General features: G+C 47.8%; 1 pseudogene; it reads left to right on the top strand.

The window, feature by feature from the left end:
• The first annotated feature begins 22,499 nt into the window (after positions 1–22,499).
• LOC123191689 (uncharacterized) lies at positions 22,500–91,113 on the top strand (annotated as a pseudogene).
• The last annotated feature ends 53,066 nt before the right edge of the window (positions 91,114–144,179 follow it).

Genomic DNA, 144,179 nt, shown 5'->3' on the forward strand with positions numbered 1-144,179 from the left:
TAATCACCCTGTTACGTTGTGATGTTTGGTAGCACACAAAGTGTTCCTCCGGTATTCGGGAGTTTCATAACCTCATAGTCATAGGAACATGTATAAGTCATGGAGAAAACACTAGCAACAAACTAAACGATCAAGTGCTAATGATAATGGAATGGGTCATGTCAATCACATCATTCTCGAATGATGTGATCCCTTTCATCAAATGACAACTCATGGCTATGGTTAGGAAACTCAACCATCTTTGATCAACGAGCTAGTCAAGTAGAGGCATACTAGTGACACTATGTTTGTCTATGTATTAACACATGTACTAAGTTTCCGGTTAATAAAATTCTAGCATGAATAATAAACATTTATCATGATATAAGGAAATACAAATAAAAACTTTATTACTGCCTCTAGGGCATATTTCCTTCAGTCTCCCACTTGCACTAGAGTCAATAATCTAGATTACACACTAATGATTCTAACACCCATGGAGTCTTGGTGTTGATCATGTTTTGCTCGTGAGAGAGGCTTAGTCAACGGGTCTGCAACATTCAGATCCGTATGTATCTCGCAAATCTCTATGTCTCCCTCCTTGACTTGACCGTGGATGGAATTGAAGCATCTCTTGATGTGCTTGGTTCTCTTGTGAAATTTGGATTCCTTTGCCAAGGCAATTCCACCAGTATTGTCACAAAAGATTTTCATTGGACCTGATGCACTAGGTATGACACCTAGGTCAGATATGAACTCCTTCATCTAGACTCCTCCGTTTTCTTCATCCGAAGCAGCTATGTACTCCGCTTCTCACGTAGATTCCGCCACGATGCTTTGCTTTGAACTGTACCAACTAACAGCTCCACCGTTCAATATAAATACGTATCCGGTTTGCGACTTGGAGTCGTCCGGATCTGTGTCAAAGCTAGCATCGACATAACCGTTTACGACGAGCTCTTTGTCACCCCCATAAACGAGAAACATATCCTTAGTCATTTTCAGGTATATCAGGATGTTCTTGACTGCTGTCCAGTGATCCACTCCTGGATTATTTTGGTACCTCCCTGCTAAACTAATAGAAGGCACACATCAGGTCCGGTACACAACATTGCATACATGATAGAGCCTATGGCTGAAGCATAGGGAACAACTTTCATTTTATCTCTATCTTCTGCAGTGGTCGGGCATTGAGTCTGACTCAACTTCACACCTTGTAACACAGGCAAGACCCTTTCTTTGCTTGATCCATTTTGAACTTCTTCAAAACTTTATCAAGGTATGTGCTTTGTGAAAGTATAATTAAGCGTCTTGATCTATCTCTGTAGATCTTGATGCCCAATATATAAGCAGCTTCACCGAGGTCTTTCATAGAAAAATTCATACTCAAGTATCCCTTTATGCTATCCAGAAATTCTATCTCATTTTCGATCAACAATATGTCATCCACATATAATATCAGAAATGCTACAGAGCTCCCACTCACTTTCTTGTAAATACAAGCTTCTCCAAAAGTCTATACAAAACCATATGCTTTGATCACACTATCAAAGCGTATATTCCAACTCTGAGAGGCTTGCACTAGTCCATAAATGGATCGCTAGAGCTTGCACACTTTGTTAGCACCTTTTGGATCGACAAAACCTTCGGGTTGCATCATATACAACTCTTCTTTAAGATATCCATTTAGGAATGCAGTTTTGACATCCATTTGCCAAATTTCATAATCATAAAATGCGGCAATTGCTAACATGATTAGGACGGACTTAAGCATCGCTACGGGTGAGAAGGTCTCATCGTAGTCAACTCCTTGAACTTGTTGAAAACCTTTCGAAACAAGTCGAGCTTTGTAAACAGTAACATTACCGTAAGCGTCAGTCTTCCTCTTGAAGTTCCATTTATTCTCTATGGCTTGCCGATCAACGGGCAAGCTAACCAAAGTCAACACTTTGTTCTCATACATGGATCCCATCTCAGATTTCATGGCCTCAAGCCATTTTGCGGAATTTGGGCTCATCATCGCTTCCTCATAGTTCGTAGGTTTGTCATGGTCAAGTAACATGACCTCCAGAACAGGATTACAGTACCACTCTGGTGCGGATCTTACTCTGGTTGACCTACAAAGTTTGATAGTAATTTGATCTGAAGTTTCATGATCATCATCATTAGCTTCCTCACTAATTGTTGTAGGAGTCATAGGAACCGGTTTATGTGAAATACTACTTTCCAATAAGGGAGCATGTACAATTACCTCATCAAGTTCTACTTTCCTCCCACTGACTTCTTTCAAGAGAAACTCCTTCGCTAGAAAGGATCCATTCTTAGCAACGAATATCCTGCCTTTGGATCTATGATAGAAGGTGTACCCAACGATCACCGTTGAGTATCCTATGAAGACGCACTTTTATGATTTGGGTTCGAACTTATCAGGTTGAAGCTTTTTCACATCAGCATCGCAGCCCCAAACTTTAAGAAACGACAACTTGGGTTTCTTGCCAAACCACAGTTCATATGGTGTCGTCTCAACGGATTTAGATGGTGCACTATTTAACATGAATGTAGCCATCTCTAAAGCATAACCGCAAAATGATAGCGGTAAATCAGTAAGAGACATCATAGATCGCACGATACGCAATAAAGTGCGGTTATGACATTCGGACACACCATTACGTTGTGGTGTTCCAGGTGGCGTGAGCTACGAAACTATTCCACATTGTTTCAAATGAATACAAAACTCGTAACTCAAATATTCTCCTCCATGATCAGATCGTAGAAACTTTATTTTGTTGTTACGATGATTTTCCACTTCACTCTAAAATTCTTTGAACTTTTCAAATGTTTCAGACTTATGTTCCATCAAGTAGATATACCCATATCTGCTCAAATCATCTGTGAAGGTGAGAAAATAACAATACCCGCCGCGAGCCTCGATATCCATCGGACCACATACATCAATATGTATGATTTAGATAAATCTGTTGCTTGCTCCATTGTTCCGGAGAATGGTGTTTTAGTCATCTTTCCCATGAGGCATGGTTCGCAAGTACCAAGTGATTCATAATCAAGTGATTCCAAAAGTCCATCAGTATGGAGTTTCTTCATGTGCTTTACGTCAATATGACCCAAACGGCAGTGCCACAAATAAGTTGCACTATCATTATCTACTCTGCATTTTTTGGCTTCAATAATATGAATATGTGTATCACTACTATCGAGATTCAATAAAAGCAGATCACTCTTCAGGGGTGCATGTCCATAAAAGATACTACTCATATAAATAGAACAACCATTATTCTCAGATTTAAATGAATAACCGTTTCACATCAAACAAGATCCAGATATAATATTCATGCTTAACGCTGGCACCAAATAACAATTATTCAGGTCTAAACTAATCCCGAACACTAGTAGAAAAAGGGTCAAACGTGCAGCACATTAGTGTCGGTTTGTATTAGAGCCGGCACTAATGTATACATTAGTGCCGGTTCCAACGGCTAGCCGGGCCGCTCTCATTAGTACCGGTTCGTGGCTAACCTTTAGCACCGGTTCATGCCACGAACCGGTACTAATGAGGGTGGTGGCAGGATGTTGTCAGTCTGGGCCCCCTCCAGCACCTTTAGTACTGGTTCGTGCCACGAACCGGTACTATAGGTCCTCCTGCATATAAACCCTTCGTCCAGCTCGCTCTGTTCTTCCCCCTTTCCCCTCTCCTCTCCTCTCTGTTCTTCCTCTTCTCCCCTCGAGCTCATCACACAATTTGCCCAAAATTTGTCAAGATTTGAAGGCCCCATCCATTCAAGTGATCACAAAGGTTAGCAACTTTGTCCTTTCATCTCTCATTGCTAGATTAGCTCTTCCCATGCTTTGTATAGTTACTAATTTGTGAGTTTAGTAATTTGGGAGGAAATATATATATGTGCTAGTATTTGATTTATATGCAATTTGAGGTCAAAAATAAAACTTAGTTTGCATATGTAGGTGTGGTTTACTTAGTGCCTTCTAAATCTCCGTCGTAACCACCGTCGATCGCCCGCACCATCCCATCACCGGCACCACCTTGTGGTGAGCCTCTTGTTCATGAAATTTTATATAAAAAATTGATGTTTGTGTGATTTGGATATATAGTTAATCATGTAATAATTTTCCTACCCGTACGTTGTTTGTTATACATAGTGCCATGGTTTTGATATCCGTCCCCGTCGGCCTCGTCCTTGTTATGATTCGGATGTGGTATATTCTCTTTTAAAACTATTTGTTGCATTTCATGTTTATGACAAATATGCCCATCAAGTTGACATAGATATTTTTATCTAGGAGGTATGTGAACCGGAAATTCCAACCGACCCTATTGTCGAGAGGTTAAATTTAGGTGAAAGAGAAAACGAGTACTTGAAAGAAAAATTGAAAAGAATTGAGGGGGAGAAGATGGAATTGGAGTTGCATGTTGCCGATGTCGTCGATGATCACAAGATCGAGATGGAGAAAATGCGCTTGAAGAATATAAAGATTAGAAAATATGCCATCGATAGTGAGGCTTGGTATCATTATGCTGTTGGATCAATTTTTACCTTAGTTGCGATCTTGATCGCATTTGTTGTTGCATTTAAATGCTTTAGATAGAGAGTTATTTGTTTGTTGCATTTAAGTGTTGTATGAACTTTATGTATGAACTTGTATTAATTTGGTCTATTCGGTGTTGTGTAATGAAGATGAGCCGGCAATGGATGTACGATGACCGATGCTCTCCCTAGTTCGTTGAGGGCGTGCATACTTTTCTGCTTGCGGCTGAGGCAAACAAGCGGGCGGATGGTTTTATGCCTTGTCCATGTGGAGAAAAATCGAAAGAAAGTACGGGAAGGAGTTTGCAGATGACGCAAGGAGCGTATGGTTTGGTCTAAGTGCAGATGGCATTAATCCTGTTGGGGAGCAGAGCAGCAACCATAGCACCTGGCCTGTGACTCTATGTTTGTATAACCTTCGTCCTTGGTTGTGCATGAAGCGGAAGTTCATTATGATGCAAGTGCTCATCCAAGGCCCTAAGCAACCCGGCAACGACATTGATGTGTACCTAAGGCCATTAGTTGAAGAACTCCTACAACTGTGGAATGGAACAGGTGTACGTGCGTGGGATGAGCACATGGGGGAAGAATTTGACCTAAAGGCGTTGTTGTTCGTGACCATCAATGATTGGCCTGCTCTCAGTAACCTTTCAGGACAGACAAACAAGGGATACCGCGGATGCACGCACTGTTTGGATGATACCGACAGTATATATTTGAATAGTTGTAAGAAGAATGTGTACCTGGGACATCGTCGATTTCTTCCGAGCAGGCATCCCGTAAGAAAGAAAGGCAAGCATTTCAAAGGTGAGGTGGATCACCGGACGAAGCCTCGCCACCGTACTGGTGCTGATGTACATGATATGGTCAAGGATTTGAAGGTGATATTTGGAAAGGGTCCTGGCAGACAACCTGTTCCGAAGGACGCGGACGGACGCGCACCCATGTGGAAGAAGAAATCTATATTTTGGGACCTGCCATATTGGAAAGACCTAGAGGTCCGCTCCGCAATCGACGTGATGCACGTGACGAAGAATCTTTGCGTGACCCTGCTTGGCTTCTTGGGCATGTATGGGAATACAAAAGATACACCTGAGGCACGGGAGGACCAGCAATGTATGCACGGAGAAGACGGCATACATCAGGGTCATGCAAGCTATGCTCTTACCAAAGAAGAGAAGGAAATCTTCTTTGAATGCCTGCTCAGTATTAAGGTACCGTCTGGCTTCTCGTCGAATATAAAGGGAATAATAAACATGGCAGAGAAAAAGTTCCAGAACCTAAAGTCTCATGACTGCCACGTGATTATGACGCAACTACTTCCGGTTGCATTAAGGGGGCTTCTACCGGAAAACGTTCGATTAGCCATTGTGAAGCTATGTGCATTTCTCAATGCAATCTCTCAGAAGGTAATCGATCCAGAAATCATACCAAGGTTACAGAATGATTTGGTGCAATGTCTTTTCAGTTTCAAGTTGGTGTTCCTACCATCCTTCTTCAACATCATGACGCACGTCCTAGTTCACCTATGCGAAGAGATTAACGTTTTGGGTCCTGTATTTGTACACAATATGTTCCCCTTTGAGAGGTTCATGGGAGTCTTAAAGAAATATGTTCATAACCGTGCTAGGCCAGAAGGAAGCATCTCCAAGGGCCATCAAAATGAGGAGGTCATTGAGTTTTGTATTGACTTTATTCCTGACCTTAAGCCGATTGGTGTTCTTGAATCGCGACATAAGGGCAGACTGGATGGAAAAGGCACGCTAGGAGGGGAACAAATAATATGTATGGACGGACATTCTCTCACTGAAGCACACTACACAGTTCTACAGAATTCCACCTTGGTGGCTCCGTATATGGATGAACACAAGAATTTGCTACGCTCCAAACACCCGGAGCGGTCTGATGACTAGATTATACATGAACAAACCAGGAGTTTCGCCAACTGGTTGCAGACATGTACCTTGCATGATACCTCTATTGAAGATGACCTGTACTTGCTATCCCAGTTACCATCTTCGAATATAATGACTTTCAAAGGGTACGAGATAAATGGTAATACATTTTACACGATCGCCCAAGATAAGAAGAGCACCAACCAAAACAGTGGTGTCCGCTTTGATGCAGAAACCAAGACGGGAAAGGAAACATATTATGGTTATATACAGGACATATGGGAACTTGACTATCGACGTGGTTTAAAGGTCCCTTTGTTTCAGTGCAAATGGGTCAATATGACACGAGGCGGGGTAACGGAAGACCCGCAGTACGGAATGACAACAGTGGATCTCAACAATCTTGCGTATGCAGACGAACCATTCATCCTAGCCAATGATGTGGCACAGGCTTTCTATGTGAAGGACATGTCTACCAAGCCAAGAAAAAGAAAAGATAAGGAAGCGAATGCATCGTACGATGAGCCAAAGCGGCACATAGTTCTTTCTGGAGAAACATCATGGGAGTGGATGACAAGACAGACAAGTCATAAGATTATGAAAAGTTTGATGAAATTGCTCCATTCACAGTGAATATTGACCCGAGCATCCCGTTAAATGATGAAGATTTTCCATGGTTACGGCGCAAAGGGACACACGCGAAGAAAAAGTTTCACACCCAAAGATCTGGGATGTGATCGGCTTCACTATCATCACTTTCTTCTGTGTTACACACCCAGGAGGGAATGTCTGTAATAGTTAGGGTAGTTATGTGTTTTGGCATTAGAAACGCGAAGAAATTTTATGTGCAAACAAATTCTTTTCATGCATTTACTGATTTTTTTTCCAGCTAAATGACCCTGAAATTGAAAAGCAATTCAAATGAACTCAGAAAAGGTTGAAAGTTGGCATGGTATCATAATTTCATACAAATAGCATGTGCAAGAAAGTAGAGAGGGTTACGGCAAAAACTAGATGCACTTCATGTACAAAATGGACAATCTCTTTCGAAGTATCAGGGTTTCCGACGAAAACTGAACTGTTACAAAGGCATTTCATTTTTTAAATAACCTAAGCATTACTAAATTGAATATAATGATAAAACACACTAATATTAAACATAAGAAAAAAGAATCACTGAAAAAACTTTTTTCAAAGTTAAGTTATTCACAAACTAGTGATTCACACAAATTTCAAATAACTCAAAATTTAAACTATTCAAATTTGAAATCTACCGGCACTAACAGAAAGTTTGTAATTTTTTGTACCTAAAGCTAAAATATTCACAAAGAAACTCTAAATACAGCAAAAAACAACTCGAAAAAAAAGCAAAAAAAAGCAAAAAAAAAATTAAGAAAAAAAAGCCCGCCTACTGGGCCAAAGCGGCCTGCATACGACTAGCGACACAACCTTTCGTTGGGCCAGGATGCAGGCCCACGAAGGCCCAGTAGGCCCACAAGGCGAGGAGGACAGGTAGGCCCAGTAGGCCTGATTAGGGGAGGAGCTCGAGAGAGCTACCGTACTGGGGCTTATAAACCAGTGCGGTAGCCCCTCGACTAGCGAGGTGGGACTAAACTTCCGCACCGCACCTGCGCCAGTGCACCCCCTTTAGTACCGGTTTGTGCCACCACCCGGTACTAAAGGGGGTCGCTTCCCGCTGCTTGGCCTGGCCAAAACAGACCTTTAGTACCGGTTGGTGGCTCCAACCGGTACTAAAGGTGCCTTCTATATGTACAACTGCTACGAAAATTTCAGTTTCCCTCTGTTTTCGCCTCGGTTACGTCGTCTTCATCGCTATCGCCGCCGCCCTCGATCGTCTCCGACGTTGCCGCTCGTCTCCGTCGCCGCCCCCGTCCCTGTCGCCGCCCACGTCCCCGTCGTCGCCCTCGTCTCCCTCGCCGCCCCGGGCCCGTCCCCGTCGCGCCGTCCCCGTCACGCCGTCCCGTCCCCGTCGCGCCGTCCCCGCCGTAGCCGCCCCGGCCGTCGCCTCGCCATCGCCTCGCCTCGCCGTCGCCTCTCCTCGCCGTCGCCTCGCCGTCGCCGTCGCCCGCTGTGAGTCCTCCAGCCCCGAGCCCGTACACACACACAAGCATTAGATAATTAGTCTTTAATTAGTTTAGATAATTAGTCTTTAATTAGTTTAGATTATTTAGATTATTATTTTGTATGTTTAATTAGTTTAGATAATTAGTGTTTAATTAGTTTAGATTATTTAGATTATTATTTTTTCACTATTATATATGTATGAATGCATGTTAGATGGATATAATTAGTCCTTAATCAGTTAGAAATTAGTGTTATATAGAAATGTTAGAAATTAGTGTTATATAGAAATGTTAGAAATGTTAGAAATTTTAGTGTTATTTAGATTATTTAGATTAGCATAATTAGTGTTATATAGAAATGTTAGAAATTTTAGCTATCAAAATCCAATCATTAAAAAATGTTACTTTTTGCGGGCATATAGCTAGTATTTGTTCTCGACGATGCCCGGCCCGTATCCTCGCCGTCGACCCGTCCGCGACGACGTCCAGCTGACCCATGTCCGGGACTGGGCTCCGCCGGGCTGGCACTGGGAGGTGCTGCTTGGAGGGGCGCGCCGCTTGATGAGGAACCCGGCCGCGGGTCCCGTCGTCGACCCTGATCTCGTTTGGTGGCGTTCGCGAGGGCCAGTTTCGGTGCGGAGGGACCCGTCCCCGCCGGAGGTGGTACATCGCCGTGTCAGGGAGGAGGACGAGCACGTCCAGCGCTACATGGTTGCGTTAGAGGGCGGCAGGTTCTCTAATACGTGGCATTATCTTTGGGGATCTCACTTCAGCTATGATCCTGTGAGGGTTCCTTCTCTTTGGGTGTCCACCGCCCGCGCCGGAGGAACCGCGAGTGTCCTAGATTCTTCTGTAGTATTCGATCTTTATTAGCTAATAGCCAGTGATGTACTATTCAATATTATATATTATTCGAGACGATGTATTCGAGATTATATCTATTATTCTGGACGATGTATTCGAGATTATATCTATTATTCGAGACGATGTAATTTGAATACTAAATTGTTTTATATTTCTTTTGGATTAGTTAAACAAAAGCTATAGCAGACAATACCGACAGGGAGGGAGAACAAACCATGTTTGATATGATACGCGGGCCAGATGATAATCAGAATGAAGAAGATTATGACGGCTACGAATTTCTAAACAACACCGGAGAGGGTGATATGATATTCGATCGCGACGACGAAATTGATGAAGTCATGAACTATGATTATGACGATGACGAAGAACATGTTGATCCTGAAACAACAAACACCGGCGAGGTATATATATTTATATAAGCAGGCATCTGGTGATCATCACATGCTTTAAATGACTTGAAGATATATTAACGAATCGATCTTTGTTCTTTCAGCCATCCAGATCAGCAAATCTTCAGCCAAAATGACGAAACGAGGCCCGAACAAAAAGTTGAAGCCGGGCGTAAAGTACAATATCGAGGCATGCGGCCCTACTGGCAAACCATTAGCGCCTAAGAAGATTGCGGACAAGTTCGTTCGTCAGTGCGGAGTTCTTGTGAAGGACCAACTCCCGATCAAACTTCAAGAATGGAGAGCGCCAGCAAAGCCACGTCCAGATGTTACTTTTGTCGACAAGAATCAAAAAGATTTGCTTTGGGATACTCTCATGGAACATTTCACCCTACCAGATCATTTCACAGAAGCAGATGTGCAGAAAGTCAAAGAGGTTGCTCTTAGGATGATGGCGATTGCATTCAAGAACTACAAGAATCGTGAATGGAACAAGTACGTCAAGGGAGGAAGGAAGACTCCAGTATTTAAGGGAACACTGGAGAACCAACGTGATCATTGGGACGATTTAGTGAAATTCAAGGATTCAGAATTAGCTAAGGAACGGTCGAGAATAAACAAGAAGAATGCCGAAAAAAAGGATAAGTTCCATAAGGTGGGGCCAGGTGGCTATGAGGTGGCAATGCCTAAGTGGGATAAGTCTGAGAAAGAGATGGAGGATGAAGGTGTCACTCCGGCTACTAAGAGCTGGCCCCCCAGGGTCAAGACTTGGTTCTATGCGCATGGGGGGGAGTTGGACCTGGAGACAGGCAATGTTTCGACGAGGGCAAGTCTGAAGGGAGCCGACGATGCGATACTTGTTGCAATAGAAGAGGCACGAACGAGGGTCTTCCAGCCCAACAGAGAGAACGACGAGCTTACACGTGCCCTGGGAAATCCTGACACCCGGGAAGAACACGAGGCAAGGGCGCTATGCTGTGGTATGAGGGGTTTTCAGACTGGAACAACGACTACAGAACCCGTGCGAGAAAGAAGATTGCGGAGGAGAAGAAGAGGAAGATGGAGGAGGAGCAGAGGAAGCGGGACTATGAACGCCTTCAAGGCCTAGAAGCAAGTCAAGCGGAATTGGCAGTCACATTCCAGCGGCAGCAGGAGCAGATCGACTCACTTACCCATCAAAGGGGGTCTCAGCAGCTGTAGCAGCTAGCGGATGATCCAGCATTGGATAGCACAGGCCCATCCATGCCGAGAAGCAGCATGGGTTCCGTCCCGGACGACGCAATGCTGGGTAGATACCCCGTGGATGACATCACGGAGAACACTAACTGCGAGCTACACGTCAAAATGAAGAACATATCCATGAAGGTGGCGGACGGCTGTGCTTTCACAAATCCCCCCGAGGCAACCTTCCATTCCAACCCGATTCCAGCGGGCTATGCTCATGTCTTGGTTGATGAGGTGGTGGACCCACCATATTCGGGGCTACAGCTTGACATTGCTGGAGGTGACGGCGAGCGCTTTCTCGGAGAGGCCAAACATCATATCATCCTACGGAAAAAGGATTGCATCATCTTTCCAAGGCCACCGACACCGCGTCAGTCGACATCTTTTACAATTTTTAGTTTGGGATATCTTATTTGTCGAAATCGGACATATGGTTTGGGAGATACAAATTTCCGAAGTTTAGATATTTTTCTGAAAAAATGACTTACGGAATTTCAGAGGAGGCTTGCCGGACTTGTCACCGGAGTTGGGGAAGTGTTAAACAAACTAGGGTTTGGAACAATGCTCGATGCCCTTGGTGGGCACGGCTGTCATATATTTATAAGAGGGAACCATACAAATACAGGTTATGTTACAACACGTATATCTACTATATACTTAGTCTAACACCCTCCCTCAATCTTAACTATGTCCTGAAACACTCAGAAGGTTAAGATTGCGTCGACATCCCTCGAAAGAAGGCAAGGGCAAGGGCTTAGTGAAAATATCAGCAAGTTGATCCTTAGAAGAAACAAACTTGATCTGAAGAAGCTTCTGAGCAACACGTTCCCTCACAAAGTGATAGTCAACTTCGGTGTGCTTCGTTCGGGCATGAAATACTGGATTGGATGAAAGGTATGTAGCACCGATGTTATCGCACCAAAGGACAGGCGGCTGAGTTGGAGAGACCTTCAACTCCCAAAGCAACAACTGCACCCACATGATCTCAGCTGTGGCATTAGCAACCGCTTTGTACTCAGCTTCAGTACTACTCCGGGACACCGTAGCTTGCTTGCGAGCTTGCGAGGTGATCAAGTTAGGTCCAAAGAACACAGCATGTCCCCCCGTGGATCACCTGTCATCAGGACTACCAGCCCAGTCGGCATCAGAAAATGCGGAGATCAGTCCAGAAGGCGCCGACTGAAGATGAAGATCATATGAACCAGTGTGACGAACATAGCGCAAGATGCGCTTAACAGTGGACCAGTGAGAATCACGCGGCGCATGAAGATACTGGCACAAACGGTTCACTGCAAACGATATGTCTGGTCGAGTGATGAGCAAGTATTGCAGTCCACCAACAATGCTGCGATACTCAGTGGCATCCTCAGGAGAAAGCAAGTCACCAGCAAGAGCAATTAGTTTGTCCGTGACAGACATGGGAGTCGTAGCAGGCTTGCACTGCAACATACCTGCACGATGGAGGAGATCCTGGGAGTACTTCTTCTGAGTAAGAGTCAAGCAACCATCAGAATGAAGAACCTCGAGACCCAAAAAATAATGCAGTCTCCCAAGATCCTTAACAGCAAACTCAGCACCAAGAGAGGACACCAGCCGATCCGTAGCATTAGTAGACGAGCTAACAACGATGATGTCATCAACATAGACCAGAATGTACATAGTCACCTCCGGTCGCTGAAGGATAAACAAAGATGTGTCCGCTGCAGAAGGCACAAACCCATGAGCATGAAGAGCAGCGCCAAGACGTGCATGCGACACACGAGGGGCCTGCTTCAGACCATAAAGAGCTTTGACAAGACGACACAAATGATGTGGCTGAGCAGGATCAACAAAACCGGGCGGCTGACGCATATAAACCTCTTCTTCCAGAACTCCATGGAGAAAAGCATTCTGAACGTCAAGCTGTCGAAGCAACCATCCTCGAGTAACAGCCAAGGAGAGAAGAACACGAATATTGTTGGTTTAATAACAGGACTGAATGTGTCTACATAATCAATAGCATACCGTTGCTTGAATCCCTTGGCACCCAGACATGCCTTGTATCTCTCAATGGAACCATCAGCATGTTTCTTCACCTTGAATACCCATTTAGAGTCAATGACATTGACACCAGATGGAGGTGGAACCAGGCGCCAAGTGTTGTTTCGTTGAAGAGCATGAATCTCCTGCTCCATCGCAGCACGCCAGTGTGGAATGCCAAGTGCTGCCTGAAAATGTCGTGGTTCAGTCATAGGGTCGGCCTCAGTATGCGCCATACAGGCTGCAAGCCATGCAACAGTGCCGTCAGTTTGCTTCTTCGGTTGGAAGATGCCACTCTTGCTGCGAGTATGAGGAGGCAGGACGACAGGCGGAGGTGGCGGTGGAGCAGCCACCACAGAGGAGCCACTGTCCATCAGCGGCGAAGAAGACGTGCCTGGAGTGGTTGGTGAAGACGAGCCGCTCGAAGCAAAGATCGGCAAAGCTGTCCGCTCAGGCGACTGTGCCGCGGGAGCAGCCAGCCCAGGGAGCAACGCTGCGTGGTCAACCGTCCCAGATGACATCACCACGGAGTCAACCGGCCCAGGCGACAACGAGGCCAAGGACCCAGGCGACCCAGGCGACAGCGCCGTGGCCGGCGTAGGCGACAACGAGGCTACGGACCCAGGCGACGTGGGTGCCTCGTCGGATCCACGTGCATGTCCCATGCACACGCGATCATCGTCGTGAGCAGCCGGCGTAGCAGCAGGCGCAGCCGGTGTAGCGGCGGCTGGTGCAGGTGAGGCCTCATTATCATCCTCAGGAAGCTCAAGTCGTGCACCTCGCCCAGTCCCTGCACCATGGTTAGGCAACAACAGAGGAGAATATGCAGCATCCACAAACTGATCAGGCAAAACTGGAAAAGAGTGCAACTCGGTGACGGGAGTATCAGTGGAAGATGTGAGCGTGGAAAAAGGTAAGACAGTCTCATCAAACACAACATCACGGGAAATGTAAACACGGTTCGTTGGAATGCGGAGACACTAGTAACCTTTGTGGAGAGGACTGTACCCAAGGAACACACATTTTTTTGGTCGATACTCAAGTTTATGCTTGTTGTACGGACGAAGATGTGGCCAACACGCACAACAAACCACTTTGAGGAAGGAGTAATCTGGAGTTTCATGAAGCAACACCTCGAGAGGAGACTTCATACGAAGAAGTCGTGTGGGAGTCCTGTGTATCAAAAAACAAGTAGTGACAAAAGCATCGCTCCAGAACCTAAAACGAACAGAGGCATGTGCAAGAAGGGTTAGACCAGTTTCAACTATGTGACGGTGCTTGCGCTCAGCTGCACTGTTCTGCTGATGTGTATGAGGACAAGACACATGGTGTGAGATGCCAAGCTTCTGAAAGAAGGTGTTGAGATTACGATATTCACCCCCCAGTTGGATTGAACATTGATAATTTTGTGCTTAAGCAACCGCTCAACATGCGCTTGAAATTGCATAAAGACATGAAACACATCAGATTTGCACTTAATAAGATAAATCCAAGTAAAGCGACTAAAAGCATCGATGCAATTGACATAATAGTTGTGACCACTAACAAAAGTTTGGGCATAGCCCCACACATCTGAAAACATAAGTTCGAGAGGAGCCTTGACAACACGACTCGATACAGAAAAAGGCAACTGATGACTCTTGCCTTGTTGACAGGCATCACACACTAGAAACTCCTTATTACTCGACTCGACAGGAAGACTATGACGATGAAGCACATGGCGCACAATGGGAGTGGTGGGATGACCAAGGCGAGAATGCCACTACGACGATGACACCCGAAAACCACTGAAAACTAGAGGAACTCGCGCATGGACTCGTGGCACATCAAGCGCATATAATCCGTCGCGAGCTCGACCACTAAGTAGAACGTCCCTCGTGTCCCGGTCCTTAACAAAAAAATGGAAAGGGTGAAACTCAAAAAACACATTGTTGTCACGAGTTAACTTAGGAACCGAGAGTAAACTACGTGTGACTGAAGGAACATGAAGGACATCAAGAAGACGCAAGGTTTTAGTGGTACGTGAAAGAAGAGATGCATGACCAACATGTGAGATGGGCATACCTGATCCATTGGCAGTGCAGACCTGATCATGACCGGTGTAGGCCTGGCGAGTGGCCAGCTTGTCAAGCTGGCTCGTCAAATGGTCTGTGGCGCATGTGTCCATGTACCATGCAGGGTCCACCGAGTACGAAGGAGTGAACCCAGGCTCCTGTGTGCCGAGAGCAGCTTGCTTCTCGTTACCCTTCCCATTGTTCCCAATGCCAAGGAAATCACATTTGAAGCGACGATGACAGCGAGACGCCAAGTGCCCCTGAATGCCATAAAGCTGACACTCAACCCCACCCCCACATGCCTCACAGTGTAGCCGCTTGCGGCCAGCCGTCAGAGGAGGTGGAGCGGGAGGACGGGGCTGGTTGCCCGTGGACGGTGGCGCCTTCTGCTTGGCACCACGGGCACCTCCGCGGAGAGTAGCTTTCGCAGAGGGACCCTCCGTGTAAACACCGACGGAGCGACGGGCAGCAAGCCGCTGTTCGATGTTGAGGAGGCACGTGTAGAGATTGTGAGGCGGCATCGGGGTGTCACGTCCGTTGATGTTTTCAACATGAGAATCATAGTCCTCATCAAGCCCATTGAGAATGAACGAAGTAAACTCCTCATCACGAAGAGGCTTCCCAATAGATGATAGTGTATCGGCCAGACTTTTGACCTTGTTGAAGAAGGCCGTGACGGAGAGATCATTTTTCTTGACCTCACCCAGCTGGTTACGAATGGCAGAAGAACGTGCCAGCGACTGCGATGAGAAGCTAGAATTGAGGGTGGCCCATGCATCCCTCGACACCGTGGCAAAGACCACCATGCCAGCCACGGAAGGAGTTAGCGAGGACTGAATGGCACCCAGAATAGCCTGATCCTAAGCGATCCACCAACGATGAGCAGGGTTGGTCACCATGACGGAGCCACCATTGGCTGAGGGCACCGGAACCATGGCCGGGGGACACGGCAGCGTACCGTCGACATACCCCTCAAGGTAGTGACTACGCATCAGTGGCAACACCTGAGCGCTCCACAGGAGGTAGTTATCAGCAGAGAGCTTCACCGTCACCAGATGAGCGAAGTGGAACGGTCCTGGTTCAGCCACCGGTGCGGAGAGCTGCGAGTCGAGCGTCGGAGGAGCACTATACGGAATCTGCGCATCGGCCAACGGAGGCGCACAGTAGTGTTGGTGATGACAGTAGGACGCCATTGGAGGTATGCCGTAGGGCTGCAGTGACGCGACATATGGCACAGAGGCCGCGTAGGGCGCGCCGTACGGCGCCTCGTAGGGCACCACGGAGGACGAAGCATACGGCACCGGCGCGACGTACGGCGACAGCAATGGCGCGACGTATGGTGCTGGATACGACCCGCCGTAGGGGACCTGAACGGGAGCACCAGGGGGGCCGGAGGCCGGCGTCGCAGCATGCGCTTGAGTCCTGATGTAGGGCGACGCAGCAGGGGGCTGATTCCCGGTGTAGATCAGTCGCGCAGGAGCGCCAGAGGAATCGCGAGACGGCCATGCAGAGAAGCCAGACGCATTGGGGCCAGATGGATTCGCTAGTGCAGTAGATGGATCACGAGGTGGCCATGCAGCTACACCATGTGAATCGCTAGACGGCCATGCAGGGACTCCAGACGCATCGCAGGCCAGCCATGCAGGAGCGCCTGATGCATCGGGGCCGGATTGGATCACTGACGATCGGGGCACGGGCGATCGGGGCGCAGGCGGGTGCGACCCCGAGGCACCCGGGCGAGCCCAGGCGAGGGGTGCGGACGCCATGAACGGCGAATCCATCACGAGGGTTGACGGAGGCGGCACGGCGGCGGAGGCTGACGCGGCGGCGGTAGAGGAGGCGGAAGCACGGTGCGGATCGAATGTGTCGTCTGATACCTTGTTAAACAAACTAGGATTTGGAACAATGCTCGATGCCCTTGGTGGGCACGGCTATCATATATTTATAAGAGGGAACCGTACAAATACAGGTTATGTTACAACACGTATATCTACTATATACTTAGTCTAATAGGAAGAATGTCCCCAAAGTCAATTAGCAGGGGAACGGAGAAGAGCTCGACAAGGGGAGTCTCTTGGATAAGGTCATGGGCTCGGCCTTGTCCCGTGGCGGCGTGGAGCGGCTGCCGGAGCTGCTGAACTCCGACGAGCAATTTCTCGCAGAGGAGGGCGAGGTAGAGAGGGGTTTTCTTGGGAGGGGATGAGGACTGTGAGGTTCACCTATTGGTACTATTTATAGGAGAGGGGGAGGTCAGAATTCGAGCAGATGGTGATGCTTAATGGTGGCTGTTCCTCTGCCTTGTAATGGCCACTATGGGAGTTTCCCAGGCGCACTGAGGAAGGCAAAGGGTCGAGGGAGGCGAGAGGGTTCCGTTCAGAGAAGTTTCGGGGTGAGGAAGAGGAGGGGAAGAGGTACAGGCGTCCATGGCTGTAGGCTCTCTGTAGGTGTTCGTGTTCGTGAACAAACGACGAGAGGAGGAAGAAGATGTTACCAGGAGTTGGGCTAAGGAAAAAAATTAACATGGGCCTTAGTGGAAACTGGCCCAGGGAAAAGAATAGAAGTGGGCTTGGTCCAATTAGGCTTAGGATAGAATTACCAATTAATCTTATTTTAAGTGTGCAAAACATTTATCTAAAACAGCATATAAAATAAATGTTCACAAAAAATTTTTGTTTAATTTAAGTGGGTAAAACATTTTGTTTAAACAGGAAATGAAAAAAAAAATGTTCACATGAACCTAAATAATATTTAAACATTTCGAAAGATAGTTTTAGCCACAAATAAAATAGTTATCATGCTCTTATTATTGAATAAGGGCCTTATAGTTTCCCCATAAATGTTTTATTTTATAAATTCTCAAGGAAAACAATAATAATTGAGCCATATTAAACATTTCCAAATATAATTCTAGAGAAGTTATATTATCTCCCCTCATAAATTATATTAGTTTTATTGGAAATATTTAAGTGGCATGAAACTCCAAATAAGATTTAATTTCGAATGAACTCAAAAATTCAAAGAACTCCAAATGGAATACTCATCCCCACAATTGAGAAAGTCATTTTATTCTCACTCCGTAAGTTTGAAAGTGGTTCATAATATTTCATAGGAGTCCAAATGAAAGAAATATAATCTGATTTTTTTAACAAGTCTCAAAATTTTTTTTACAGTCACAACAACTCACTCAATTATAACTTATTATTAACATTCCAAAATTTGGAAAATTTTGGGATGTTACAGTAGTTGAGGTAACAAGCTAAACGTCGAAGTCCACGCGGAACTACTAGTGAGACTGAAGTCTCTCTACAAAACATAAATTAAGCAAACGTGAGTACAAATGTACCCAGCAAGACTTACATCAAACCTAGCTACATATGCAGCAGTATCAAAAAAGGGGTGGTGGAGTTTAACTGCAGCAAGCCAGCTTTGACTTAGTGGCTAACCTGAACTACGACTGCAAGTAACTCTTTTGAGGTGGCGCACACGAGTCCACATATTCACCAATCAATACACCACTATAGATCCGCTCCCGTCTCCCTACGAGAAGGCCATCCACAGCACTCACGCTTATTTTGCAAGTTTTAGAGTGTCCACTTCAAGTTATCTATGAACTGTACACGCAACCCAGAAGTCCTTTACAGTGGACACGGCTATTCAAATAGATGATGTTAACCCTGCAGGGGTGTACTTCTTCACACATGCTCCCACTACTTATCGCCGTTTACACGACATGTACTCGGCAACCTTCAAGCGGAAGCCCAGCGAGGGTGTCGGCCATGACCTGACTAACCACACAAGTCCCTAGTCTAGGTTTATCGCCTATTCAGGTTCCATTCGAAGGGAGTCCGGCCGAGGTTTCCACTTACGGCCTTGAAAGATGTGTGCAGGGTTCCGAGACACCAAACAGGCGACTCGGTACACTGGGCCATGTGCCTACCGCATCACAGCCCACCCCTCGGGTCAGCGCTACACACGGCCTCCAGCGTACTATAAACACCAGAAACTACTTGCAACTCCTGGACAGAGGACAAGGGCGGATAATAAGTCGAGAGGGTCCATTGGTTTCGGGCCCAACGCGTGGTAGTAGCTATTCATGGATCACAAACACAGAACTCAGTTCCTGAGGATGGCTTCAATGAGACAACCCACCATGTACTCCTACATGGCCTCTCACTGCTACCTTTACCAAATCGTGATCACACACTTAGGTCACACACAGTAGGACATGTACACACATTCACATTCATCCCGGATGAATCAGACCTAACTCAACTCTAAGCAGTAGCAGGCATGACAACAAGAATGAATGAGTAGGCACATCAGGGCTCAAACAACTCCTACTCATGCTAGTGGGTCTCATCTATTTACTGTGGCAATGACAGGTCATGCAGAGGAAAGGGGTTCAATTACCGCAGCGTGTAACAGTTGAATCGTTATTGTCCTAATGCAGTAAACGAGAGCACGAGCAAGAGAGTGGGGCTGTATTGGAATGAACAAGGGGGTTTTGCTTGCCTGGCACTTCTGAAGATAGTACAGTTCATCATCGGTGTCATTGATCTCATCGTCCGAATCACATCTACTGAGAGGGGACAAACACCGGAAAACAAAGAAAGAACTCAATCAATGCAATGCACAATATGATGCATGATCATGACATGGAAATATGCTTTGATTTGGGCTAATGCAATAGAAGGTCATTTTGATTGAAGTGGGATTCAAAACTAGATTGAATTCCAACTCCAAATCTATTATCAAATTTATCCTAGTCATGTTTCAACCTAAACAGTGAGGTTAACTTCCTCAAACATGCATGCAAATGCCATAAACAGATTCTTTGGATTTTTCTGATAATTTTTCATATATAAATTATTTTATTTGGAGCTACGGCTGAATTACTACGAATTTTTGAAGTTTAAACCATTTTCTGGATTTTTCTGGTTATTTAGAATTAAAACAAATCCAGTAAATGATTTACTACGTCAACACGATATCACAGTGAAGTCATCAGGTCAACTGGGTAGCCAGGGTCAAACCTGACGCGTGGGACACGTTAGATAGTGTCGCAAGGGTTAATTAAGGTTAAAACTAAACTTAACTCTAACTAATAGGGCCTGGGGCCCACTGTCAGTGACTCTAGGGGTTAGTTAGGGCGTCATTAGTCACTAATGACTGTGCCACATTAGCGGCCGCCGGGGTTAGTCGCCGGTGACCTCATAGTGCGGCGGCGGCTCGCTGGCCGGGCGATTCCGGCCACGAGAGCTCGCGCTCTTCGGCTCTACGAACCAGCGTGACGAGGCGCTTCATAGCATGGCCGTGCCTGGCCGTGGGGTGGTCCGTGGCGATGGCAACCACGACGTCGGTGGCGGCCGGAGGTACGGGCGCGTTCTGGCACGGGGTTGCGGTGCGAAATCGAGCACGGGGAAGGAACGGAAACAGAGGGGAGCTCACGGTGGGTCGTCGGGCGTGCTCAGCGGGCTCGTGGAAGGACGAACGGTGATGGGCCGTTCCCGGTGATCTCGGACGGCCGGGGTGGAAGACAACGTCGATGGCGGCGATTCGATGCGCCCCGGGTTGCGTGGCTCGGCGAGGACGATGGATGCATCAAGGCGGAGCACTAGAACACAACCGTTGGGCGAGGGAGGGCCGGTGGCCGCGGTTAACGGTGTCGGTGGCGACGAGCTCCGCTCGGTGGTGCTCGGGGGAGAGGGGCAGACGAGGGAGAGACATGGGAGAGAGGGGGAGAGTGACCAGGGGGTCTGACCGTCTCCATGGCGTCGCGAGAAGGGACGGGGAGGAGTAGATAGGCATAGAGGAGGTGGCGCGGCTGCGGCATGCCTGGCACGCAGTTGCTCCTACTGGCAGGAGCTTGAAGAAGCTCCTGGCAGTTGGGCTCTGGTGGGCTGGGCCTCTCTACAGTGCTGGGCCGCAGGTAAGTCAGGTAGTTTCTCTCTTTGTGTGTTTTTGTTTTTCTATTTGTTTATTATTTGCCATTGTTTTAAATTCGAAATGAATTCAAACCCAATGCCAAATATCCTCTGGATATTTTATGTTGTTGAATGGACTATTCCAAATGCACATAAAATGTTTCAAGGTATTTGAAAATATATTCTACACATATTATGAATATAATTCCAAATGCAAATAAAGTAATGATTTAAATTCAGTGCCCAAAATATTCCTCAAAAATGTTCATTATTTTTGGTTTGGTGCAAAAACCTTTGCCAAAATATAACCAACATTATTTAAGGCCATTTTGGAAACATTTAATGCATGTTCCAGGGTTCTTTGCCATTCTTTTATTTAAATTTTGAGGCTTAATTCCCTCAATTCAAATTCCTTGAATTTAAACATGATGCATGATGCCCACTGGTGCAACTATCTACAATCATCAATCTAGGGTTGTGACAACTCACCCCCACTAAACAAGAATCTCATCGCGAGATTCAAGACGTGAGGTAAGAAGACAGAGGGAACACAAAACTACACAATCTCTTGAGCTGAGACACAAAACACATATCGGGGGTGATGGGAGGCAGATGACGAAGGTTCAATTTGGTAGGAAACAATTCCATGCTTCAGGACGATGGTGCATTGGTTTCAAAGTAGCGAGGAATAATTGCCATGATTCCATAACGGGACACCTTGGGGGAGGTGACTCATAGATTTATTCCCTTTAGTGGCAAAAAGAATTACTTTTGATACCTAGATCATTGAAACTCTTCATACCAGCCTGAGGAAATTCACAATTGATCGTTTGAAGGAATTCGAATGAATGGCATACTCAGTTTGGAAAGGAAACTAGAGTTATAAGACAACTCGACAAACGGAAGGCACATTCCAATTGATGCCGAGGATATAACCTAGTGTCTGAGCGTGCTCTCAAGAAGTTGAGCATTTCCATATTCATCAGGGTCTTACCAACATCCATGACGAGGATCCTGGCGACACATCACACTACTAGGCAAAAGCTTATAGGCAGACGCTTACTAGTAGCGTGGTTTTATACCCCTCACTACTGCTACTTACTAGTAGCACGATTTTATATCCCCCGCTACTACTAAGTTGATAGTAGTAGCGCGGGTTTATAACCCTTGCTACTACTAAGTTATTTCCATCGTGCCCTTCAAGACCAGCCGTAGTAGTAGCGCAGGTTATCAGCCCATGCTACTACTAAGTTGATAGTAGTAGCGCGGGTTATAAACCCCACGCTACTACTAAGTGGTCTCGAGCGTGCACCCGGGACATGCCATAGTAGTAGCGTTGGGTTAGCGTGGGGTATAAACCCAACGCTACTACTAAGTGATCTCCTTGCCGCCGCCAACTCCGCCTTTCTCTCCCCCATTCACGCCGCCTCTCCACCCCCACCCCACCTTCTCCTCATCCCTGTATCGCAACCCTTGTCCCTTCCTATCCTCTCTCCCTCCCTCCCATGGCGGAGTCGCCCGAGAACACCGCCGCGGCACCCGCGCCCGCGCCACCCGCCTCTCCCGCCCCCTTGACGCCAAGTGGGACGCCTGCCTCGACCTCTCCATCCGCCGTGTCGCCTACTCCTCCCTCACGGGCGCCTTCGGAGGCCTCATCCTCTTCCGTAAGCCCCCAACCCCATCCGCCTCACCTCTCCATTCCCCTCGCTGCATCACGAGATCTGTTCGTCACACCTCCGTGGGTATCTCATGATCTAGGGTTGCGCGAAAATAATGCTCGTGTTCCATATCGATTGGCCCAATCTGATGAGGGATTCCCTAGCTGCATAGGTAGGGCGCGCTCCTCCAGGCAAAAACATTTGGGAATGTTACTAATGTGCATGCCCTGCTTTAGGGTGTTGTAGATTGATTGTTTCCTGCGTGATTGGAGCCCCAAATTTGCGTTGAGTGCTCTGAGATCCTGATGATTGTAAGCAAAAAATCACTTATGTTTTATTTCATGTATGTTTGTATTCTGCAGAGGCCAGAGTCTTATTTCAATTGATTCGTCAGCCAGTGTATGAATAGCAGGACATGCTTGAATTTGGCTAAGCTATGTGATGGCTTTGACTGTTAGGTAGGGAAACTTTTGTTTGTGATTTTATTGGTGTGAACAATGCTTTCCTGGTGTTAGTCATACTCTCGGAATGGTTATGGTGAATCATGGTTCTAAAAATAATTATGTCTTACCATCATTTCCTCGTGTCTGGTATTTTTTTAGAGAAAGAACAACGCTTTGTCTGATTGGGATTGTGGTCTGTGGGGGATTTAAATACTGATATGTTTTTCAAAATTACAGTGTGTTTCCTATTAGATTTGCACCATGCTCATTTTTAGAGTAACACTATAAGAGGCATATGATATGTTTTTTATATGATTAATAGTGAGCTGGCGGACCTACAGATTCCTGAGTTCGGTCTTGATGCTGTTCATTCCAAGTGTTAAGCATGAATTGATAGGGCTGTGGTATGATTTTTATTGATCTTTGATAGTGTGAATTTGTGAAATGTTGGTTTCGCTTAAATCATCATCAAACTCACCACCTTAGTTCTGTTCTAAAAGTGACGCAAACTGCTTACACCATATAGGCTGCAGTATGTGGAGTCCTAAGTGTCGGGGGTTGGGTGCGACATATGCCAAAGGATGGCTTATCATGGTATGAGCGAGTAGAACGTAGCCGGTGTCTGGAAGCGGGATGAGGCGTAGACATGAACGCCGGCGCACTTTACCCAGGTTCGGGGCTCTCCTAGGAAATAACACCCCTAGTCCTGCTCTGCGGGGTCACCGCATGATCACTTAAAGCACTATTGTATACAAAGGTGCTCCTCGAGCTGTATGCTAGTGGTAGGAGAAGGCAGGGCTAGCTCTCTCCTCTCTCTATGGGTGAGTCTAGGTCTAACCGGTTGGGAACACTTTGCATGGGTGCCCTGGGGGGTTTATATAGGCCTACCCCCAAGGGCACAATGGTAATCTGGCCAGGTGTAGGGCCCGGCTGTCAGCATCTCTGGTCGCCGGCTTCTCCGCCGGTTGCTGGGGCCCGCCGCCTGGTGGGCCCCTCCGACTAGTCGGGTATGGAGCTGATAGGCCACCTCCGTCGCTTGCGGGTCCGGCCGGCTGCTTGTTACTGTAGCTGGAATGCTAACGACGCATGCTTGGTCGGGGGGGGGGGTGGCTACAGTCCTGCCGTCTCGCGGGAGGTCACTGTAGCCTCACCGCGTCTCTTCTGGTTAATGGCGAGCGGACCCCGAGGGGAGAGTAGGCCGCCTGTTAGAGGCCGGCCTCCCTCGGGTCCGACTGGTCAGGACCTGCCGCCCTCCGGGCTCTCGCTGCTTGGTAGAGCCCGCCGCCTGCAGGCCGTGCCGACAGGCCGTCGTGGGAACAGGGCTCCGCCTGACAGGGGTGACATCGAGGGTGGAGCGACAATAGTGCCACGCCGTGCGGAGATCTCCGCCGCACCTAGCCCTGAATATGGGGGTGATGGGCTACATGTAGCCACATCCTGTCTTGTCTTCTTAATGGGGGTACAAACTTTTAGGGCATTGTGGGCCGCCTGCTAGGAGCCGGCCTTTCTGGAGGTTGCCTGCTAGGAGTCGGCCCGTCTTGGGGATGTCTTCTGGTGCTTGGCCGTCTTCTGGCAGCCAGCCGCCTGAGTCAGTCGGCCTCTAGAAGGCGGCACTTCATCCTTGATGCTTGAGGTGCGCAGCCGGCTCAATGTCTTGAAATGCTTAGGGACTCGGGTTAGGCTACCCATGGCCTATTACTTCGACAGTAGTCCCCGAAGCTGGTGAGGCGTCATGGCTGATAAGTCGAGAGGCCTCAGCAGTTTCCTCCTCTAAGTGCTCTTGCTAAATGCTTTGTCCGTCTCCTGGCGTGCCACCTGTCGGGAGTCGGATGTGACCAGGCGGCTTTGAATGATGATTTCGAAACGCCAAGGCGGGAACCAGGTGGTGTGCTTGCTAAGCCTCTAGGCCCACCGCCCGCTGTAAGTACGCCATGCGGCGCCAGCCAGCCGGGCCAGCCTGCCAACCCATTCTCATGATGGGACGTGACAGCAAGCCGGGCCCGCCACTATCAAGCCTCGGTGCGCGGGCGGATCCACCGCGACCAAGGCAAACGGTTGCAAATCTGGGGGAGTTACTGCATAGTAACTTGCCAAATAAACGCGGGGCCGTGGGGTCGTGGGCGCAGTTAATCCCACGATCCCATGCCCCACCCCCTCGGCTTCATAGCCCGAGGGCTATAAGTAGGCGGACGAGGAGGAGTGGCGGAGCATGCGCGCCCTCCTCTCCCTTTGCCATTTTCATCTTCTTCCTCGCACGCTGTTGTCGCACCTCCGCGCTCTGTCGAGGCGCCGCCGCAGCTCGCCACCGTCAGGCTCCTTCGCCCCAAGCTTCTTTCTCGATCCCGCTCGGTCTCCATGGCGTGCGAGAAGGGAGGATACTGGGATGGCTCGGTGGTGATCGACGACCATCTCACCTTCCTCTACGCGACACGGCGACTGCCCAGCCCGGGCTTCGTTAAGGTGCGCGTGCCGTTGGAGAAGGAAATCTCGCCAGTGCCGCAAGGAGGTGAGCGGCTCATCTTTCGCTCGCACTTCCTCCACGGCTTCGGCCTGCCGGTGAGTGGGTTCTTCCGCTCCTTCCTCGAGTTCTACCATCTTTAGTCGCATCACTTAACGCCCAACACCGTGACGCTGTTGTCCGCCTTCGTCATGGTGTGCAAGGGCTACCTCGGCATCCTCCCCACCATCGAGTTGTGGGGAGCCTTCTTCTACACCAAACTGGGCACCTCCGCCAGGGAGAAGGCGGCCCAGTGTGGTGCCTTCGTCGCGGTGCACCGGCCGCCGGCGAAGAACGCCTTCCCCACCATCAAGCTGTCACAGTCGGTCAAACTCTGGCAGAAATTATATTTCTACATGGAGGACGTCGACCCGGCCATCAACTTCATCAACCTGCCGCCCTACGAAGCCGGCCCCCCGGTCAAGCCTCGTGCCAACTGGGGATACAAGCCGAAGCCCATGTCGGCCGAAACCACCGCCGCTGTCAACCGGCTTCGGGTGCTGACGGAGGCGGAAGGCCTCAAGGCGTCCGACCTACTGGTCGCCTTCGTCGAGCGCCGGGTTATCCCGCTTCAAGGTCGGCCTCATCTGATCTATCGGATGAGCAGGCACCGCGACCCGAGCCGGATGTGCACGAGTGCCGACTGCCGAGATTGCCCGGATGGTGAACGAGATCTCCGACCTCAAGCTGTCGGAGGGGTCTTGGTTGTTCGGCAAGCGGCCATACTCCCACGCCAACCCTCCGCCTGTTGTAAGTTCTTCAACTCTTCCTTTTTAGTACTTGTCTTGGTCTAGATCTTGGTCTTGAAAAGTCGGTCTTTTGAACGCAGATCTATATGTCTCCGGCGATGGCCGCCATCATGGGACCGAGTGATAACTACCAGCCGGACCGGGAGGTAAGGGACGTAGACAACCCCGACTTGGGGGCGGCCGCCCTGGAGGACGATGCCATAGGCGGAGGCGATGTAGCAGGCGGCTCCGAAGAAGGAGGCGGCATCCAGACTTGGCCCGATGATGACAATGAAGAGGACGAGCCACGCCCTGCGCGAGGCGCCGGCAAGGCGGACATGGGTCCTTCTACCAAGCCGGCTGCTCGAGGCGGCACGTGCAAGCGCAAGCAAGGCGTCGTCTTGTTTGGCGGCGCACCGAAGAAAACTAAGAACCCGACCGCCGTGACCAGGCGGAAGGAGGCCGCCTGTTTCAGAAGCTTCCGAAGGCACCTCCCATGGTGTCGGCGTAAGTAAATTTTTCTTGCGTTTTCCTTTCTTGTTGGCTCCGTCTAAGCTTCCTTGCTTTATTTTTCTTGACTTAGGGCCCAGCTCTTACTTGAGAAGTCGGTTGCAGCCTCCGTCATTGGGTTGGCGGAGACTTCCACCACCACCCGGCGAATCTATCCGGTTGTCGACCTACAGGAGGCACAGGAGTGAAACGCGTGGGGGCGCGCGAGGAGCAGGAAGCCGCCCGCAGGGAGAAGGCGGAGGCGGACAAGGCGGAGGAGGGCGCATTGAAGAAGCTGGCGGAGGCTGAGGCTGATGCCGCGGTGAAGAAGCGGCTTTAAGAGGCCGCGCGCAATCAGACGCAGGTATTCGTCGTCTCCTTGAACTCCGCACCTCCACCACCGGAATTTATGGTGTTGACTGGGGGAGCCGACGACGAGCACCTGATCATGGAGTGGGAAGGCGGCGATGTCGTCATGCCGGATGCGGCCGTGCCTCCGCCACCGCCGTCTGGAGGAGCGCGAGACAAGCAACCGGCTGCCCTGCTGGTGCCACCACCCGAAAACAAGGTGGTGACGGGCCCGACTCCTGAGGCTTGCACGCCATCACACCGCTGAATTGCGAAGGCAACTTCGGCGCCATGACCGTTGGAAGTCGGCGCTGCGAGCTCGTCGATCCCGGATGCCGAAGCGATCAGCGCCGCGCCCACCGAATGGGTGCGTGGAGGCGGGACAGGAGCGTTGAACCAGGCGATCCTGGACGTCCAGGCCAAACTCCATGCTGAGGCCGACGCTCTTAAGCTGTGCAACTGGGCATTCTTGGATTCGCAAGCAGCCATTCGGGTATGCCTTTTATTTATTCATCTTTGATTCTTGTACTTCTCTGTGGGGGCGCGCCAGCGCACCCACTGGGTGTAGCCCCCGAGTTTCGGGCCGGCTATTGAGCAGGCGGCTCGGAACTTCTAATTGACAAGCTCCGAGTGCTAAATTTATCTGGCATCTTCATTATAGGACTATCATAACCTCCGTGCGACCACCTTCAACTCCAACATCCGAGAGCTGGACCGACGGACCGCCGACTTGTCGGAAAGCCGGAGTAAGTCTTCGTTTTCTTTCTCTGCGGGGGCGTGCTAGCGCACCCGCTGGCTGTAGTCCCCGAGATTCAGGCCGACTGCTTGGCAGTCGGGCCGGATCTCCTTGGCAACTGTACTTCTCCTTTGTTGATCGTTAATGTCTTTTTTCTTTCTCTATTCTTGTAGAGGCCAATGCCGCCCTTCAGCAGTAGCTGGGTGAAGCCAACACCGTGTTGCATGCCAAGGAGGCGGAGTGCAACGAGCTGGCCCAGGAACGCGACCGACCGGTCAAGTAGCTGGTGGAGCAGGCGAAGCTTCTCCAGAAGGCCCAGAAGGAGATGGAGGAGAAACACTCCAATCTCCTCGCCGAGTTTGAGACCGAACGATCTGCCTGGGCCGATAAGGAGGAGCTGCTGACTGCCGGCTTCGGTAGTATTGAAGACATGGTTGATGGTAAGCTTCTTCCTTTTCCTTTCTTTGAGCCGCCGGCTGCTGATCAGGCCGGCTTCTAGCTTCTGACTTCTGTCCTACTTGCTTTCTGCCTGAGCAGACTTCTTCCCTGGCCATTCTGGCGCTGCCAATCAGGCTATTGAGGCCTATCGTGAAGAACGGAGGGCGGGAGGCGCGGAGATCGCTGCCGACGCCCCCCGGACCCTTAGCGAACAGGTTCTCAGCATCTAGGCACGCCTTTGGCCGGCTCACCGGATGCTACGCCGTCTTCAGCGTGTCGGGGCCTAGGCGATCTCTGCCCTTTGGTTAGACAGGCCGGCTCCGCACACTCCCAGTCGGACCGCCGAGTGGCTGGAGGTGGCGGCTAGCCGCCTTGAGGCTTGGAAAGGTTCCTCGACCCAGGTTGGAGCACGTCGGGCCTTGGAGTTCGTCAAGGCATGGTATCCTGGGCTAAATCTAGCCCAGTTGACCACGTTCTGACAGGAGGCCCAGGAGGAGCTGGTGACAGTGGAGCGTGATCTAGTCAGACGGGCTGCGGCGATCGCCGAGTACACCAACACCAGTATCTTTGTTCCCGAGCTGGCCGAGATTGGTGCCAAAGCGCCACCGGAGTGGTTCGGGCTAGACCCGGAGGACGACGAGGACTCGGCCGAAGTGATCGACTCCAGCGACGAGGGAGAAGGCGAGTAGGACGAGGAAGGCAAAGAGGAAGCGCCAGAGGTCGGAGCGGACGGCCAGCCTCAGCTTGACTGTCCTCCAACAATGAGCCGTGCTCAAGTGCGCCGACTGCTGCTGGAGGCGACCAAGCGGAGACTGACCAGCCGTCCACTCCACCAACCGGCACCACCGACTCCGCCAGCCAGCCGAACCCCTCTGCTGCTTCCTAGGCCACCGACTTATCTTATTTCCTGCTTTATTAGTCTCGACAAACTTTGTTAAATTTGCACAATTCCACCCGCGGGGTGTATTTTAAACTTCTGTTGAATGCTGGCCAAGGGCCTTTGGTATGTAAATATTTTTCCACACAAGTTGTGCTTTTGCCGAGTTCTGACTTTTCTTGCTCTCTCCTCCTTGCCTTTTCCCCTTTGCCACCCTCTCTTGGCTGCCGTCTTGCCAGCCAAACAGCCGCTCTGCGGACTGTGGCTGGGTCAAGTTCTTTAGCTAGTTTCGGGAGAGCAAGTACTCGGTCGACTAGAGCATTAGCAAATTAAGTAGAAGCTGGCCGGCCGGCTGCTCAGCAGCCGGTCGATGAGGCGGGAAGCCGGCTTGAACTATGTGCATGCTTTGGATCCTTAGCCATTTTTCATGCGGACACCATTTCTGCCTTTAACTCCTGCCCACCGGACAACCTCTCAGCGAGCTGTGGCTTTGGTAGGAGAAGGTTTAGGTGCCAACGCACTACTTGTCTGGCTGCAAGAAGCACCACATAGTACAAGGCGGTGAGCCCCCGGGCCGACTGGTCGAACCCGGTGCCAGGTAGAATGATGAAATAACACATTCATAGGCATAATACTTATCATATAGATAAAAGAGGGTAGCCCCCGAGCTCTTCTCGGGGGACCCCCAGTCTTCGTACTTAATACAAAAGGTAGCATGGTACATACTGCATTAACTGTAAAATCATTGCAGGAGGTTTGTGTTCCATGGCCACTCCGTCTCCTTGCTGGAGTCGTCTCTTTTGCGTGCTCTGGGCTTCTGAGCATCGATCAGGTAGTAGGAGTCATTGCCCAAAACATTGCTGATGATGAAGGGGCCTTCCTAAGGTGCGGAGAGCCTGTGCTGGCCGGCTGTTCGCTGGATCAGCCGGAGCACAAGGTCTCCCTCTTGGAAGGATCTTGGCTTGACTTTCCAATTGTAGTATCGGCGTAGGCTCGGTTGGTAGATGGTGGACTGTGTCGGATTTCAGGTTCCAGCAGACCCTTGAGGTTCGAACACTAGGGTGTGCGCGGAGATTTCGCCCTCTACCTTCCTGCTCCTCGCCGAATCGCTGGGATCTAAACTACAAACAGAACAACACAAGAGACACAAGGTTTATACTGGTTCAGGTCACCATTGTGGTGTAATACCCTACTCCAGTGTGTGGTGTGGTGGACTGCCTCTTGGGCTAAGTATGAACAATACAAGGAAGAACAGCCTCGCGAGGGTCTGTTCTTGGCTGGTGTGATGAACTGCTAGGAGGAGTTCAGTCGCTCTATCTACTGGTTTCTTGGTGAGGATCCAAATGCCTCCACCCTGGGGGTGGCTAGTCCTATTTATAGGCAAAGGCCCCGGGCCTCTTCCCAAATATTGAGCGGGAAGGGCGCCAACAATTGGCCATTTTGAAGGGGAACAGCGGGTACACTTATCCTGACTAAAGTTGGTCTTCGCCTGTCAAAGGCTCTGGTGGTGATGCCTGCTTGGGCTCCACAATGACTTCCTCCCTGCCGTTGGGCTGGTCTTGGTCTTGTTGCACCGAAATGGATGCCTTATCTTGATGCTCTCGCCTGTGCTTGCTCCCTTTGCACCAAAGAGGAAAGGAGGACACTGCGCGGGCTGGCACCCGACTGGCGCCCTTGGTCGTCATGGCTTGCGTCATGGGCACCTCGCGAGGTACCCCACCTTGAACTCTCCGCCACCTCATGAGCCAGCCTAATGAGGCCGTGCCTGAGGAAGCTCCTTGTCGTCCGCCCCGCGAGGCTTGGCCCCTCGCGAGGGTCTTGAGCATGTGTTGATGAAGATGGGCCGCGCTGGGCCCCCCCTTTGAGCCACGCCGCAGGCCGCAGGCATGCAAGTCTGGGGACCCCCGTTCCCAGAATGCCGACAGTAGCCCCCGGGCCCATGGTGCGCCCGCACTTGGCCGAGCGGAGAGGCGAAAGGGCAAGTGCGAAGCGTCGTGGGCCCTAACAGCCTGCGGCCTTGGGCTCCGCATGGCGGTTGATTGGACGTGGGTGCCTCTGCAACCGCGTGAGTTGATAATGGAGCGGCTTCTGTCCTTTGCCTTCTTTGCTTTCTCTAGTTGCTGCTCAGATCCCCTTTCTTGCACCTCTCTTCCCCGCCTTCGAAATCTTCAGATCTACTCCGTCTGCGCGCCCTAGCCAGACATGGCTCCTCGCCAGGCCCCGGCCGGAGCTTGGTATTCGTCCGCCTTGGACTCGCCGAACGTGTCGGAGGAGAGCCTTGCCCGGGTGCGCCAGATGGCGGCGGCGCAGGGCATCGACGGGGCAAAGGTGTAAAAGGACGGCTCTACTCTCCCTGAGGGCCAAGGGGGCACCTTCTATCCGCTCTTCGTGAGCGCCATCGTCGCCGGTCTGGTGCTTCCCTTTTCTGAGTTCTTCTTTTCTGTCCTCCGCCATTATAATCTTCAAGCCCTGCATCTCCACCCCAACTCTGTCCTTCTTCTGGCAATCTTCGCCTACTATTGCGAGGCTCACGTAGGGGTGAAGCCCTCAGTGGCCTTGCTGCGCCACTACTTCTCCCTCCAGACCTCTCGTGGTGCCGTCTCTGCGTGTGCGAGCTTCGTCGTGTACGGCAGCTCCATCGCCGTTTCGAGCCCTGGAAAAGGATCGAGGGCTTCAGGAGCAACTGGGTCTTAGTGGATGCTGGGCGCATCCATCCTCGGCTGACCCTGCCCACAGGACACCCCGCGAGCTCCGACAACTGGTCCCGAGTGGAGCTTGTGGACCCCCGCGCGAAGCCAGTATTGGAGAAGATGGACGCAGATCTGAGGCCGGCCAGCATGGCGGCGGCGAAGCTGACTGGTGCATCGCTGCTGAGGGAATTCCTGGAGCACCAGCTGGCTCCGCTTCGTCAGTACTCACTTCCGATGTGGAGGCCCCACCCGAGCCCCGCGGTCTTGGCCGATGAGGATCTGGCTGCGGTCCTTCAGTCTTTGGTTGGGGCGACGTGGCGAGGTTGGAGGGCGCTCCTACGCCCCTGTTCCTCCGAGAGGACTGGGAGCAGGTAGTGGGGTCCATGCCGGTCTTCAACGGGGACGGGCCCGTGGCCGCGGAGGCTCTAGAGGACCCGGTGGACGTGTCCTCCGGCGACTCTAGTGAAGAGAAGGAAGGAGGGGAGCGGGAAGAGGGGGCTGACTCCGAGGCGGAGTCAGGGGCTCCCCCCCCTCGGTGCAGGTCCCGCGCTCTCCGCCTCTCTCTGAGTGACAACGACGAGGATGATGATGAGCAGGGCAGCGGGAGCCTGCCCCTGATCCCGAAGAAGGACCGGACCGGGCTGATCCCCCGCGGGTCTGCCCCGGCCCCGAGGCGATCCGCAGGCGCACCTCCTGCTCCCGAGCTCCTTGAGGCTGATCCTTGCAGCCGGCTCTCGGGCTTCAAGTATGGCTAGAGGCTGCTCGAGCCTGCAAGCGATGACCTGTAAGTGCTTGATTCCTCTCTTGCTTATCGTTCTGTTCCTGAGGCTTGACGCTCGTATCTCCCGGCTAGGCTGGCGCCCGCGACAAAGAAGTCGAAGGGAGCTCCTGAGGTTCCATCCGTGGCAGCGCCTCTGCCCATGAAAGAAGGTGACCGCGACGCACGGGCCTCTCCTGCCCGGGCGTCCTCACGAGGCCTGGCTGAGCCGGCTGGGGCGAGCTCAGCCCCCATGGCCCAGGCGACTCCCGAGGTGCCCTTGCCTGATGCCGCCACCCCAGCCGTCGTGGCGCAGCAGGCTCCACCTCAGGATACCGTGATCACGCTGCCGTCTTCTCCTCCTACTCCACCGACTGCTGCTTACCCGACTACTGTTCTGGATCACGCTGTTGCCGAACTGGACCGTCTGCGGCAGGATCTTCTGGGCGCCGACTCTCGTCTAGTGGCCGGGCGCTTGGAGCTAGCTTCTGGCTGGATTCGCTCCGACGCTTCGATTCGAGCGGCGCTGGTCTAAGCCTCGACGGCTTGCGACGAGGAGAAACAGGGCGTCCTTGGGGCGAAGGCTGCCCGCGAGGCCGCCTTGGGGGAGGTGGCTAATTTCCAAGGTCGCTGCGAGGCGCTGGAGAGAGAGTTGAAGGGCCTGCAGAACCAGCAGGCCGAGGAGGCCCGCCTTCGCCAAGAGTAGGAGGAAGGCATGAAGGCTCGCGAGGCGGCTGTCAAGGACCAGGACGCCAAGCTCAAGAAGCGCCGTGACTGCCTAGGCGCGCTCGAGCAAGAGCTGGAGGCGAGGAAGGTTGAGCTTGATGGCAAGGCCCGGGTTCTTGCAGAGGATCGCGTGGCCTTTGCGGAGATGGAGGAGAAGGCTCGCACTTCATTGAAGACGCTTCATGAGAGCGGCCTGGAGAGCCCACTGGCCGGCGAGGAGGATGGCTGTGCCAAGCTGCTTCCCTTCCTGGTTCGTGCCCTCGAAGATGTCATCCTTGGCCTTGGCCCTACGGCTGAGGCCGAGGCACGCGTCTTGTCTTCTGCAGCGCTGACGCGGGTCTTCACCCACATCTATCTTCGCGACCCCAACATCGACCTCGATAGCCTGCTGGAGCCAGCGAGCGGCGAGTGTGCTGCTGCCGCTAATGAGGTCGTGAAGGGTCGTGCGGAGGCTCTGCTGGGGAAGTTCCGGGCCTTCAGCACCAAGCCGAAGCGGAGTGCTGCTAGCCATGCTTCTCCACAAGGCGAACCCGCTCCGCGCAGCTCCACCGCCGGCAAGTGACTCCGTCGTGGCTCCCGTCTTGCTTTTAATTCCTGCACATGCACCATGCCTTGGGGAGGCATTAAAACTTGCTGTGATAACAGTGTGGACTGTAATATTTGCTTTTGAATTCCCTGAAATTTGCACTATTCCTTCCTACTTGCTTATGTTCTACACCGGCAGAGCCCGGCCCCGCGCATACCTCAGCTGCCGTTAGCCCCGACCGGAAACCAGGACGGGACCAAGGGGTGAGGGGCTACGTGACAAGTTAGGCTCCTGAGTCGCGATGCTCAGGAGTCCCCCTTGGCACTCGAACAGCAAGTAGGGAGGTGAGATGTGGGGGTGACTCCTTAGGGAGGTGAGATGCGGGTGGATCTGCCGTTCTACGTCTGCAGAGCCCGGCCCCGCGCATACCTCAACCGCCGTTAGCCTTTCGGAACTAAGGAGTGAGGGGCTACATGACCAGTTAGGCTCTTGAGTCGCGATGCTCAGGAGTCCCCCTTGACGCTCAAATGGCCTTCGTACCTTGGCTCCGCCTGGGGAGGGATGTGCGATGAACCAGGCCCGGGGGGCCTGGCTGGGTGGCGTGTGTCTGGCCGTGACACAGGCGCAGCCCCCGTGCCCAGCCCCCTCGCGTGGCACTCCCGAGGAAGGCGTTGCGATGAGGCTGGACACTGAGCTCCGGGCTCCCTAAGGTTGATGCGGCCCGGGGGCCACCCTCAGTTGTTTATCACCAGCGCGGAGCATAGCGCTTCCGTATGTGTACGGGCATAGCCGCTCCTCGGCATTGTCGTCAGCCAACGCAGAGCATGGTGCTTCCACTGGTGCGTGGGAGGGGGCTCCCCTCCGGGAGGAGCCCCCGGGGTGTATACAACCCCGCCCTGACACGTGGCTGGCACGGTAGGGCTTGACGAGGTGTATCTGGGCACCCGTGGGCCAGCGCGGGACTCACGGGGCCCTACCTCAAGGCGGGTTGCGCCTGGCTCTGGGCCTTATCTTGGAGTATGTTCCTGCAAATTTGGCTAGATGCCGGTGCTCTACGTCCTCGGGTCCTGGCTCTCGAGCTGGTCTCAGCCGTCGCTGGCATGCCAGGTCGCGATGCCATGGACAAGACCAGAGGGTGAGGGCTGGAGAGCCGGTAGGAGCCCTGAGTCGTGATGCTCAGGCACCCCCTCTTTAACGTGCAACCTGGGTTAGATGTCGAAACTCTACGTCCTCGGGTCCCGGCCCTCGAGCTGGTCTCAGCCGTCGCTGGTATGCCAGGTCACGATGCCGTGGACAAGACTAGAGGGTGAGGGCTGGAGAGCCGGTAGGAGCCCTGAGTCGCGATGCTCAGGCACCCCCCCTTTAACACGCAAGCTGGGTTAGATGTCGAAACTCTACGTCCTCGGGTCCCGGCCCTCGAGCTGGTCTCAGCCGTCGCTGGTATGCCAGGTCACGATGCCGTGGACAAGACCAGAGGGTGAGGGCTGGAGAGCCGGTAGGAGCCCTGAGTCGCGATGCTCAGGCACCCCCCTTTAACGCGCAAGCTTCCGACATCCAGGAAGAAAAGGTGCCACGGACAGGCACCAAATAACAAGCATGATAGGTCGAAAGCATGGCCCTAAGGTAAACGCAAGAAGGGTACATGCCGCTGGGTCAGACCCGAGCGACTTGGGGATGATGCAGCCCGAGGGGCGCCCCCAATAAGGTAAGCTAAGAATATGAAATAAAACGGATACACGCCACAGGGACGGACCCACGCGGCCTGGGAATAATGCGGCCCTGAGGGCGCTCCCAGCTGGAAATGAAACTTGAAATATGTCACCTGATGATGTTGGGGATGAAGGGGTGTTGGTGTAGCAGACTCGGTGGGCTGCGGGAGCCGATCCTCATGAGCCCCCAGGCCCAGGGGCCTCGGGAGGCTCCAAAGGCGCTGGCGGCTCCTCGCGGACCATCTCCATCTCCACCAGGGCTGCGGAACGCCTGACCTCTTGAGCCTCCAGGATGGCCCTCATGAGGCGCTGGTACGCGGCATGCGAACATAGCTGTGGGGCGGACCCTCGCAGCGTCCCACTTGTGAGGGCCAGAGGCGCTCCTGAGACGTGGCTCGGTTGAGCCCTAGTATGTCGATGCAAACGCGCAGCCCACCATCCTCGCCTGGATGGGGGGCCACAGCGGGTAAGCGGTGGCTGCCACTCATGACTCTTGACTCCTGTAGCTCCTGAATGGCCTTGCTGACGAACTCCTGAGGGTTTGGCCCTCCTTGCCTTGCTCCTTCTTGACGGAAATGTGCTTCAAAACACGCCTCCATGTGGTGCCCAAGCGCCTCCCTCGTGACCTTGGCGAGGTCGGCGGCCCTCCAGGGGAGAGCCCCCGAGCCCTGCCTAAGGAGGGCGCCGGGCGCGCTTCCCTATGCGATGGAAGGAGGCTCCCCCTGAGCAGGCGCGGGCCCTGAGGGGCCTGCCTCTTGAGGGGCCGGGCCGGACGATGTCTTGTTCTTCTTGGGGGCATGTCACAGCCCCAGATCAGCCCTTGTTTGTTTTTGCTTTAGCATCCATGCAACATGTTTAAATTTTATGAAATTTGAAATGGGGATGACCAAGCCCTAGCACCAAAGCATTGCAAATAGGTTCAACTTCAAAATATTTTCAAAGAACCCAAATTGGTTTGCAAAAATGTTCATGATTACTGGAAAAGGGTGAAAACCATATCCAGAGATGATGGATATTTTTCCAAGACATTTTTGGATTTTTGATTAAACCATATTGTATTTGGATTGGGGCATTTAAATATTGTTAATATTTTTAAATGCTCCAACAATTCTGAAAATAGTTGAGGGCCTCTGTAATAATTCAGTTAATGTCCACAATCATTCTCAGGATTTATAAAAAATGATTTAGTGTCTAAAACTAAATCAAAACAAACTACAGAAAATAGAAATAGAAAAGAGGAAATAAAAGAAAGGGGGAGAAGGCCACCAGGCCACCTACCTAACTTACCTGGCGCCCACTTACCTGGCCCAGCAAGGCCCAGCCCATCTCCACTCTCCCCCTGTCGCCTTCCTCCTCGCGCCAGTAGGCACAAGCGCGTGGCCGACGCACGCCGTCGCACGCCCCGGCCACCTCCTGCTTGCCGCTCCACCTCGACACCCCGGACGCCTCCATGCGTGCCACGCCACCCCCCTGGAACTCCCTCGCTCTCCCGAACTCTCCCCCCCTCCTCTGCTTCCTCTCTCTCTCTCACTCGCCCGAACGGAGCCGCCGCCACCGACGAGCTCCCTCGCAGCCACCGCCAACCCCTAGCCTCGCCGATGCGCTCAAAGGCTCCGCCTCGACCCCCTCTTCCTCCCCACTGATCCACGGCCCTCCAGTAGCCCTGCATCGCCGCCCACGCCATCTTCCCCATCGCCGGCCGCCGAGGATCTTCACCACTGATTCGCCGTCGTCTCCGCCTCCCCGAGCTCGTCATCTACCTCATCCGAACCACCGTGAGCTCCTGTACGTTTTGCCCCTAACCCCGTGGCTTGCCGCTCGCCGTAGCCGCCATTTCATAGATGCCCATAGCACGCTGCCGCCCGAGCTCGTCATCGACGTAGCTCCGGTGACCATTTGGTCACCCCGGCGAGCCTAACGCGTTCGCAGCGTTCCGTAGAGCATTCCTAGCGCAAGCCCCCTCTCGTTTGCATGCCGCAGCAGCTAACCCGTTACCACCCGAACTCCGGCGCCGCCGCGAGCTCCGTTCCGACGAGCCCCGGCGTCCCCGCAGCCTCCCACCTACCCCATCAGATGCGGGAGAGCCCGGGCTATGCCCCGGTGCCCTCAGCGCGCGAATCCGATGCCCCTAGCGCAAGTCCGGCGTGCCCCCGCCGTGCTCTGTGGTCACCGCCGGCCAAACTCCGGCGGGCCGATGTGGCCACTTAGTTAGGGGCTAATCACCCTATGAGCCACTGCCATGTGGGCCCCTGCGCCTAATTAGGATTAGTATATTTTTTCTGTTTAGTTTAGTCTAATTGCAGTGGCCCCACGCGTCAGTTTGACCGTGCTGACGTGGCCGTTGACTGGGCCCACCCATCAGCGGCACTAACCAGCCCCAGTCACTGACCAGTGGACCCCACTGGTCAGGTTTGACCAGCAGCAACGTCTGTTGACCTTCTGACGTCATAGTGACGCAATGCTAACGCAATAAGTATTTTCTGGATTTATTATTATTCAGGAAATTTCAGAAAATTGTATAAACTTCAATAAATCATAGGAAATTAACCGTAACTCCAAATTAAATAATTTATATATGAAAAATTATCAGAAAAATTCAAGGAATCCATCTATACCATTTTCATGCATGTTAGAACAACTTATAGCTGCTGTTTAGCACAAATCAATTAAATGGCATTTGAATAATCACATATGGAGTTTGAATTTGAATCTTGTATTCAAACCAACTTCATTTAATCTGTTGCTAGTTGCATTAGCTCAAATCACATCATATTGCCATGTCACATTCATGCATCATATTGTCGCATTGCATTGATTGTGTTCTTCCTTGTTTGCCGGTAATTGTCCCCTCTCGATAGACGTGTACCGGCGATGTGATCGTTGACACGGATGAAGACTCAATGTTATCTTCAGAAGTGCCAGGCAAGCAAAACCCCCTTGTTCATTCCGATACAATCCTACTCTCTCACTCCTGCTCTCTTGTATTGCATTAGGACAACACCGATTCATCTGTTACTTGCTGCGGTAGCTGAACCCCTTTATCCTCTGCATGACCTGTCATTCCACAGTAAATAGATGAAACCCACTAGTATGAGTAGGAGTTGTTTGAGCCATGTTGTGCCTACTCATTCATGTTTGTTTGTCATGTCTACTACTGCTTAGAGTTGAGTCAGGTCTGATTCATCAGGGATGAATCAGAGGCGTGTGAACATGTCCTACTGTGTGTGAGCTAAGTGTGTGAACACGATTTGGTAAAGGTAGCGGTGAGAGGCCATGTAGGAGTACATGGTGGGTTGTCTCATTGCAGCCGTCCTCAGGAACTGAGTTCTGTGTTTGTGATCCATGATTCAGCTACTACCACGCATTGGGCCCGAAACCAATGGACCCTCTCGGCTTCTTATTCACCCTAGTCCTCTGTCCAGGAGTTGCAAGTAGTTTCTGGTGTTTGTAGTATGCTGGAGGCCATGGGCAGCGCTGACCGGAGGGGTGGGCTGTGATGCGGTAGGCACGTGGCCGGGTAAACCGGGCGCCCGTTTGGTGTCACAGAACCCTGTTCACATCGTTTGGGGTTGTGAGCGAAACTCCGGCCGGATCTCCTCATGGATGGAACCCGAATAGGCGATAAACCTGGACTAGAGACTTGAGTGTTTGGGCAGGCCGTGGCCGACACCCACGTTGGGCTTCCGCTTGAAGGTTGCCGAGTACATGTCGTGTAAACGGCGGTAAGTGGTGAGAGCGTGTGTGAAGAAGTACACCCCTGCAGGGTTAACATCATCTATTCGAATAGCCGTGTCCGCGGAAAAGGACTTCTGGGTTGCTTATATCAGTTCATAGACAAGTGAAAGTGGATACCCTAAAATACGCAAGATAAGCATGAGTGCTATGGATGGCGTTCTCGTAGGGAGACGGGAGCGGGTCCATAGTGGTGTATTGATATGGTGAATATGTGGACTCGAGTGCGCCACCTCAAAAGAGTTACTTGCAGTCGTAGTTTAGGTTAGCCACCGAGTCAAAGCTGGCTTGCTGCAGTTAAACCCCACCATCCCCTTTGTTGATAATGGTGCATATGTAGTTAGTTCTGATGTAAGTCTTGCTGGGTACATTTGTACTCACGTTTGCCTATTTTATGTTTTTGCAGAGAGACCTCAGTCTCGGTAGTAGTTCCGCGTGGACTTCGACGTTTAGCTTGTTACCTCAGCTACGATCTTGTGCCTCGGCAGGATTTGGTAGATAGTCAGGCTTCTCAGCCTTTTCTTTGTAGATGTCTGTACTCAGACATGTTGAGCTTCTGCTTGTGCTTTGATCTGTATGCTCTGAATGTTGGGTCATGAGACTCATGTTTGTAATATCTCGCTCCTCGGAGCCTATTGGATAAATACTTGAGTCGTGGAGTCATGTTGTGATGCCATGTTGTGTTTGCACATATCGAGCATATTGTGTGTATGTTATTGAAATGCTTGGTATGTGTGGGATCTGACTATCTAGTTGTTTATCTTTAGTAGCATGTCTTACCGGGAAATGTCTCCTAGTGTTTCCACCGAGCCATGGTAGCTTGCTACTGCTCCGGAACACTTAGGCTGGCCGGCATGTGTCCTTCTTCGTTGCTGTGTCTGTCCCTTCGGGGAAATGTCACGCGATGAATACCGGAGTCCTGTTAGCCCGCTACAGCCCGGTTCACCGGAGTCCTGCTAGCCCAGTGCTACAGCCTGAATTCACTCGCTGATGACCGACACGTTCGATGCTGGGTCATGGATGCCTGTCCCTGTAAGTCTGCGCCACTTTGGGTTTACAATTAGCCATGTCAGCCTGGGCTCCTTATCATATGGATGCTAGCGACACTATCATATACGTGTGCCAAAAGGTGCAAACGGTTCCGGGCAAAGGTAAGGCGACACCCGTGGGAATACCGTGTGTGAGGCCGCAAAGTGATATGAGGTGTTACATGCTAGATCGATGTGGCATTGAGTCGGGGTCCTGACAGCGTTGGTATCAGAGCTTGACTGCCTGTAGGATTACCAAGCCAAACTGGTCGAAGTTGAGTCTAGAAATTCTTTAGTTATATAAGGGAATTGATTGTGGGATGGAACGTAAGGCTCTTTTTACTCCTTATACCTCATGGCCTTCTGATCTGAGTCAACCTCTTCTCTTCTACGGGGATTAAGAAATAGGCTATCTCTTCTTTCTATCAGGATCACGTGTTACTAATCCGTAGACTTATAGAATTGTTGGATTTAAGCTTGAGTTCAGTTCCTATTACTTCCGTATGTTAATTGATGATCTCGAAACCTTGATATTGTGCTTCTAAGTGGTTATGCCACCATTTTTGTGAATGTCTCAAATCTTTTCTGAGCATTTACAGCCGTTATGCTGCCCGAGTCATCCCAGGTTTCTAAATAGTCTGATGCATTTGCAAAATCCTTTCCCTCTGGTTTCGATGTTCCTTTATGCCAGCTCAATCACACTAATTGTTGAGTTGAGGTATTCTATTGCCTTGACATTTATGTTGGAATTATTATTATGACCCTAGGTGTTTTAGGGAGTCACCTAGTAATCTAGCAATGTTTTGTGTTCCCACTGTGAAGATTCTGGCTTTTATTCTCGAAAGCATCCCGTGATGTCACTTAGTAGTAGGTATTCTATTCCTTGGGTTTTGAACCCGAGATTCACCCTACTTACTTCATGTTGATAGTAATTGCTAGCTCCCTTAGGTTATTAGTAACCTTTGGGATAGTCCTTGAAGTCCGTGGTATCTTCTTCTTCCAAATACCATGAACTACTTAGGGCAAAAGTTCCTCGTTGAACTGAACAATCACAACAAGAGTGCTCTCGATGAGTTCTCCATGCTATATTGTGACTCTGCCAGCTCAACCTTTCTGCCTGGGTTATCCGGAAGAATTATGTTGAACTTGGTTCGACATACTAATCTATGCATCCACAACTCAGAAAGTTATATGTTTCTTTGAGTTGTCCCTCTTTAGTTGTGTACTGACCTTCGTCTATCAATTGATAGTCAAGAGTATGCGTGCGTTCGTTCATCGATGCCTATTATTCTTGTGGTCCGTCAAGCCATTCTATCCGGAATGACTAGGAGAAACAAACTCCAGTACCTCTTCCATATCCAGGATTGGGTCAAAGAAGTTGCGCTCCGCAGATCAAATTGCTAATCCAGCTTTTGTTCTGTTCTACCTTGGAGTATTACCATCTGTTATATCGGGATTGTTATAGGAATTGCACACCATCCTATGAACTCTTGGTATAGTGATACTTCTTGCCATCATTGTTCATTCCTCAGTTCCTGTGTTATTGTAACCGGAATGCCGACAAGTGAATCGTGGTGTGTAAAATCAATACTGCTAGCAACTCTGTTGCTTGGTAGTTAAAGGATAATAATTTCATTCTTAGCATGTTGGTTTTTGAATCATCCTCCTAAGACTGATTGTGCTGCCTAGTCCCTATTTCTGGTGCAGTCCTCGACCAATGAGATAGGAATTATTTCAAGTCCTCACTCATTTGATCATATTGTCTTGCCCTGAAAAGCGAGATTGTTCTCAAGCTTAGTAACATACCGGTGGTTCGTGACTTTCCAAATATCTTCTTGGGAGTGTTACCGGGTTGTTTCCTGACTGTTATGTTGAGCTCGTGATCAAGTTGGTTTATCCTGCAAACCACCCTTTCTCCAAGAATCCGTGTTGGATACCCCTGAGCTAGTTGGTTAAGCTAGACAACAACTTGGAGAGTTGGAAGATAAAAGCTTGCCTGGCTTAGTTCGTTCCAAAGGGATATCCTTGTGTAGTGTGTGTTGAAGAAAGATGATATCTTCATCGATTGGTTCCTGTGATCAGTTGTTGGACCTATTGTCTTATTAATCCTTTGATTTGAGTGTGGGCCATCGTCAAGTCAAATCAGTACCAACGATGCTCATAATGTTGTCTTACTCGTGGTTTTTCCTCGAGCATACACCGTTATATTCCTGGGTCTGACCAATACTATCACCTTGTTCACATAGTTATGGAATTCCATCTCCACGGGAAGCTGGATGAATTGTTGTTGAGCCCATCGACAACATCCTTGTCCTCTCCATAATTTTGCTGAACATTAAGCTAGTGTTGGAAACATTTGAAAGCATTTTCTTCATGCTAGCTCATGAAGTACTTGTTTGATGAAAGGAGTGACTTCCTCTTATACACGTGCATTTGGTGAAAGTTGCCGCCGTGAATTTGAGAAAGTTAGTTTTGCTTCCTCTGGAATCATCCCAAATCAGTCATGCACACGTGCGAAGTATTCTGTGGTATGGAGACTTGCAACCTTCATTCCATATGTGTCCCGAGCACACCAAGCCACTGATTGATTTGTTCAAGGAGAAGGAGTTCCTTCATAAGAGCTAATCCGGACTTATGTAAGGACTTCGATACCTCGTTGATGGTTCCCCTCCTGAACTCGGTAGTGTTTTATTATAAGACTACTTTGTGGTCATGCTTGTCTGGGACAACGTGTTCACATGTTTGTAGCAGAACCAGCTCATGTTTTGGAGCTTACTATCGTAGTTCATCCCCCGAGAATCTTGCAACGTCATCTCGTCGATTTGTGTTGCAAACTTTCGTTTTTCTTCCTAGACTCGATGAGTCTAGAATATCCCGACACCAACCAGATCTGAATCTCAGGCAGACTTGATGGTTGGAACATTTCCCAAGAACTATAATATTGGCCCCTCGATAACCGGTAAGGTGGATGTCGTGGCCAACACACCCAACCGGAAGACCTATTATTGGAGTATCTTGATTGAAGAAGTTGGCCACCTTCCCATAAGGACTTCGTAGGATTTACTCCCTAGTTGTGCCTTATGATTTTTGTGTTCCCGAAGTCCGACCTTTTTACTTGATGTTCTAGATATCAAACCATATCTATGAATGGGTTACACTAGCACATCAAGGAGAACATTAGAAGCGGAGTGCTAAATGTCTCTCGGTCAATCATCCAGATTTTGCTTCCTTGGCCTCGCTAAGGTGAAATCTGAGAAGGTGTTATCTTCCTTTGCATCTGCATCATCCATCATTAGCCATCATGGTAGTAAGTTGTGTTGCCAGGATCCTTGACACGGATATTGGTAGAATCTTGATGATTGTGGAAATGCTCAAGTTCTTGAGAGCACGTACAAGCGCTACGTGTTACCATCGGCTCTAACTGGGATTCCTCTCAGTTTCCTCGGCAATGCTATGACCCTTTCAAACAGTGAATTCACTCTCTATTGTTGGGTTCTTCCCCAGTTACCAGAATCATTCCCATCATTTGCATTTTGTTCCCAGCTTGCACCGCCAACGTGCCATTCTACCATGGGTCCCTTCCATTTCCGGTGATAAGCAAAAATCATCCATTGCGTTGTCTTCAACAAGGTAATCCACATCATCCAAGTCCGAGTATGCCATTCTACCGACCCCCCTCCAAACGATCGCTCGAGAATTGCCTTAGGCTGGTTTAAAGAGTTTCAATGATCTTTGAATCAAAGGTAATTCTTTTTGCCGCTTAAGGGGATATTTCTACGAGTCACCTTCCCTAAGGTGCATCGTTATGGTATCATGGAAACTCAACTCCTCGCTGCGCTGACAACCGATTACCACCTTAAGCGTGAAATTGTTGTCTACCTAGTGAACCTTCGTCATCTGCTTCACTCCATTCCTATGGATGTGTGCTTCGTGTCTCAGCTCGGGAGATGTTGCTATGTTTCCTTTCGTGAGTTGATCCTGAGTTGTTCGACCTTCGAGAAGAACGATTCCTTTAGGGTCTTTACTTCCTCTCGTTGTCATGATAGCTGGAGTTCTCAGAGCAAGACTTCAAGACAATGATGGTGGACGAATCAACGTCCATTTGAAGTGCAACTGGATCGTGAAGATTGTACTAGTTTGCGTTCCCCCTTCACCTTACCCTACGCTTGAATCTCGGGACGAGATTTTTGTTTAGTGGGGGTGAGCTGTCACAGCCCCAGATCAGCCCTTGTTTGTTTTTGCTTTAGCATCCATGCAACATGTTTAAATTTTATGAAATTTGAAATGGGGATGACCAAGCCCTAGCACCAAAGCATTGCAAATAGGTTCAACTTCAAAATATTTTCGAAGAACCCAAATTGGTTTGCAAAAATGTTCATGATTACTGGAAAAGGGTGAAAACCATATCCAGAGATGATGGATATTTTTCCAAGACATTTTTGGATTTTTGATTAAACCATATTGTATTTGGATTGGGGCATTTAAATACTATTAATATTTTTAAATGCTCCAACAATTCTGAAAATAGTTGAGGGCCTCTGTAATAATTCAGTTAATGTCCACAATCATTCTCAGGATTTATAAAAAATGATTTAGTGTCTAAAACTAAATCAAAACAAACTACAGAAAATAGAAATAGAAAAGAGGAAATAAAAGAAAGGGGGAGAAGGCCACCAGGCCACCTACCTAACTTACCTGGCGCCCACTTACCTGGCCCAGTACGGCCCAGCCCATCTCCACTCTCCCCCTGTCGCCTTCCTCCTTGCGCCAGTAGGCACAGGCGCGTGGCCGACGCACGCCGGCGCACGCCCCGGCCACCTCCTGCTTGCCGCTCCACCTCGACACCCCGGACGCCTCCATGCGTGCCACGCCACCCCCCTGGAACTCCCTCACTCTCCCGAACTCTCCCCCCCCCCTCCTCTGCTTCCTCTCTCTCTCACTCGCCCGAAAGGAGCCGCCGCCACCGACGAGCTCCCTCGCGGCCACCGCCACCCCCTAGCCTCGCCGATGCGCTCAAAGGCTCCGCCTCGACCCCCTCTTCCTCCCCACCGATCCACGGCCCTCCGGTAGCCCTGCATCGCCGCCTACGCCGTCTTCCCCATCGCCGGCCGCCGAGGATCTTCACCGCCGATTCGCCGTCGTCTCCGCCTCCCCGAGCTCGTCATCTACCTCATCCGAACCACCGTGAGCTCCTGTATGTTTTGCCCCTAACCTCGTGGCTTGCCGCTTGCCGTAGCCGCCATTTCATAGATGCCCGTAGCACGCCGCCACCCGAGCTCGTCGTCGACGTAGCTCCGGTGACCATTTGGTCACCCCGGCGAGCCTAACCCATTCGCAGCGTTCCGTAGAGCATTCCTAGCGCAAGCCCCCTCTCGTTTGCATGCCGCAGCAGCTAACCCGTTACCACCCGAACTCCGGCGCCGCCGCGAGCTCCGTTCCGACGAGCCCCGGCGTCCCCGCAGCCTCCCACCTACCCCATCAGATGCGTGAGAGCCCGGGCTAGCGCAAGTCCGGCGTGCCCCCGCCGTGCTCTGTGGTCACCGCCGGCCAAACTCCGGCGGGCCGATGTGGCCACTTAGTTAGGGGCTAATCACCCCTATGAGCCACTGCCATGTGGGCCCCTGCGCCTAATTAGGATTAGTATATTTTTCGGTTTAGTTTAGTCTAATTGCAGTGGCCCCACGCGTCAGTTTGACCGTGCTGACGTGGCCGTTGACTGGGCCCACACGTCAGCGGCACTAACCAGCCCTAGTCACTGACCAGTGGAACCCACTGGTCAGGTTTGACCAGCAGCAGTGTCTGTTGACCTGCTGACGTCATAGTGACGCAATGCTACCGCAATAAGTATTTTCTGGATTTATTATTATTCAGGAAATTTTAGAAAATTGTATAAACTTCAATAAATCATAGAAAATTAACCGTAACTCCAAATTAAATAATTTATATATGAAAAATTATCAGAAAAATTCAAGGAATCCATCTGTACCATTTTCATGCATGTTAGAACAACTTATAGCTGCTGTTTAGCACAAATCAATTAAATGGCATTTGAATAATCACATATGGAGTTTGAATTTGAATCTTGTATTCAAACCAACTTCATTTAATCTGTTGCTAGTTGCATTAGCTCAAATCACATCATATTGCCATGTCACATTCATGCATCATATTGTCGCGTTGCATTGATTGTGTTCTTCCTTGTTTGCCGGTAATTGTCCCCTCTCGATAGACGTGTACCGGCGATGTGATCGTTGACACTGATGAAGACTCAATGTTATCTTCAGAAGTGCCAGGCAAGCAAAACCCCCTTGTTCATTCCGATACAACCCTACTCTCTTGCTCCTGCTCTCTTTTATTGCATTAGGACAACACCGATTCATCTGTTACTTGCTGCGGTAGCTGAACCCCTTTATCCTCTGCATGACCTGTCATTCCACAGTAAATAGATGAAACCCACTAGTATGAGTAGGAGTTGTTTGAGCCATGTTGTTCCTACTCATTCATGTTTGTTTGTCATGCCTGCTACTGCTTAGAGTTGAGTCAGGTCTGATTCATCAGGGATGAATCAGAGGCGTGTGAACATGTCCTACTGTGTGTGAGCTAAGTGTGTGAACACGATTTGGTAAAGGTAGCGGTGAGAGGCCATGTAGGAGTACATGGTGGGTTGTCTCATTGCAGCCGTCCTCAGGAACTGAGTTCTGTGTTTGTGATCCATTATTCAGCTACTACCACGCATTGGGCCCGAAACCAATGGACCCTCTCGGCTTCTTATTCACCCTAGTCCTCTGTCTAGGAGTTGCAAGTAGTTTCTGGTGTTTGTAGTATGCTGGAGGCCGTGGGCAGCGCTGACCGGAGGGGTGGGCTGTGATGCGGTAGGCACGTGGCCGGGTAAACCGGGCGCCCGTTTGGTGTCACGGAACCCTGTTCACATCGTGTCACATCCCTAGTTTTACCCTGGCCATGGACTAGCTTGGTTGCTGCATCATGTTTAAATTCAAATGAAATTTGAAATAGGGATTGCCTAAACCCTAGTACCAAATGGAAATCAAATAGGTTTAACCCAAAAATATTTTCAGTGATCCAAATGGCTTCCAAAAATGTTCATCATTTCTGGAAAATGCTAGAACCATAACCAGAGGTGTTGCACATTTTTCCATGACATATTTGGTCATTGAATTAAATCATATGTACTTTGCTTTTGGGCATTTAAATGCTAGTATATATCTTAAATGCCCAAATAATCCTAAAAATAAGTGTGGGCTGTTGGAAATAATCTAAACAGAGCCCCTGATTATTTTCTGGATTTTTAGAGATGCCTAAGTATTTTTAATAAAGCCTCACAGTTACAGAAAAATAGAAAACAGAACAAAAAAAAGAAAGAGAGAAGAAGTACCTGGCCTCACCGTGCAGCCCAGCCGGCCCAGCTCCCCCACCAGCGCGGCCCAGCCCACTGGCCTGGTGCCAGTCGTCCTCTACCTCTGCCAGTAGGCAGAGGAGGGAGACAGCGCACGCGCGCGCGACCGCCACGCCACCAGGCTGCCTGCCTGCATCCGAGGACAGCGCGACGCCGCGAATCCCCTCCTCGGTGACGTCCCGATCCGCCCGACCTCTCTCACTCCTCCCCTGGATCTCTCTCTCTCGCGCCCGACAGCTGCCGTCGCCGCCGCTCGCCACCACCGCGGCCACAGGGCCTCCCTCGCTCCCCCAACTAGCCCACCAGCTCCGCCACTCCATCCTCACCCTCCCCGCCATCTCACGCGACCGGAGAAGCCCCGAGGCGCCGCCCCGCCGTTCTTCCCCTCTTCGGACCCGCCGGTCGCCGTCGACGAATTCGTCGGCTCCGGGCCGTCCCCGACCTCGCCGAGCATCCCATCGTCATCGCTGTGAGCTCCTGCGCTTTTCCCCTTGCTCACCCCCTCCGTTCTCGTCCGTTAGCCGAAGCCCCGAGGTCACCCGAGGCCGCCGTCCGCCATGGCCGGCGAGCCCGCGTTCCCGAGCCTCTTCTGCTCGCTCCAGGGGCACTGACACGCTCCTGGCGCCTCCAGGAGGATGCCTCTCCACTCCGCTTGCTCGCTCGAGCGCTGCAGCCGCGTCCCTGCCCCAGCCCGAACTCCGGCCGCCGCTAAAACTCGTCGCCGACCACTCTCCGGCCACTCCCCGGCCACGCCACCACCCTGGTTGGATGCGGACGAGCGTCCGCATCCCGTAGTCGTGCTCCGCGCGCCAAACGGCGCTCTGTAGGCCCTTTCCGCAGCGCACCACCGCGTCGGGACTCGCCGGCGGCTAAACGCCGGCGCCCGCTGACCCGCTGACCGGCGTGGGTTGACCCACTGCCCGGTTTGACCTCCCCCTCTCCCCACTGACCTGCGGGCCCCGCCCGGCTAATTAGGCTAGGATTAGTATTAACTAAATATTAGTTAGTTTAATAGACACTGACAGCAGGGCCCCACCTGTCATTGACACTAAACAGCTCTGGGTCACTGACCAGTGGACCCCACTGGTCAGGTTTGACCTGGACCAGCCCGTTGACCTGCTGACGTCATCATGACGTCAGGCTGATGCAGTAATTGTTTTCTGGAGTTTTAAATAAATCAGAAATGATTTATTAAATTTCAGAAAATAACTAAAACTTCTAAAATTCATAGAAAATTAACCGTAACTCCAAATTAAATAATTTATATATGAAAAATTATCAGAAAAATTCAAGGAATCCATCTGTACCATTTTCATGCATGTTAGAACAACTTATCACTACTGTTTAGGGCAAATCAATTAAAGGGCATTTAAATAATCACATATGGAGTTTGAATTTGAATCTTGTATTCAAACCAACTTCATTTAATCTGTTGCTAGTTGCATTAGCCCAAAACACATTCATTTTGCCATGTCATGAGCATGCATCATATTGTGCATTGCATTGATTGTGTTCCTTTCTGTGTTGCCGGTATTTGTCCCCTCTCGATAGACGTGATACCGATGATGTGATCGTTGACACTGATGAAGACTCAATGTTATCTTCAGAAGTGCCAGGCAAGCAAAACCCCCTTGTTCATTCCGATAAAATCCCACTCTCTCGCTCCTGCTCTCTTTTACTGCATTAGGACAACATCGATTCATCTGTTACTTGCTGCGGTAGTTGAACCCCTTTATCCTCTGCATGACCTGTCATTCCACAGTAATTAGATGAAACCCACTAGCATGAGTAGGAGTTGTTTGAGCCCTGTTGTGCCTACTCATTCATGTTTGTTTGTCATGCCTGCTACTGCTTAGAGTTGAGTCAGGTCTGATTCATCGGGGATGAATCAGAGGCGTGTGAACATGTCCTACTGTGTGTGAGCTAAGTGTGTGAACACGATTTGGTAAAGGTAGCGATGAGAGGCCATGTAGGAGTACATGGTGGGTTGTCTCATTGCAGCCGTCCTCAGGAACTGAGTTCTGTGTTTGTGATCCATGATTCAGCTACTACCACGCATTGGGCCCGAAACCAATGGACCCTCTCGGCTTCTTGATCATCCTTGTCCTCTGTCCAGGAGTTGCAAGTAGTTTCTGGTGTTTGTAGTATGCTGGAGGCCGTGCGCAGCGCTGACCGTAGGGGTGGGCTGTGATGCGGTAGGCACGTGGCCGGGTAAACCGGGCGCCCGTTTGGTGTCACGGAACCCTGTTCACATCGTTTGGGGCTGTGAGCGAAACTCCGGCCGGATCTCCTCATGGATGGAACCCGAATAGGCGATAAACCTGGACTAGAGACTTGAGTGTTTAGGCAGGCCGTGGCCGACACCCACGTTGGGCTTCCGCTTGAAGGTTGCCGAGTACATGTCGTGTAAACGGCGGTAAGTGGTGAGAGCGTGTGTGAAGAAGTACACCCCTGCAGGGTTAATATGATCTATTCGAATAGCCGTGTCCGCGGAAAAGGACTTCTGGGTTGCTTATATCAGTTCATAGACAAGTGAAAGTGGATACCCTAAAATACGCAAGATAAGCGTGAGTGCTATGGATGGCGTTCTCGTAGGGAGACGGGAGCGGATCCATAGTGGTGTATTGATATGGTGAATATGTGGACTCGTGTGCGCCACCTCAAAAGAGTTACTTGTAGTCGTAGTTCAGGATAGCCACCGAGTCAAAGCTGGCTTGCTGCAGTCAAACTCCACCATCCCCTTTGTTGATAATGATGCATATGTAGTTAGTTCTGATGTAAGTCTTGCTGGGTACATTTGTACTCACGTTTGCCTATTTTATGTTTTTGCAGAGAGACTTCAGTCTCACTAGTAATTCCGCGTGGTCTTCGACGTTTAGCTTGATACCTCAGCTACGATCTTGTGCCCTCGGCAGGATCTGATAGATAGTCAGGCTTCTCAGCCTTTTTCATTTATAGTTGTCTGTACTCAGACATGATAGCTTCCGCTTGTGCTTTGACTTGTATGCTCTGAGTGTTGGGTCATGAGACCCATGTTTGCAATATCTCGCTCCTCGGAGCCTATTGAATAAACTACTTGAGTCATAGAGTCATGTTGTGATGCCATGTTGTATTCGCACATATCGAGCATATTGTGTGTATGTTATTGAAATGCTTGGTATGTGTGGGATCTGACCATCTAGTTGTTTATCTTTAGTAGCCTCTCTTACGGGGAAATGTCTCCTAGTGTTTCCACCGAGCCATGGTAGCTTGCTACTGCTCCGGAACACTTAGGCTGGCCGGCATGTGTCCTTCTTCGTTCCTGTGTCTGTCCCTTCGGGGAAATGTCACGCGGTGAATACCGGAGTCCTGTTAGCCCGCTACAGCCCGGTTCACCGGAGTCCTGCTAGCCCAGTGCTACAGCCTGGATTCACTCGCTGATGACCGACACGTTCGATGCTGGGTCATGGATGCCTGTCCCTGTAAGTCTGTGCCGCTTTGGGTTTACGACTAGCCATGTCAGCCCGGGCTCCTTATCATATGGATGCTAGCGACACTGTCATATACGTGTGCCAAAAGGCGCAAACGGTCCCGGGCAAAGGTAAGGCGACACCCGTGGGAATACCGTGCGTGAGGCCGCAAAGTGATATGAGGTGTTACATGCTAGATCGATGTGGCATTGAGTCGGGGTCCTGACAGCGTTGGTATCAGAGCTTGACTGCCTGTAGGATTACCAAGCCAAACTGGTCGAAGTTGAGTCTAGAAATTCTTTAGTTATATAAGGGAATTGATTGTGGGATGGAACGTAAGGCTCTTTTTACTCCTTATACCTCATGACCTTCTGATCTGAGTCATCATCTTCTCTTCTACGGGGATTAAGAACTAGGCTATCTCTTCTTTCTATTAGGATCACGTGTTACAAATCCGTAGACTTATAGATTGTTGGACTTAAGCCTCGTTTCAGTTCCTATTACCTCCGTATGTTAAATTGTTGATCTCGAAACCTTGATATTGTGCTTCTGAGTGGTTATGCCACCATTTTTGTGAATGTCTCAAATCTTTTCTGAGCATTTACAGCCGTTATGCTGTCCGAGTCATCCCAGGTTTCTAAGTAGTCTGATGCAATTGCAAATCCTTTCTTCCTGTTTCAATGTTCCCATGGGCCAGATTAACCACACTAATCAGTGAGTTGAGGTACTCCGTTACCTTGACATATATGTTGGAGATACTATTATGGCCCTAGGTGTTTAGGGAGTCACCTAGTAATCTAGCAATGTTTTGTGATCCCCAGTGTGATGATTCTGGCTTTTATTCTCGAAAGCATCCCGTGATGCCACTTAGTAGTAGGTATTCTATTCCTTGGGCTTTGAACCCGAGATTCACTCTACTTACTTCATGTTGATAGTGTTTGCTAGCTCCTTCAGGATATTAGTAACCTTTGCGATAGTCCTCGAGGTCCGTGGTATTTCCTTCTTCCAAATACTATGAACCGCTTATGGCAGATGTTTATTGGATCAAAAGATCACAATTAGAGTATTCTTGAGGAGTTCTCCATTCATAAATCGTGACTCTGCCAGTTCTACCTTTCTGCATGGGTTATCCGGAAGAAATATGTTGAACTTGGTTCGACATACTAATCTATGCATCCACAACTCAGAAAGTTATATGTTCCTTCGAGTTGTTCTCTTTAGTTGCATTCTGACCCTCGTCTATCAATTGATAGTCAAGAGTATGCGTGCGTTCGTTTATCGATGCCTATTACTCTTGTAGTCCGTCAAGCCATTCTGTCCTGAATGACTTGGAGAAACAAACTCCAGTACCTCTTCCATATCCAGGATTGGGTCAAAGAAGTTGTGCTCCGCAGATCTAAATGCTAATCCAACTTTTGGTTCTGTTCTACCTTGGAGTATTACCCCCTTTATGTCAGAATTGTCATGAGAACTGCACCAACTCTCATGAATTTTGACGTAGTGATACTTCTCACCATCATTAATCATTCCTCGGCCTCGTGTTGATGCAACCGGAATACCGACAAATGAATTGTGATGTGTGAAATCAATACTGCTAGCAACTCTGTTGCTTGGTAGTTAAAGGATAATAATTTCATTCTTAGTATGTTGGTTTTCGAATCATCCTTCTAAGACTGATCGTGCTACCTAGTCCTTATTTCGGTGCACCCTTCGATTGATGAGTTAGGATCTTGCCAAGTCCTCACTCATTTGATCATATCGTCTTGCCCTCAAAAGCGAGATTGTTCTCGAGCTTAGTAACATACCGGTAGTTCGTGATTTTCTGAATGTCTTCTCGGAAGTATCACCAGGTCGTCACCTGACCGATATGTTAAGCCCGTGATCAAGTTGGTTTCTTATGAACCACCTTCTTTCCAAGAATCGGTGTTAGATATCCCTGAGCTAGTTGGTTAAGCTGGACAACAACTTGGAGAGTTGGAAGATAAAAGCTTGTCTGACTTAGCTCGTTCCAAAGGGATATTCTTGTGTAGTGTGTGTTGAAGAAAGATGATATCTTCATCGATTGGTCCTTGTGATCAGTTGCGGGACCTATTGTCTTATCAATCCTTTGATTTGAGTGTGGGCTATCGTCAAATCAAATCAGAACCAACGATATTCGTAATGTTGTCTTATTCGTGGTTGATCCCTCGAGCATACACCATTATATCTTTTAGGTCTGACCAATGCTATCACTTGTTCACTTAACTATGGAATTCCTTTTGAAAGGAAACCCAGAAGAATTGTTGTTAAGCCCATTGACAACATCCTTGCCGTCTCCATAATTTTGCTGAGCATTAAGCTAGTGTTGGAAACTTTTGAAAACATTTTCTTCATGCTAGCTCATGAAGTATTCGTTTGATGAAAGGAGTAACTTCCTCTTATACACGTGCATTTGGTGAAAGTTGCCGCCGTGAATTTGAGAAAGTTAGTTTTGCTTCCTCTGGAATCATCCCAAGTCAGTCATGCATACGTGCGAAGTATTCTGTGGTCTGGAGATTTGCAACCTCCATGCTATATGTATATCCTAGCACACCAAGCCACTGATTGAGTTGTTCAAAGATAAAGGAGTCTGTCCAAGGTGAACTTTTTGGACTTCCACGCGTGGAGACTTCGATGTCATTAATGATGGTTCCCCTCCTGAACTCGGTAGTGTTTTATTATAAGACTACTTCGTGGTCATGCTTGTCTGGGACAACGTGTTCACATGTTTGTAGCAGAACCAGCCCATGTTTTGGAGCTTGCTACCGTAGTTCGTCTTCCGAGAATCTCGCAACGTCATCTCGTCGATTTGTATTGCAAACTCTATTTTCCTTCCTAGACTCGATGAGTCTGGAATATCCTGACGCCAACCAGATCTGAATCTCAGGCAGATATGATGGTTTGGAACATTTCCCAAGAACTATAATATTGGTCCCTCGATAACCGGTAAAGTGGATGTCGTGGCCAGCACCACCCAGCCGAAGGACCTATTATTGTGGTATCTTGATTGAAGCAGTTGGCCACCTTCCCATAAGGACTTCGTAGGATTTACTTCCTAGTTGTGCCTTATGATTATTGTGTTCCCGATGTCCGACCTTTTACTTGATGTTCTAGTTATCAAACCATATCTATGAATGGGATACACTAGCACGTCAAGGAGAACATTAGAAGCGGAGTGCTAAATGTCTCTCGGTCGATCATCCAGATTTTGTTTCCTTGGCCTCGCTAAGATGAAAACTGAGAAAATGTTATCTTCCTTTGCATCTGCATCCTCCATCACCATTCATCATGGTAGTAAGTTGTGCTACCGGACCTTTGACACGGATGTTGGTGAAACCTTGATGAATGTGGAAATGCTCAAGTTCTTGAGAGCACGCACAAGCGCTACGTGTTATCATCGGCACTAACCGAGGTTGCTTTCAGTTTCCTCGGCAATGCTATAATCTTTCAAACATAGAATCCACTCTCTTTGTTGGGTTCTTCTTCCCCAGTTACCAGAATCATTCCCAGCATTTGCATTTTGTTCCCAGCTTGCACCGCCAATGTGCCATTCCACCACGGGTCTCTTCCATCTCCGGTGATAAGCAAATTCATCCATTACGTTGTCTTCAACAAGGTAATCCACATCATCCAAGTCCGAGTATGCCATTCTACCGACCCCCTCCAAATGATCGCTTGTGATTACCTTAGGCTGGTATAAAGAGTTCCAATGATCTCTGAATCAAAAGTAATTCTTTTTGCCACTTAAGATAATACTCTACGATCAACTTCCTCCAGAATGTTTCGTCGTGGTATCATGGCAACTCAACTCCTCGCTACGTGGACAATCGTTTACCACCTTCTTAAGTGTGGAATTGTTGTCTACCTAGTGAACCCTCGTCATCTGCTTCACTCTTTTTCTTCGGATCTGTGCTTCGTCTCTCAGCTCAAGAGATGTTGCTATGTCTCATCCCATGAGTTGATCCTAAGTTGTTCGGTCTTCTCGAAGATCGATTGTTCTAGAGTTTTCTTTTCCTCTTCTTGTCATGTTTAGCTGGATTTCTCAGAGCAAGACGACAAGACAATGATGGTGAATGAATCAACGTTCAACTGAAGTGCACCCTGGATCGTGAAGATTATACTAGTTGCGTTTCCCCTTCACCTTACCCTATGCTTGAATCTCGAGACGAGATTCTTGTTTAGTGGGGGTGAGTTGTCACATCCCTAGTTTTACCCTGGCCATGGACTAGCTTGGTTGCTGCATCATGTTTAAATTCAAATGAAATTTGAAATAGGGATTGCCTAAACCCTAGTACCAAATGGAAATCAAATAGGTTTAACCCAAAAATATTTTCAGTGATCCAAATGGCTTCCAAAAATGTTCATCATTTCTGGAAAATGCTAGAACCATAACCAGAGGTGTTGCACATTTTTCCATGACATATTTGGTCATTGAATTAAATCATATGTACTTTGCTTTTGGGCATTTAAATGCTAGTATATATCTTAAATGCCCAAATAATCCTAAAAATAAGTGTGGGCTGTTGGAAATAATCTAAACAGAGCCCCTGATTATTTTCTGGATTTTTAGAGATGCCTAAGTATTTTTAATAAAGCCTCACAGTTACAGAAAAATAGAAAACAGAACAAAAAAAAAGAAAGAGAGAAGAAGTACCTGGCCTCACCGTGCAGCCCAGCCGGCCCAGCTCCCCCACCAGCGCGGCCCAGCCCACTGGCCTGGTGCCAGTCGTCCTCTACCTCTGCCAGTAGGCAGAGGAGGGAGACAGCGCACGCGCGCGCGACCGCCACGCCACCAGGCTGCCTGCCTGCATCCGAGGACAGCGCGCCGCCGCGAATCCCCTCCTCGGTGACGTCCCGATCCGCCCGACCTCTCTCACTCCTCCCCTGGATCTCTCTCTCTCGCGCCCGACAGCTGCCGTCGCCGCCGCTCGCCACCACCGCGGCCACAGGGCCTCCCTCGCTCCCCCAACTAGCCCACCAGCTCCGCCACTCCATCCTCACCCTCCCCGCCATCTCACGCGACCGGAGAAGCCCCGAGGCGCCGCCCCGCCGTTCTTCCCCTCTTCGGACCCGCCGGTCGCCGTCGACGAATTCGTCGGCTCCGGGCCGTCCCCGACCTCGCCGAGCATCCCATCGTCATCGCTGTGAGCTCCTGCGCTTTTCCCCTTGCTCACCCCCTCCGTTCTCGTCCGTTAGCCGAAGCCCCGAGGTCACCCGAGGCCGCCGTCCGCCATGGCCGGCGAGCCCGCGTTCCCGAGCCTCTTCTGCTCGCTCCAGGGGCACTGACACGCTCCTGGCGCCTCCAGGAGGATGCCTCTCCACTCCGCTTGCTCGCTCGAGCGCTGCAGCCGCGTCCCTGCCCCAGCCCGAACTCCGGCCGCCGCTAAAACTCGTCGCCGACCACTCTCCGGCCACTCCCCGGCCACGCCACCACCCTGGTTGGATGCGGACGAGCGTCCGCATCCCGTAGTCGTGCTCCGCGCGCCAAACGGCGCTCTGTAGGCCCTTTCCGCAGCGCACCACCGCGTCGGGACTCGCCGGCGGCTAAACGCCGGCGCCCGCTGACCCGCTGACCGGCGTGGGTTGACCCACTGCCCGGTTTGACCTCCCCCTCTCCCCACTGACCTGCGGGCCCCGCCCGGCTAATTAGGCTAGGATTAGTATTAACTAAATATTAGTTAGTTTAATAGACACTGACAGCAGGGCCCCACCTGTCATTGACACTAAACAGCTCTGGGTCACTGACCAGTGGACCCCACTGGTCAGGTTTGACCTGGACCAGCCCGTTGACCTGCTGACGTCATCATGACGTCAGGCTGATGCAGTAATTGTTTTCTGGAGTTTTAAATAAATCAGAAATGATTTATTAAATTTCAGAAAATAACTAAAACTTCTAAAATTCATAGAAAATTAACCGTAACTCCAAATTAAATAATTTATATATGAAAAATTATCAGAAAAATTCAAGGAATCCATCTGTACCATTTTCATGCATGTTAGAACAACTTATCACTACTGTTTAGGGCAAATCAATTAAAGGGCATTTAAATAATCACATATGGAGTTTGAATTTGAATCTTGTATTCAAACCAACTTCATTTAATCTGTTGCTAGTTGCATTAGCCCAAAACACATTCATTTTGCCATGTCATGAGCATGCATCATATTGTGCATTGCATTGATTGTGTTCCTTTCTGTGTTGCCGGTATTTGTCCCCTCTCGATAGACGTGATACCGATGATGTGATCGTTGACACTGATGAAGACTCAATGTTATCTTCAGAAGTGCCAGGCAAGCAAAACCCCCTTGTTCATTCCGATAAAATCCCACTCTCTCGCTCCTGCTCTCTTTTACTGCATTAGGACAACATCGATTCATCTGTTACTTGCTGCGGTAGTTGAACCCCTTTATCCTCTGCATGACCTGTCATTCCACAGTAATTAGATGAAACCCACTAGCATGAGTAGGAGTTGTTTGAGCCCTGTTGTGCCTACTCATTCATGTTTGTTTGTCATGCCTGCTACTGCTTAGAGTTGAGTCAGGTCTGATTCATCGGGGATGAATCAGAGGCGTGTGAACATGTCCTACTGTGTGTGAGCTAAGTGTGTGAACACGATTTGGTAAAGGTAGCGATGAGAGGCCATGTAGGAGTACATGGTGGGTTGTCTCATTGCAGCCGTCCTCAGGAACTGAGTTCTGTGTTTGTGATCCATGATTCAGCTACTACCACGCATTGGGCCCGAAACCAATGGACCCTCTCGGCTTCTTGATCATCCTTGTCCTCTGTCCAGGAGTTGCAAGTAGTTTCTGGTGTTTGTAGTATGCTGGAGGCCGTGCGCAGCGCTGACCGTAGGGGTGGGCTGTGATGCGGTAGGCACGTGGCCGGGTAAACCGGGCGCCCGTTTGGTGTCACGGAACCCTGTTCACATCGTTTGGGGCTGTGAGCGAAACTCCGGCCGGATCTCCTCATGGATGGAACCCGAATAGGCGATAAACCTGGACTAGAGACTTGAGTGTTTAGGCAGGCCGTGGCCGACACCCACGTTGGGCTTCCGCTTGAAGGTTGCCGAGTACATGTCGTGTAAACGGCGGTAAGTGGTGAGAGCGTGTGTGAAGAAGTACACCCCTGCAGGGTTAATATGATCTATTCGAATAGCCGTGTCCGCGGAAAAGGACTTCTGGGTTGCTTATATCAGTTCATAGACAAGTGAAAGTGGATACCCTAAAATACGCAAGATAAGCGTGAGTGCTATGGATGGCGTTCTCGTAGGGAGACGGGAGCGGATCCATAGTGGTGTATTGATATGGTGAATATGTGGACTCGTGTGCGCCACCTCAAAAGAGTTACTTGTAGTCGTAGTTCAGGATAGCCACCGAGTCAAAGCTGGCTTGCTGCAGTCAAACTCCACCATCCCCTTTGTTGATAATGATGCATATGTAGTTAGTTCTGATGTAAGTCTTGCTGGGTACATTTGTACTCACGTTTGCCTATTTTATGTTTTTGCAGAGAGACTTCAGTCTCACTAGTAATTCCGCGTGGTCTTCGACGTTTAGCTTGATACCTCAGCTACGATCTTGTGCCCTCGGCAGGATCTGATAGATAGTCAGGCTTCTCAGCCTTTTTCATTTATAGTTGTCTGTACTCAGACATGATAGCTTCCGCTTGTGCTTTGACTTGTATGCTCTGAGTGTTGGGTCATGAGACCCATGTTTGCAATATCTCGCTCCTCGGAGCCTATTGAATAAACTACTTGAGTCATAGAGTCATGTTGTGATGCCATGTTGTATTCGCACATATCGAGCATATTGTGTGTATGTTATTGAAATGCTTGGTATGTGTGGGATCTGACCATCTAGTTGTTTATCTTTAGTAGCCTCTCTTACGGGGAAATGTCTCCTAGTGTTTCCACCGAGCCATGGTAGCTTGCTACTGCTCCGGAACACTTAGGCTGGCCTGCATGTGTCCTTCTTCGTTCCTGTGTCTGTCCCTTCGGGGAAATGTCACGCGGTGAATACCGGAGTCCTGTTAGCCCGCTACAGCCCGGTTCACCGGAGTCCTGCTAGCCCAGTGCTACAGCCTGGATTCACTCGCTGATGACCGACACGTTCGATGCTGGGTCATGGATGCCTGTCCCTGTAAGTCTGTGCCGCTTTGGGTTTACGACTAGCCATGTCAGCCCGGGCTCCTTATCATATGGATGCTAGCGACACTGTCATATACGTGTGCCAAAAGGCGCAAACGGTCCCGGGCAAAGGTAAGGCGACACCCGTGGGAATACCGTGCGTGAGGCCGCAAAGTGATATGAGGTGTTACATGCTAGATCGATGTGGCATTGAGTCTGGGTCCTGACACATCGTTTGGGGCTGTGAGCGAAACTCCGGCCAGATCTCCTCATGGATGGAACCCGAATAGGCGATAAACCTGGACTAGAGACTTGAGTGTTTGGGCAGGCCATGGCCGACACCCACGTTGGGCTTCCGCTTGAAGGTTGCCGAGTACATGTCGTGTAAACGGCGGTAAGTGGTGAGAGCGTGTGTGAAGAAGTACACCCCTGCAGGGTTAACATCATCTATTCGAATAGCCGTGTCCGCGGAAAAGGACTTCTGGGTTGCTTATATCAGTTCATAGACAAGTGAAAGTGGATACCCTAAAATACGCAAGATAAGCGTGAGTGCTATGGATAGCGTTCTCGTAGGGAGACGGGAGCGAGTCCATAGTGGTGTATTGATATGGTGAATATGTGGACTCGAGTGCGCCACCTCAAAAGAGTTACTTGCGGTCGTAGTTTAGGTTAGCCACCGAGTCAAAGCTGGCTTGCTGCAGTTAAACCCCACCATCCCCTTTGTTGATAATGGTGCATATGTAGTTAGTTCTGATGTAAGTCTTGCTGGGTACATTTGTACTCACGTTTGCCTATTTTATGTTTTTGCAGAGAGACCTCAGTCTCGGTAGTAGTTCCGCGTGGACTTCGACGTTTAGCTTGTTACCTCAGCTACGATCTTGTGCCTCGGCAGGATTTGGTAGATAGTCAGGCTTCTCAGCCTTTTCTTTGTAGATGTCTGTACTCAGACATGTTGAGCTTCCGCTTGTGCTTTGATCTGTATGCTCTGAATGTTGGGTCATGAGACTCATGTTTGTAATATCTCGCTCCTCGGAGCCTATTGGATAAATACTTGAGTCGTAGAGTCATGTTGTGATGCCATGTTGTGTTTGCACATATCGAGCATATTGTGTGTATGTTATTGAAATGCTTGGTATGTGTGGGATCTGACTATCTAGTTGTTTATCTTTAGTAGCCTCTCTTACCGGGAAATGTCTCCTAGTGTTTCCACCGAGCCATGGTAGCTTGCTACTGCTCCGGAACACTTAGGCTGGCCGGCATGTGTCCTTCTTCGTTGCTGTGTCTGTCCCTTCGGGGAAATGTCAAGCGATGAATACCGGAGTCCTGTTAGCCCGCTACAGCCCGGTTCACCGGAGTCCTGCTAGCCCAGTGCTACAGCCTGAATTCACTCGCTGATGACCGACACATTCGATGCTGGGTCATGGATGCCTGTCCCTATAAGTCTGTGCCACTTTGGGTTTACAATTAGCCATGTCAGCCCGGGCTCCTTATCATATGGATGCTAGCGACACTATCATATACGTGTGCCAAAAGGCGCAAACGGTTCCCGGCAAAGGTAAGGCGACACCCGTGGGAATACCGTGCGTGAGGCCGCAAAGTGATATGAGGTGTTACATGCTAGATCGATGTGGCATTGAGTCGGGGTCCTGACAGGGCGGCTTCGGGAAGCCTCCTGCTTCCGCAATCTGGATCTTCCAGTGATGCGGCCTGAAAGGCTCGCTCCAGGGAGCACACTGCGTCCCTCTCCTCGCAGGGCACCGTGATGACCCCGCCACTTCCAGGCATCTTGAGGACGTTGTAGCCGTGGTGGGTTACGGCCATGAACTTGGCCAGCGCCGGGTACCCAAGGATGGCGTTGTACGACAGGCGAATGTGGGCGACGTCGAAGTCGATGAGCTCGGTGCGGTAGTTGTCGCATGCCCCGAAGGTGACAGGAAGGCGGACCTGCCCAATCGGGACCGTGGAGCCATCGGTGACTCCGGAGAAAGGCTTGGTTGGCTGAAGCTGATTGTAGGGCACTTGGAGATTGTTGAACGTTTCCATGGACAGGACGTTGAGCCCTTCCCCGCCGTCGATGAGGGTCCTGGTGACTAGCACGTTGCTGATGAATGGGGAACAAAGCATCGGGAGGACTCCGGCTGTGGCCGCGCACTTGAGCTGATCCGCTGAGCTGAACGTGATGGCGCATGCTGACCACCTGAGAGGGCGCATGGCCTCGAGCTTGGGGAGGACAGCATTTACTTCGCGGGCTAACTGCTTGAAGATGCGCTGAGAGGCTGGGGCTTGAGCTCCACCCAGGATGCAGGGGATTGCACGTGGTTCCTGGAAGCCCCCAGCCCCCTCGTCCTGATAACGGTCATCATTTCTCCTTGGCTGCAGCGGCAGCGGAGGGAGGCCTGCGTTCCCTTGCTGGCGATCCTTGCAAGGCTGATCCCTCCAGCCTCCCTCGCGAGGCGGGTCCTGCCAGCGATCCTTGCAAGGTTGGTCGCACCACCCTTGGTGTGGGCCGTGGTCTTCCCAATGTCATGCGTTCCTTCCTCCTCCTCGGCCGTAGCCCCGGTCGCTGCGGTCGGGACGTCTGCCGACCCTTCCTTCACGCACGGCCCGGAGCTCTTGGCATTCATTGGTGTTGTGGGTGTGGAGGTCATGGTACACGCAGTACTGACTGCCCTTGGAGGATTCAGGCTGATCTCTACCCCGCTTGGTGTCTAGCTCTGCCGCGAGCACGGCAGCCCCCTTACGCTTCACATCCTTGGCCTTGGGCTTCTTCTCTTCTGGGTCTGCGGCAGGCTGCTCGAGGAGGGAGAGGCATCCTTCCTCAGCCTTGGCGCACTTGGTCGCCAAGTTGAACAGCTCCAAGGAGGTGCATAGGTCTTCATGCATCGCCAGCTCCTCCTTCATCTTGACGTCACGCACGCCGTCGGAGAAGGCTGAGATGATGGCCTCCTCTGTTACCTTGGGGATCTTGAGGCGCGTGTTGTTGAAGCACTAGATGTACTTCTGCAGGGTTTCCCCTGGTTGCTGTTTGATACGAAGCATGTCGCTCACGGCGGGTGGCCGGTCGCGAGTACCCTGGAAGTTGGTGATGAAGCGGGTGTGCATCTCGTCCCAGGAGGAGATCATGCCTGGAGCCAGATTCAGGAGCCAGGTGCGGGCCCCATCCTTGAGCGCCATGGGAAACCAGTTTGCCATGACCTTTTCGTCTCCGTTGGCAGCCTCGATGCCCAGCTCGTAGAGCTGGAGGAACTCTGCAGGGTCAGCCGTGCCGTCGTAGCGAGGAGGCAGGTCTGGCTTGAACTTGCCGGGCCACGCGACGCTGCGTAGCTCGGGGGTGAAGGCGCGGCAGCCCGCCGTGGCCACAGGAGGCCTTGGTCGACGAAGAGCTTGGTCCTGCGGGTTCCCATGCGCTGCAGCTGGGAGCAGCGCCGGGTCTTGACGTGCTGGAGCAGGGAGCGCTCGGGCAGCTTCTCGAGGGCGAGGGACTTCTTGGCAGCTCTGCTCTTGCCATGCTGGTGCTGACAGAGCGGGTTCAGCCTAGGGGCCGCGCGCCTTGGGGCCAGGGCGCCTTCCTGAGGGGGAGGCGGCTGAGGCGCCCCAGGAGCTACATTGCCCACGCAGGGCGGGGCGCGGTGCAGCGAGAAGGACGGCGCGGGGGAGCCCCCAGCGGCGCGGACGAGCTCGGCGACTCGGTCGAGCCACTCTTCGTAGACGTCGTCGATTGGGAGGTAGCGCAGGAGCTCGTTTGCCGCGATGAGCCCGGCTCGAGCCTCCATGGCCGCGCGGGGCGCGCGGGACGAAGAACTAGCGGGGGTGAGCAAGGGGTGTAGCAGTGCGGCCGTCTCGCCTCATGGATGGATGCTGGGACGATGCTTGTTGCTCGTTCCCCGCCGGGTCGGTGGCGGCGTTGACGGCAGGTGACGGGGAACGACGATGGCGCCCGCCGACGGGAGCCGTCTAGGCGACGCGGGAAGCGAGGGCGGCTCGGCGCTCGGCGCGAGCCCGACGAGCGTCAGACATGGATGCGATGTTCGGAGAAGAACAAGACGACGGAAGGCAAATTTCGGCGCTCCCCTACCTGGCGCGCCAAATGTCGGATTTCGGGTTCTGGCAGACCCTTGAGGTTCAAACACTGGGGTGCGCACGGAGATTTCGCCCTCTACCTTCCTGCTCCTCGCCGAATCGCTAGGATCACGCCGACGGGAGCCGTCTGGGCGACGCGGGAAGCGAGGGCGGCTCGGCGCTCGGCGCGAGCCCGACGAGCGTCAGACATGGATGCGATGTTCGGAGAAGAACAAGACGACGGAAGGCAAATTTCGGCGCTCCCCTACCTGGCGCGCCAAATGTCGGATTTCGGGTTCTGGCAGACCCTTGAGGTTCGAACACTGGGGTGCGCGCGGAGATTTCGCCCTCTACCTTCCTGCTCCTCGCCGAATCGCTAGGATCTAAACTACGAATAGAACAACACAAGAGACACAAGGTTTATACTGGTTCAGGCCACCATTGTGGTGTAATACCCTACTCCAGTGTGTGGTGTGGTGGATTGCCTCTTGGGCTAATGATGAACAATACAAGGAAGAACAGCCTCGCGGGGGTCTGTTCTTGGCTGGTGTGATGAACTGCTAGGAGGAGTTCGATCGCTCTATCTACTAGTTTCTTGGTGAGGATCCACATGCCTCTACCCTGGGGGTGGCTAGTCCTATTTATAGGCAAAGGCCCTGGGCCTCTTCCCAAATATTGAGCGGGAAGGGTGCCAACAATTAGCCATTTTGAAGGGGAACGGCGGCTACACTTATCCTGACTAAAGTTGGTCTTCGCCTGTCAAAGGCTCTGGTGGTGACGCCTGCTTGGGCTCCACAATGACTTCGTCCCTGCCGTTGGGCTGGTCTTGGTCTTATTGCACCGAAATGGATGCCTTTGCTTGATGCTCTCGCCTGCGCTTGCTCCCTTTGCACCAAAGAGGAAAGGAGGACACTGCGCGGGCTGGCACCCGACTGGCGCCCTTGGTCGTCATGGCTTGCGTCATAGCCACCTCGCGAGGTACCCCGCCTTGAACTCTCCGCCTCCTCGTGAGCCAGCCTGATGAGGCCGTGACTGAGGAAGCTCCTTGTCGTCCGCCCCGTGAGGCTTGGCCTATCACGAGGGTCTTGAGCTTGTGTTGATGAAAATGGGCCGCGCTAGGCCCCCCCTTTGAGCCACGCCGCAGGCTGCAGGCAGGCAAGTCTGGGGACCCCCGTTCCCAGAACAACGACAGACTGACTGAGTGCCAACAGTCAGCCCTCTTCCCGAAGATCAACACCGTCTTCTCGTGCTTCTTTTGCCTCCTCCTCGGTTTACATGGTGACTCGGGGCGAGTCCAATTCTATGTCTGTCGGGATGACGGCTTCAGCACCATAGACAAGGAAGAAAGGCGTGAAGCCGTATTTCTTGTTTGGAGTTGTGTGCAAGCTCCAGAGGACGGCCGGCAGCTCGTCGAGTGATAACCCACAAGTATAGGGGATCGCAACAGTTTTCGAGGGTAGAGTATTCAACCCAAATTTATTGATACGACACAAGGGGAGCCAAAGAATATTCTCAAGTATTAGCAGCTGAGTTGTCAATTCAACCACACCTGGAAACTTAATATCTGCAGCAAAGTGTTTAGTAGCAAAGTAATATGATAGTGCTGGTAACAATAACAAAAGTAAAGACAGCAAAAGTAATGTTTTTGGTATTTTGTAGTGATTGTAACAGTAGCAACGGAAAAGTAAATAAGCGAGAACCAGTATATGGAAACTCGTAGGCACCAGATTAGTGATGGATAATTATGCCGGATGCGGTTCATCATGTAACAGTCATAACATAGGGTGACACAAAACTAGCTCCAATTCATCAATGTAATGTAGGCATGTATTCCGTATATAGTCATACGTGCTTATGGAAAAGAACTTGTATGACATCTTTTGTCCTACCCTCCCGTGGCAGCGGGGTCCTACTGGAAACTAAGGGATATTAAGGCCTCCTTTTAATAGAGAACCGGAACAAAGCATTAGCACATAGTGAATACATGAACTCCTCAAACTATGGTCATCACCGGGAGTGGTCCCGATTATTTTCACTTTGGGGTTGCCGGATCATAACACATAGTAGGTGACTATAGACTTGCAAGATAGGATCAAGAACACACATATATTCATGAAAACATAATAGGTTCAGATCTGAAATCATGGCACTCGGGCCCTAGTGACAAGCATTAAGCATAGCAAAGTCATAGCAACATCAATCTCAGAACATAGTGGATACTAGGGATCAAACCCTAACAAAACTAACTCGAATACATGATAAATCTCATCCAACCCATCACTGTCCAGCAAGCCTACGATGGAATTACTCACGCACGGCGTTGAGCATCATGAAATTGGTGATGGAGGATGGTTGATGATGACGACGGCGACGAATCCCCCTCTCCGGAGCCCTGAACGGACTCCAGATCAGCCCCCCCCCCCCCCGAGAGAGATTAGGGCTTGGCGGTGGCTCCGCATCGTAAAACGCGATGATTTCTTCTCTCTTATTTTTTTCTCCCCGAAAGCCAATATGTGGAGTTGGAGTTGGCGTCGGAGGGTCTCCAGGGGGGGGCACGAGGTAGGGGGGCACGCCCAGGAGGGGGGGCGCCCCCACCCTCGTGGACAGGGTGTGGGCCCCCTGGTCTTCATCTTTGGCGAGGATTTTTTATTATTTATTCTAAGATATTCCGTGGAGTTTCAGGTCATTCTGAGAACTTTTGTTTTGTGCACATAAAACAACACCATGGCAATTCTGCTGAAAACAGCGTTAGTCCGGGTTAGTTCCATTGAAATCATACAAGTTAGAGTCCAAAACAAGGGCAAATTTTTTTGGAAAAGTAGATACGGCGGAGACGTCTCAACTCCCCGGAGCTTAAACCCTTGCTTGTCCTCGTGCAATTCAGTTGACAAACTGAAAGAGAAAAAGAAAAACTTTTACAAACTCTGTTTGCTCTTGTTGTTGTAACATGAAAAGCCAGCATTCAAGTTTCAGCAAATATTATGAACTAACCATACTAACAATAACACATAGGTCTCACAATTACTCATATCAATAGCATAATCAGCTCGCGAGCTATAATAACAAAACTCGGATGACAACACTTTCTCAAAATAATCATAACATGATATAACAAAATGGTATCTCGCTAGCCCTTTCTAAGACCGCAAAACATAAATGCAAAGCATGTTTAAAGATCAAGGACTGAGTAAACATTGTAATTCATGGTAAACTAGATCCAGTCAAGTCATACCCAATATAAACCAATAATGATGAATGCAAACGACAGTGTGCTCTCCAGCGGGGGCTTTTAATAAGAAGGGTGATGACTCAACATAAAAGTAAATAGATAGGCCCTTCACAGAGGGAAGCAGGGATTTGTAGAGGTGCCAGAGCTCGATTTTAAAATAGAGATTGAATAACATTTTGAGCGGCATACTTTTGCTGTCAACCCAACAACTATGAGATGGCTGTATCTTCCATACTACATGCATTATAGGCAGTTCCCAAACAGAATTGTGAAGGTTTATACTCCCCCAACCACCAACAAGCATCAATCCATGGCTTGCTCGAAACAACGAGTGCCTGCAACATACAACAGCCCTGGGGGAGTTTTATTTGATTATTTCGATTTGCTTTGATCTTTATGGATCATGGGACTGGGCATCCTGGTTACCGGCCCTTTCTCGTGAATGAGGAGCAGAGTCCACTCCTCTTGAGAATAACCCACCTAGCATGGAAGATATAGGCAGCCCTAGTTGAAACATGAGCTGCTCGAGCATACAAAACAGAATTTCATTTGAAGGTTTGGAGTTTGGCACATACAAATTTACTTGGAACGGTAGGTAAATATCGCATATAGGTAGGTATAGTGGACTCATATGGAACAACTTTGAGGTTTAAGGAGTTTGGATGCACAACCAGTATTCCCGCTTAGTACAGGTGAAGGCTTGCAAAAGACTGGGAAGCGACCAACTGAGAGAGCGACAATAGTCGTAAACATGCATTAAAATTAATTTACACCGAATACAAGCATGAGTAGGATATAATCTACCATGAACATAAATATCATGAAGGCTATGTTGATTTGATTCAACTACATGTGTGAATATGTGCCAAGTCTAGTCACTCAATTCATTTAAAGGAGGATAACATCCCATCATACCACATCATAATCATTCTAATAGCATGTTGGCACGCAAGGTAAACCATTATAACTCATAGATAATCAAGCATGGCACAAGCAACTATAATCTCTAAATGTCATTGCAACTATGTTTACTTCATAATAGCTGACTCAGGAACGATGAATCATCATATTTACAAAAACAAGAGAGGTCGAGTTCATACCAACTTTTCTCATCCCAATAAGTCCATCATATATCATCATCATTGCCTTTCACTTGCACGACCAAATGATGTGTATAATAATAAGAGTGCACGTGCATTGGACTAAGCTGGAATCTGCAAGCATTCAACTCGAGAGAGAAGACAAGTAATATGGGCTCTAAGTTAAATAAACAATCGTGCATATAAGAGCCACTTCAACAATTTAATCATGGTCTTCTCCTGCTGACCCCCAAAGAAAAGAAAAGAAATAAAAACTATTTACACGGGAAAACTCCCAACAAGCAAAAGAAGAACGGGAAATATTTTTGGGTTTTCTTTTTAATTACTACAGCAAAGAAATAAACTACTACTAATTTTTTTTTGTTTTTTCTTAAGGTTTATTAAACACACAAGAAGAAAGCAGGAAAAAGAAAATAAACTAGCATGGATATTACAGTGAAAGAGTGTGAGCACCGACATCTAGCAATGAGTGTGTGTGTGATCATGAATGTAATGTCGGTGGGAAATACATAGTCCCACAAGCTTAGGCTTTTGGCCTAAGTTGGTCTATTGCCAGGGATAGCCTGGCGGATACCCGTAGAAGAAGCTGGGGTCATACTGCGATGAAGAAGAATCTGACTGCCACTGACTGGTAGCCACCTCTGGATCCCTAGAATAAACAGACTGTCATGGAGGCTCATCTTGTGGCTCCGGTTCCGGGGCTGGTGTAGGATTCTGATAGGCTTGAACGGCCGCCCACAGAACAATGTGAGAACCTACAGACAAGTTCAACAAAGAGGGAGCAGACAAAGTAATAATGTCAGGGTGATGTTTATCAAAGTATAATTTATATTTGAGCTCCCCTTCACGACTCTTAACAAGAAAGTCATGCGCTAGCATACTCTTATAATCTAAATAAGCACGGGGCAACAATGTTTCATCTTTCTCCTCATGCCTAATAGGTATTTCAAAATATTCAGCTAAGCGCGAAGCATAAATGCCTCCAAAGATAGGGCCCTTAGTACGGTTTAGACTTAACCGTCTAGCAAGAATTCCACCCATACTAACAGAGTTATTGCGGTGTAAACCATAAAACAAAATAATAATATCAGGAACACTAAGGTTTCCACAGTTCCCACGTCCAATCAAGCAACGACTAGCAAATAAGGCAAAGTAGCGTAAAACAGGAAAATGTATGCTAGTAATCCTTGCATCAGAAACCTTCCTGGTTTCTCCCACAGTGATAGTGTTAATAAAAGCTTCTACTTCGTTATGGTGTGGTTCATCCAAGGTGCCCTCAAAGGGTATCTTGCAAACCTCGCAAAATTCAGCTAATGTCATCTCCTTAACAACGTCATATAAATGAAACTCTACTGATGCAGGTGATTTCTTAGGGAAAAAGTAGAAGTTTTGCACAAAAGTATTTGTGAGTAAGAGATGCTGATGACGTTGGTTGTGGAGGAAGTCGGTGAGGCCAGCATTCTCAATCAATAAATAGAAATCCTCATAAATCCCGGCTCTCCTCAAGAAGTCATCGGAAGGCCATTCACACGGCCGGACCTCCGCAGTGCGAGGCAAATTAAATTTGGGCTTCTACTCTTCTTCCTTTTGTTTTTCCTTCGAGCTTCGGCTCGACGATCCCCTTAAAAGTCTCTTCACTATTTTCTGAAATAATCTGGAATTTTTAGTAACTTCAAATAAAAGTGAACCAACTTCAATAAAATTGATAGCAACAACCCACAAGTGCCTGGAGCCTATAGCAAGCATTAGAACTACTTGGAACCATATAAATTTGACATGCAAGCTCAAGAACATGGTCACCTATGCAGCACAAATTTGCAATGAATAAAGCACTAGAACAAAAACTAATTGGACCATTGGAGAAGTTACATACCAAGGAACAATCTCCCCAAGCAGTTTTGCGAGAGGTGCTTTGAGCAAGGAGATCGAAAATCACAGCAACAGGGGCTGGAACTCGTGCTTGAGTTGGTTTTTCGTGTTTGTGTGAGGCAGAGGAAGAAGATGGGTGCAGGGATAAGTGGAGGAGGGCCACCATGGGCCCATGAGGAAGGGGGCGCGCCCAGGGGGGTAGGGCGTGCCCTCCACCCTCGTGGCCAGGTGGCAGCTCCGCCCGCGGTAATTTTTGCACAGTAAATCCTCAAATATTCCCAAAAAAATCATACTAAATTGGCATGGCATTCTGAGGACTTTTATTTTTGGGATATTTTTATATTGCACGGATAAGTCAGGAAATAGACAGAAAAAATACTATTTTACTTTATTTCTTCTAAATAGCAGAAAATATACAGAGGGTACAGAAAGTTGTGCTTCTAGTTTCATCCATCTCGTGATCCTCAAAATGAACCCACTAACAAGGTTGATCAAGTCTTGTTAACAAACTCATTCCTAATAACACGGAACCGGAGAAATTTCGAATAACACTAAGTTACCTCAACTGGGATATGAAAATCCCCAACAATAAGAATATCATACTTTTTCTTGATAGTAGGGAGAGGAAATTCAAAACCTTCAAATATAATCGATGGAATTTTTCCAATAGAGTTCATACTATAAACTTGAGGTTGTTTCCTCGGAAAGTGTATCGTGTGCTCATTGCCATTAACATGAAAAGTGACATTGCCTTTGTTGCAATCAATAACAGCCCCTGCAGTATTAAGGAAAGGTCTCCCAAGAATAATAGACATACTATCATCCTCGGGAATATCAAGAATAACAAAGTCTGTTAAAATAGTAACGTTTGCAACTACAACAGGCACATCCTCACAAATACCGACAGGTATAGTAGTTGATTTATCAGCCATTTGCAAAGATATTTCAGTAGGTGTCAACTTATTCAAGTCAAGTATACGATATAAAGAGAGAGACATAACACTAACACCGGCTCCAAGATCACATAAAGCAGTTTTAACATAATTTCTCTTAATGGATCATGGTATAGTAGGTACTCCTGGATCTCCAAGTTTCTTTGGTATTCCACCCTTAAAAGTATAATTAGCAAGCATGGTGGAGATTTCAGCTTCCGGTATCTTTCTTTTATTAGTAATAATATCCTTCATATACTTAGCACAAGGATTTGTTTTGAGCACATCAGTTAATCGCATACGCAAAAAGATGGGTCTAATCATTTCAGCAAAGCGCTCAAAATCCTCATCATCCTTTTTCTTGGATGGTTTCTTAGGAAAAGACATGAGTTTCTGAACCCATGGTTCCCTTTCTTTACCATGTCTCCTAGCAACGAAGTCTCTTTTATCATAACGTTGATTCTTTGATTGTGGGTTATCAAGATCAACAGCAGGTTCAATCTCTACATCATTGTCTTTGCTAGGTTGAGCATCAACATGAACATTATCATTAACATTATCACTAGGTTCATGTTCATCACCTGATTGTGTTTCAGCATCAGAAATAGAGATATCATTTGGATTCTCAGGTGGTTCAGCAATAGGTTCACTAGAAGTTTGCAAAGTCCTATCATTTTTCTTTTTCTTCCTTTTTGAAGAACTAGGTACATCAATATTATTTCTCTGAGAATCTTGCTCGATCCTCTTAGGGTGGCCTTCAGGATACAAAGTTTCCTGAGTCATTCTACCAGTTCTAGTAGCCACTCTAATAGCATAATCATTTTTCTTACTATTCATTTCATCAAGCACTTCTTTCTGAGCTTTGAGTACTTGTTCTACTTGAGTGGTCACCATAGAAGCATGTTTGCTAAAAAGTTTAAGTTCACCTCTAATATTAGCCATAAAATCACCCAAGCGTTTAATCATAAAGGTATTCTGTTTTAATTGTCTATGAAAATAAGCACTAAAGTCATCTTGCTTAAACATAAAGTCATCAAACTCATCCAAGCACTGACTAGCAATTTTAGTAGGAGGGACTTCAGCTTTATCATATCTATCGAGAGAATTTACCTTTACTACCTGTGTCGGGATATCGGGGTCAGGAGGTTTTTCAGTGAATAAGGAATTGAGATCATATACTTCTTCAGCAGGCGGTAAATTAAGACCGTGTATTTCTTCAATAGGAGGTAAATTCTTAACATCTTCAGCTTTAATACCTTTTTAGTTCATAGATTTCTTTGCCTCTTGCATATCTTCGGGACTGAGAAATAGAACACCTCTCTTCTTCGGAGTTGGTTTAGGGATAGGCTCAGTAATTGGCTCAGGAGCTGGCTCGGGAGTTGGCTCAGGAGGTGCCCAATTATTTTCATTTGTCGACATATTATTCAATAGAATTTCAGCTTCATCCGGTGTTCTTTACCTAAAAAGAGAACCATCACAACTATCCAGGTAATCTCCAGAAGCATCACTTAGTCCATTATAAAAGATATCAAGTATTTCAGGTTTCTTAAGAGGATGATCAGGCAAAGCATTAAGTAACTTGAGAAGCCTCCCCCAAGCTTGTGGGAGACTCTCTTCTTCAATTTGCACGAAGTTGTATATTTACCTCAAAGCAGCTTGTTTCTTATGAGCAGGGAAATATTTAGCAGATAAGTAATAAACCATATCTTGGGGACTACGCACACAACCAGGATCAAGAGAATTAAACCATATCTTAGCATCACCCTTTAATGAGAACGTAAATATTTTGAGTAAATAAAGGTAGCGCGATCTCTCATCATTAGTAAACAGGGCGGCTATATCATTTAACTTAGTAAGATGTGCCACAACAGTTTCAGATTCATAGCCATAGAAAGGATCAGATTCAACCAAAGTAATTATGTCTGGATCAACAGAAAATTCATAATAATCCTTATCGGGAACACAGATAGGTGAAGTAGCAAAAGCAGGGACGGGTCTCATTCTATCTCTAAGAGATTCTTTACTCCATTTAACTAGCAGCATCTTAAGTTCGAATCTATCCTGGCAAGCAAAAATAGCTGCAGAAGATTCCGCATCAAAAAGATAACCCTCAGGAATAGCAAGCATATTCTCATCATCACTCTCATCATCGTATTCAGATTCAATAATTTCTCTTTCTCTAGACCTAGAAATTTGTTCATCAAGAAATCCACCAAGGGGCACAGTTGTATCAAGCATAGAAGTGGTTTCATCATAAGTATCATGCATAGCAAAAGTGGCATCATCAATAACATGTGACATATCAGAATTCATAGCAGTAGCAGGTTTAGGTGTCGCAAGCTTACTTATAACGAAAGGAGAATCTAGTGCAGAGGTAGATGGCAGTTCCTTACCTCCCCTCGTAGTTGAGGGAAAAATAGTAGTTCGATTGTCTTTCAAGTTCTTCATAGTGTCCAGCAGATATAAGTCCCAAATGAGTCCAAGAATAGAGCTATGCTCCCCAGCAACGGTGCCAGAAAAAGGTCTTGATAACCCACAAGTATAGGGGATCACAACAGTTTTCGAGGGTAGAGTATTCAACCCAAATTTATCGATTCGACACAAGGGGAGCCAAAGAATATTCTCAAGTATTAGCAGCTGAGTTGTCACTTCAACCACACGTGGCAACTTAGTATCTGCAGCAAAGTGTTTAGTAGCAAAGTAATATGATAGTGGTGGTAACAGTAACAAAAGTAAATAAGCGAGAACCAGTATATGGAAAACTCGTAGGCACCGGATTAGTGATGGATAATTATGCCGGATGCGGTTCATCATGTAACAGTCATAACATAGGGTGACACAGAACTTGCTCCAATTCATCAATGTAATGTAGGCATGTATTCCGTATATAGTCATACATGCTTATGGAAAAGAACTTGCATGACATCTTTTGTCCTACCCTCCCGTGGCAGCGGGGTCCTACTGGAAACTAAGGGATATTAAGGCCTCCTTTTAATAGAGAACCGGAACAAAGCATTAGCACATAGTGAATACATGAACTCCTCAAACTATGGTCATCACCGGGAGTGGTCCTGATTATTTTCACTTCGGGGTTGCCGGATCATAACACATAGTAGGTGACTATAGACTTGCAAGATAGGATCAAGAACACACATATATTCATGAAAACATAATAGGTTCAGATCTGAAATCATGGCACTCGGGCCCTAGTGATAAGCATTAAGCATAGCAAAGTCATAGCAACATCAATCTCAGAACATAGTGGATACTAGGGATCAAACCCTAACAAAACTAACTCGATTACATGACAAATCTCATCCAACCCATCACCGTCCAGCAAGCCTACGATGGAATTACTCACGCACGACGGTGAGCATCATGAAATTGGTGATGGAGGATGGTTGATGATGACGACGGCGACGAATCCCCCTCTCCGGAGCCCCGAACGGACTCCAGATCAGCCCTCCCGAGAGAGATTAGGGCTTGGCGGCGGCTCCGTATCATAAAACACGATGATTGCTTTCTGATTTTTTCTCCCCGAAAGCCAATATATGGAGTTGGAGTTGGCGTCGGAGGGTCTCCAGGGGGCCCACGAGGTAGGGCGCGCCCCCCACCCTCGTGGACAGGGTGTGGGCCCCCTGGTCTCATCTTTGGTGAGGATTTTTTGTTATTTATTCTAAGATATTCCATGGAGTTTCAGGTCATTCTGAGAACTTTTGTTTTCTGCACATAAAACAACACCATGGCAATTCTGTTGAAAACAGTGTCAGTCCGGGTTAGTTCCACTCAAATCATACAAGTTAGAGTCCAAAACAAGGGCAAAAGTGTTTGGAAAAGTAGATACGACGGAGACGTATCATCGAGCCAACAACCGGCCAAGCGCTCTAGAGGTTCGACCTATCGGGGCTTGATGCCGGACAAAATGAGGCTGTTTGCTCGCTCCACTTGGCCGTTTGACTGCGGATGGGCAACGGACGCTAAGTACAATTGGATGCCCGGTGTCGCGCAGAAACGAGCCAAGGCGCCTTTGGCAAAGTTTGTGCCGTTGTCAGTGATGATGCTGTGTGGTATGCCGTACCGAGTGGTGATATCTGCAATGAAAGTCACATCAGTCAGACCATTCAACTTCTTGATAGGCTATGCTTCTATCCACTTGGTGAATTTTTCTACAGCGACAAGCAAATGAGTCATGACGGCACGTGCTGTCTTGAATGGTCCCAGCTTGTCCAGCACCCAGACCGCAAAGGGCCATGCAATGGGGATGGTCTTGAGTGCAGAAGCCGGCTAGTGCGGCTTGGAGCGGAACTTCTGGCACCCTTTGCATTTCTGGACCAAGTCATTGGCGTCTTCTATAGCAGTCAGCCAGAAGAACCCATGGCGGAAAGATTTGGCAACAAGTGCTCTTGAAGCCGCGTGGTGACCACACTCGCCTTGGTGGATATCTTTGAGGATTGCTTGGCCTTTCTCCGGCTCCACACAGCGCTGGTATAAACCAATGACACTGTGCCTCACCAGCTCTCTGTTGACAATGGTGTATGCTGCTGCCCGATGTTTCACTTGCCGGGCCGAGATCTCATCAGTCGGCAGCTTTTTGTTCACCGGAAAGTTGAGGATGGGCTGCGCCCATGACGGTGCTGCTATTTCTTCGACTGCCAAAACTGCAACTTGCACGAGGGCGGTTAGGCTGGGAGGTGGTGGGTTGGAGTCGGCTACCGCTTGTTGTGTCGATGAAGTCCCCGGGCCGACTGCTGCAGTCCCCGGGCCGGGTGCGACTGCCGCAGCCCCCGAGCCGCCTGCTGGAATCTCCCTGCCGACTACTGGGATCCTCAAGTCAGATCCGACTACTTTGGGGGGAGCCGGCACGAAGATGGAGTCTGATTCTGGTGACGGCTTGACAGACGGCTTGAGGAGGCGCTGTAGTGCGACGCCGGCTGGTATTGCTTGCCGGGTGGAGCCAATTCGTGCCAAGGCATCTACTTGCTCGTTGTCATTTCTTGGCACATGGAGGAATTCGCACCCTTCAAAGTATCCACTGAGCTGCTGGACGAGGAAGCGGTAGCTTGACATGTTTGCATCCTTGGCGTCCCAGTCGCCTGACGACTGCTGGACCACCAAGTCGGAGTCACCATAGCACAGGATCCGGCGACTGTCGAGTTCCTTGGAAAGCCGGAGCCCGTGTACGAGTGCCTCGTATTCAGCTACATTGTTGGAGGCAGAGAAATGGATGTGCAACACATATCTAAGTTTGTCGCCTTTGGGAGAGGTGAGGAAGATGCCGGCTCCCAGACCGGTGCGCATCTTGGAACCATCAAAGTGCATCCGCCAATGGGTGGAGTCCGGCACTGGTGGTAGGTACTGGGTCTCGGCCCAGTCGACGAAAAAGTCAGCTAGTGCTTGGGACTTGATGGCGGTGCGAGGCTGGTAGTAGATGGTGTAGGGGTCCAAATCTATGGCCCATTTGGCCACTCGGCCCAAAGCATCCCAGGTTCCAATGATCTCGGCAAGTGGAGCAGTGCAGAAAATAGTGATTGGGTGCTCTTAAAAGTTTGGCTTCAACTTCTTGGCAGCAAAATACATGCCGTAGCAGATCTTCTGATAGTGGGGGTAGTTCTGCTTGGAGGCGGATAGTACTTCACTCAGGTAATACACCGGCCTCCAGACTGGTAATGCCTTGCCATCTTCCTTGCGCTCCACAACTATGACTATGCTGACCACCCGGCTGGTGTCGGCGATGTAGAGGAGCATGGGCTCCTTAGCTATCGGAGCCGCCAGGACAGGCGGAGTGGTCAACATCTTCTTGAGCTAGAGAAAGGCCTCGTCCGCCTTGTCGTTCCACTCGAAAAAATGGTCTTCTTCATGAGATGGTATAGGGGAAGAGCCTTCTCGCCGAGCCGACTGATGAAACGGCTGATGGATGCCAAGCAGCCGATGAATTTTTGCACATCTAGCAATCGGGTAGGTACCTCCATCCTCTCGATGGCACTGATGAAATGGCTGATGGATGCCAAGCAGCTGATGAATTTTTGCACATCTAGCAGTCGGGTAGGTACCTCCATCCTCTCGATGGCTTTGATCTTCACAGGGTTGCATTCTATGCCGCTCTCTAAGACCAGGAAACCAAGAAGCTGGCCGGCTGGTACTCCAAAGACACATTTCTCCGGGTTGAGCTTGATCCGAAAACGGCAAAAGTTTTGAAAGGTTTCCTTGAGATCCTCTAGCAAGGTGTCATGCTTCTCTGTCTTCACCACAATGTCGTCCACATAGACGTGGGTGGTCTTGCCGAGTTGCTTGAGGAGACACTTCTGCATGCAACTCTCAAATGTGGCGCCAGCATTCCTCAAGCCGAACATCATGGTCAGGTAGCACAAGGCTCCGAATGGTGTGATGAAGGCGGTTTTCAGCCTATCGGTCGGGTTCATCTTGATCTGATGATACCCGGAGTATGCATCCAAAAAACTCAGCAGCTCACATCCGGCTATGGAGTCTATCACTTGGTCAATTCTTGGCAAAGCAAATGGATCTTTAGGGCAAGCTTTGTTGAGGCTGGCGTAATCAATACACATGCACCACGGCTTATTCTTCTTCAGCGCAAGGAGTGGGTTGGCTAACCATTCCGGGAAGAACACTTTGCCGGCTGCTAGAAGCCGGGCTATTTCTTCTCCAACGACTCTTCTCTTCTTCTCTGACAGGTGGCGCAAGGGCTGCCTGACGGGCTTGGCATCAGGTCGGACATGTAGCTTGTGCTCGGCAAAATCCGTCGGAACAACCAACATGTCCTTAGGAGACCATACAAAGATGTCCCGATTCTCACGGAGGAAATCGACGAGCTCGCTTTCCTATTTGCTGTCAAGGTTTGCGCCAATGACAGCGTGCCTCTCCCAGTGCTCGGGTCCAAGGGTATCTTCTTTGTTTCTTTTGCTAGCTTGAATGAGCCCTCAGCTTCCGACTCCTTGGGATTTGGCGACATTTCTGGCTGCTTGCCTGCCATTACCACAACCTGGTCAAGGAGCCGCATTACTGCCACGATCACGAGGGACTCGGCTCGCTGGCTGCTGTCTGCTGCACAGGCGTACGACTTCTTGTAGTCGCCAGTTATGGTTAGGATTCCGTTGGTGCTTGGCATCTTCATCTTGAGGTAGGCATAGTGGGGGACCGCCGTGAACTTGGCCAGGGCAGGTCGACCATGCAGCGCATGATAGGGGCTCCCAAGGTCCACCACCTTAAACCATACTGGCTCTCGGCGGAAATGATCTTTGTCTCTGAAGAGGACATCTATCTGAGTCTTGCCGATTGGTGAGCAAGAAAGGCCAGGAACTATGCCATGGAATACAGTCCGACTGGGCTAAAGCTGCCTCTGCTTGATTCCCAACTTCTCCATAGTGTCTCGGTACAGGATGTTGATGCTACTGCCGCCATATATCAGAACCCGTGAGAAGCGAGCAGCCCGCCTCTCTGTTGCGAAGGGCATAAGAACCAGGGGAGGGCATCACCTCCGGGTGGTCGGCCCTGGTCCAACTGATAGGCTTCTCAGACCAATGCATGAACTCGGGGGTCTCTGATGCTACTGCATGCACTTCTTGTTGCCAGTGCCGTCTGTTGTCCTTATCATTGGCCATGCTGGTGAACACGACATAAGCTCCATGCTCTTCAGGATATTCATCTTCTATTGCGCCGGCTGGCCGAACTACCGGCTACTGGGGAGGAGGAGGCGGCGGGCCGACAGGCGGAGGAGGCTGGAGTCCATATCCCTTGGCGATCCTGGTGAGCTAGTGGCATTTTCGAGTGGTGTGGTTGGACGGCTTCACGCCGCTGTGAAACTTGCAGGGTGCATCGAGAGTCTGCTCGTACGAGAAGGTGGGCAATCAGTTGGGCTTGCCACCCTTTTGACGCTTGGGAGGAGGCTGTTTCGGCTGCTGGTCTTCAATTGTCACCACCTGCCGGCTCGTGGAAGCCGGCTACATGGTCTTGCGCTTGTTGTCGTTTTGCTGCTGGCGCCGACTGGTGTCACCAGCCGGGGTCCGAGGAGCTTGCGGAGCCACCTTGCCAGATGTGTCAACTTGGATCTCCGCCTTCATGGAGGAGTTGTCCATAGCGTACTTGTCTGCTATGATCAGCAGTTCGTCGAGGGTTGCCGGCTCATCGCAGAAAAGCTGGTGCTTGAGGAGGGTGCCTTCTTGGCACCCGGCAGTGAAATACTCGATGGCCTGCACCTCATGCACGCCCTTGCAGGAGTTGTGCAGCTTGGCCCAGCGCGTCAGGTAGTGGCGAGTCAACTCTTTGAAGCCTTGGACGCACAAGGAGAGCTGGCGAGGCTTGGGAGGCTGCTTGTACGTGCTGGTGAAGTTGCGGACGAAGTCTTCGGTGAAATCAACCCAGATGTTGATGCTGCGGGGCTTCAGACTGTTCAGGCATGTCCGGGCTGTGACCTGCAGCATGAGCGGAACGTACTTCACAGCAACACACTTGTTGCCGTTTGCTATGCTGACGGCCGTGGAGTAGTCGACCAGCCAGTCCTTCGGCTTCACGGAGCCGGTGTACTTGGGTTTATCACTTGGGAGTGTGAACCCTTTGGGGAAAGGCTCATCGCGGATGCGGGAGCCAAAGCAAGGCGGGCCCAACGCGTCTTCTTCTTCTAGCGCTAGGGATCAGTTGAGGCGATCGATCCGGTGGCGTGCATCATTCTCTTCGATTCCTTCCCGGGGGCCAAGCTGGCCTCCAAGACTCGGATGATCAACAGGCGGCAAAGACACACGCCTCTCTCTGCGTTGGGGAGGCCGATAGTCGCCTGGTCGTTCCACCGCTCGTGGGCGTTCATCTTGGGTGCGCTCGATGGTGATGTGAGTCCGAGTGCGGCTAGTAGCCGGCTCCTTGTCTTGTCGCCCCTGGTTCCTTCCTATCGGCGTCTGGGAGGTCGCGCCATGTTCTCGGCGAGGCGGCTGATTCTCAGCCCGCGGGCCAGGCTCCGCCGCTCTGCGGGCCGGGTTTCGCCGCTCGGCGGCCGGCTTCTTGCTGTGTGGCGGCTGCGTCAAGGAGCTGCTGCACGCGGCCCATCATGCAACAATGCTCGTCGCCCTCCAGGTGCTCCAACTCTTCCGTCGCCGCCTGGGTGGCTTGTATGTTCTCTTGAGGCGTAGCGTAAGTCAGGAGGTCGTCCCCCAGCATGCTGGCGATGGCGCGCGTTGCCGGACAATGCCCACGCGGCTGGGCTCGCCATCAGCCGATGTACTGCCGATGGCACGATCAACTTCACGCTGGTAGGCCTTAGAGAGGCATCTCATCGAGGCCAGCTTCTGCGCGCTATCGAAAAGCGCCTTGTGGTGCTCCTCCAGCGCTTCGCCATCGGCGTCTTCGGGTATGGGTGCGGCCAGGTCTCGCAATGCCGCTAGCAGCGGATCCTGGCCACCTCCGCCAAAGTGCTCGCCGTGGGTGAGGACGAGCACCTCTGTGATGGTGCTGCCGCCGCTATCCCCGCGAGGGAGCGGCTCGTCGTAGACCACCACGTTGGTGGGGAAGCGTCAAGCGACGCCGTGTCAGAGTCGACAAGCATCGGGTCGGTGGAGCCAACCAACTCCAAGTCCACAGTAGGCTCGCTGACGACGTGGAGCTGGTCAAGGAGGCTGACAAGGCGGCTCTCAGGGCCGTCTGTGCCCGGATCAGATACAGGCTCGTCGGAGAGGTGAATCTCGCCAACAAGAGTAGCGAGGCATCTTGCTGCGTAGACGAACTCTGCGTCGTGCAATGCATCGGCGTAGACGCCATCTAGCGTGTCAAGCTGGCTGTGTTCGTCGGGAAGGAAGAAGGTTCCCGTCTAGAACAGGTCTCCGGGAGACGGTGCACCTTGCCACACGGTGGGCGCCAAATGTCGGGAGTTGGGTGCGACATATGCCAAAGGATGGCTTATCATGGTGGGAGCGAGTAGAACTTCGCCGGTGCCTGGAAGCGGGATGAGGCGTAGACATGAACGCCGGCGCACTTTACCCAGGTTCGGGGCTCTCCTAGGAGATAACACCCCTAGTCTGCTCTGCGGGGTCTCCGCATGATCACTTAAAGCATTAGTGAATACAAAGGTGCTCCTCGAGCTGTATGCTAGAGGTAGGAGAAGGCAGGGCTAGCTCTCTCCTCTCTCTATGGGTGAGTCTAGGTCTAACCGGTTGGGAACCCTTTGCATGGATGCCCTGGGGGGTTTATATAGGCCTACCCCCCAGGGGTACAATGGTAATCTGGCCAGGTGTAGGGCCCGGCTATCAGCGTCTCTGGTCGCAGGCTTCTCCACCGGCTGCTAGGGCCCGCCGCCTGGTGGGCCCCGCCGACCGGTCGGCTATGGAGCCAACAGGCCGCCTCCACCACTTGCGGGTCCTGCTGGCTGCTTGTTACTGTGGCCGCAATGCTAATGACGCATGCTTGGTCGGGGGGTGAGGGAGTCCTGGACTAGGGGGTGTCCGGATAGCCGAACTATCATCTTTGGCCGGGCTCCAAGACTATGAAGATACAAGATTGAAGACTTCGTCCCGTGTCCGGATGGGACTTTCCTTGGCGTGGAAGGCAAGCTTGGCGATACGGATATGTAGATTTCCTACCATTGTAACCGACTCTGTGTAACCCTAACCCTCTCCGATGTCTATATAAACCGGAGGGTTTTAGTCCGTAGGACGAACAACAATCATACCATAGGCTAGCTTCTAGGGTTTAGCCTCCTTGATCTAGTGGTAGATCTACTCTTGTACTACCCATATCATCAATATTAATCAAGCAGGAGTAGGGTTTTACCTCCACCGAGAGGGCCCAAACCTGGGTAAAAACATCGTGTCCCTTGTCTCCTGTTACCATCCGCCTAGACGCACAGTTCGGGACCCCCTACCCGAGATCCGCCGGTTTTGACACCGACATTGGTGCTTTCATTGAGAGTTCCTCTGTGTCGTCATCTATAGGCCCGATGGCTCCTGCGATAGTCAACAACAACGCGGTCCAGGCTGAGACTTTTCTTCCCGGACAGATCTTCGTATTCGGTGACTTCGCACTGCGGGCCAATTCACTTGAGCATCTAGAGCAGATCGAAAGCTACGTCCCTGGCCGTTAGGTCAGATTTGGAAGTTTGAACTATATGGCTGACATCTGCGGAGACTTGATCTTCGACGGATTCGAGCCACGGCCTAGCGCGCCGCACTGTCACGATGGGCCTGATTTAGCTTTGCTGCCGGACAGTGCCCTGGATGCCGCACAAGAGTCCGCTCCGACCCTTAGCTCGGAGCCGACTGCGCCGATCGAGGATGGGTGGCTGGACACCGCCTTGGGGGCTGCTACCTCTATGGCGATAGAGCCGAATACCAATCCTATCCCTTGTAAAGCTCGTGACTCCAAGGTGCCGGACTCCTTTCCGGACCCCGAGCCTCCCGTGCCCCTGCCAATCGAACCCGATCGGGCACCGATCATGGAGTTCACCGCCGCGGACATCTTTCAGCACTCGCCTTTTGGCGACATCCTGAATTCACTGAAGTCTCTCTCTCTATCAGGAGAGCCCTGGCCGGACTATGGTCAGGAAGGTTGGGATGCGGACGACGAAGAAATTCAACGCCCACCCACCTCCACCCACTTTGTAGCCACTGTCGATGACTTAACCGATATGCTAGACTTCGACTCCGAAGACATCGACGGTATGGACGACGATGCCGGAGACGACCAAGAACCAGCGCCTACAGGGAACTGGAAGGCCACCTCAACTCACGATGTATATATGGTGGATACACCTAAAGGAAGCGATAACGAGGAACACCGGGACGCTGCGAAGGATAGTTCCCTTGAAAAACAGTCAAAACGGCGACATAAGCGCCGCTCGAAGTCCCGCCTCGACAACGACAGCACCCATACAGACCCAGCCATAGAGCAGGGGGAACCGGTGGACGACGAACATGCCCCCGAGCAACCATCCGAACAGGATGAATTGGATAAGCAATCCGTCCCCGGCGAAAACAATAGTCCGGACGATCTCACGCCGGACACATCGTTGGAGCAGAAGAACCTCCACAAAAGGCTCGTCGCCACTGCACGAAGTCTGAAGAAGCATAAGCGGAAGCCCAAAACAGCGGAAGACGTACTCAGAATGAGATGGAGCAAAGTACTCAAGACCGCAGACAAATACGGCGATAGTCGCCAAGCAAAAAGCTACCCGAGGCGCAAACTACTGCCCGAATTTGACGAGGAGGCCGTAGAGCCCCCACAATCAAAGAACAAAGAGGCCGCCCGGTCGGATAGACGACCACATGACAAACAAAGAGCGGCAAGCGGCGCCGCACACAAGCCGGCACGTGATCCACATAAGGATCCTCACAAAAAGGATGGCCCGGTCAGGTCCATCTATGGGTCAAGAAAGCAAGCTCCAGAAAGCAATACAACACGTCGAGTATTCAAACATCACGGCACACCCAAATACTGGGGCGCCGCACACCCCTTATGTTTCACCGATGAGGTGCTGGATCATGAATTTCCAGCGGGATTCAAGCCCGTAAACATAGAGGCATACGACGGAACAATAGACCCTGGAGTCTGGATTGAGGATTACATCCTGCACATACATATGGCTAGAGGAGATAACCTCCATGCCATAAAATACTTACCCCTCAAGCTCAAAGGGCCATCCCGGCATTGTCTCAAAAGCCTCCCAGAAAATACCATTGGAAGTTAGGAAGAGCTCGAGGATGCGTTTCGGGCAAATTTTCAGGGGACTTATGTCCGCCCTCCGGATGCAGACGATTTAAGGCACATTACTCAACATCCCGGAGAGTCAGCCCGCAAATTCTGGAACAGGGTCCTCACCAAAAAGAACCAAATAGTCGACTGTCTGGACGCCGAAGCCTTAGCAGCCTTCAAACATAATGTCCAAGATGAATGGCTCGCCAGACACCTCGGCCAGGAAAAGCCAAGAACAATGGCCGCACTAACAAGCCTCATGACCCGCTTTTGCGCGGGAGAGGATAGCTGGCTGGCAAGATGCAGCACCAGTGACCCAAGTACATCCGAGGTCAGGGATGGAAATGGGAAACCGCGACGTAGCAAGGACCAGCGCCGGACTAAGGGAAATGGCCCAAAGAGCACGGCAGTCAACGCCGGATTCAAAAGCTCTCGGCCGAAAAACAAAACACTGCCTCTCAAGGACAACAGCGACGAGCTATCCAACCTAAACAAAATCTTGGACAAGATATGCCAAATCCACAGTACCTCCGGGAAGCCTGCAAACCACACCCACAGAGATTGTTGGGTCTTCAAACAGTCCGACCGACTTAATGCTGACTACAAGGGGCTCGACACACCAAGTGAGGACGATGACGAACTCCACAAGCAGAGCACCGGAAAACAAAGGAATTTCCCACAAGAGGTCAAAACAGTAAACTCACTTCAAGTGACAACAGGCGAAAATAGAGCGGCGCCCATTAAAGTACGCGCCGCACGGCCCACCCCAGCGGAGTCCCAACACTGGATGTCAAAACCAATCACTTTCGACCATCGGGATTACTCCGGAAGTATCCGGAACGCAGGATGGACTGCTCTGATATTAGATCCTATAATCGATGGACTACAATTTACACAAGTCCTAATGGATGGCGGCAGTGATCTAAACCTGCTATATTAGGATACAATCCGCAAAATGGGGATAGACCCAACCAAAATACGCCATAGCAACACTTCCTTTAGAGGAGTGATGCCAGGCCCATGTGCCCATTGTACAGGCTCTCTACCACTAGAAGTTCTGTTCGGCTCACCCGACAACTTCCTTCGCGAAAATTTAGTTTTCCACATCGCCCCATTTAAATGTAGCTATCAAGCACTATTGGGACGCGAAGCTTTCGCCCGCTTTAACGCAATACCGCATTATGCATCTCTTACACTTAAAATGCCCGGTCCACGCGGCATCATCTCATTAAAGGGAAAACTCGAGTGTTCCTTGAATATGGAAGAAAGTGAGACTGCCTTGACAGCCACACATTAATCCGGCTTTGCTGATCAAAGCACCTAAATAGGTCATTCAGATCTCGGACATGGTTAGGCGAGTCCGACATAAATAAATAAGGGGCTTACTAGCCACGTACCCCCTTACAAGGGGCTGCACGCATGTACAATAGGAGACAAAAAAGCTCAATTTTATTCATTTTTCAAATTATACTCTGTTTATACATTTTTCGCACGATCCTTTTTTTTCAACTAGGTTCTTCTCTTTTACAGATGAACACCATGCTACACCCGTCCAGGATACGGCACAACGGAGACATAGGCGCAGACGTGCAGTAGGGACCCGTTGCAAGGATTCTTTTCAGATTAAGACCCTACGTAAATCTTTCTTACTGTCTCTTGTTGATACACATCCCCCGGTTTCTCACTATAACCAAGGAGGAGGCTGGCGTTTTGGCATCGGCCGTGTCAGAAATTTTTGCGTGTACCTGGACACTAGGGGCTTAGGGCATTGTTCTGCCCGTTTTCATAAAGACAAAATACCTTAGGGAGTGTCCGGCGTCTCGAGTTAGGCCTTATATGCATCAGCTCCGAATCATGTCTTTGGTGAAATGTTCGGTTTGCCCGGCTCCTGTGTTTTGCGGCATTACGTTCCGCTCTATCGGCTAACACGGCACTAGGAGAACTACTGCGATTGTGCCCCGGTTCGTCCAGGTGAGCACCTCAGTAGAGAAAGCCGAAAACTGACTGTCATGATATAGTGAGAGACTGGTCAACCACTCGATCGACCACCGGAATATTTAGAATTCCTCCGCTTTAACGAAGGACCGTTTCTCGGTCAGGTACGCGCCCCGAAATTCGGAGAGGGGCTATATAGTAGCCCCACCATCGAACTCCTATGGCTAAGTGAAAGTGATAAAGCATTATAGTCTGGTTGCCTAGTTTGCTACGCTACCACCTCCTTCACAGGACCAAGACGTTGGATTAAGTGTGAAAATGCAGTTTTTTTTGCAAACACCCCCGCACTATGTGCGTGGGGGCTGAAGTCAAAGACTGCCATCTTTCAGGTTATATACACATATACATTAACGGTCGCACATGAGGTATTTTAATACTTGAACGCACAAGTATAAAAAGCCCGTATATTATATTTGAAACATGGTTTCACAAATCATACATGTCATTTGAACATAACATTTTTCGAGCACTGCGTCTCTATTAAACGAGCGCCCTACAGGACTTCCTCAAAATAGTGCTCGGCAGGTAATCGGCTTCTGTCTGAATCCTGGGATGCAACGTCGGTGGCCTTCATCTCTGCGCAGTTTGTTTTGACACGGGCGAGAGCCATCTGTGCACCCTCTATGCATGCCGACTATTTCATTGCATCGGTATGCGGCACCGCATCAAGGAACTGCTGCACCAAGCCAACGTAACTCTTCGGCTCGGGCCTTTTTGGCCACAAATGAGTCACTACGTCCTTCATGGCAAGTCCGGACAACCTATTTAGCTCAGCCCATTCGGCTAACCAATCGGTTAATGGAAGTGGATGCTCTGGACTATGGAACTGTGACCAAAAAAGCTCTTCCATTCCGTGATCCTTTTGGCCTCGGAAGTGTGCGACCGCGTCTGCGGCACTCGCCGCCAAATTCAGATAAGCATCCTCTGCACCCCACAGTTGGCCCAACTGAGCATACTTCGGATCCGTGAACTTCCTCTGCAGCAGAAAGGGCTTTCCAGCCGCAATATCCCCGGCTTGACGTAGCTCCTCCTTCATAGCTCTCATCGCGAAGCGGGCATCCTTGGCTTCGGTGGTGGCCTTCTTCACGACCTCTTGCTCCGCTCGGCGTTCTCTTTCAAGAAACTGGCAGCGGTCGGTAGCATCCTTCAGCTTCACGGCCATTTCGGCCATTTCCTCCCTGCTCCGGCAGTGAGCAGCCTGTTCGGCTTTTAGCTCTTCGGCCGCCTTCAAGGCAGCCGCATTACTTTTTCTGGCTTGCTCCTTGGCTCAGGCGAGCTCTATCCGAAGGTCCTCCATAGCAGCGGCACCATCTGCATTAAGCATACATGTTGTAAGGCACAGGCGTCAAGCTCCCTTACCAGGTGTCCGCGGAGAAGCCACATACCTTGTGACTCGTCAAGTCGCTTATTGACGAGCGCGATGTCTGCATCCGCAACGTCAAGTTGCCGCTTCAGTTCGGCAAATCTATCAGTCCGTCTAGCCACCGAACGCTCCGCCACCTATATAGGAAGGGAGACATCTTACAACTGAGATTATGATCCTCGACACGCTGTCGCTTTTGACAACGTACCGGGTCTTAGGGGCTACTATCTATACAGGGCACATTCTATATGCAAAACTGTCAAAAGATATATCATTTTTGTGTACCTCAAACCCCGTCAGTAAACTTCTGACGGCCTCATGCAACCCGCTCTCAGCGGATGAAATCCTTTCAATCACCGTACCCATTAACCTACGGTGATCTTCTGAGATAGACGCTCGCCCAAGCAGATCCTTCAGCTCCTCCGACTGTACACCAGTTGGTGCCGAACCTTCCGGCCCCACCGGACTCGAGAAAACCCTCCCCGACGACACCTCAGGGTCGTCCGCCCCACCTGACAGTGCGGCAGATGGAGGCGTTTCGCTCTCCATCATCTCCGGACGAAGATCCCCCGAAGATGAGCTCTGCTGAGAAGGGCTGAGATCCGAACTACAAGGTAATAACTTCGTTCATCTTCAGAAATAAAAACATGGATGTCCTTTGTTACAAAACTCCCCTTTCTACTTACGGCTTGCTAGAGGGCTGATTTTCTTGGGGAAATAGTGTAGCCGGGGCTCCTCCCAGCGCAGAACCCTCTGGTGAAGATTTCTTCCCCCGCTTTGAGGCCTTGGCCTCCGGATCTTCAGAAGTGGTCCGCTTCTCCCCCTGGAGGGAGGGATTCTTGATCCCCCCTTTCTTGAGAACCTCCTTAGCGGAGGCGGTAGCTTTCCTGTTCCCCCCTTCGCCCTCTTCCGAAGGCGCAACCTCCAACATCTTGGTTAACACAGGATCCGGCGTGGTCTCAGGGAGGGGGGCAGGACACCTTATTAGTTTTGCTTTTGCTATCCATTCCTGTTCAAGGGACAGCTCTTTAAAGGGCAAGTTTATGATAAATGTATGGATAGCATGTCCGGGCAAAGCACTACTTACTTGAGTATCCGGGCGATTGCAGCTCAGACATGCGTCCTCGGTCAAGTCCGGACACATCTCTGGTGATCAGAAGAACAGTTTATACATCTCCACGGGCGTCGCACCCATCAAGTGTTGGGGAGCTCGCGTTCCCTCCGGATTGAATTATCACAGGCGGAGGGGGCGACGTTTGTAGGGCAGAAGGCGCCGAATCAGCATGGCCTGCGCCACTACAACCAGATTGATCTCCCTCTCTTGGAGGTCTCGAATACGGCCCTACAACATTGGTACGTCCTTGGACGGCCCCCAGTCAAGGCCTTTGTTGACCCATGACGCCAGCCGTTGTGGAGGGCCCGAGCGAAAGGTAGGCGGCGCAGCCCATCTGGTGCCCCTGGGAGCGGTGATGTAGAACCACTCCTGTTGCCACAAACCAAGCTCCTCTTCAAAAAAGCCCTCGGGCCATGGAGTGTCAGCCCTCTTGCTTATAACTGCCCCTCTGCACTCTGCCTGCCACCCCTCGATCATCTTCGGCTCCATGTTGAAGGTCTTGAGCCACAATCCGAAGTGAGGGGTAGTGCGGAGGAAGGCTTCGCATACAACAATGAACGATGAGATGTGGAGGATGGTCTTCGGATCCAAGTCATGGAATTCCAGCCCATAATAAAACATGAGCCCCCTCACGAAGGGGTCCGTCGGGAAGCCTAGACCCCGACGGAAGTGAGACACGAACATCACGCTCTCACTAGGCTCGGGAGTAGGAATGACTTGCCCTTGGGCAGGCAGCCTATGCGAAATTTCGCCGGTTAGATACCTGGCATCTCTCAGCTTTAGCACATCTTCTTCCGTGACGGAAGAAGGCATCCACCGGCCTTGTAAGTCAGAGCCGAACATTGTCGAAGGTCTGAAGCGCCTGAATCTGGAGCCTTGGGTGTTGGAACTGAGGCGAGGGGCGGATTCGATTGAGATTGAAGAAAAGGAACAGGCATTGGTCTCATTATAAAGGGGTTGAATACCAAGAGCCGTCCCCGTGACCGTCTGGGACTCGCCTTTGATGGAGGGGCGCGCCAACGGGCGCGGTTGGGTTACCCACGCCCGTATTAATGAGAATCCCGGAATAAGGGGACAAGATCTCTGCTTTGACAAGACACGCCAAGGAAACCACTTCGCTAAATGCGCTGAGGTGGAATAGTAAAAACAATTCGAATAAAGGCTTTGCCATGGTGTGACGTCATGCCACGAGATACGTCGGCAGATTGAACTTGTGTAAACATTATTCTCTCTATGGTGGTATGTGGAACTTATTTTGCAGAGCCGGACACTATCCTGGTGTTCAAAACCTTCTATGAATTATTCGGAGGAGGAACCCGCCTTGCAATGCCGAAGACAGTATGCGCGCAGGACTCTTCGTCATTGAAGCTTGGTTCAGGGGCTACTGAGGGAGTCCTGGACTAGGGGGTGTCCGGATAGCCGAACTATCATCTTTGGCCGGACTCCAAGACTATGAAGATACAAGATTGAAGACTTTGTCCCGTGTCTGGATGGGACTTTCCTTGGCGTGGAAGGCATGCTTGGCGATACGGATATGTAGATTTCCTACCATTGTAACCGACTCTGTGTAACCCTAGCCCTCTCTAGTGTCTATATAAACCAGAGGGCTTTAGTCCGTAGGACGAACAACAATCATACCATAGGCTAGCTTCTAGGGTTTAGCCTCCTTGATCTCGTGGTAGATCTACTCTTGTACTACCCATATCATCAATATTAATCAAGCAGGAGTACGGTTTGACCTCCACCGAGAGGGCCCGAACCTGGGTAAAAACATCGTGTCCCTTGTCTCCTGTTACCATCCGCCTAGACGCACAGTTCGGGACCCCCTACCCGAGATCCGCCGGTTTTGACACCGACAGGGGGCGTGGCTACAGTCCCGCCGTCCGGCGGGAGGTCACTGTAGCCTCACCGCGTCTCTTCTGGTTAATGGCGCGTGAACCCCGAGGGGGATAGTAGGCCGCCTGCTAGAGACCGGTCTCCCTCGGGTCTGACTGGTCAGGCCCTGCCGCCCTCCAGGCTCTCGCTGCCTGGTAGGGCCCGCCGCCTATAGGCCATACCAACAGGCCGTCATGGGAACAGGGCTCTGCCTGACAGGGGTGACGTTGAGGGTGGAGCGGCAACAATGCCACGCAGTGCGGAGATCTCCACCTGTACGGGGCACTGTGGCCGCACCCAGCCCTGAATAAGGAGGTGATGGGCTACACTGTAGCCACATCCTGTCTTGTCTTCTTAATGGGGGCATAGACTTTTCGGGCATTGTGGGCCGCCTGCTAGGAGCCGGCCTTTCTGGAGGCCGCCTGCTAGGAGTCGACCCGTCTTGGGGCCGTCTTCTGGTGCTTGGCCGTCTTCTGGTAGCCAGCCTCTTGAGCCATCCGGCCTCCAAAAGGCTGTACTTCATCCTTGATGCTTGAGGTGCGCAGCCGGCTCAATGTCTTGGAATGCTCAGGGACTCGGGTTAGGCTACCCGTGGCCTATTACTCCGATACTAAGTAAATTTCATTCTCGAACTCTAGGGGCTTGTCCATTGATGTCTATGTGATGCTTGTTATCAGCTAATCTCAAACTGTTTCCCTGTATCCTATTCTATTGAATAACTTGGAGTCCTTTTATTTGTATCCAGAATGAGTTTGATTTCACAAGTTCTATAAAGTAAACAATGCAACTTGTTACTGTGTATCTGATGTTGGTAAGGGAACAATTAAAAAATTTCTTTGGCTATGTGAATTGTCTGTTTTCCACCTGATAATCCATAATTATTAGTTTGCCTAGCAATTATTCATGCATTTTCGTGAATGTTCTCAAATTTTATAATCTTATTTACTTGTTAATTATTCAGAGTTGGCATATGCCGAAAGAAACACTTTGAGAAGAACTCAAATTTACACTTCGTGAAGTAATTGTCACTAAATCTATGGTCTAATGCATGATTGTGACTTGTGTTATTTTATATAGGTAGCCCAACAACCCGTTGGGCATCAGTTGTACTTGGAGCTGGTGTGGGGATAGGGGCTGCGTTCACTGAATGCTCATACATATTCAATGGTTCTCCTCCAAACTGGTCGGCCCCTGAATGCTCATACATATTCAATGGTTCTCCTCCAAAGTGGGGAAAGGTAAGCATTTCTCTTCTCCCCTTACCCTCAGTTCGTCTCCTTCCTCCAGCTGCTTGTTGCACCATAGCAAGTAATTATTTTTTTCAGAGAGGAGAAGATGAAAGGTCTTGCAATCCAACTTACCTATATTCTTGAACAAATGAACCACAATACTTTGCAACACACGAGTTTCAAACTGAATAAATTACGTTGGCCACCTGTATTTATAAAATTTACCCTGTATATGCACTGTGCTTGTCATTCGTTAGTTAGCAACTCAACTCGACTCATGCTGATTGCAAAATTTGAAATCACTAGTGCAGTTTGCATCTTTGTAACTGAACATGTTATAACATCAATATTAACAGTAAAAAATGGACTTTGTATGTGTAGTATAAGCAAGTTCAAGTGATTTTGCGAATCTGCTTTCCTTTGGTTATGCGTAAGATTTCACAATCATTTTGTATTTAGTTTAGAAACTGAAAATGAAGAGAGCTGCCTTTCCTTTTGTTATACATGCAGCCATGTGCTTGACGCCACCTTATGCATGCGTTTTCTGCTCCTATCTGCTTGTCAAGCAAAAATCTGTTGCTGTGAGAGGAGGACGACGAGGCGAGTGGATGCTCCAACCCTGCTACTGCCCACACGATAGAAGGTCATCTCTCTCTCTCTCTCTCTCTCGTTTTTTATTCCTCTCTCCGATGAGAGTTTGGTGCAACCTACCTCATAGTTGTGCCCTTGGTAGAGTGATTTGTTTGACATGTTGTTGATCTGAAGTAAAACCACTTAATCATCCTCTTCCTTTTTTTTAAAACAATCCAGTCTTGTCATTGTTTCCTCGTGTATGGTAATTTGAAGAAAGAACAATGCTATTCCTGTCTGGGATTGTGGTCTATTGGGGACTTGAACACTGCTTTGTTCTTCAAAATTACAGCGTGTTTGCTCCTAGTGCTCAATCATATTCTGTCCTAGATCATTATCCACTTAGGCCGTTGATCTGCATAATGCACACATTCATTGTAATATGTAAGATGCGTATGATATGTTTCGAATATGACCAATGGTAAACTTACTGACTTACTGATTCCTGAGTTTTATCTTCATGCTTTTTGTTCCAAGTGTTAAGCAGGAATTGATTGGGCTGTCATATGATTTTTTTTAATCTTTGCTAATGTGAATTGTGAAATGTTGGTTAAACTTAATCTGATCATCACCAAACTTTCTACCTCAGTTCTGTTTTAGTAGTGACGCAAACTGCTTACAGCAAATAGGCTGCAGTATGTGGAGTCCTAAGTCCAAAAAGTAGGTCTGGACACGTTTATTATTATAGTTATTACTTGGTAAATTTAGTAAGAACTAGTAAGAGTTAAATCAACTGTGTGGGCAGCATTAACATAGGTGCTCCTCTGTCGTGTTGCTACGTACTTGGTAGTTCGACCTTCTCCACCGATTAGTGAGCTCCGCCACCGAACGTAGCTCATGTGTTGTGTTGCTATTCTAGCCAAAGGTTTTCTATCAATTTATGCACTTTTTCATTGAGTGCCTTTGTTTTAAACTATGAGATATGCCTATGTTTAATTCTGAAATCTCAATGCAATCTTATGTTGTTGCAAAAGGTAATTTTGGGGCAAATTCCATTGCTGTAGGATAATGAGATGTTGAAGCAGCAAACGGAATCCATGACACTGAAGTGCAATTGCGGCAAATTATCTCTATTTTCTTTTTCATTTTTCTTATTATTGGAGTGAGAACAGGTAGAATGAGGAACTATGTGATAGTAGATACAACAACTGTAGAAAAAGAAACTTATGTTTGCAATTGTTAATGACATACATGCTTGCATGTTCTTTGAAGTGGTCAATTGTGAGTACCAATGCATAATGATGGGGATTTGGCTCATTTATTGGCTTCGATGTCTAGTTAACCATGAAATAGGAGCCCATGTCAATTATGTACGCTCTTACTGGATGTGTTCTAATGTTGGTTTATTATAAATCTTGTATTTGTAATAATGTGTACTGGTTTATTTTTTTAATTTCTAATAAGTTAGTAGTAGCGTGGGGAGGAAACTGAGTGCTACTAGTATATAGGATACTAGTAGCGTTGGTTGTTTGCCAATGCTACTACTTTTTCATTAGTAGTAGCGCGTGTACATAATAGCAGTAGCGTGGGTGGCACACGCTACTACTAACAAAGTTAGTAGTAGCCCGGGTTTAACCCACGCTACTACTAACTATTAGTTGTAGCGCGATACTAGTAGGCGGGTACCCGCGCTGCTAGTAGCCATTTTACCCGCGCTACTACTAACCTTTTTTCTAGTAGTGTCATACTACCATGACGAATAGTGATGGACAATGTGGATGCAAAGGAAGATAACACCTTCTTAGATTTCACCTTGGCGAGGCCAAGGAAACAAAATCTGGATGATCGACCGAGAGACATTTAGCACTCTGCTTCTAATGTTCTCCACCCATTTATTGCTATGCTTTGGTATCTAGAGCATCAAGTAAAAGGTTGGACTTTGGGAGCACAAGAATCCATAAGGAACAAGTACGGAAGTAAATCCTACGAAATCCTTATGGGGAGGTGGCCAACTTCCTCAATCAAGCTGCTACAGTAATAGGTCTTCTGGCTGGGTGTGTTGGCCACGACATCCACTTTACCGGGTTACAGAGAGACCATTATTATAGTTCTTGGGAAATGTTCCAACAATCATATCTGCCTGAGATTCAGATCTGGTTGGGGTCAGGACATTCCAGACTCATCGTGTCTGAAAGGAAGGATTGCGACACAAATCGACGAGATGGTGTTGCAAGATTCTAGGGAAATGAACTCCGACAGCAAGCTCCAAAACATGAGCGGGTTCTGCTACATACTTGTGGACATGTTGTCCAAGACAGGCATGACCTCATAGTAGTCTTATAATAAAACACTACCGAGTTCAGGTGGGGAACCATCATCGAGGATATCAAATTCCTTGCATAAGGCATGCTCTTAAGAAGGAACTTCTTCTCCTTGATCAAATCAATCAGTGGCTTGGTGTGCTACGGAATTCATATGGAACAAAGATGATCAGTCTAACAGACCACAGAATACTCTGCACGTGCTTGGCCAACTTGGGATGATTCCAGGGGAAGCAACATTGACTTTCTCGAATTCACGGCAGCAACTTGCATCAAATGCACATGTATTAGAGGAAGTCACTTCTTTCATCTGAACATATGCTTCATGAGCTAGCATGAAGAAATGCTTTCAAAAGTTTCCAACACTAGCTTAATGTTCAACATGAATCATGGAGAAGATAAAAATGTTGCTGATGGGCTCAACAACAATTCATCTAGGTTTCCATATAAGTGGAATTCCACAATTATGTGAACAAGGTGATAGCATTGGTCAGACCCAAAAGATATAATGGTGTATGCTCGAGGAAACAACCACGAGTAAGAAAATATTATGAATATCGTTGGTTCTGATTTGATTTGACGAGATCCCACACTCAAATCAAAGTTTGGACAAGACAATAGATCCAACAATTGATCACGAGGATCAATCGATGAAGATATCATCTTTCTTCAACACAGACACAAGCGGAAAGATATCCCTTCGGAACGAACTAAGTTAGGCAAGCTTTTATCTCCCAACTCTCCAAGTTATTGTTTAGCTTAACCAACTAGCCCAGGGGTATCCAACAAAGATTCTTGGAGAAGGGGTGGTTTACAAGAAAACCAGCCTGATCACGAACTCAACATAACAGCCAAGGAACAACCTGGTGATACTTCCAAGAAGGTATTGGGAAAATCACGAACCATCGATATGTTACTAAGCTCGAGATCAATCTTGCTTTTCAGGGCAAGACGATATGATCAAGGGGGCGGGGGATTGACACAATCCTAACTCTTTGATCGGAGAGTGCACCAGGAAATATGGACTAGGTAGCATGATCAATCTTAGGATGATAATTCAATAACCAACACGCGAAGAATGAAGTTATTGTCCATTAACTACCAAGCAACGGAGTTGCGGAGTTGCTAGGAGTATTGATTTCGCACATCACAGTAAACTTGTCAGCATTCCGGTTACAATAACACGGGAATCGAGGAATGAATAATAATGGCAAGAAGTATCCACTACTATGGAAAACCTTATACACAGAATCTTAGCAGCAGCGCGCCACAAAAAGAAGCGCTACTGCTAATTAGCAGTAGCACAGTCAAGAAAAACCTGCTACTGATGCAAATTTAGTAGTAGCGCGTGAGGGCTAAACCGCGCTGCTACAAAAATTCACAGACAGTAACCAAGAACCTAAGTTTAGCAGCAGCGCGGGGTCATGGTGCGTGCTACTGCTACATCAGTAGTAGTAGCGCGCTTTTTGCCCACGTTGCTGCTGCTAATTTTGAAATTCTCCACATGGTTGGCCCCGTTTAGCAGTAGCGCGTGTGAGAAAAGCGCACTGCTGTTACGCTCTTATCAGTAGCGCATTTTTGATCCCGTGCTACTGCTAAGTCGCAGCACCCCACCACCTTTTTCCACCCACCCATCCTCCTCTCCCCCATCTCCTCTCCTCCCTTTCCCCTACCTCCCATCCTCCCTCTCTCACTCCTCTTCTTCCTCAATACTTTTCCCCCATTACTCTCCCTCTTCTACCTACCTTTCTCTCTCTTCATTACTCCTAGCTAACTACACCACCTCCATTAATGCATCTCCTTTCTCTTTTTCCTTCCCTATCCACTAGTTGAACACTACAAAAACAGACACATCCGTGACATTTTGGGCCGAACGATATTTTTTTCTGTCATACATATGACACTTCTATGACGATAATTGTGACAAAGCCCGGTATCATCATAGATGTGGTGGGCTCCTACTTCTATGATAAAAAATCATGACAAAATGGGCTTTTTGTCCTGGGCGGGCCGGAGACGCAGCTGCATGAAATTCTTTGGGTCGTCCATGACGGAAAAAACAGTGGTAGAAGCGAGGGCAAGGAAAATTTCGGGGAGTTCCCAGTTACGGTGGGAGGTCGGGGGCCGAGCGATGCGCGTTTCTCTCATACACGTACGAGCGTGTGTGCGAGGCGTTGGCTCTAACTGAACCCAAGCGAGGTGTTGGGCTCTAACTGAACCCGAGCGATTGCACTGCAGGCTACGCGTTGCTGAACCCGAGCAATCAATCGATGGCTGTTAACTGAACCCGATCGAGCAATTCCTTCACTACTGCTGCTAACTGAAGCGATGGATGCTGTGAGCATTGCAGGGGGGCGGGGGGTTGGATGAACAGTGAGCGGTGGCGTTGCCTCTGGATGAACAGGACCCCGTGGATTGGAGGGCTGGATGAACAGTAGACGATGGAGGGGTGCCCGTGGAGGGGTGGTTGAATAGTAGCCGATGGAGTAGCGCGCGGTGGAGGCTGGATGAACAGGAGCCCGTGGTGGCTGGAGGAGGTCGATGGTAGCCCGTGGAGACTGGAGGAGGTCGACGGTGGAGATGAACAGTATCCCATGGAGTCCTGTTTTGCGGTACGCCACACCCCTCCCAATGAACAGGACCCCCGTTTCGACCGTAGCACTCCGACACAAGTCCGTTTCGTCCGTTTTGCGGTACGCCACACCCCTCCCGATCAACACGACCCCCGTTTCGACCGTAGGTGGTCCGTTTTGTCCGTTTTGCGGTACACCACACCCCTCCCGATCAACAGGGACCCCCGTTTTGACCGTAGAAGGTCCATTTCCTCCGTTTTGCGGTACGCCACACCCCTCCTAATCAACAGGACCCCCGTTTCGAATGTAGGAGGTCCGTTACCTCCGTTTTGCGGTACGCCACACCCCTCCCGATGAACAGGATCCTGTTTCGAATGTGGTTGGTCGAACACAAGGCCATTTCCTCCGTTCTGCGATACGCCAGGCCTCGTTTCCATCCCCTGTTCCGTCCAAGCCCTCCTGATGAACACGACGACGCATTCCGTTCCGACCCAGCCGGTTGGCTCCCCATGAACACGACGACGATGTTGTTTCTCCGTTTCGACCCCGCCATGTACACGAGCCCTGTCCGTACGTATGCGCGAGTAGGCGTTCGAGACCCCGCCCGTATGTACACATACGTGGCCGTATTTTCTTTCTTGCACACTGGTTGTCGTACGTATGTGTACATGCTACATGCGCGCCTCTACTATGACACGTGCGCGCCTCTACATCGACCAGTGTATATGTACGTACACGTTCGCGACCAGAATGACAACGCTACGGACGCTTCGACCAGGTGGGTCCCGACTGTCAGGCACTTCCTTGCGTGCGAAAATGTAGTTGGTGGGTCCCAGCAGTCAGGAGGGCAAATCGTTTTTTTGCCTGGACGCACTTCCTTTGCGTGCGAAGATGCAGCTGTTGGGTCCCAGCAGTCACGGGGGCGAATCGTTTTTTTTTGCCCGGACGCACTTCCTTGCGTGCGAAGATGTAGCTGGTGGGTCCCAGCAGTCAGGGGGGTGAATCGTTTTTTTTTCGGATGCACTTCCTTGCGTGCGAAGATGTAGCTGGTGGGTCCCAGCAGTCACGGGGGTGAATCGTTTTTTTGCCCAGACGCAGTTCCTTGCATGCGAAGATGTAGCTGGTGGGTCCTAGCAGTTAGGGGGTGAATCGTATTTTTTCGGACGCACTTCCTTGCGTGCGAAGATGTAGCTGGTGGGTCCCAGCAGTCAGGGGGCGAATCATTTTTTTCGCAAAATACGGTGGCCATTCTGGTGGGTCCCCGCTGTCAGGTGGAGGAATAATTATTTTGTGCGTAATAAGGAGACACTTCCTTGCGGCTGCCGTGGACCCAGCTGTCAGCCTCTCCACGTAGAGTCCACGTCCGATGGAAGCCGTTCCTTGACCACATTGACCATGCTGCGCCAAGAGCACCAGGGCGGTGGACGACGGCGAGGCTAGGAAGGGGACGACGCGGAGCCGGGGAAGACACGGCAGTGGATGCCCATGCATAGAGGAGTATGAGGGATCACTCGTTCGGCTGCGGTGTGAGGCTGCCGTCGCCGCAGAATAACAGGGGGTGTGGGGGCGTAGAGGGATGGCCTGGCCAGCGGTGGGAGTAGTAGGGGTCGGTGAGGCCTCTGCGGCATCACAGCCGGCCACGGGCAGCAGGAGCAGGCGGCATGACCGGCGCTGCTTTGGGCGGCTGGAGCAAGAAGACCAGAGGTTGAAGAAGCACTACGGCCGTTGGATGGACATCGTACGATCACTGGAGCTAGAATCGTTCATATATTGACTGAAGTTAACAAAGGCCTCCGTCCCAGTCAACTTAGTAGGCCCACAAGTCAGCCTCCCACCAAGGTGGGTCCCAGCTAGCAGGGTGGTATTCATTTTTTTGTGCGTAATAAGGAGGCACTTCCGGTGGGTACGGGCTGATAGCGGGGGGACGTTTTTTTCGTGAAATACGGTGGCACGTCCGGTGGGCCCCAGTAGTCAGGGGGAAACGTTTTTTTCGCGAAATACTGGTGGCCCGTCCGGTGGGTCCCTGCTGTCAGGTGGTGGAATAATTATTTTCCGCGTAATAAGGAGGCACTTCCTTGCAGCTGCCGTGGACCCAGCTGTCAGCCTCTCCATGTATAGTACTCTTCCAATGGAAGTCGGTCGTTGACCACATTGACCACGGCGCACCGAGAGCACCACGACGGTGGACGACGGCGAGGCCTAGGAAGGGGACGATGCGGAGCCGGGGAAGACGCGGCAGTGGAAGCCCGCGTGGAGAGGAGTACGAGGGTTCACCAGTTCGGTTGCGGTGTGAGGCTGCCATCGCCGCAGAATAATAGGGGTGTGGGTGAGTAGAGGGATGCCCTGGCCATCAGTGGGAGTAGTAGGGGGTGCTGAGGCCTGCACGGCAGCACAGCCGGCCACGGGAAGCGGGAGCAGGCGGTCCCGTCGGCGCTGCTTTGGCGGCTGGAGCAAGAAGGTCAGAGATTGAAGAAACAAGAAAGCCGTTCGATTGACATCCAATGGTTACGTCTACTAGAATCGTTTGTTGACGTATATAATAACTAAAAAAATCTTGCATACGCGTCAACTAAACAGGCCCACAAGTCAGACCACTCCCTCTGTCATTTTTTTGGTTGGCCAGCAGCTGGATAGTTCAGCAGTAGAACTCATCACTATGTCTTCCAGTTCACACGGCATGACTTTGAGAACTTCATCTCCACGGCGGACCTGGTTCTAATTCAAACAGAAACCATATTTTATTACTACCTCCGTTCAGAAATATAAGATGATTTTCGATATTATACTCCATATATGACTACATATACGCACAGAAATGAGTGAACAAAGACACTAGAACATGTCTTCAAAGGCATGAGAGCAGAGGGATTACATGCAATATCCATAACACAAGTTACTGAGGCAAATATACCCTCTTAAAAGGTAGCATTGATGTTCATAAAGTACTCCCTCCGTCCCAAAATTCTTGTCTTAGATTTGCCTAGATACGGATGTATCAAGTCACATTTTAGTATTAGATACATCTGTATCTAGACAAATCTAAGACAAGAAATTTGGGATAGAGGGAGTAGTTGAAAGTAATCTATAAGAAATCAGTGTCAAGCTCTCGCATGTTTTGGTCAAAAGAGGAATTTAGAACCGTCATTTGGCACACTAAAATCACATGCAAGATCACCCAGAAAGTTGTACTACCAGTACTAGTACTGTGTGTTAGATGAAAAAACACGATCAAGATCGAGAAAAGGATCATCAACAAGAGACATTACCTGGACTTGCTTAATGAGGGATCCCGGAGAGGGGGGTTGGACATGGCGATGGCTTTGAGCTTGTCTGTGGTAGTCTCGGCGGGGTGCTTGCCCTTCTTCGTACCATCAGCCTCGACGGTTTTGGCCAGAGCCATAGACATCACGTCGGCCGGTGCTCCAGCGTCCATCCTAGAGAGGAAGCTGAGAAAGATGAGTGAAAGGAGGAACGAGATGAGGGAGAAGCGAAGCGAGTGGGGGTTTTATTCAAGAGAGGAAGCTAAGAGAGAAGAGTGAAATGATGGTTGCTTCGTCCGTCCAACTTACAGCTGGAAAGGAGGGGGTTTTGTGATTTGACGGCTCATTGGGCAATACTGCGGCGCTTCGATCGGGGTAGTCTACCTTCACTCTACTACGAAGTAATTTAGTGCATGGCTGGTGGACCCAGGTGTTGGCAGTCCCACACGTCGGTGCTACGTCTTGAGCTTGTGTTGGTTTTCCCCGAAGAGGAGAGGATGATGCAGCATAGTAGCGTAAGTATTTCCCTCAGTTTTTGAGAACCAAGGTATCAATCCAGTAGGAGGTCATGCGCAAGTCCCTCGTGCCTGCACAACATGATAGCAACTCGCAACCAACGCTCAGGGGTTGTCAATCCCTTCACGGTCACTTAAGAGAGTGAGATCTGATAGAGATAATATTTTTGGTATTTTTGATAGATAGATGCAAAGTAAAAAGTGAAGGAAAATTAAAAACAAAGCAAGTAAATAAAGTGATATAGATTGATATGATGAGAATAGACCCGGGGGCCATAGGTTTCACTAGTGGCTTCTCTCAAGAGCATAAGTATTCTACGGTGGGTGAACAAATTACTGTTGAGCAATTGACAGAATTGAGCATAGTTATGAGAGGCAATGATCATGTATATAGGCATCACGTCCGTGACAAGTAGATCGAAACGATTCTACATCTACTACTATTACTCCACTCATCGACCGCTATCCAGCATGCATCTAGAGTATTAAGTTAAAAACAGAGTAACGCTTTAAGCAAGATGACATGATGTAGAGGGATAAATTCATGCAATATGATAAACACCCCATCTTGTTATCCTCGATGGCAACAATACAATACGTGCCTTGCAACTCTTTCTGTCACTAAGTAAGGACACCGCAAGAATGAACCCAAAGCCATGCACTTCTCCCATTGCAAGAACTACCAATCTAGTTGGCCAAACCAAACGGATAATTCGAAGAGACTTGCAAAGATAACTCAATCATACATAAAAGAATTCAGAGAAGAATCAAATATTTTCCATAGATAATACTAGATCATAAACCCACAATTCATTGGTCTCAACAAACACACCACAAAAAGAAGATTACATCGAATAGATCTCCGCAAGAGAGGGGGAGAACATTGTATTGAGATCCAAAAAGAGAGAAAAAGCCATCTAACTACTAGCTATGGACCCAAAGGTCTGAAGTAAACTACTCACACTTCATCGGAGGGGCTATGGTGATGATGCAGAAGCCCTCCGTGGTGGATGCCCCCTCCGGCGGAGCTCCGGAACAGGCCCCAAGATGGGATCTCGTGGATACAGAAGGTTGCGGCAGTTGAATTAGGTTTTTGGCTCCTGTTCTGATCGTACGGGCATACGTAGGTATATATAGGAGGAAGGAGTATGTTGGTGGAGCTTCGGCGGGCCCACGAGGCAGGGGGTGCGCCCAGGGGGAGGGCGCACCCTCCACCCTCGTGACCGCCTCGTGGCTTTCTTGACGGAGGGTCCAAGTCTCCTGGGTCTTATCTGATGAGTAAATCACGTTCCTGAAGGTTTCATTCCATTTGGACTACGTTTGATATTCTGTTTCTTTGAAATACTAAAAAAGGAAAAAAAACAGCAATTCTGGGCTGGGCCTCCGGTTAATAGGTTAGTCCCAAAAATAATATAAAAGTGGAAAATAAAGCCCATTATAGTCCAAAACAGTAGATGAAGTAGCATGGAGCAATAAAAAATTATAGATACGTTGCAGACGTATCAAGCATCCCCAAGCTTAATTCCTGCTTGTCCTCGAGTAGGTAAATGATAAAAAAGAATTTTTGATGCGGAGTGATACTTTGGCATAATTTCAATGTAAATCTTCTTAATTGTGATATGAATATTCAGATCCGAAAGATTCAAGACAAAAGTTCATATTGACACAAAAATAATAATACTTCAAGCATACTAATCAAAGCAATCATGTCTTCTCAAAATAACATGGCCAAAGAAAGTTCATCCCTACAAAATCATATAGTTAGGCTATGCTTCATTTTTGTCACACAACGATGTTCCCAACTTCTATACCCCCGATAACAAGCCAAGCAATTGTTTCATACTTAAACAATCTCAAACTTTTTCAACCTTCACGCAATACATGACTGTGAGCCATGGATATAGCACTATGGGTGGAATAGAATATGATGATGGGGATTGTGTGGAGAAGACAAAAAAGGAGAAAGTCTCACATCAACAAGGCTAATCAATGAGCTATGGAGATGCCCATCGATTGATGTTAATGCAAGGAGTAGGGATTGCCATGCAACGGATGCACTAGAGCTATGAATGCTCAACAAAAGAAAACTAGTGGGTGTGCATCCAACTTGCTTGCTCATGAAGACCTAGGGCATTTTGAGGAAGCCCATCGTAGGAATATACAAGCCAAGTTCTATAATGAAAAATTCCCACTAGTATAAACAAGACAACTTATGAGACTCACTATATGAAAAACATGGTGCTACTTTGAAGCACAAAATATGAGACTCCCTACATGAAGAACAAGGTGCTACTTTGAAGCACAAGTGTGGAAAAAGAGATAGTAGCATTGCCCCTTATATATATATATATATATATATATATATATATATATATATGGGCATTTCTTTTTTTCTTTTGGCCTTTCTGTTTTTTCTTTTTTATTTGGGCAATGCTCTAATAATGATGATCATCACACTTCTATTGATTACAACATAAGGATTACAACTCGAAACTTAGAACAAGATATGACTCTATATGAATGCCTCCGGCGGTGTACCGGGATGGTGCAATGAATCAAGAGTGACATGTATGGAAAATAATGCATGGTGGCTTTGCCGCAAATACGATGTCATATACAAGATCATGCAATGGCAATATGACAAAAGTAATGCATGTCACGATGATGATGGTGGAAGTTGCATGGCAATATATCTCGGAATGGCTATGGAAATGCCATGATAGATAGGTATGGTGGCTGTTTTGAGGAAGATAAAAGGAGGTTTATGTGTGACAGAGCGTATCGTATCACGGGGTTTGGATGCACCTGCGAAGTTTGCACCAACTCTCAAGGCGAGAAAGGGCAAGGCACGGTACCGAAGAGGCTAGCAAAGGCGGAAAGGTGAGAGTGCGTATAATCCATGGACTCAACATTAGTCAAAAGAACTCATATACTTATTGAAAAAATTTAGAAGTCATAAAAAATCAAGTACTATGCGCATGCTCCTAGGGGGATAGATTGGTAGGAAAAGACCATCGCTCGTCCCCGACCGCCACTCATAAGGATGCACAAGCCAGGTACACTTCATGCTTCAAATTTGTTACACAACTTTAACCATACGTGCATGCTACGGGATTTGCTAACTTCAACACAAACATTTTTCAAATTCATAATCACCCAACTAGCACGACTATCATATTATCACCTCCATATCTCAAAACAATTATCAAGCATCAAACTTCTCTTAGTATTCAACGCACTCAAAAGAAAGTTTCACATATCTTGAATACCAAGTATATTAACATTAAGCAAATTACCATGCTATTAAAGACTCTCAAAATAATCTAAGTGAAGCATGAGAAATCAAGTTTCTTTAAAACAAATCCACCACCATGCTCAAAAAGATCTAAGTGAAGCACTAGAGCAAAAATTATCATGCTCAAAAAGATATAAGTGAAGCACTATGAGCAAACTATCAAGCTCGAAAGATATAAGTGAAGCACATAGAGTATTCTAACAAATTTCAATTCATGTATGGCTCTCTCAAAAGGTGTGTACAGCAAGGATTATTGTGGTAAACTAACAAGCAAAGACACAAATAATACAAGACGCTCCAAGCAAAACACATATCATGTTGGTGAATAAAAATATAGCTCCAAGTAAATTACCGATGGAAGTGGACGAAAGAGGGGATGCCTTCCGGGGCATCCCCAAGCTTTGACTTTTTGGTGTCCTTGGATTATCTTGGGAGTGCAATGGGCATCCCCAAGCTTAGGATCTTGCCACTCCTTGTTCCATAATCCATCAAAAGAATTCACCCAACACTGGAAAACTTCACAACACAAAACTCAACAGAAATCTCGTGAGCTCCGTTAGAGAAAGAAAACAAAAGACTACTTCAAGGTACTGTAATGAACTCATTCTTTATTTATATTGGTGTTAAACCTACTGTATTCCAACTTCTCTATGGTTTATAAACTAATTTACTAGCCATAGATTCATCAAAATAAGCAAACAACACACGAAAAACAGAATCTGTCAGAAACAGAACAGTCTGTAGTAATCTGTAACTAACGCAAACTTATGGAACTCTACAAAATTCTACCAAAATAGGAAGTCCTGGACAATTTGTTTATTGATCAGCAGCAAAAAGAATCAACACAAAAGCACTCTCCAGTAAAAAATGGCAGCTAATCTCGTGAGCGCTAAAGTTTCTGTTTTTCAGCAGAATCAAATCAACTATCATCGTAGGTTATCCTATAGGTCCTACTTGGCACAAACACTAATTGAAACATAAAACCACATCCAAACAGAAGGTAGATGGATTATTTATTCCTAGAAAGAAGAAAAAGCAAAAAACACAAAATAAAATTGGGTTGCCTCCCAACAAGCGCTATCGTTTAACGCCCCTAGCTAGGCATAAAAGCAAGGATAGATCTAGGTATTGCCATCTTTGGTAGGCAATCCATAAGTGGCTCTCATGATAGATTCATATGGTAATTTTATTTTCTTTCTAGGGAAGTGTTCCATACCCTTCTTTAAGGGAAATTGGAATCTAATATTCCCTTCCTTCATATCAATAATTGCACCAATCGTTCTAAGGAAAGGTCTACCAAGAATAATAGGACATGAAGGATTGCAATCTACATCAAGAACGATAAAATCTACGGGCACATAATTCCTATTTGCAACAATAAGAACATCATTAATTCTTCCCATAGGCTTTTTAATAGTGGAATCCGCAAGATGCAAGTTTAGAGAGCAATCATCAAAATCACGGAAATCTAGCAAATCACATAAAGTTTTGGGAATAGTAGAGACACTAGAACCCAAATGTAGCGACCCGACCTCAGATGGTCAAGTCTCTGTGCTTCCGTGTCATCCCTGGATCGGTAATGCTGACACACACAGTACTCGAAGGATTTATAACAGAGTAGCAATCACACACTTATTACATCGAATGTCTCAAAAGAGAACTTATTACAATAATATGGCTTAAGGCCATCTAATACGATAACAGCGGAAGGCTTGGAAGATAAAGTGAGTCCATCAACTCCAACGGCATAGCTGAGCTTCACGGCATCGACCTATCGAACCTTACTCCTCGTCTGAAAAGTCTGCAACATAATACGTTGCAGCCCGACAACGGGTCAGCACATGGAATATACTGGCAATGTAACACAATAGAGCAATAACAGAATAATGCTACCACTACATGCATATTTGACTGGTGGAAAGCTCTACGGTTACAGTTTTTGCGAAAAGCCAATTTTTGCCTACAACAAAGGAATAAATTTTAATTTAACTATCATGGTGGTTGAAACATCATTGAGAAGGTATAACCCCAACTCAATCCCAATTAAGGTAATTAACATCCCGGCAATATTAGTTAAGAGTGATGAGATACATGTGAATACTCAGGTACTAGATACTCAGAATTGTCCATAACCGGGGACACGGCTAACCATGATTAGATTGTACACTATGCAGAGGTTTGCGCACTTTTCCCCACAAGACTCGATCGCCTCCGTTGATTTCTCGCACTACATGGTGTTTGAGAAACGGATGACCGAGATACAGTCTTTCGGAAACATTAACTCTCTACTCCGGGTAGATCATACCAAACCTACAATACCCACTACCTGCTGATCCACCTCTTCAAGAGCTTCACGTAACTTACTCAACTATGCTAGAGCCCATAATAGCTTGTGGCTGCACACGGAAGTTTCTAGCATGAATAAACTCAGTTCCCTTTGAGCCTAGGTGGCGGTCCATAGGAAGATCACACGGGTTCCCCGGGATTTCCAAAATAAAACAGACAACACTGGGTTCCCCAGGTGCCTCAATCCACCCAGATGTGTATCAGAGTTGCCACCTTAAGTTAAACCTTTAATTAACAATCTCACATCTGTCATGGAAAACCCTCAAACCCAATCCACGTCTACGAGCATAGCATAGCAATATAAGCAATACGTAGAAGTAACTCCCAAGGGTTTGACAGTAACAGGGCAATAGGTTCCTACCTCATCATCTACTTCCCAACCCACAAATTAATGACATCCTAACCATGCAATGTTTGAGGGTTGAAACTAATGCATAAAAACTGGGTATGAAAAGAGTATGATCAAAGTGTTACTTGCCTTGCTGACGATCCGTGAATCCCAGAGACTCGTAGGAACACGCTTCGCACTCCGGGAATTCTATCGCAAGCAAACAATACATACATAAGCAACAAGCAAAGATGCACAAACGAAACTTCAACTGAAAGAGGCCGACCAGAAAGTTCAAATTAAGAACTCCGGTTCGCAAAAAGAATCAAACCAAACGGAGCAATGAAACTCAAACGGCGAAAGAAATAAGATCCGTTTGCTAATCTGAACTAGGGTCAAATTTTACAAAGACAAAAACTTGTTTGAGTTGATTATTCGGAAAGAGAGTTTCGAGATGAAACTCCAGGCGCTTGAATCGCCTGATTCTGATAAACGAGCGAAACATTATACTAGTACGAACATCGGATCAGAAATCGCGATCAGGAAAATCACGAAATAAATCCGATAAAAAGAAAAACGACGAACGGCATAACGAACGAACGTTCGTTAGCAGAAACTAAATGACGAACACGTTCGTTAAAATGAACGAACGAGCGAACGCTCGCTAAGTAAATAAACCGGAGAATAAAACCGATCTATAAAAAACGAACTAGGGTTTTTCTATAAAAAACCGAAGGGGTTTTCTTTAAAAAAACCGGGCGGTGGGGCGGCTACCTCCGGCGAGGTCGTCCGGGGAGGCAGGGCAACTCCGGCGGGCGGTGAGGAGCGGCGGGGCTCGGCAAGGGCGCGGGGTGGCGACGGAAGGGGGCGGCGGCGGCGACTCGGCGGCGGGGCGGCTCGGGGCTCGGGGCTCGGCTTCGGGCTCCGGGAGGCGGCAGCAGTGGTGGTGGCTAGAGGGGGGTGGCGGTGTATATAAAGGGGGCGGGGCGGCGACTTGGAGGAGGGGGCAAGGCGCGGCGGCGGAGTCCGGGTCGGCGGCGGCGGGGCGCGCGCGCACGCAGGATGCGGTGGCGGCGGGGCGCTGGGCCGGCCTGCTCGGCTGGGCCCTAGGCCCAGTCAGGCGCGGGTCTCTTTTAAAAAAAAACATTCCGCCGAAACTTAGAAAAATTCTAGAAAAATAAATAAAAATCTAAAAATACCAAAACAAGTTTTCTCCGTCTAAATGAAATATTTAGAACAAGATGAACTTTTCTTGGCCCCTAAAATGCAATTTTTAAAACATGCAAATTTTTCTAGGGGAAATAAAATTCCAAATAAAATCAAATAAAAACCAAATAATGATTTTAACATTTTTCCTCCGATATTTCAATTATTTTGGAGAAGTCATATTATCTCCCCTCATTTATTATTTTAAAATGAATTTTTTCCTATGAGAAAATAATTAAAATCAAAATCCTCGTCTTCATTATTTGATAGAATTCAAATATGAAAACTGGAAAAAAAATCCTCAACTCTCTCCGAGGGTCCTTGAGCTGCTTAGGATTTCGAGGATTGCAAACGAAAATGCAATAAAATATGATATGCATGGATGACCTATGTATAACATGCCAAATTGAAAATTTGGGATGTTACAAACCTACCCCCCTTAAGATGAATCTCGCCCTCGAGATTCGGGTTGGCTAGAAAATAGGTGCGGATGGTCCTTGCGAATATCCTCTTCTCGCTCCCAGGTGGCTTCTTCCTCGGTATGGTGGCTCCACTGAACTTTGCAAAACTTGATAACCTTGCTGCGAGTGACTCGGTTGTCAAAATCAAGAATCTTTATTGGCTTCTCCTCATAGGTCAGATTACTATCCAGCTGAATCGCCTCCAAGGGCACTGTATCATTTAACGGTATATCGGCCATCTCAGCATGGCACTTCTTCAGATGTGATACGTGAAACACATCGTGAACTCCTGACAATCCTTCAGGTAACTCCAGCTTGTAGGCAACTTCTCCCATCCGTTCCAAAACACGATACGGTCCTACAAATCTTGGGGCTAACTTTCCCTTAACTCCAAAACGTTTCACTCCCCTCAAGGGTGATACTCGCAGATAGGCTCTGTCTCCAATTTCTGGTGGACTGGCAATATCCTTCTTCATACCAGTCCACCAGAAATGTTCCTTCAAGTCCAAATACATCTTGGTGTTTCCGGGATGAATCGAGTATGGTGAGTCATGGGCCTCCTGAAGTATTAACTTCCTGATCTCCGTATTGTTGGGCACGAAAGTTCGGTCCTCAAACCGCAAGGTATCGTGCTCATCCTCGCGAAAACCTTTGGCTTTACCTTCGCCCATCTTCTCACTTATCTCAGCAATCTCTTTGTCCTCCTTCTGAGCTTCTCGAATCCTGTCCAACAATGTCGACTGAACCTCCATGGTTGCAATGAAACCTCTTGGAACAATTTCCAACCGAAGTTCCATGATCTCCTCAGCTAACTCCTTTGGCAATCCTTTATTTTTCAAGGATATTAGCATAACTCTTCCGGCTCAAAGCGTCTGCTACGACGTTGTCCTTTCCTGGATGATAGTCTAGCTTCATATCGTAATCCTTTATAAGTTCCAGCCATCTCCTCTGTCTGAGGTTCAACTCCTTCTGTGTGAAAATGTACTTCAAACTCTTATGATCCGTGTACACATCACAACGGTTTCCAATGAGATAACGTCTCCAGGTCTTTAATGCATGCACTACGGCTGCTAACTCCAAATCATGCGTGGCATAGTTCAACTCATGAGGCTTCAGTTGTCGTGGGGTATACGAAACAACTTTTCTGTCCTGCATAAGCACACATCCAAGTCCCAAGCGTGAGGCGTCACAATACACTTGAAACTCCTTATGTATATTTGGCAATGTCAGCACTGGGGTTGTAGTCAACCGTTTCTTCAACTCCTGAAAGCTTGTCTCACAACCCTCTGTCCATTTGAACTTAGTATCCTTCTTTAGCAATTCAGTCATTGGCTTAGCAATCTTGGAAAAATTCTCAATGAATCTCCGATAATATCCTGCCAGTCCAAGGAAACTGCGGATCTCGCCAACTGAAGTGGGTGCCAACCATTCAGTGACTGACTGAACCTTACTGGGATCTACTGCTATACCCTCTCCTGATATAACATGCCCAAGAAATCCAACTTCCTTCAACCAAAACTCGCACTTGCTGAATTTGGCGTATAACTGGTGTTCCCTGAGTTTCTCGAGAACCAAACGCAAGTGTTCCGCGTGCTCCTCTTCGTTCTTCGAGTATACCATAATATCATCAATAAACACCACAACAAACTTGTCCAAATACTCCATGAACACCTTATTCATTATACTCATGAAATAGGTAGGGGCGTTAGTCAGTCCAAATGACATGACCGTATACTCATATAATCCATACCGTGTGGTAAACGCTGTCTTTGGTATATCCTTCTCTCGGATCTTCAACTGATGGTATCCTGATCGTAGAACAATCTTCGAAAACACCTTAGATCCTTGCAACTGATCAAACAGATCATTAATCATCGGTAAGGGATACTTGTTCTTTATCGTTACTTCACTCAGAGCTCGGTAATCAACAACCATCCTCAGGGATTTATCCTTCTTCTCCACCAAAAGTACTGGGGCTCCCCAAGGTGATGAACTTCTACGAATGTAACCTTTCTCCAATAACTCCTTGATCTGCTTTTTGATTTCCTCCAGATCATTTGCGGGCATCCGATAGGGTCTCTTGGATATTGGCCCTATACCTGGCAATAGCTCTATCAAGAACTCGATGTCTCTATCCGGTGGCATGCCTGGTAACTCTTCTGGGAAAACATCCGAAAAATCTTTCACTACAGGTACTTCCTCCTGTACAACTCCCGTGAGGGTATTCACTTGGCTCCTCCTAGGCACATGCCTAGATACATACTTAATCATTTTTCCCTCCGGGGTGGTAAGATAGATTGACTTGCTAGCACAGTCAATACTTCCTCCATACTTCGACATCCAGTCCATACCTAATATCACATCCAATCCTTGTGACTCCAAGATGATTAGGTCAGACAGAAAAACATGTGTGCTAATGATTAGGGGTATCTGGGTGCACCATCTGCTAGCCATGTACTCTGCTCCAGGCGAGCTCACTAAAAGAGGGGTCCTAAGGGTTTGGGTTGGTAACTTAAACTTTTCCACAAGTCCCCTTGATATGTATGAATGCGATGCACCAGTATCGAAAAGAACAAGAGCGGTAAATGACTGAACCAAAAACTTACCTATTACCGCGTCCGGCTGCTCTTCGACTTCCTCCACGTTAACGTGGTTCACTTGTCCTTTGTTGAATGGATTGGGCTTCTTCCCAGCGCTCCCATTTCCATTTCCATTCCTTCCTTCAGGGCAGTCATTGGCATAGTGCCCTGTCTTCCCGCACTTAAAGCAAATAACTTGGCTTAAGTCCCTCTTGGCGGGTGTATATGGGTTAGAGCGATTCTGATTATTGTTGACTCCATTCCCATTCCCGTTCTTCGCACCATTTTGATTATGTGATCTTCCTCCAGTATGGTTATGACCTCCATGGTTATGAAAAAGTCCTCCCGAGTTCGGGGTTAAGCGAGGCTTCTGGTGAGCTCCTAAGTTGTATTTCCCTTGTCCATACTTCCTCTTACGGCTCTCAATTTGCTGTTGCTTTCCTTCAATCATTAGGGCCTTATCTACCAACTCCTGGTAGTTGTTGAAAGTTGCCACCATCAACTGCATACTCATCTCATCATTCAGCCCTTCCATAAACTTCTCCTGCTTCGCGGCATCTGTGGCCACATCATCAGGGGCATAGCGTGATAACTTGCTAAACTCATCCACGTACTAGGCCACAGTATGGTTCCCCTGGCGTAAGTTGCGAAACTCACGCTTCTTCATCTGCATGGCTCCAGTTGAGACATGGGCCGTGCGAAAAGCTTGTTGGAACTGGTCCCAAGTGATATTGGCTATAGGAAAAGTAGCCGTGTAATTCTCCCACCATGTGGCTGCTGGTCCATCCAATTGATGTGCGGCAAAGCGCACCCTCTCGGCTTCCGTGCATCCTGCGGTGGTTAACTCCCTTCCAATACGGCGTAGCCAATCATCAGCAACTATTGGCTCGGTGCTACTGGAAAACACCGGCGGTTGTAGCCTCAGGAAACGGGTTAAATTGTCCACTGGCGGCGGGTTGTTGTTGGCATTGCCCTGGTTCTGAACTAGCAATTGCATCAAGGCATTCTGCTGCTGGATCAACTGGGTGAGCTCCGGTGGAAAAACAAAACCGGGGTCACGTCTCGGAGGCATCTGAGGGTTTTAGATGGAAGAGATTAGAATAGAAAAAGATCTAGGGGAAAAACACTACCCATATGCATATGAGGCAAACACAAACATTCATTCAATCAATCAAGCAAGGGCATACAGACGGTCTAGGACTATCACAAAAGTGCTCAACTACTACTAGTTACATGGGGGAATACTACTATTATATGGTGGTCATCTAGAAATTTTGATCGGTGGAAGAGTCCATGATGTCTGCTCCAGCTTCGTCTTCGTAGTCATCATCCCTTGGATTGGAATCGGTGTCGTCGATGATGATGTAGTTGTCTGGACAAGTGGGATCTTCTTCCTCTTCTTCCGGTGCTGATCCTGCCATGAAGACTCCGATCTTCTTGACTAAGTCATCATTCTTCTCCAGTAGTGTCTTGATTTCCTCCTCATATCCATCGCGTGTAAACTTGAGTTCTTCCTCCAGCTCGAGGATCCTAGTTTTCGCCTTCTTCATCTCCATCATGTCTGCGCACATCTGGTTCTCCTGAAGTCGAATGTGCTGGTTTAGCTCCTGGATGTAAGATGCAATGGATCTATCCTTCTTGGTGCTGATTACTTCCCATTGCTCATCTCGGCGCCCACATATTTGATATATGGTGTCTTTAAGCTCCCTGTTGTAGACTTATCCAATGCGTCCCATGGTAATGTGAGCTGCCATACTCTTGTCAAGGCTCCAGGTGGGTGCTTCGAAAGAAAACTCTATGGGCTTGGAAGTTGGCGAGAATGTCCTTCCTGGAACTTGTACTTGAATCATCCAGCGCTCTTCTTCTGGTAAAGTGGCGTTGTATGTCCCGGTGAAGCTTGGTATTCCAATATTCAGGTACCTAGTGACTTCCTTGAAGTGGTGTTCAAAAGGTGTGTCTTCATCCGGTTGTGCAAACTTGTTCTTCATTTCCGTCATCCTAAAGAGTGGAAAAATGGAGAGGAGTCAGAAATGAGTAGAGAAGAGTGACCTATGGTTTATCTTAGTGGTCGTGTCCTACACTCAGCGTGTGCTCTGATACCATCTTGTAGCAACTCGACCTCAGATGGTCAAGTCTCTGTGCTTCCATGTCATCCCTGGATCGGTAATGCTGACACACACACAATACTCGAAGGATTTATAACAGAGTAGCAATCACACACTTATTACATCGAATGTCTCAAAAGAGAACTTATTACAATAATATGGATTAAGGCCATCTAATACGATAACAGCGGAAGGCTTGGAAGATAAAGTGAGTCCATCAACTCCAACGGCATAGCTGAGCTGCACGGCAACGACCTATCCAACCTTACTCCTCGTCTGAAAAGTCTGCAACATAATACGTTGCAGCCCGAGAACGGTTCAGCACATGGAATATGCTGGCAATGTAACACAATAGAGCAATAACAGAATAATGCTACCACTACATGCATATTTGGCTGGTGGAAAGCTCTACAGTTATAGTTTTTGTGAAAAGCCAATTTTTTCCTACAACAAAGGAATCAATTTTAATTTAACTATCATGGTGGTTGAAACATCAATGAGAAGGTATAACCCCAACTCAATCCCAATTAAGGTAATTAACATCCCGGCAATATTAGTTAAGAGTGATGAGATACATGTGAATACTCAGGTACTAGATACTCAGAATTGTCCATAACCGGGGACACGGCTAACCATGATTAGATTGTACACTCTGCAGAGGTTTGCGCACTTTTCCCCACAAGACTCGATCGCCTCCGTTGATTTCTCTCACTACATGTTGTTTGAGAAACAGATGACCGAGATAGAGTCTTTCGGAAACATTAACTCTCTACTCCGGGTAGATCATACCAAACCTACAATACCCACTACCTGCTGATCCACCTCTTCAAGAGCTTCACGTAACTTACTCAACTATGCTAGAGCCCATAATAGCTTGTGGCTGCACACGGAAGTTTCTATCATGAATAAACTCAGTTCCCTTTGAGCCTGGGTGGCGGTCCATAGGAAGATCACACAGGTTCCCCGGGATTTCCAAAATAAAACAGACAACACTGGGTTCCCCAGGTGCCTCAATCCACCCAGATGTGTATTAGAGTTGCCACCTTAAGTTAAACCTTTAATTAACAATCTCACATCTGTCATGGAAAACACTCAAACCCAATCCAAAAATTAATGACATCCTAACCATGCAATGTTTGAGGGTTGAAACTAATGCATAAAAACTGGGTATGAAAAGAGTATGATCAAAGTGTTACTTGTCTTGCTGACGATCTGTGAATCCTAGAGACTCGTAGTAACACGCTTCGCACTCCAGGAATTCTATCACAAGCAAACAATACATACATAAGCAACAAGCAAAGATGCACAAACGAAACTTCAAGTGAAAGAGGCCGACCAGAAAGTTCAAATTAAGAACTCCGGTTTGCAAAAAGAATCAAACCAAACGGAGCAATGAAACTCAAACGGCAAAAGAAATAAGATCCGTTTGCTAATCTGAACTAGGGTCAAATTTTATAGAGACAAAAACTTGTTTGAGTTGATTATTCGGAAAGAGGGTTTTGAGATGAAACTCCATGCACTTGAATCGCCTGATTCCGATAAACGAGCGAAAAGTTATACTAGTACGAACATTGGATCAGAAATCGCGATCAGGAAAATCGCGAAATAAATCCGATAAAAAGAAAAACGACGAACGGCTTAATGAACGAATGTTCGTTAGCAGAAACTAAACGTCGAACACGTTCGTTAAAATGAACGAACGAGCGAACGCTCACTAAGTAAATAAGCCGGAGAATAAAACCGATCTATAAAAAAACTAGAGTTTTTCTAAAAAAACCGAAGGGGTTTTCTTTAAAAAAACGGTCGGCGGGGCGGCTACCTCCGGCGAGGTCGTCCGGTGAGGCGGGGCGACTCCGGCGGGCAGTGAGGGGCTGCGGGGCTCGGCGAGGGCGCCGGGTGGCGGCGGAAGGGGGCGGCGGCGACGCTAGGGCGGCGGCGGCGACTCGGCGGCGGGGCGGCTCGGGGCTCGGCTCGGGGCTCCGGGCGGCGGCGGTGGTGGTGGTGGCTAGAGGGGGGGTGGCGGCGTATATAAAGGGGGCGGGGCGGCGACTTGGAGGAGGGGGCAAGGCGCGGCGGCGGAGTCCGGCTCGGACTCCGGAGTCCGGGTCGGCGGCGGCGGGGCGCGCGCGCACGCAGGAGGCGGTGGCGGCGGGGCGCTGGGCCGGCCTGCTCGGCTCGGCCCTAGGCCCAGACAGGCGTGGGTCTCTTTTTAAAAAAAACGTTCCGCCGAAAATTAGAAAAATCCTAGAAAAAAAAATAAAAATCTAAAAATACCAAAACAAGTTTTCTCCGTCTAAATGAAATATTTAGAACAAGATGAACTTTTCTTGGCCCCTAAAATGCAAATTTTAAAACATGCAAATTTTTCTAGGGGAAATAAAATTCCAAATAAAATCAAATAAAAACCAAATAATGATTTTAACATTTTTCCTCCGATATTTCAATTATTTTGGAGAAGTCATATTATCTCCCCTCATTTATTATTTTAAAATGAAATATTTTCCGGTGAGAAAATAATTAAAATCAAAATCCTCGTCTTCATTATTTGATAGAATTCAAATATGAAAATTGGAAAAAAAAATCTCAACTCTCTCCGAGGGTCCTTGAGCTGCTTAGGATTTCGAGGATTGCAAACGAAAATGCAATAAAATATGATATGCATGGATGACCTATGTATAACATGCCAAGTTGAAAATTTGGGATGTTACACCAAATCACATAAAGCATGAAACTCAAAGTCTTTAATTTTAATTTTAATAGTAGGTTCCCACTCATCATAGAGTTTTCTAGGGATAGAAACTTTCAACTCAAGTTTTTCTTCATAAGATTGCATCAAGGCGTCCACAATGTGTTCGGTAAAAGCCTTATTTTGACTATAAGCATGAGGAGATTCTAGCACGGATTGCAACAAGGAAATACAACCAATCAAAGAGCAATTTTCATGATTAAATTCCTTGAGATCCAAAATAGTGGGTTTAGCAACATCACGGTTTTTATTTATTTCAATCCCACTTTCATCAATTTCATCATCAAGATCTAGAAACTCCGAATTCTTAGAACGCCTTCTAGGTAAAGGAAGATCATATTCAGATTCATCAAGATTCATATTGCAAAACAAAGATTTGATAGGTGACACATCAATAACTTTTAGATCTTCATCTTGATTTTCATCGGAATTGGAAGTACACGCTTTAATAAAGGCATCTTTGGAAGCACGCATCCTAGCGGTTCTTTCTTTGCACTCATCAATGGAAATTCTCATGGCTTTGAGAGACTCATTGATATCATGCTTAGGAGGAATAGATATAAGCTTTAAAGAATCAATTTCAAGAGAAATTCTATCAATGTTCCTAGCCAAATCATCAACTTTAAGCAATTTCTTTTCAAGCAAAGCATTAAAATTCTTTTTTGAATTCATAAACTCTTTAACACTACTCTCAAATTCAGAGGTCATCTTATTAAAATTTCCATATGAGTTGTTGTAGGAATTTCCATAATTATTAGAAGGATTACTAGGATAAGGCCTAGGATTAAAATTCCCTCTATAAGCGTTATTTCCAAAACTATTCCTACCAACAAAATTCACATCCATAGATTCATTATTATTCTCAAGCAAAGTAGATAAAGGCATATCATTGGGATCAAGAGGAGTATTTTTAGGAGCAAACATCTTCATAAGTTCATCCATCTTTTCACTCAAAACATTGATTTCTTCTATAGCATGCACTTTTTTACTAGAAGATCATTCGGTATGCCATTGAGAATAATTAGCCATAATATTATCAAGCAATTTTGTAGCATCTCCTAACGTAATTTCCATAAACGTGCCTCCTGCGGCCGAATCTAAAAGATTTCTAGAAGCAAAATTCAATCCGGCATAAAAATTTTGTAGGATCATCCATAAATTCAAACCATGAGTAGAACAATTGCAAAGCATTAATTTCATTCTTTCCCAAGATTAGGCAACATGCTCATGATCAAGTTGTTTAAAATTCATGATATCGTTCCTAAGAGTAATAATCTTAGCAGGAGGAAAATACTTAGAGATAAAAGCATCTTTGCACTTGTTCCAAGAATCAATACTATTTTTAGGCAAAGACGAAAACCAAACTTTAGCACGATCTCTAAGTGAAAACGGAAATAACTTCAATTTGACAATATTGTTATCCATATCTTTTTTCTTTTGCATATCACACAAATCAACAAAATTGTTTAGATGAGTAGCGGCATCTTCACTAGGAAGGCCGGCGAATTGATCTTTCATAACAAGATTCAGCAAAGCGGTATTGATTTCACAAGACTCATCATTATTAAGAGGAGCAATCGGAATACTAAGGAAATCATTATTATTGGTATTCGAGAAATCACACAATTTGGTATTATCTTGCGCCATGGCAGCAAGTACTCCAACACACAAGCAAACAGAAAGGCAAAGGGAAAAAGGCAAACGGGAAAGAGAGGTGGAGATTGGGAAAGAGAGGGCGAATAAAACAGCAAGGGTGAAGTGGGGGGGAGGAAAACGAGAGGCAAATGGCAAATAATGTAATGCGAGAGATAGGGATTGTGATGGGTACTTGGTATGTTGACTTTTGCGTAAGCTTCCCTGGCAACGGCGCCAGAAATCCTTCTTGCTACGTCTCGAGCTTGCGTTGGTTTTCCCCGAAGAGGAGAGGATGATGCAGCACAGTAGCGTAAGTATTTCCCTCAGTTTTTGAGAACCAAGGTATCAATCCAGTAGGAGGTCATGCGCAAGTCCCTCGTACCTGCACAACACGATAGCAACTCGCAACCAACGCTTAGGGGTTGTCAATCCCTTCACGGTCACTTACGAGAGTCAGATCTGATAGAGATAATATTTTTGGTATTTTTGATAGGTAGATGCAAAGTAAAAAGTAAAGGCAAATAAAAAACAAAGCAAGTAAATAAAGTGATATAGATTGATATGATGAGAATAGACCCGGGGGCCATAGGTTTCACTAGTGGCTTCTCTCAAGAGCATAAGTATTCTACGGTGGGTGAACAAATTACTGTTGAGAAATTGACAGAATTGAGCATAGTTATGAGTATATCTTGGCAATGATCATGTATATAGGCATCACGTCCGTGACAAGTAGATCGAAACGATTCTGCATCTACTACTATTACTCCACTCATCGACCGCTATCCAGCATGCATCTAGAGTATTAAGTTAAAAACAGAGTAACGCTTTAAGCAAGATGACATGATGTAGAGGGATAAATTCATGCAATATGATAAAAAAACCCATCTTGTTATCCTCGATGGCAACAATACAATACATGCCTTGCAACTCTTTCCGTCACTGAGTAAGGACACCGCAAGATTGAACCCAAAGCCATGCACTTCTCCCATTGCAAGAACTACCAATCTAGTTGGCCAAACCAAACGGATAATTCGAAGAGACTTGCAAAGATAACTCAATCATACATAAAATAATTCAGAGAAGAATCAAATATTTTCCATAGATAATACTGGATCATAAACCCACAATTCATCGGTCTCAACAAACACACCGCAAAAAGAATATTACATCGAATAGATCTCCACAAGAGAGGGGGAGAACATTGTATTGAGATCCAAAAAGAGAGAAAAAGCCATCTAGCTACTAGCTATGGACCCGAAGGTCTGAAGTAAACTACTCACACTTCATCGGAGGGGCTATGGTGATGATGTAGAAGCCCTCCATGGTGGATGCCCCCTCCGGCGGAGCTCCGGAACAGGCCCCAAGATGGGATCTCGTGGATACAGAAGGTTGCGGCGGTGGAATTAGGTTTTTGGCTCCTGTTCTGATCGTACGGGGATGCGTAGGTATATATAGGAGGAAGGAGTACGTCGGTGGAGCTTCGGGGGGCCCACGAGGCAGGGGGCGCGCCCAGGGGGGAGGGCGCGCCCTCCACCCTCGTGACCGCCTCGTGGCTTTCTTGACGGAGGGTCCAAATCTCCTGGGTCTTATCTGATGAGTAAATCACGTTCCCGAAGGTTTCATTCCGTTTGGACTCCGTTTGATATTATGTTTCTTCGAAATACTGAAAAAGGCAAAAAAAAACAGCAATTCTGGGCTGGGCCTCCGATTAATAGGTTAGTCCCAAAAATAATATAAAAGTGGAAAATAAAGCCCATTATAGTCCAAAACAGTAGATGAAGTAGCATGGAGCAATCGAAAATTATCGATACGTTGGAGACGTATCAGTCGGCGAAAGTGAGTAATTTAGTGCATGGCTGGAGGAGGATCCACACGGTAGAGCGTGTCCACTGTTTTTCCGAAGAAAAAAAATGATTACAGCAAGTGTTTCCACTCCTACGACGGAGGAGTGCGAAACACGGCAGCCACTTGAACATACACAGTTCTCCTACTACTAGGCATGTGAAGTGGTTCATACGTCAGTACTACACAATCTTGTTGCTACTGTAGTAAGATATGACGATAACAAATGATGTTGTGCGCATGTCAACTACTCCTATATGTAACATAGTACCGCTTTTTCAACTGTCCGGTCAAGAATGAACGGTGAGATCAATGTTAACAGAACGGTCCATAGTGCACGGAGAGTACGGTGCTACAGTACTCCACGAAACATGAACCATATGAAGCACGAATAGTGTTAGGCAGGGTGTATGAAGGGTGCACGGGATGGGAGCAAAAGTTCCCTTCTCGACCCACTTTTGGGTATTTGGCAGAGTGCATGAAGGGTGCATGAGTCCACACTAGTAGGTTGACAAAAATACACGAAGAGGAAACAACTATATTGGGATGAGAATGCAACCAAACATACCCACACGCTTTGTGCTACAGTGACTGATCTGCACCGTCTGAGTTTGATCCAATGGTCATGTTGCGCCGAGACATGGACATGCCCATGCAGAGGGCGCCTAAACACCACCGAAGTCCCTCTGCTTCTTGAGGCGCACGACATTGGTGATGCAGGGTGCAACCGCCTGCAGAGCCCGCTCCCGGTCGATGGGAGCCAGCTCGTCAAAGACAGCGTCCAATGGCATGAATGGATTCCGGTGATGGAGCCCTGGAAGGATTCGCCCGGCAACGGCAACGGCAGCCCGCAACCCCTCCTTGTCCAGCTCAGCCCCCACCATCGCACGGAGACGGCTCAGCTCTTCGGAGATATAGGTGAAGAAGGAGACCAGTTCAGGAAGCCGCAGCTCATTGAAGTCGACCGGGTGGTCGAACGGATTTAGCCTGACGGCCGACATTGTCGCACTAGCACGACAGTAGGCATCATGCAGCCGCAACATGTGCGTGGCAACTTGGTTCACCAAGTGGCTGAGGCGATCCTGGACCTCGTCACGATCGGCCCGCTCGCGCTCCAGCGGGCTCCCCTGACGGCCTATCGTATCTCCCGCTTTCTGCAACAATGCCATCAACGCCTCGAGCATCTTTGTGGTGGACGCCTACCGCTTTTGAAGCTCCGTGAACTCCCGCACATAGCGGAGGAGCATGGCACTCCTATCCTCCTTGAGCTCACGGAGCTCCACGTCCTTGGCCCTGAGCTCTGCATCCTTGGCATGGAGCTCCTGTGTAAGGCACCTCACCTCGGACTCCGTGATCTGCTACACCGCCATGGCACCAGGTAGAAGCAATGGGGAGAGGAAGCAAAGGGGGCGAAATGGCTGAAAGGAAATGCAATCTACGGGAAGGCGGAGGGAGCCAGTCGAGGAGCGGGGAATCTTTTGGTTTTCACCACGGTAAAACACCAGTCGACGACTTCTCACATCAGGGAGCAATGGGTTTTACAGGCGGAGTCATCGTGAATAATTGCTGCCGTGCCTGCTCCCATCAATCAAAAAATTAAAAATCCTGTCGCGCCTGCTCCCGTCAATCAAAAAAATAAAAAATCCTGCCGCACCCAAACACTAGAGCAACGCCGCGGCGGATATTTAAATTTACCTGCTGGCAAGTAGATAAAAAAGGGATGAAAAAACAAATGTGGTGGCGGCCTAGCTAATCGGTCGAACTAGCCCAACTAGCTAGCCACCATGCTTCACTGATGTACTCGGCGGGATAGGTGGTCTTTCGTGATTTGATGACTCGTTTACTTGCTTTGGCGCTACGACCGAGGAGGACCCAGAAAACGCGCGGTAGGGCGTCCCACGTCAGGAAGAACATATGCGTGCACCACCCAGGAGGACCCCGAAACCGCACGGTAACGTATGCCACATCTCGGCACGGAGGAAAAATGTGCGTGTAAAAATATACTGTATCAGACGTAGTACCTATGGTTCGACCTCGGGACCCAGCCAGTCGGTCGAAAACACCCCACTAGCCACACAGCATCATCATGCAAACGTGCCACGGAGGATAGCTGTTGTTAGCTCCGTCTCGACCAGCCACAACGTCTCTTGTTCTAGGTGATTCTTCTATTTTCCAAGCTTTTTTTAGTTGTAATAACACCATGGCAAGCTATCGCCACTCTTTGTGTGTGCCCGTGCAAAGGTTAGACGATGGAGAGAATAAAGATTGAGATCGCAGACCTGGGACCCACCAGTAAGTGAGACAACGGTCATGCACGTGTTGAGGAGGCACTCCCTCTACTCTACTCAACGAAAGTACTATATAAAATCAAGTTATGGTACAAAGCCAACAACCATTGTTGTTTTAGGTTATCAACTTACGCTTTGTAGTCCAGGTTGCCAGTTCGAATGTCGTCTTTCAGATTTGTTGGTTTTAGGTCCAAATTTGATTAATGACAAGTGGGACCCCCGTGTGTTGTTCCGATATTTCAGTGTAGGATGGTTTTTTTGAACAAACACTTTGCACGGTTAGACAAGTAACGACACGAGTTACACGTATTTTGCAAGTTTACAAACAAAAATGACACCGGCATAGAATATCACATCCACCCCGCAGCTTAGATACTATGGTGATATGAGTTTTTACACCGTTGGAAGTGAGATCCAATGGCTTGGGAGTAGTCTTTGTAATTATGCGCAATTTCCAAACTCTCCAAAGGTTTTTTTGCAAATAAAACATTCAGGCCTCGTGTGTGCCGCTGCATCTTTGATCCAACGGCTCCACGGTGCTCATATTAGGTGCTCCCCGTAGCTTAATTACCCGCTACGGTGATATGAGCATCTAGGTCGTATGATCAGTGATCAGATGGCACATGCGTAGTACTTGTACTTTCTGCGCATTTCCGAAACTCTATCAGCCGTATATGGCAAAAACATTCAAACCTCCTACTGTGGTCCGTTAGATCTCAGTGAACTCGTATCACCATAGAATCTATGGTGCGGGAGCACCTCATATTCTCTCGTGCGAGAAAACATAAGGTGCTATCACATCTTGGATGCTACGGTGATACGAGCTTGGAGGCTGTTTGATCTGAGATCCAATGGCATCTGAGCAGTCTTTGTGCTTGTAAGCAGTGGCCAAACTCTTTTGGGGCTTTTCTGCAAAAAACCATTCGAACCACCGAGGAGGTGTTGGGTCACAAATCCAATGGCTCTGAAGAGCTTGTATCACCAAAGCATCTAAGGTGTGGTAGCACATGATATTCTTACATACAGGAGAATATGATGTCCTCCTTCATCTTAGATGCTATGGTGATACGAGCTTCGAGGTCGTTGGATATGGGATCCAAGGGCATCTGAGTAGTTTTTATACAAATTGTGTGCAATCCTCAAACTCATCAAGGTTTCCTGCAAAAATATTAAGACACATCATGTGAGCTGCTATATCTCAGATCTACAAGCTCCAAGCAACTCGTATCGGCATATAGCATCTAAGGTATGGGGGCACATGATATTCTCCTGGGGAGGAGGGGTGGGGGTGCACAACCAATCACTGGTTGGGAGGGTGGGGACAAATATAATCTAAACAACCCAAAAGAGAGCTCCACAATTTTATCTAAGGTCGAGGGGTTGACCCCCGACAATCATAGCTCCGCCTAAACACAACATTTGCATGTACTGTAGTACTAGACTTAATATTCATGTTTCAGTTTCATGTTCATTTTAAATATTGAACTGAGGACCATGGATGTCTTTTTAGAGATTTCAAATGGATTGGCACATACGGATGTATATAGACATATTTTAGAGTCTAGATTCACTCATTTTGCTCCGTATGTACTCACTTGTTGAACTCTCTAAAAGACTATATTTACGAATAGAAGGAGTATTTTTGAATTCGTGTCATACATGCATGGTTTGGAAAAATAGATGCTCTATACTTATTGGATTGTTGTTGTGTTCATGAGTGTGTGTCTTTGTGTGTGTGTGTGTGGTCATATGCTTGATACATACAAAGTTTTCTCACCTCCATATTGTTCATCTTTTAAATTTGAATTTGCATTGGAAAACTTACTAGGGATACTATGAAATGTGAAATCCACGTTGAGATCACTATTTCACAAACTCACTCTAATTCAACAACTCGTCATAAATCCATTACCATGTTGAGATTAGTATTTGCAAGGAAAATACGGGTATTGTAATACACATAGATTCGTTCGGCAATTCAAAAGGTTCCTTTCGTATTCTTGAATGATAGGACCCAACGGCGTACCAGCCAGACCTTGGCTCGTGTTGATCCTAAAAAAACAGGCTCGTGTCCTTTGGTGGTGTGCGTGGTACGCACATTAGGCAACCCCAACCAGTCGAGCCTCAACGTTTCAAGTCGAAATATCTGGCGGCCAGAATTCTAGCCCTAGGAAATTCCCCTCATGTCCCCGGTCCATAATGACTACTGATGAACAACGGAGGGATGATTTAGTAACTAGACAACGTTACCTACCGTGCCGAGCACAGTTCAATTCCCTCGGTCGCCGCTCGTTAAGGTCACCCGTCAACTGCATTGCCTAATACTACTACTACTACACCAGGATGAGCACAGAATTGAGCCCGTTTGTTCGTGCCTAGTACTTGAGTTAATATATCAGGAAATGCACTAGTACGGAGGGATTATCTTTTTACTCTGCATATATAACTTGTCTAAAGTCTAACTAAGCAAAATGTTTGACCAAATCCTTTCTTAAGAAATACAACAGGACAGATGTATGGCTTGAAAATTTATTGCATGATGCAGGTTATGATATTGTTACGAATCCTGGATCTTAAATTTCAGAAAATCCAAAAGTGAGCATAAATTCTTGAAACTGAGCATGGTCACGTGATATGGCCCAAATATTACTTCGTAAGTTTTTTCTTCAATTCGAGACAAGCTGCTTATGAAAAGTTGCACAAATCAAGAGTCAAGGTATTTTGGAACAAAGACCTATCACATTAAGGCGAACACTTTCACTATTGAAACGGTGGGCGTTTACGTGCCGCCATGAGTCCCTGCTTCTCATCGGCAGGTGTCGTCCAAGCAAGTGTGTGAGTCGATGGGAAGCGTGCGAGCAGACCGCTGCGTCGGCTGTCAGGGAGGCGTGCGAGCAGACCGCTGTGCAGGCTCACCGGGAGGCGAGACCATTGACCAGGCTCCGCCGCCCACTGTCGTCCCAACTGCTCCCACTTTTAATGTCATCAGCGCCGCAGTTTAAAATCAGCCCTGCACTACCCGGTATCGCTACAATCTTCTCTCTTCCTCTCCGATTCTCCTGTCGTCTACCCCCAACTAGCCTGACCTAAATGTATGACATGCCGCATCACGATGGTCTGCCCTTAGTGTTCTAGTTTCCTGAGGAAGACACCCAGCCGGAGTCTCAAGAACATAAGGCGCTTTGGGACGAGCTTGAACTGGCCTTGCGGGAAGACGTCGCGCCTGTCCCCGCTCCCGTTCAGGCTCGCGTCGCCCCGACTGCACCAGCGCCCATCCTCGTGGCATTGATGGGCTGGGAGCCGCACATTGTCACCGAGCTTGATCCCACGGGGTTCCACGAGGTCCTCGCCGACTTTCATGCGCCCGTGCACCTGCCAGCGCATGCGCCTGCGCGTGCACTGACGAGCACGCCTGTGCCGGTGCCCGTGCACCTGCCAGCGCCTGCGCCTGCATGTGCACTGACGTGCGCGCCCGTGCCGGTGCCCATGCACACGAATGTCTCCACCGTGCCGTTGACAGCGCCTGTCCCCGCGCGGGGGCCAGTGCCCCCCTCAGCGGCATGGATTGCCACCGTCGACCGCTTCCTTGCACCAACGTCAGTCGCCTCCTCCCGCCAGTTGACTCACTCCGAACTCCAGAACATTTTGGCCTTCCTTGAAGCTAGGCCAACATCCAGGAGTATGCCAACAACGATGCAAGACGCCGTCGTCGCCGTCGGTCAGTGGCCCGACGACACACAGAGCACGGCAGAGGAGCCGCTTCCCACCGCGAGACGCCCCCGCCACCACCGCGTAATCTAAATTGTCATGCTTAAAATCCGAACGTTTATCATTTCCGTTTATTTTATATCGATCGTCATATAATTTAAAGTCGGAGCCAGACTGGACGAAATCTATGGTTTGATCGACTGAATGTTCTGCTAGAGCCGTATCAAATTAAATATAAAACGCCATAAAGCCACATGTATTCCTTATCATCCAACGACCTAGACTGCTTCAATGTCTAGTGCTCAACACGTTTAGTGTGCAGTTAATTTGATGCCAAAAATAGTGCTAATCACATAATAACACGCAAATAATATCCTAGTACGTAATATCCGCATGCACTTAATATACTTCCAAATTAACGTGCATTGCACGTACACACTGACTAGTGCTGCTAGTATGTGAAACTAGTGCCGTGACTTGTGAACGCGTCCAGATATGGTTAACGGCAACATCACCCACGAGTTCTACGTGTTTGCATGTGCGTCTAAACGCAGAAGGAGAGGAGAGAGAGAAAGCACACATGGAACCCACCAGTAAGTGAAGGCGAATAGTACTAAAAATAATATTACATGTTATCCATTAATTAGGCTATGGTAATATAAAAACATTATGTGAACAAAGGGGAGTACAACAAACATTGTTGTTCTACGTATGTTGCCTATTGACGTGCGGCTTGAAGGCCCGGTCGCATGTTCGATCCTCGTCCTTTATTTTTTAATTTGTATATGCGTCCAAATTTGTTTCATGACATGTGGGCCCCTCGGTGTGTAGTTTGTAGCACTTTAATTTGTGGGTCGAAATTTGTTCCATTCCAAGTGGACTATCGTGTGTAGTTTTGTAGCTTATTTATAATAATTAAAGAGAACAACATAGTTTTTTCAATAATACCATGGTGCAACGTTGAAGGCGAGAAAGGACGTGCGAGAGAGCAATGACCGAGCCAGAGGGAAATCAACTAGGGGAGTTGCATGGGTTGCAACGGTGTTTGGAGTAGTTGTGGGCCGAATGCTATGAAAATATAATCTAAACCGACCGGAATAAATGCCTACACAAATTAATCCAAGGTTGGAGTGCCCCTCGCAATGTAAATAGCTCCGGCTTTGCGAGGGATGGAGAGGTAGTAACTTCAATGCATGGAAGATATGGTGTGAGAAAGCGAGGTCAATCTAGAGACATATATCACTACAGGAAACAGGAAATTTGTCGTCTGTGGATCACAGACGGCAAAGACCTAAATCCAGACGGCAAAGACTTTGCCGTCAGGAAGCAGACGGCAAAGTCAGACGGCAAAGATAAGTCGGCAAAGAATACTTCGTCGTCAGCTTTTTATTTGACAGACGGCAAAGAATTTGCCGTCAGCCGAAACTTCTTCGCTGTCTGCCTTATAAATCACAGACGGCAAAGAGAAGTAGTTTTGCCGTCAGCTAGACTACATCATTGCCGTCAGCTATTTGCGTCTTTGCCTTCAGCCTAGTATATCAGATACGTCAAAGAATGGGGTCAAATTAAAAAAATACAGCGGCCGTCAGCCTTCACATAATGTCCTAGTGCACAGGACAACAATGAACACCACACCACAGTACACATCAATGCTTTGTTCCAAGAATCTACCGAACAAATTTCACAATACAAAATTACTCTATTTACACATAATACATTATCACTTGCAGATCTGAGGCAAAACTGCTCTGTTTCATAAGAAGAAGGAATTGCAGATGAAAAGATTACAGAAGAACAGAGTGATATAGCAGTCCAAGATCCAGCAAGCGAAGCCATCTTGAGTTCGATCTTGAGTTCGAGCTTTGAGGGCGACGGGGCCGAGGCCAGGGGCGACGGAGGAAGTCGACGGAGCCGGCGCGAGAGGTGGTGGCCGGCGCGAGAGGTGGTGGCCGGACGCCGGCCACGAGGTGGTGGCCGGACGCCGGCGGAGCTTCGGGCGCGCCGGGGCCGTGGCCGGGGGCGACGGGGATGGGGCCGGGGGCAAAGGGAGAAGTGGCCGGGGCGACGGGGATGGGGCCGGGGGCGAAGGGAGAAGTATCCGAGGGCGACGGGGATGGGGCCGGGCGCGAAGGGAGAAGTGGCCGGGGCTGGCGGAAGAGGTGGTGGCCGATGGAGAAGTGGTGACCGGCGATGGCGTGTGGATAAGGAGAGAAACTAGAGAGATAGATCATGGTGGGGGAGAGAGGTAGTGGTGGGGGAGTGGATAAGGGAGGGAGTAGGGGGAGTGCTGCACGTGGGGCCGTGGAGGGAGTTGGCTGCGTGAGACGTGGGTGCAGGGCGTGTTGGGGGATGTGTGGGTGAGATCCTGCCATGTCATCGATCCATGTGATTGATCCGCGTGCTGTGTTTCTTTCTTTGCCGTCTGCATTTTATATTCCAGACGGCAAAGATCTTTGCCATCTATGTTTTATATTCCAGACGGCAAAGTATGTTCTTTGCCGTCTGGAATATAAAACGCAGACGGCAAAGATATTTGCCGTCTACTTTTCCTATTACATACGGCAAAGTATGGTCTTTGCCGTCTGTGGTTTTTTTCGCAAACGGCAAAATTTATTTTACCGACAGTTTTTCTTTGCCGTCTATTGATGACGGCAAACCCTTTCTTTGCCGTCTGCTCGACGAAAAGCTGACGGAAAAGATGTCCCCTGACGACAAATTAGTTGTTTCCAGTAGTGTATAGAGAGAGACAAAGTGAGTGTGGTCCGACATTCATTGAACAAATATATATGCTCTGGAGAGATATTGTCCGATTGAAGTTTTGGAAAGGGTGAGGGCTGTAAGATAGAGCTTGAGAGATGATCCAGTCACAGACGTGTAGATATATTTTGTGCGTGGGAGGAAGCAAGGTCAACCGATCACATAGGGTCGTCGTGTGATCGAGAGAGTGAGACGGGTTGGAGAGAGTGACCTAGATAGACAATGTGCGTGAGAGAGTATACAATGTGAATAGGTCGAATTGGGCTCAAACATGGTGATATATCGTTTTTGCCTGAGAAAGAGCGAGGTCAATCGAGACATACAAAGAGAGAGAGAGAGAGATTGAGCGTGGCCCACCATGAGGTCGAAAGAGTGGCGGCGGCTTGGATGGACTGACCTAGATAGACAATCTGCGTGAGAGAGTATAGAGTATGTTGATCAAGGCCCGAACAGGGAGATATATCATTTGTGTGTGAAAGAAAACGAGGTTAAACGAGACTCAGATAAAGAGAGCAAGATTGAGCGAGTGTGGCCCGCCGTGCGGAAGAAAGAGTGAGACAGTCTCGAGGGAGTGACCTAGATATACAACGTGCGTGCGTGCACATGAGAGGTTGGGGGGCTAGATATGCAATGCATGTATTTAGCACGAGAGGTTGAGAGGGAGAGGGGGGGAGAGAGAGAGAGAGCTCAGCATGGGGTGCAATAGCGGATGTGTGAGGTAAGTACATTTGGTAACAGAGTGGAAAAAGGGGTTGTGTAGTTGAGAGACTTAGAGATCGAAACATGGAGAGAAAGAATGAACGTGTGTTGGAAACCGATAGCTTCCTAAGGTGGTTAGGAGAGGAAGATTGACCGATACAGGAAGTATGTAGCGTTGGTGGGGGGGGGGCTAAAAACAACATTTGAATGTACATAGTACGAGACTTAATATCGATGTTTCAATTTGGTGTACATTGTAAGATTTGAACCGAGGACCATGCATATGGGTAATTATTTCGAATTTGTGCCATACTAAGTTTCGAAAAGTTGACATTGACTCAATTTGTTGTGCTTTTTTGTCGGTCATATGTTTGAATCCATCCAAAAGTTTTCTCACTACCATGGTGTTCATCATATACATATGAATTTGTATTAAAAAAGTAGCGTGGATACAGTGAAATGCGAAATCCACGTTAGAATTGGAGATCGCTACGTGACACACACTCTAACTCAAATAACTAATTATGTGACACACACTCTAATGCACGTTAGCGTGGATACCGTTTCGAATTTTTTTCAAATAACTCCTTATTATAGTACTCCCTCTGTTCACTTTTATAAGACCTTGAAGACATTTCAGACAATGTGCAAAACAGTTCATTTTAAGTTGTCTGAAATGACTTACAAAAGTGAACGGAGGGAGTATCTCGTTTTGAATGACTAATTATTGCAAGGAAAACACGGGCATGGTAATACATACAGATTCGTTTGCGAATGAAAGAAGACTCATTTGCATTCTCAAATGTAGGCACACCAGGCAGACCAGGGTCATGTCGGGGTGGACGCTGCTTCGGTACCTTAAAGGCACCTGCCTTTGGGTCACTGACATGTGGGCCAGCCACCTGTTGGGCCCACATGTCATGGACACAAAGGCAGGTGCCTTAAGGCACCAAAGCATAGTCCTGTCGGGGTGGTCGCGTGTGTCGGACGGACGCGTAGCACCCAGCCACCCACCCCCTCCCTCCCTCCCCAACTCCCCCCTCCCCCTCCCAAAAAAAATGACGACGACAAAATAAGTTCGCGCTTCCACGTTTCGGATTGAAATATTTGGCAGCCCCAATTCCAGCCCTGCAAAATCTCTATTCTCCACCGTCCCCTTCCGCGCCCAGATTGCTCAAATCCCTAATTCACCGCCAACCCAAGCAAAGTTCGAATCGCCCCTCATCACGTTGATACGTCTCCAACGTATCTATAATTTTTGATTGCTCCATGCTATATTATCTACTGTTTTGGGCAATATTGGGCTTTATTATCCACTTTTATATTATTTTTGGGACTAACCTATTAATCGGAGGCCCAGCCCAGATTTGCTGTTTTATGCCTATTTCAGTGTTTCGAGGAAAAGGAATATCAGACGGAGTCAAAACGGAACGAAATCAACTGGAGAAGTTATTTTTGGAAGGAAACCCACTTGATGGACTTGGACCCCACGTCAGAAGATACGGGAGGTGCTCACGAGGGTGGGGGCGCCCCCACCCCCCTAGGGCGCGCCCCCTGCCTCATGGGGCCCCCATAGCTCCACCGACGTACCCCCTGCACCCATATATACCTACGTATCGTAAAATTTCCAAAACAGAAGATAGACCGGGAGTTCCGCCGCCGCAAGCCTCTGTAGCCACCAAAAATCTTTCGGGAGCCCTGTCGGAGGGGGATCCCATCACCGGTGGCCATCTTCATCATCCCGGCGCTATCCATGACAAGGAGGGAGTAGTTCACTCTCGGGGCTGAGGGTATGTACCAGTAGCTATGTGTTTGATCTCTCTCTCTCTCTCGTGTTCTCTCTCGTGTTCCCTCTATGGCAAGATCTTGATGTATCCCGAGCTTTGCTATTGTAGTTGGATCTTATGATGTTTCTCCCCCTCTACTCTCTTGTGATGAATTGAGTTTCCCCTTTGAAGTTATCTTATTGGATTGAGTCTTTTATGAGAACACTTGATGTATGTCTTGCCGTGATTATCTGTGGTGACAATGGGATATCATGTGCCACTTGATGTATGTTTTGGTGATCAACTTGCGGGTTTCGTGACAATGGGAACCTATGCATAGGGGTTGGCACACGTTCTTGACTCTCCGGTAGAAACTTTGGGGCACTCTTTGAAGTACTTTTATGTTGGTTGGATGAATCTGAGATTGTGTGATGCATATCGTATAATCATGCCCACTGATACTTGAGGTGACAATGGAGTATCTAGGTGACATTAGGGTTTTGGTTGATTTGTGTCTTAAGGTGTTTTTCTAGTACGAACTATTTTATAGATTGATCCGAAAGAATAACTTTGAGGTGGTTTCATACCCTACCATAATCTCTACGTTTGTTCTCCGCTATTAGTGGCTTCGGAGTGACTCTTTGTTGCATGTTGAGGGCTTGTTATATGATCTATCTATGTTATTATTGTTGAGAGAACTTGCACTAGTGAAAGTATGAACCCTAGGCCTTGTTTCCTATTGTTGCAATACCGTTTACGCTCACTTTTATCATTAGTTACCTTGCTGTTTTTATTATTTCAGATTACAAATACATTTTTCTACCATCCATATTACACTTGTATCACCATCTCTTCGCCGAACTAGTGCACCTATACAATTTACCATTGTATTGGGTGTGTTGGGGACACAAGAGACTCTTTGTTATTCGGTTGCAGGGTTGTTTGAGAGAGACCATCTTCATCCTATGCCACCTACGGATTGATAAACCTTAGGTCATCCACTTGAGGGAAATTTGCTACTGTCCTACAGACCTGTGCACTTGTAGGCCCAACAACGTCTACAAGAAGAATGTTGTGTAGTAGACATCAAGCTCTTTTCTGGCGCCGTTGCCGGGGAGGTTAGCGCTTCAAGGTATATCTTTAGATCTTGCAATAGAATCTTTTTGTTTCTTGTTTTATCACTAGTTTAGTTTATCAAAGAAAACTAAAAAAATGGAATTAAGGATGCCTCATATGCTTCATCTTTTTAATGTCTTTCGTGAAAATGATGGGAAGGAAAATTATGCTCAAGTACTAGAAGAAGAATTACATAGAATGCTTGGCATAAAATATGTGAATGATGAGCATGATTGCAATGTTGTTAGTATGAATTCCTTGAATATCCATGATGCTAATGATATGCAAAGCCACAAGCTTGGGGAAGCTATGTTTGATGAAGATGATATTTTTTGTCCCCCGAGCTTTGATGAGCAAATTTACTATGATGAAAGCATGCCTCCTATCTATGATGATTATTGTGATGACACGTATGCTTTAAAGAATAATGATAACCATGAAACTTGTCATCTTGATCCTAATTTTAAATCATATGATAGTTATTTTGTTGAGTTTGCTATCACTACTATTCATGAAAAGAATTTTGCTTATGTGGAGAGTAGTAAATTTTCTATGCTAGTAGATCATGAAAAGAATGCTTTAGGTGATGGTTACATTGTTGAATTCATTCATGATGCTACTGAAAATTATTATGAGGGAGGAACATATGCTTGTAGGAATTGCAATAATATCAAGTTTCCTCTCTATGTGCTTCAAGTTTTGAAGCTATGCTTGTTTTACCTTCCTATGCTAGTTGATTATCGTTCCCATAACTTGTTTGCTCATAAAATCCCTATGCATAGGAAGTGGGTTAGACTTAAAAGTGATAGTCATATGCTTCATGATGCTCCCGTTATGTTTCAATTCTTATCTTTTATGTGAGCATCATTGTCATCATCATGCCTAGCTAGAAAGGCATTAAAGAAAAGCGCTTGTTGGGAGACAACCTAATATTTATCCTTACTATTTTGGTGTGTTCACATGATTATGCTACTGTAGTAATCATGTTTTATAGCTTTTGTTTCAATAAAATGCCAAGTAAGACCTTTAGGATAGCTTACGGTGATAGTTGTCTTGATCCTGCTGAAAATCAGAAACATTTGCACCCAGTAAATTAGTTTTGTTAATTCACAGAAACGTGGTTCTGATCTGATTCGTTTTGCTCTGGATTGGTACACGAATTTCTTAGGACTTCCTAATTTGGTAGGATTTGTGGAGTTCCAGAAGTATACGTTTGATACAGATTACTACAGAGTGTTCTGTTTTTGACAGATTCTATTTTCTATGTGTTGTTTGCTTATTTTGATGAATCTATGAGTAGTATCGGAGGGTATGAACCATAGATAAGTTGGAATACAGTATATATTACACCAATGTGAATTTAGAATGAGTTCATTACAGTACCTAAGTGGTGGTTTTATTTTCTTATACTAACGGAGCTTACGAGTTTTCTGTTGAGTTTTGTGTTGTGGAGTTTTCAAGTTTTGGGTAAAGATTCGATGGACTATGGAATAAGGAGTGGCAAGAGCCTAAGATTGGGGATTACCAAGGCACCCCAATGCAATATTCAAGGACAACCTAGAGCCTAAGCTTGGGGATGCCCCGAAAGGCATCCCCTCTTTCGTCTTCGTTCATTGGTAACTTTACTTGGAGCTATATTTTTATTCACCACATGATATGTGTTTTGCTTGGAGCGTCATTTTCTTTTGTTAGTATTAGCTTGCTGTTATTAAGAATAATGTTTTGCATCTTTAGTTTCAATAAAGAAGTCGAGGATAGCCTTTGCCATGCTTATTTTGCTAGTATACATGTTGCTGTTTGAAAAACAGAAAGTTTACCGCTGTTGCAAAAATTCCCTAGAAAAGTCAGAGAGTGGTATAATGTTGAATATTTTTGCATATTGAGCTCTGATAAATTTATAACAGTGGGAATTTTAGTTCATAATTGTTGGAGTCAGGGAAGTATTGATACTCTTGCATTCTTTACAGACTGTACTGTTTTGGCAGATTGCTGTTATGGTTGCATTGTTTGCATATGTTTGCTTGATTAATGATTCTATTTGAGGATAGGAGTATTAAATATGCATAGGCATTTAGTATGCAATGTTGAATAATTATTTAAGTGATTTCTTACAGTATAAAATGATAAGGTTTTTGCATTGGTTTATACTAACCTATCTCACGAGTTCTTGTTGAGTTTGTTGTGAATGAAGCTTTTGATAAAAAGAGAAACCATGATATGAGAGGAATTAAGGAGACACAAAAGCTCAATCTTGGGGATGCCCAAGGCACCCCAAGATAATATTTCAAGAAGTCTCAAGCATCTAAGCTTGGGGATGCCCCGGTAGGCATCCCACCTTTCTTCTTCAACAACTATCGGTTAGTATCGGTTGATCCTAAGTTTTTGCTTCATCACATGAGTTGTGCTATCCTTGCAATGTAGTTTTCTTTAGCTTTGCTTGCTGTTTGAATAAAGTATCAAGATCTGAAATTCTTAAATGAGAGAGTGTCTTCGCATAGTTGCATAATTATTTAGCTACTCATTGACCTTCACTTATATCTTTCGGAGTATTTTTTCATTTGCTCTAGTGCATCACTTATACCTTTTAGAGCATGGTGGTAGTTTTATTTTGAAGAAATAGATGAACTCTCATACTTTACTTAGATTATTTTGAGAGTCATTAATAGCATGGTAATTTGCTTAATATTAATATACTTGGTATTCAAGATATGTGAAACTTTCTTATGAGTGTGTTGAATACTAAGAAAAGTTTGATACTTGATAATTGTTTTGAGATATGGAGGTAGTGATATTAAAGTCATGCTAGTTGGGTGATTATGAATTCAAATAATGCTTGTGTTGAAGTTAGCAAGTCCTGTAGCATGCACGTATGGTTAAAGTTGTGTAACAAATTTGAAACATGAAGTGTACCTGGCTTGTGCATCCTTATAAGTGGCGGTCGGGGACGAGCGATGGTCTTTTCCTACCAATCTACCCCCCTAGAAGCATGCGCGTAGTACTTGGTTTTTGATGACTTCTAAATTTTTGCAATAAGTATATGAGTTCTTTTGACTAATGTTGAGTCCATGGATTATACGCACTTTTACCTTTCCGCCATTGCTAGCCTCTTGCATTGCCCTTTCTCACCTTGAGAGTTGGTGCAAACTTCGCCAGTGCATCCAAACCCCGTGATACGATACGCTCTATCACACATAAACCTCCTTATATCTTCCTAAAAACAACCACCATACCTACCTATCTTGGAATTTCCATAGCTATTCCGAGATATATTGCCATGCAACTTCCATCATCATCATCATGACATACATTACTTTTGTCATATTGCCATTGCATGATCATGTAGTTGACATCGTATTTGTGGCAAAGTCACCATGCATTATTTTTCATACATGTCACTCTTGATTCATTGCACCATCCCGGTACACCGCCGGAGGCATTCATATAGAGTCATATCTTGTTCTGAGTTTCGAGTTGTAATCCTTATGTTGTAATCAATAGAAGTGTGACGATCATCATTATTAGAGAATTGCCCAAACAAAAAAAGGCCAAAAAAAGAAAGGCCCATAAAAAAGAAAACGAATGAATAAATAAAAAGGGCAATGCTACAATCTCTTTTTCCACACTTGTGCTTCAAAGTTGCACCTTGTTCTTCATGTAGTGAGTCTCATAAATTGTGCTTCGAAGTAGCACCTTGTTCTTCATGTAGTGAGTCTCATAAGTTGTCTTTTTATACTAGTGGGAATTTTTCATTATAGAACTTGGCTTGTATATTCCTACGATGGGCTTCCTCAAATGCCCTAGGTCTTCATGAGCAAGCGAGTTGGATGCACACTGTAGCGACTAGACCTCAAACAGTCTGATCTCTATGCTCAGTGTCATCCCTGGATCAGTAATGCTGACACCACACAGTACTTGGAGGATTTATAACAGAGTAGCAATCACACACTTATTACATCGAATGTCTCAAAAGCGAACTTATTGAAATAAATATGGCTTAAGGCCATCTAAAACGATAACAGCGGAAGGCTTGGAAGATAAGCGAGTCCATCAACTCCAACGGCATCACTGAGTATAGAACCACGACCTAACAGCACCTTACTCGTCGTCTGAAAAGTCTGCAACATGAAACGTTGCAGCCCGAAAATGGGTCAGCACATGGAATATGCTGGCATGTAACACATAGAGAATAACAATGGAGATAGGATATACTACATGCATATTTGGATGGTGGTAAAGCTCTATGGTTACAGTTTTGCGTAAAGCCAATTTTTCTCTACTGCAAAGGAATAAATTCATTTAACTATAATGGTGGTTGTTAAACATTGAGAATGGTTGACAGCATTCTCAATCCCAATTAAAAAGTACTCATTAAAAACCCAACAATATTGATTATAGTAACATGATGAGATTCACATGATATCCAGGTACTAGATACTCAAGATGTCCATAACCGGGGACACGGCTAACCATGATTAGTTTATACACTTTGCAGAGGTTTGCGCACTTTTCCCCACATGACTCGATCGCCTCCGCTTGATTTCTCGCACTACATGATGTTTGAGAAACGGATGACCGAGACATAGTCTTTCAGAAGCACTTGCACCTTACAAGAGGGGTAGACCGTACCAACCTACATCCCCTACATCTGCTAGTCCACCCCGTAAGAGTTCGCACAACTTAGTCAACTATGCTAGAGCCCATAATAGCATGTGGCTGCACACGGAAGTTTCTAGTTTGAATAATCTCATGATCCCTTTGAGCCTGGGTGGCGGTCCGAAGAAATACAGGCAAGTCCTGCTAGAAAACAGGTGCCTCAATCCACTCAGATGTGTATTCAAGTTGCCACCTTAATAAACCATTAATTAACAATCTCACATCTGTCATGGATATTCACTCACCCAATCCACGTCTAGCATAATAAGCAAACGTAGAAGTAACTCCCAAAGGTTTGATAATAAAACAGGTAATAGGTACTACCTCATCTACTTCCCATCCCACAATTTGATTAGATCCTAATCATGCAATGTTTGAGGATAGATCTAATGCATAAAAACTGGATGGTAGAAAGGTATGATCAAGTGTTACTTGCCTTGCTGATGATCCGCGAAACCTAAAGACTCCAAGTAACAGGCGGCGCACTCCGGGTATTCTATCGCAGACAAACAAACAAGCATATAATAAGTACTCATCTAATGCACAGGTAAAACTCAAATAAAAGATCCAACCAGAATGTTCAACTTAAGAACTCCAGTTTGCAAAAGAATCAAATCAAATAAAGCAACGAAAGTCAAACGGCGAAAGAAAACAGCTTCGTTTTACTAATCTGGATCTAAGTCAAATTTCACAGAAGTAAAAACTTGTTTAAGTAGATTATTCGAAAAGAGGGTTTCAAGACGAAACTCCAGGCGCTTGAATCGCCTGATTCCGATAAACGACCGAAAAGTTATACTAAAACGAAAATCGGATCAGAAATCACGATCAGAAAATAACCGCGGAAAATTTGACGAAAAAGAAAAACGATGAACGAATTAATCATTAATTATCCTAATCCGAAAATAATTAAAATAATAAAATAATAATGAAATAAAAAAATAATCGAAAATAAAACCGACGAAAATAATTTTTTTTTTTAAATATATATATATTCGGCATGGATTTCGAGGCGGCGGCGAACCTCGGGCGGCGTGCAACTCCGGCGGCGGCGGCGGCGCCTGGGGTTAGGGCGCGGGGTGGGCTCGGGTGGGCTGGGGCGCTCGGGGCGGCGCTATATAAAGGCGCCCCCGGGCGGAGTCCCGCTCGGGCACGGCCCGTAGGTCGGTGCGCGTTTTTTTAAATAATTCCGTGCAGAAGAAAAATAAAAAGAAATACTAAACAGACTCCAAAAATCCCGAAATAAATTTTCCCCGGCTTCTAAAATCAAGCCGGACTAGATGAACATTTATTTGTGGCCTAAATGCAATTTTGAAAAACGCGCATTTTTCCTAAATTCAAATAAAAAGCGAAAAACTCCAAAATAAATCTTATTTGATTTTTTTATTAAATCTTCATTATTTCTTTATTTTGGGAAAGTCATTTTATTCCCTCCCTGAATTTTTGGTAGTAGAAATAATTGAAGATAAAATAAATAAAATCAATGATCCCATTTTCTAAATTTGAGAAAATACTCAAATAAGAAAATAATGAAATCCCCAACTCTCTCCATGGGTCCTTGAGTTGCGTAGAATTTCTAGGATCGAGCCACAATGCAACAAAAATATGATATGCAATGATGATCTATGTATAACATTCCAAATTGAAAATTTGGGATGTTACAAACCTACCCCCTTAAGATGAATCTCGCCCTCGAGATTCGGGTTGGCTAGCAAATAGGTGAGGGTGGTCCTTGAGCAGATCTTCCTCTCGCTCCCAGGTGGCTTCCTCCTCAGTGTGGTGGCTCCACTGAACTTTGCAAAACTTGATAACCTTGCTGCGGGTAACTCTGCTGGCATAATCCAAAATCTTAACAGGTTTCTCTTCATAGGTCAAATCTTCTTTCAACTGAATCGTTTCCAATGGCACCGTATCTCTCAGTGGTATATCAGCCATCTCTGCGTGGCACTTCTTCAACTGTGAAACATGGAACACATCGTGAACTCCTGACAATCCCTCAGGTAATTCCAACTTGTATGCTACTTCTCCCATGCGTTCCAAAACCTTGTATGGCCCCACAAAACGTGGCGCTAACTTTCCTTTAACTCCAAAACGCTTAACTCCTCGAAGGGGAGATACTCGAAGATAAACTCTGTCTCCGACTTCGTATTCTGTCTCCTTGCGTTTTGAATCTGCATAGCTCTTCTGCCTTGACTGAGCTACTTTGAGCCTGTCGCGAATCAACTTTACTTTCTGTTCAGACTCCTTAATCAAATCTGGTCCAAACAACTGACGGTCTCCAACCTCATCCCACAAGAACGGGGTTCTGCACCTCCTTCCGTACAAAACTTCGAAAGGGGACATCTTCAAGCTGGATTGATAACTATTGTTGTAAGAAAACTCCGCGTATGGCAAGTTGTCATCCCAACTTGATCCATAATCCAAAACACAAGCTCTAAGCATATCCTCCAAAATCTGATTGACTCTCTCGGTCTGTCCATCTGTCTGTGGGTGGAAAGCTGTGCTAAACTCCAGTCTGGTTCCCAATGTTTCGCGCAACTGCTTCCAGAACTTCGAGGTGAATTGGGTTCCTCTATCTGATATGGTACTCCTCGGAACTCCATGCAAACATACAATCCTCGTCATGTATATCTTAGCCAATTTGGCACTGTTGTAGGTAGTCTTTACTGGGATGAAATGAGCTACCTTCGTCAAATGATCAACTACAACTCAAATCGAGTCATAGCCTGAACGAGTCCTGGGCAATCCCGTGATGAAATCCATGCCTAGTTTGTCCCACTTCCATTCGGGTATAGGCAATGGTTGCAACAATCCAGCTGGCTTCTGATGTTCTGCCTTCACCCTCTGACATACGTCACAAACTGCTACATACTCTGCGATATCCTTCTTCATTCCGGTCCACCGGAATGTTTCCTTCAAATCCTAATACATCTTTGTATTTCCGGGGTGGATCGAATATGGTGAATCATGTGCCTCTTGCAGAATCAACTTCCTGATCTCCGGGTTATTGGGCACATAAACACGGTCCTCAAATCATAGGGTATCATACTCATCCTCATGAAATCCCTTAGCCTTCCCCTTGCTCATCTATTCCTTAATAGTGGCAACCTCCGTATCTGCCTTTTGAGCTTCTCTGATTTTATCCATCAACGTAGACTGAATCTCCAATGCTGCTACATAGCCTCTCGGAACAATTTCCAAACATAGCTCTCGAAGGTCCTCGGCTAACTCCTTGGGTATTTCTCCCGTCATTAGAGTATTGACATGGCTCTTGCGGCTCAACGTGTCTTCTACAACGTTAGCCTTCCCGGGGTGATAATGCAATCTCATATCATAATCCTTAATAAGTTCCAACCATCTCCTCTGCCTGAGATTTAACTCCTTCTGCGTGAAGATGTACTTCAAACTCTTGTGATCCGTGTACACCTCACAATGATTTCCAATGAGAAAATGTCTCCGCGTTTTCAGTGCATGCACTACGGCTGCTAACTCCAAATCATGAGTAGCATAGTTCAACTCATGGGGCTTAAGTTGTCGTGAAGCATACGAAACAACTCTTCCCTCCTGCATAAGCACTGCTCCAAGTCCTCGTCGTGAAGCATCGCAATACACTTAAAAATCCTTAGTCTGATCTGGCAGAATCAACACTGGTGAGGTAACCAAACATTTCTTCAATTCTTGGAAACTAGCCTCACACTACTCAGTCCAAATGAACTTAGTATCCTTCTTCAACAACTCTGTCATAGGCTTGGCGATCTTCGAGAAATTTTCGATGAATCTTCGGTAGTATCCTGCGAGTCCAAGGAAACTCCTGATCTCTCCAACTGTGGTTGGTGCTTCCCGGTTTGTCACAGTGACTACTTTAGTGGGGTCTACTGCGATACCTTCTCCGGATATAACATGTCCGAGAAATCCAACTTCCTTCAACCAAAACTCACACTTGTTGAACTTGGCGTATAGCTGATGTTCCCTGAGCTTCTCGAGTACTAATCGCAAGTGCTCCTTGTGTTCCTCTTCATTCTTCGAGTAAACCAAAATATAATCAATGAACACCACGACGACCTTATCCAAAAACTCCATAAACACCTTGTTCATCATGTTCATAAAATAGGCTGGGGCGTTAGTCAGACCAAATGACATAACGGTATACTCATACAGCCCGTACCTGGTGGTAAAAGCCGTCTTCGGTATATCCTGCTCCCGAATCTTCAACTGATGGTACCCTGATCGCAAATCGATCTTGGAAAACACCTTAGCTCCTTGCAACCGATCAAACAGATCATTGATCATTGGTAGTGGGTACTTGTTCTTGATTGTTACTTCATTCAATCCGCGATAATCAACAACCATTCTTAATGATCCATCCTTCTTCTCCACTAGAAGTACTGGCGATCCCCAAGGCAAAGAACTTGGGCGAATAAAACCTTTATCCAACAACTCCTTAATCTGCTTCTTGATTTCCTCCAAATCCTGGGCTGGCATCCTGTACGGTCTCTTGGATATAGGTCCAGTGCCTGGCAGTAGCTCAATTAAGAACTCAATGTCTCTATCCAGTGGCATGCCTAGCAACTCTTCTGGAAATACATCGGGAAAAATCCCTTACCACTGGTACTTCCTCCTGCACAACTCCTGATAAGGAATTTACATGTGCTCTTCTCGGCTCATGCCGTGATACATACTTAATTCTTCTTCCTTCAGGGGTGGTAAGCAAAATCGACTTACTAACACAATCAATATTCCCTCCATACTTTCATAACCAATCCATGCCTAATATCACATCCAAACCTTGCGATTCCAAAACTATTAGCTCCGAGGGAAATACATGGTGTCCAATCCTTAGTGGCAGTCGATCACACCATTTACTAGCCGTATACTCTGCTCTGGGTGAGGTTACTAGCATGGGTGACCTAAGTGCTTGGGTTGGCAATTTATATTTATCCACAAATCCCCTTGATATGTATGAATGCGATGCACCAGTATCGAAAAGAACAACTGCAGTAAATGCCTTAACCAAAAACTTACCTATTACTGCATCTGGCTGAGCTTCAACCTCCTCCACGGTAACGTGGTTCACTTGCCCCCTGTTGAAAGGGTTCGGCTTCTTTCCTGAGCTTCCATTGCCATTTCCATTTTGGGCTTCAGGACAATCATTTGCATAATGCCCCGTCTTGCGGCACTTATAACAAGTGATATGGCTCAGGTCTACATTGGGTGGTGTATACGGGTTGGTGCGGCTTTGTCCATTGCTTCCTCCATTCCCGTTTTCATTCTTTGTGCCATTGTGATTGTGCGAGCTGCCTCCTCCATGAGTATGCTGAAAATGTCCTCCTGACTTTGGGGTAAAACGTGGCTTCTGCTGAGCTCCAGAATTATACTTCCCCTGTGCATACTTCCTCTTAGGATTATCAATCTGCTGCTGCTTCCCTTCAATCATAAGAGCATGATCTACTAACTCCTGGTAATTATTGAAAGTGGCTATCATCAACTGCATGCTCAGCTCATCATTCAGTCCTTCTAGAAACTTCTCTTGCTTAGCTGCATCCGTAGCAACGTCATCTGGGGCATAACATGCTAGCTTACTAAAATCATCCACATACTGGCCAACAGTCCGTCCTCCTTGGCGTAAGTTGCGAAACTCACGCTTCTTCATGGCCATAGCTCCTGCTGAAACATGGGCAATATGAAATGCTTGCTGAAACTGATTCCATGTGACAGTGTCTACATGGTAAGTGGCTATAAAATTCTCCCACCATGCTGCTGCAGGTCCGTCAAGCTGATGTGCGGCAAACTTCACCTTTTCTCCATTTGTGCATCCTGCAGTGGTCAACTCCCTCCCTATCTTATGGAGCCAATCATCTGCTACTATCGGCTCGGTGCTACTGGAAAACACCGGCAAAATCAACCTTAAGAAACGTGCCAGATGGTCAACAGGTGGTGGTGGTGGGTTGTTGTTGTTGTTGCCTTGGTTCTGTACCAATGTTTGAATCAAGGTATTCTGCTGCTGAATCAACTGAGTGATCTCTGGCGGGAAAACAAACTCGGGGTCGCGTCTCGGAGGCATCTGAGGGTTTAAAGGGAAGAGTTAAGAATAGAATGAGGTCTAGTGAGAAAACACTACCCATATGCACATGAGTCAAAAACACATAATATCATTCCAATCAATTCAAACAAGGGCATACAACGGTCTAACTATCGTTACAAAAGTGCTTGGACTAAAACTAGTTAAATGGTGGAAAATTCTACTACTGTTATGGTGGTCAACTAGAAAAACTGCTCCGATGCAGATTCCATGATATCTGCTCCAGCTTCATCAACATAGTCATCATCGCTGTCGTCGGGACCCGAGTCGGTGTCGTCGATGATGATATAATTATCTGGACAAGTAGGTTCATCTTCTTCTCCTCGGGGTGCTGAACCTCCCATGAATACTCCAATCTTCTCCTTAAGGTCACCGTTCTGTCTTACTAGAGCGACGATTTCTTCCATTTAGTCTTTACGTGTAGCCTTGAGTTCTGCTTCTAGCTCCTTAATCCTGGTCATAGCCTTCTATAGCTCCTCCATATCTGCGCACATCTGGTTCTCCTGGCGTCGGATGTGTTGGTTTAACTCCTAAATATAAGCTGCGATTGATCTGTCCCTCCTAGTGGTGATCATCTCCCAATGCTCATCTCGGCGCCCACAAATCTGGTAGATAGCATTCTTGAGATCGTTGTAGTAAACTTCTCCAATTCGTCCCATGGCGATGTGAGCTGCCATGCTTTTTCCTAGGCTCCAAGTTGGTACATCAAAGGTAAACTCTATTGGCTCCGTGACTGGTGCAAACGTCCTTCCTGGAATGTAGACTTGAATCCTCCAGCGCTCCTCTTCGGGTAAAGTGGCGTTGAAAGTCCCAGTGAAGCTTGGTACTCCTATGTTCAAGTATCTAGCGGCTTCCTTCAAGTGACATCCAAAAGGTGAATTCTCATCTGGTTGCGCGAACTTGATCCTTGCGTTCGCCATCCTAAAGAATAGAAAAGATGAGGAGTCAGAATGAGAAGAAAGGGTAGTGATCTAGGGCTTAAGCTTAGTGGTTGTGTCCTACAGTCAGCGTGTGCTCTGATACCACCTTGTAGCGACCAGACCTCAAACAGTCTGATCTCTGTGCTCAGTGTCATCCCTGGATCAGTAATGCTTACACCACACAGTACTTGGAGGATTTATAACAGAGTAGCAATCACACACTTATTACATCGAATGTCTCAAAAGAGAACTTATTGAAATAAATATGGATTAAGGCCATCTAAAACGATAACAGCGGAAGGCTTGGAAGATAAGCGAGTCCATCAACTCCAACGGCATCACTGAGTATAGAACCACGACCTAACAGCACGTTACTCGTCGTCTGAAAAGTCTGCAACATGAAACGTTGCAGCCCAAAAACGGGTCAGCACATGGAATATGCTGGCATGTAACACATAGAGAATAACAATGGAGATAGGCTATACTACATGCATATTTGGCTGGTGGTCAAGCTCTATGGTTACAGTTTTGCGTAAAGCCAATTTTTCCCTACTGCAAAGGAATAAATTCATTTAACTATCATGGTGGTTGTTAAACATTGAGAATGGTTGACGGCATTCTCAATCCCAATTAAAAAGTACTCATTAAAAACCCAAAAATATTGATTATAGTAACATGATGAGATTCACATGATATCCAGGTACTAGATACTCAAGATGTCCATAACCGGGGACACGGCTAACCATGATTAGTTTATACACTCTGCAGAGGTTTGCGCACTTTTCCCCACATGACTCGATCGCCTCCGCTTGATTTCTCGCACTACATGATGTTTGAGAAACGGATGACCGAGACATAGTCTTTCAGAAGCACTTGCACCTTACAAGAGGGGTAGACCGTACCAACCTACATCCCCTACATCTGCTAGTCCACCCCGTAAGAGTTCACACAACTTAGTCAACTATGCTAGAGCCCATAATAGCATGTGGCTGCACACGGAAGTTTCTAGTTTGAATAATCTCATGATCCCTTTGAGCCTGGGTGGCGGTCCGAAGAAATACAGGAAAGTCCTGCTAGAAAACAGGTGCCTCAATCCACCCAGATGTGTATTCAAGTTGCCACCTTAATAAACCATTAATTATCAATCTCACATCTGTCATGGATATTCACTCACCCAATCCACGTCTACTAGCATAGCATGGCATAATAAGCAAAGGTAGAAGTAACTCCCAAAGGTTTGATAATAAAACAGGTAATAGGTACTACCTCATCTACTTCCCATCCCACAATTTGATTAGATCCTAATCATGCAATGTTTGAGGATAGATCTAATGCATGAAAACTGGGTAGTAGAAAGGTATGATCAAGTGTTACTTGCCTTGCTGATGATCCGCGAAACCTAGAGACTCGAAGTAATAGGCGGCGCACTCCGGGTATTCTATTGCAGACAAACAAACAAGCATACAATAAGTACTCATGTAATGCACATGTAAAACTCGAATAAAAGATCCAACCAGAATGTTCAACTTAAGAACTCCGGTTTGCAAAAGAATCAAATCAAATAAAGCAACGAAAGTCAAACGGC

Source organism: Triticum aestivum, chromosome 2A, assembly GCF_018294505.1.
Source record: "Triticum aestivum cultivar Chinese Spring chromosome 2A, IWGSC CS RefSeq v2.1, whole genome shotgun sequence".
NCBI classification, from domain to species: Eukaryota; Viridiplantae; Streptophyta; class Magnoliopsida; order Poales; family Poaceae; genus Triticum; species Triticum aestivum.